This window comes from Rousettus aegyptiacus, unplaced genomic scaffold (assembly GCF_014176215.1).
Source record: "Rousettus aegyptiacus isolate mRouAeg1 unplaced genomic scaffold, mRouAeg1.p scaffold_m13_p_1, whole genome shotgun sequence".
NCBI classification, from domain to species: Eukaryota; Metazoa; Chordata; class Mammalia; order Chiroptera; family Pteropodidae; genus Rousettus; species Rousettus aegyptiacus.
In genome coordinates this window covers 16,365,237-16,487,132 of record NW_023416284.1, presented here as the reverse complement: position 1 = coordinate 16,487,132, position 121,896 = coordinate 16,365,237, and the positions used below count along the sequence as shown (strand labels likewise).

The window sequence follows — 121,896 nt, the reverse complement described above, 5'->3', positions numbered from 1 at the left end:
GGCCATTCCTCAAAAAAATTAAGCACAGAATTATCAGATGATTCAGCAAAATGTACTTCTGAGTATATACCCAAAAGAAAGCAAGAACTTGAACAGATATTTGTATATCAATGTTCATAGCAGCATTATTCATAATAGCCAAAAGGTGGAAGCTACCCAAGTGTCCATTGACAGATGAATGGATAAACAAAATGTGGTATATACATAAAATGGACTATTATTCAGCTTTAAAAAGAAAGGAAATTTTGGCATGTGCTACAATATGCATAAACCTTGAAGACATTCATTCTAAGCAAAATAAGCCAGCCACAAAAGGACAAATATATGATGCTACTTATATGAGGTACCTAGAATAGTCAGTCATAGAGACAGAAAGTAGAATGGTGGTTGCCAGGGGCTCAGAGGAGGGGGAATGGGCAGTTACTATTGAATGGGTATAGAGTTTCAATTTGGGAGATGAAAAAGTTCTGGAAATGGATGGTAGTGATTGTTGTGCAGCAATGTGAATATACTTAATGCCATTAAGCTTTACACTTAAAAATTATTTAAATGGTAAATTCTATGTTATGTATATTTTATACTCCCCTTCCCCAACAAGACTTTGGCTGGCCAAGATTTAAAATAAATTTTAGGTCCCCATATCTGCAGCAATAAGAATGTGCTGTCAAAGCTGCACATTCTCCAAGGAGTTCTTACTCCCTAACGCCCATCTCAGAAGTGACCAGGAAGGATAATCAAGGAAAACTTCTCAGAGGGCATGAAGAACAGTGAATGAAGAAGGAGTGTCTCATAGAACAAATCAGGATCTAATCAAGGAACTTCCCCTAGCCTTCAGTAAGAGGGCTTTGTCGGATCAGTGGGGATTCAGAACTGTTTTGGAACCAGTGACTGTTGTGTATCTTCCATTCTTTTCCGAATAGTTTGTATTAAGGTTACCCTATTTTTGCTCTACCATTGTACATTTTGTATGTTTGTGGGGTATAGAAAACTTTTTTTTTTTTTTTTTAAGTTCCGATATCACCATAAGGAACCATATTTGAAGCTGACTGAGAGACTTGGAGCTGAATATGGTGACTAGATTTGGGGTTCTCTCTCTTGGGAAGGGCTGAGTGTGTTCTGTGAGAAGAGCAGAAATAGGTATTTGGCTCAGAAAGACAGACTGAGACAGACTGTGACACACAAATATCTATTTCTTCCTAAACCCACAGCCAGACTTCACTTCCCAGTAGGGCTGCCAGATTTAGCAAATAAAAATATAGGATGCCCAGTTAAATTTGAATTTTGAACAAACAACAAAGAATTTTTCAGTATAAGTATGTCCTGTGCAATATTTGGAACATAATTATACTGAAAAAATATTTGTTTATCTGAAATTCTAATTTAACTGAGCATTCTGTATTTCATCCAGCAACCCTACTTCCCAGCCTCCTTTGCAGTTAGATGTGGCCATGTGACTGAGTTTTAGCCAATGATTTAAATGAAAGCAATGTGTATCTCTTCCAACCCTGGCCCCTTAAAACCTCTCTGAAAACAGAGGACTCTGAGCACCTAGAGGAGGGCGAAGTCACAAAATGTCAGAATCCTGGGTCCCAAGTCACTGGGTCCAAAAGGACTCCCTCCCCCAAGCCTGCACTAACCTACAATGCAAAAGGGAAAGAAACTTTTTTAAGCCACTGAGCATTGGGAGTCGTTTACTAGCCTCCTTTTCTCATTCTTTCCCTAGCCTTAACAGCATATGACCCTAGTAACCATTTCTTTCTTCTTGAGACTCTTTCCTCCCCTGATGTTATTCATTTCTGATCCTTTAATGGTAATAATGAGGATAACAACAAATGGCACCGTTCAGTTCTTTCTGTGTGTCAGGTACTGTGCTAGTGCTCCATCTAGTGTCTCACTTAATCCTCGTAACTACTGTGCGATAGGCGCTATCATCCCCTTTTTAGACAAAGGAGTTTAGTGGAACTGAATCACCTGCCCAAGGTTTTCCAGGCCTCCTGTCTCTTCACTTTTCCTTTTTGACAATCCTATCCAATCTCATGGCCGATGTAGTTATCATGGCTCCCTGACCCTACTCCTTGTCTCCAGTTCCATATTTCCTGGCATATGAATGAGCTGATGGAATTCAATCTGTTCAAAATACACCTATTCCTTTATTAGTACTGTTCTAAACACTTTTAATTTAATTTCTACAATTCTATGAGACATATTATCATTCACACCCATGAGCTAAAAATAGTGTTATCCACATTCTACATCCAAGTAAACTGAGGCTTAGAGATTCAGTACCTGGCTCATGTTTACACAGCTAGTACACAGAGGAGCTGGGCTTGGGGCTGATTTCATGACCTAGATCTCAGTTCCACTCAAACTGAGCTCTCCCTGTCCCATATCTCACTTACACTCATTCTCTGTTCTTAACTTTCAAATCCTACCTGTCCTTCAAAGGCCATTTCTCTAGGAAGTCTTTTTGGGTAGTCCAAGCTGGAAAAGATCTCTGCCTTGTGTGAATTTTGAGTACTTACTCCGTACCTCACTTACCTTTTCCTAAGCATATGGGTAAAACTTCAATTCATCCTTATCATAAAAAGTCCAAGTAGAGAGATACAGAGCAAGACATTTAAGTATCCTTTCATTCCCCAGAACTGACCGGCTTCTACCTTGATTAATGTTTCTGTGTATTTGCCAGCAACTCTTATGAGACAGTTGAGGATGGGCGGCATAGCGAGTCATCTTCATTTCTTTAAAATAGGAATTAATAAATAGTTGCTGAAAGAATCAATCAACTTCAAATCCCTTGAGCTTGCACACACTATAGTTTTAGATGAAGGTGAGAGGGTCCATTCCAGAAAAGGAGTGATTTTTTTTTCCCCAGGGAGACTGGTAAAGACATGTCAAACACTCCCTCTCCTCCCACCTTCATTAAAGAACAAAAAAGCATCTCCTTCTAGGTACATGAAGTGTCTGGTTTCTGTTTTAGCTGGGTCTCAGAAGGAAATGACTTTTCTCTGAAATTGTAGACGCCCAACCCAGCTGCAGCATTGTTAGACCTCAGGGTAAACAGGAAGCTTCCTGCCTTGGGCCCTTCATGTCCCTCTCCTAGACTATTAAAGACTGTTAATAGGATGGTAAAAGGACAGCTGCTGGCCATAAAGGCAGCCCATTCCTTAGCTACTTAGAGAACAGCAACTAGATCCCTCCAAGGTCAGAGAAAAGACTGTGTCCGTGTCCAGGTCACACCAGGTGTGTCCACTTAGCTGGGGTCGTTACCTCCTCTATGATTAACTGTAACTATAATTGTCTTTGCTGAACACCAGAATGATTTAGTTTCTTGGTATTAGTTGAAAAGATGAGATTCCCATGTATAGGGTCTCTGGTCCTTGTTTCTGGGAGTGATGAGATCTAGTGTGAAAATTAAGCTGAGACTGCTAGAGCAGTGAAATTACTTCCTACCCTGTGGAGTCTGAGTCATCTCTTCCAGTGGGGGTACAATCAGTCCTGACTATCCCCCAAGAAGAGGCAAACAGGAGAATCCATAAGAGCAAAGATTCTAGTGCTCCTACCTCTGCAATGAAGAACTGAAACAAGACCTCAGCTCTTCCTGCACACAGGGTGGAAGTCCCTGGATTTGCAGCTGTTGGGGAGGATGGAGGGAACAGTTTCTGCCAACTGGAGGGATACTAGGACAGAGATGATCATCTTTTGCCAAGAAGGGCACTCGGGTGTCTTGGCAGAAGGCAGAGGGCTGCCCCAATCTGTGTGTACATTTTCAGAAGCATTTGACTCTGGACCAAATTCTCTCAGCTGTGCTAAAGCTGGGGCAATGGACAGGAAATGCTTATTGGCCAGGCTGACTGGAAGCTCTAACAGAGGGTGCTGGGGCTCAGCCAGGAGCTTCCCTTCAGCTGGCAAGTTTAGCTTTCTGTCATGGTCAGAGGGAGCGTGTCAAAATTCCAGTTCTCAGAGTTCTCCAGAAGCTGCCGATGATTAACCATTTATTTTGAAGTTTCTTCTTGTTTTAATTTTTCACTCCAATGAGTGATAATGATGCCGAGACTCTTACCTGACTCAAAGAATGAGCAAAAATAGCTCAGCAGGGGTCAACGATCTTACTGCAATTGAAATGATGGGCTCATAACCAAAAGGAGGCCAGGCAGATACCATTTCATTAAACCTTGGACTTAACCTACAATTTATCAATTCATGGTGCCATGTTGGCTCCTCTGACTGTTATGTCTACCAATCAAGCAAGCACAGGCACTTGGGCACAGCAGGAAAAGCAGTCACCGCTTTGATCATTTAGTTGTCCAGTTCAAGTTTACTAATGCAGGGCAAGGAGCCTTATTTGTCGGGTGTTGCCGCTTTCCCTCATTCAAAGGAAAGGTCACTTAAGTTACTCCTCGGAGTTGTACCCAAGGACAGGGAGAGTTTCTTCTAAGTACTGAAAGCAGGAGAACTGAAACTTTTCTCCTAAAAATCACATATTTGAGCCTCTACATATGCGTTTAGACTGGGATGGCCTCACAGTTTAAGGCAGCTCTTCAGATCTTAGAGCAGAAAGGGACCTATAAGAGATTATACAGTTTACTCACCCCCAGCCCCACTAACTGGATAACATCATTTCCCCTAGTTTCAAAAGAGGTAACTATGTCTCTGAAAACTCTCCCAAGGTCACATAGCTGGTAAAGCGGGTTCTACTAAGAGGACTAAGATCTAGGTCTCCTGCCTCCTTGTGCAATGTTCTTCTTTATTGTGACTTTCTTTCCCAAGTAATTTATATTATTTTTTGAAAAGATAATTGATGCTTATATAACCAAAAGTTGTTTAATTTGTATATCTTTGTAAGATTTTTTTCTATAACTAAATGAACAAATAATGAAAAAAATCATCAAAAAACCCATGTCCCGCTTAGAAAGGAAGTTCCCACTTTACTTACTACTGCCACCGCAGTGCGCAGCCTTCCTCCATCACGTGTGCACGATTACCAGCCTGTCAGCTAGAGCCTTTGATGAAATTTACATTTAAATAATTCACATTTAAATTTACATGTGGGTCAGTAGTTAAGTTTAAGACTATCTCTGCTGCGCTTGCTTGATAAGACAGATTCAGGTACACTTTAGACTTGGAATAAGATTTCTTCACTTACGGTGAAAACGGTTACTATAAAATTTTCCATAGCCAGGATCAGAAGGGGCTTGCTAGTGGCTCACAATGCTCCCATTCCTAACCAGCCTTCAAACAGAAACAAGTTCTAATAGACACAGAAAGAATCCCAAGGCAGTGCAGGCAATCCCAGTGTGAATTGATACTTCCAGACCCCTGGTAAATTCTGCTTCAAGTTTGTCCCCTGAGACTCTAGGTCACGTCCAAGGCAGGAAGTTGCAATGCAGGAGTAGTCCCAGGAGCCAGTAAGTCAGGAAGTAGCCTAGAATGCAACGTGTGACTAGAGAACAGGTTTTCCAGTTGTATAAAAGTCCCATAATAGAATTTCTGGAGACCTTTTGTCCCGGTGGGGAGTCCCCCGCAAGAGGCGTCCAAGGCATAGTCTCTAGGGATCGCAGCAGTGGCTCTTGATCCTGAAGCAAGTGAGCTGGAAACCAGTACACAATAGGAGTGGAAGAGCCCAAAAACCTGGTGAGAACCTGAAAATCATAAGAGGGGGAAACCCACACATTTATTGGAATGTCACTGCCTCGAAATGGACCGGCCTGGGGATTCCCTGCTGCTGGGTGAACTATAACCCCACGACTAGAAATGTATTTTACTGGAAAGGAAATTTAGTAGAGTTAGGATCTGCCTTATAAAGCTGTATGAGACACCAGCCAGGTGACTTCAGTGTTACAAGTAAACATAGCTACAGACTAATTACCACAATAATGGGCCAATCAATACGAAAAAATGTTATGGGGTCCAATTTTAGCCCAAAGCCTAGACTCTAAACTCTAGGCTGTGAGGTGGTGTTTTGGGAACCTGAGGTAGTTCCCTTGTCCCATGGGGATGCCGAAGCAGAGGAAAAGGTTGCAGGGGATATTATGGTTCAACACTCTCCCTCTTAAGGGAGTTCAGAGCCAAGTCTCCTTCATCTAACCTGGAAACTCTAAGCTTTGCTGGTACTCCTTCTACTAGTTAATCCAGCTACAAACACAGAATGCTATTTCCAATTTCCCCTATGCCTCTTACTCACACAGCTCAGAGAACTTTACAAATAGCCAATGTGCACCTCCAAGAGGCAGCAACTCCTGAGGAGTGCACAGGATGGAGACAAAAAGACTTCTTCAGGGTTCTGTTAAAACTAGGGCCACAGCCAGGAACAAAATAAAAAACCATGAAGGTATGATCAAATCCTTCCCATCCCTCTCTATACACACCACCACCCTGAACAGTGCACAAGTTTACCTCCTCTGAAAACCAAGCGCCTGCCAGAGCTCAGAGTACCTCAGAAGGTCAACATTCAAATCGACATTCTGGGTATAACTGTGTATCAGGAGACGGTCCCAGGCATATACGCTCTGTGCTTATTCCTGTCTTGGTCTGAGCAGGTCCTTTCACAGCTCTCATGTCCTTGCACATGCCCTTCCATTTGCCCAGAATGGTCTTCCTGTGCTTCTTAGAGGGAATTCCCTCTTACTCTTCAGGACCCAGCCTAACTACCACATCCTCCTCAACTCCTTCAGTCAGTTAGCTACTTTTTCCTCTTTGTTTCCACAATAATTTGTCACAAAACAGCAATTCCTCCTCCATCCCACTGTACTATGATTTTATCTGTTAAATGTCTGTCTCCCCATTTCAACCATGAAACCCACTAGAAAAGCAATCTTATCTTATTCATATGAGTTCCATCCTCAGTGGTCTGACCCATGGTCTGCACAAAGAAAGTCCCCAAACAGTTGTTGAAAGAATAAATTAGGTACAGGTCACTCAAACAGGGGAAGTTAGCTGTCTTCCCTGTTCTGGACCAGGAATTGTACCTGTATCCACACCCTATTTCCAGCCAGTAATCCACCTCACCTGAACGTGCATGCACAGACCGCCAAACAGCAGCAGCACCGCAGCATGGACTAAGTACACAAACACCTGAGGACTGAGGAATCCAGGCTCAGGCTTCTCCAAGGTCTCACTCTTCTTGCTCCTTCGCATCCCAAGTGTCAGGCAGAGCCAGGGGTGGGTGGTCACATATGTCCAAGTTGCCCAGATAACCAGTATAGCCACTGGTGCAGCCAGTAGAAAATTGGGTACTTGCTTGAACTCATAGTATCTCAAAAAGCCAACATTCCAGTAGTTATCCTGGATATAGCTGTATATTAGGGGAAGTTCCCAAGAGCACCAAGGTGGCTTGTTTCCATCTGCAATCCGGTAGCCCTTGTCCACAGCTAACTGCAGCAAGGGCTTAGGGATAGGGTGGGCTGAGCCTGGCAGACAGAACTGGGTGTAGGCATAATACTGAAAGAGGACAAAGGGAAGGCCAAGTGCAAACACGGACAGGAACGTAGAGCCCATCAGCTTCAAGAGCTGTTTCAGGGGATTGAGTGCCATGAGAGAAGAGAAAAAGCCCTGGCACTGAGAATGCACAAGGAAGCCAACGCTGACCAGCCCATTGGAGCGTACGCCAGTGGCAAGAGCAAAGAGGAGTCCACTAGTCCAGCTTCGACCCCTTTCCAGCTGTCCCATGGCGCTGAATGTCAGGAGGGCGAACAGAGCTTCGGAGTAACCAGCGGCCAGGAAGACATTGGCAGGGCTGAGGCAGAAGAGCAGCGCTCCGTAAAAGGCCTGGCGGCGGCAGTGCAAAACCAGACAGCCCAGGTCATGAAGTGCAACTGCAGCCAGGACAGAGAATAAGGAATTGAGCAATGCTACTGAGATTAACAAGCAACTCCGCAGGCTCAGTAACTCCCAGAGGGGTCTCAGCAGTTTAGTCCCCACCAACAGAGCCAGGGGGAAACCAGGAAAGAAGGCAAAGTTGTGTTCATACAAGTAGCCATGCTCAGCAATGAACAAGAAGTGTTCAGCATCCCAGTGGGACAGGCCACCCAGGAGACCTTCCACGAGTTGGTCCACAGAGCCCGAGGGGGTGAGGCGAGGAGGAGAGAAGGCTTCTGCATGGTGATCTGGGATGACGGCATTGAAGAGAGCCTGTGGGATGAAGGAATGATAGTAAATATTATTACAATTTAATAAAATGAGAAAGAACAGACTTGCCGGGGGAAATCGGGAGTTCAGTTTTGAACGAGTTAAGTTTGTGTTGGATGCTCACTCCAGTGCTGAGGCCCATGAGGCAATTAGATATACGAGTCAGGAGAGAGCAATCAGGGCTGGAGATATAAATTTAGGAGTCATAGGTACATGGGTAGTATTTAATGGTGAGACACAATGAAAGCACTAGAGAGAAAGTACAGATAGAAAAAAGAAGAGATCCAAAGACTGGGCCCTGGATCCAGCAGTGAAGATAAAGAAGGAATGGTGGTGAACTAGGAGGAAAACCAGGAGAGCATGGTGTCTTAGAACCAAGTGAAGGAAGGGAGTGGTCAACTCTGTTAAATGCTGCCGATAGGTTAAGGAAGATGGGGACTGGAAACTGACCACTAGATTTAGCAATGTGGAGGTCGCTGGTGATTTTGAGAAGAGCTATTGCAGTGGAGCGGAGGAGAGAGAAGATTGCCTGGACTGGGTTCAGCAGAGAAGGGGAGAAGGAAGATAGTGCATACAACTATTTGGAGAAGGTTGGCTCTAAAGCAGAGCAGAGAAATAGGGTAGTAGGTGAATGACAATGTGAGGTCAAGATAAATCTTTTTTTTAAGGTAGGAGATATTTGTTTGCCAATGGGAATAACCCAGTGGAAAGAAAACTACTGAGTATGAGTATGTTGGAGCAGGCGAAAGGGGACGGAATCTGCTGCACAGGTGGAGAAGCTAGCCTCAGAAAGGAGGACCGACAGTTCACCCAACCTTCCGTAGTGAAGGCACAAAGGTGACCATGTAGGTGTGCTGATGGATGTGGTAGGAGCACATAGACTGCTGCTATTTTTCTGAGTTTTCACTCAGGAAAGCAATTTGGGGAAAAGGTGTTAGAGACCTGAGCAAAGAAGAACATACATAAAATATTTTATCTATGACCCTAGTCCTCAAAATAGGCTGTGCACTGGGATTACCCAGGGAGTTTAAAAATACTGATGCCTGAGTCCCTCCCCTAGAGTTAATGATTTGACTGGTATATTTTCAGGGATTATTTCTATAGTTTGTTACTAGAGAAATTTCTCTGAACATATAGAGTATACATACCAGACAAAATATACTTTAAAACAAAGATTATAACAAAAGACAAAGAAGGACTCAGTAATCCCACTTCTGGGTATTTATCTGAAGAAATCCAAAATATTACTTTGAAGGGACATGTGCATCCATACGTTCATTACAGCATTATTTACAACAGCCAAGATATGGAGGCCACCTGGGTGTCCATCAATGGATAAATGGATAAAGAAGAGGTGGTACATATATACACATATAACAGAATATTACTCAGCCACAAAAAAATTAAAAAAAAAAAAGAATGAAATCATGCCATCTGCAACAACACGGATAGAAGTAGAGGCACTGTGCTGAGTAGTAAGTCAGACAGAGAAAGACAAATGCCATATGATTTCACTTATATGTGGAATCTAAAGAACAAAATAAAACAGCAACAAACTCATAGATACAGAGAATATTTTGAGGGTTGCCAGATTGGGGAGGGTGGGGGTTGGGGGAGTGGGTGAAAAAGAAGAGGGGATTAAGAAGTACAAATTGGTAGTTACAAAACAGTCATGGGGATACAAAGTATAGCATAAGGAATATAGTTGCTAATATTGTAATAACTATGTATGGTGTCAGATGGGTACTAGACTTATTGGAGTGATCACTTCATAAGTTGTATAAATGTCTAGTCACTATGTTGTACACCTGAAACCAATATAATATTGTATATCCACTGTAACTAAAAATAAAATGTCTTTTTAAAAAAATTGGTATGGGCACTGATATACACAGCCGGGGCACTGATATATTTTTAAGCTCCCTCGGGTGATTCTGATGTGAAGAAAATTTGAGAGAATGGGGATGGGAGTGAATGGACCAGGGAAATACATTAAAGATTGCTAGGTAGCACTAAAAGGACTCACTTCGGTTAATGATCTTGAATGAAAAGAAACTAGTTAATACAGTTGTATTTTTCTCTGATCAGATGCAGGCATGGAATGGGCAGAGAACTAATTTAACTGAGATTAGGCTTTTGTCTTGTGAACAAGACACAAGGAAAAGGAAGTGAGTTGTGCGGGCATGTATGAGAGACCATGGAATCTAAGATGGGTAAGATGCACAGTTATAGCCATGAACTGTGTGAGGGTCAGTGAAATGGTGGTAGAATCAATGGGTTAGAAATCCTGAGGAGTTAGAAGAATCATTAGAGCTGTGAGTTACTAGAGGGAGTAAGCTGGAAAGACAGGAGATAGTGGTCAGGTATATCAAATTTATTAATATTCAAACCATCGAGAAATCAACTGTTGTGCTGGAAAGAGTAACAGTGAATCAGGAGCTAAAATCTTCAAGGAATGAAGAGGAATGAGTTGTCATTAACAGAAATGACAGCAATAGTGAAAGGTAACTGACAATATATTCTGATGTTATAAGCTTTAAAGCTAGAAGGAGGGATAATGAAATAGCATTATTGATAATGTCTTTTTTACCCCATTAGACTGTCAGCTACTTAAGGGAAAAGCGACCATGACTTTTTATACTCACGACCTAGCACAGTTCTTAGAATAGAGTAGGTACTTAATAAAATGTTTGTGGTTGAGTGAACAGTCTAGAGGAAACATCCTCATTTCCAAATTACCAGTTGAATTAGAACCCAGCTGTCCCAGTTCCATATCCCAGATGCTGATTCACAGTTCGTTCTGTCAATCACTCAACTGATGCTGGTTCAAAGGTATCATAGAGTTGGTTTCTCCAGCCTGGCACCAGGAGTATGACCCTATTTTTAAGGCTCTTTCTCTTTTTGGTCTTTTTTTTTTTTTTTTTTTTAAATCAGACCACTTCAAACAGTGAAAACAAATGGGACATGAGTGACAGTCACAGATAACAGCTCCGGTCTCCAAGTTAAAGATACTTTTACCTAAACCTGGGACCCACCAGAGCCTGCTATGTCTCCTAGAGGGGGAAGAAAGAGGTTTCCACAACGGAACCAGCTCTGAGCCTCAGAGAAAATGGAGCTTGTGATAAAAGGTACAAAGAATTATGCTAATATAACATACCTAGAGTGTCAGCTATATACAACAACGCATACTGAGGATCTACTAAGTGCTGAGCACTATGCTAGGTACCGCATATAATTCATAAATATATAAAATTTGGTTAAAATATGTATAACGGCAGTCTTGGAGGGGAAAGGTAGTTGCAAAAGCGCAAATGCGTTCTGGGGGCTGTGTGGGTGAGGCAGCAAGGGGAGACACCTGGGGGAGAATAGGAGCCACTGCTGACTAAACGAATATACAGATGGTCTCAGGACAGTGCCACCTCTCCCACTGAACTGACTGACACAGAGCTCAGTTTCCTGGTAAGGGAGCCAAGGGCAATGCTTTGAGAGCTCATACCCTAAAGGCATCTCTGGTTACAGAACATCATGGTCTTTTGGAAAGACCACTAGCTCAGGAGTTAGAAAACCTGAAGTCTGATTCTGGCCCTTCTCTAACTTGCTGTGTGACTTTAGGGAAGCCATTTAACCTTTCCAGGTCTCTGCAGTTTCATGTGTAAAACAAGGGATGAATAGACCTTTTCTAAGAGTCCTGACAACTTACTTTTCCGCTATGAAGTCTAAGTGTCTATGGTTTCAACCACATGGAGGCGTACACTCGGACGGATGAAAGAAGATGAGAATTATTCTTAGAGCCTAGCCCAGTCATGTGGCAACAGCATGTTCAGGACAAAAGATCAGAGACTGACCTGGAGCACCAGAGTCAAGACACGGCAGCTGATCGCAAACCTCAGCACCTCTTTCCGGGATGGGTCCAGGGGCCACATCCTGTCACCACCAGGAAAGCAGGGATGCTGCTGCCAGGACTGAGCTCCCTCAGGCTTCTAAACGCCAAAACCCAAAGGAAAAATGTCACACATTGGTTGAAAGTAAATTCTTGAAAGCATTCTTCACAAGAGGGTCCCCCTTCAAGTATTAGTAGGCAAACTTAACCACCTAACTTCCCAGATGAGGGAAAAGCATCTTGAAGGCAGATGTCACTTAGTGTCTCTCTGAAGTACTATATTCTTGCTGGGAAAGTTCCACACAGGCATGAAACTGGGAAGCAAAACTCACAGGCAATCTTTTAAAAGGCTGCTGAGTGCCCTTTCCAGGAACTAAAGACCTAGGTTCAAATCCTAGCTCTGTTGCTCACAAGTTCTCATTTAGTCCTTCCGAGCCTCAGTTCTTTACGTATAAAATGGGATCAGATTATTTTGCCTGTCTCACAGAATTGTCAGGGTGGTGAAATGGATGAAAGTGTGAAGAAGTGCTACCGCACCTACATCATGGTTGCTATTATTTGGTGTGTGCACCCTTCCTCCTGCCCAGAATAATAAACCGGGTCCCAAACCAGAATCCCAAAATGGGGCATAGAGTGAACTAAAAAACCATAATAACTACACACTCTAGCTTAGCTCTCTGATGTGTGTTCAGCTGGTCTGTTAAATTAAGTGGAGAAGGAAAAGAAAACCACCACTCCGCAGGACTTCAGCCAGCTCACATTGCTAAAACAAACTTTGGAGGAAGACAGAGTTGTCTACTAGGGATGGAGAAAACTTATTTCTCATCTCTTTATTGGAATGGCAGCAAAGCATAAACAATTGCAAAGCCATTCTGAGGCAAGTGATGCACTTGAAGGCATTATTTTTTATTAACAATTTATTGTGCTAAAAAAAAAGTAGCAATGGCTCCCACAGATCTAGTCTGGGACATCAGAAGGGAGGGTAAGAGCATATGAGGCAGCTCACCAAGTTGGGGTGTATCCCTAAAGGAAAAAAACACTTAAACTGAGAAATTAACAAAGAGGGCTGGTATCAAACCTTTAGGTACCACTTGTTTCTGGGATTCTTCTCTTGACCCTCACTAGACTATGCGATATGCTCTCATTGCACTCTGCTGTGTGGTCTTTACTGCTATTGCTTAACAAAGTTGTTTGTGAGGCAGGGGCTTTATCTTGCTCACAACTATATCCCCAGGACCTAGCATACAAACAGGCATTTTAAGCCCCTGTTCTGAGTGCAAGTACTAAGAACGGGATATGGCATCATCAGTTCATTGGCTCCGGATATAAAATCACTGCTCCAAGTATCCCTCCCACCATCCTCTTGTTAAGAGCAAGACTACAGACACATTAGCCATAGGAAAATAAAATTTCTCCAGAAAGGGAGCGAGATTTGTCAATAGCAACAACACTTATCCTCAACACAAGGGGGCGCCTGCTGCTTACTCCATCGCCAGGAAGCCTAGAGGAAGGGAGGGGCCACAAACGCCACACCAGTTTGCTCATCAAAATTCAGTTCAAAGGCTAGCATCTGAAAACCCCAGAGAGCGGAGGTAGTATGTGAACCTACCCAACATTTCCAACATCTGACTCGTTTTACAGAAGGGAATCGTAGAAACAGGCCAGCCAACCAAACACGGCCGCTGGTTCTCTATCCTAGGGTGAATTCACTTTTTCCCTTCACTTTCCACCCACATGTAGAAGAGAAATTAGGAACAGAAAAGCACTTAACCCACCTCTGCCTCTTCACCAGGCTGCCATTCTTCCTTTCCTCTCTGCAGAGTCAAGCTTTAGCCCCAGCGACCACAGGAGACTTGTATTGTAGCTTACACTTAATTTACAGGTAAACCAAGTAAAAACAAAATAAAGCCAGTGAGTTCTCCCTTTCAGCTAATTGCCAGCCTCACGTCCCAACAACCACTTTGCCAAATCACAGACTCTGAACTGGCAGGACACTTGAAGAGTAACAAGTTTTACTTTATTTTCCCGTGAGGTAAATATGCCTCAGAGAGGTGAGTAATAAAAATCTCCATAGCTTTGACATTATAGATTTCATTAGACCCTGTGAGGCCTGTGTAATTGCCATCGCCATTTTATATATATGGAAACTGAGGCTCACTGGGGTCAAGTGGCACACCCAAAGCCATATTTAAAGAGAAAGTTCTGAGTTTTCTTTTCCTCTTTTCTTTTGATTCTGAAACTTTATGGTCTTCCCACCAGGCCTCACCCCAGCCAAGATGTGCTGTTTCTGAGCCAGGATTACAATCTAGGTCTCCCAACTCCTAGCCTGGTAGTTGTCCAATGACAGAGCACGCTGTTGCTGGGTATGCTTAGGGCAGGGTGGCGCCTATCTGAGAATACAGGTAGTAAGCCTGCTGATTTCGAGCTCTGGATCCTCTGGGTAAGACATCCTCTGTGGGATGGGGAAATAACTCTGCCCAAGAGTCCTCCGGGCCAGAGGCCTCGCGGGCCGCTGGCTATCACGAGCCAGGGGCTGCTTTCTGTCAGTCCAGCCAGGTCTAAAGACTGTTCTTGCCTGCTTCTTTCAGGTACAGACCCAAGCAGGGCTCGGGCATCTACTCTCCCCAAAGGGGCCAAGGTCCAGAGGCTAGTTCCGAGGAAGCCGATATGGCCTGACCCGACTGCAGGCCCGGAAGGCAGGGGAGGGCGGGAGGATGTAAAGGAAGAGGCGGCACCCCGAGGCCGCAATGGCGGAGGGGCGGGGCTCCCAGATTCTCGGCAGCCTCCGCCTTATGTCCCTCGGCCTCCGTTTGACAACTTCCCTCCCCCAAGAACTCCAGGGCTCCCACGCTGGCGCCGGGTCCCCAGCACCCGCCCGTCTCAACCTCGAAAACAGGGCCCGGACCGCAGCTCCTCCATCCGGGACTCCGAGCGGGCTGCGCCTGTGCACTGGCTCCGCCGACGGCGGCCCCGCCCCTCTCCTGCCCGGACTTGGAGCCGCCCCGCCCCCTCCGCGGCGGCCATGTTGACTCCGAGTGGGGCGGGCGCGGCGGAGCTTCACGACTCCGGGCCCTCAGCCTTGGCGCCTCTACGCCTTGGTGACACCTTAAGAGTTCCCTCCTGTACTGCATGCTCCGCAAGGCCCCCTCCCCCATCATCAGTTAGTCCTCCGGGGCTCCTGTCTCAGAGTCGGTGTTCTTGCCCCAGTTCCACCCCACAAACATCCACTGAGTTTCCATGTGTGCGGAGGGCTCTCGGAGTTGAGGGGCTGGCCAGTGGGTCTCTTCACCGAAGCACGAGCCGCATTTTCCCTGCTGTCAGGCAACAACAGCTCAGCACAGGGCCTGGCACACAATAGACGTTCTCTGAATAGAAAGAAAAGCCTTCTTGGGGTTTCTGTGGCCAGCAGCGGCACCCTGCGTCCTGGGTGTGAAGAGAGCGGGGGATCCCCCTGACTTTCCCCTCCAGCTACCAGGGACCTTCTGTCCTACTTAAGTTCTCAGCCCCACCTCAGGTGGCTAATGAGGATGGTGAAGGAAACTTCAGAGAACACCTCACCAGGACTCCTTTTTCCTTCCTCATTCAAGCAGTTTTTCTCGTAGGAAGTAGGGCCAAAAAAGAAGAAGAAAAAGAGCTAACTCAACAAAACCGTCTGTTAGGGAGGAGCAGCCAGTTGGTACCCCTGTAACGGAAACTGTTAGAACAACTTTGCACCCTCCTTAAAGGAAATAGATAATAAATCCTTCTCCGTTGGTGGATTTCTTGTTTCTCAAGATTCCAAAGCCTTCTGTGGTTTCAGTTATCTGCCCTCCAAACGCTGTTAGGGTCTGGGTTAGCCTCTAGCCACAGCCCTGGCCGAGGGAGGGGTTTATCTTCTGCAACCGCTACTCATGTGGGTGGGAACAAAGAGATGGTCGCTATCTTTGAGGCAAAGGAACTAGCCCAGATCAGTTTTGTGGGGGCCATGGACTGTATCTTTTGATTCTTTATAACTTATTTCAGGCCTTGAGAACTAAACTATCCTCAGGTATTTGCTGTGTGTAAGGTGGATGAAGTATAGGTCACATTTTAATCATTCATTGGAGGAGAAGGGAAAAAATGGAGTTTAGAAGACTTCCCCCCATTTTTTCAGACACACACTTTGAGCTCCAAAGGCCTGTGAGTGAATAGACAAAGCTGTGGGGCACACTCGTGACTGAGGCCTAAGGTTGTGGCTTAAGGCTCTAGAAGTCCGTGAGCCTCCAAGCAGCACGTTGTTTGCAAAGATAAAACTGAGAAATGAACTGTCCTTGCTTTGTGAATTCACAGGGGAAAAAGACATGCATTTCTTAAGGTTCTCTCTGTCCACCCCAAATTCTTTCAAAAATCTTTGTGAAAAGGGCAGGGGTCCCTTGTGACAAGTCAGAATGTTTTCTAAAAACTCAACTGTCAACCTTTAGAGGTAGAACTTTGTCCAGATATTCAGCGCTACTTTCCTGCAATTTCTCCTTCCTTTCCTTCTCTGCTACCAACCCCCCTCCTCTTCCGCTCTGCTTCCTGTTTCATTTTCTGGCTCCTGCTCTGACAGGAAAACAAGGAAGCTGAATCTTGTGCTCTCAAAGCCCTGGCTTGTCAGAATGGAAGAAGACTAGGTGGGAATGGGAGGGAGTTCTGGGCCTCCAAGGCTGTGAGTAAGTAGTGGAGGAGGCAGCTCTCTCCATTCTGCTTTCAGAGTCGGCAGCTAAAATGGAGCCTGCATCAACACAGGGAGCCAGCTGAGCGACTAGCATTGTGGAAGAGCCAGGGAGACAGAGAGACGCATCCTAGGGCTCCAGAAAGACACTGTACCATGGACATAGCCAGTTTCGTTAAGAAGCAAATATCTCACACCACCAAGAAACACTTTCATAATACTAAAATCCCTGACCTAAACAAATGTAAGAAATGCATCATTATTTCTAGAATCCTAGAATGTAAGAGTTAACAGCATTTCTGTTTCTTGAACTTGCCTGGCTCTGCTCTTGCTGTTTCTCCTGCTTGAAACACTTCACTGCCGGACCACCCTTTGGCCAGCCCACTACATTCAGATCTCAGCTGAAGGTCACCTCCTCAGAAAGGTCTTCCTTGACTACCTACCACAACCCCCACCCTATACTATCCCATCACCCTGTTCAGTTTTCTTCATAGCACTTATCACCACCTTGTTGTCCTGTCCATGAATTTTACTCATTTCATCATGTTTTCCTCTTAGTGAATGTAAGCGCTATGAGAAATGGGGGCCTTGTTCAAAGTATTACCAGCATTAGAAGAGTGCTTTGCACATTGTATGTACTCAATGAAGATCTGGTGAATAGATTCATTTAATCTGATACGTATGTATATTTCATGGACGAGAGAACTAAGACTCAGAGAGGCAAAGCGACTGGCTCAAAGTTACACAGCTAGTGGCAGAGGTGAGACTTGAATTCAGGTCTCTAGCCTCCCAGGCTGGATTTTTCTATCACAATACAATATTTTTTTTCTCAGGTTTGCCTCTTTTTGTCCCCTTTTTTCCCCACATGACTAAGTCTTTACAGGTTATGCCAAGAATACTACATAGAGCACACCAACTCCTACATATTCTTTCCCCCACTAAATTCCTATCTTATCTGTTTGATTTATTCAACAAAATAGGAGGGCCTACTATGTGACAGAGGATGAGGATGTAACTGAACAAGACAGACACAGACCTTGTCCTTATGAAGATAATATCTATCTCCTGGATTTTATAGTACTTGGCATTTAAAGTGTTCAGTAAATGTGGGCTATTGTAACTCCCTGAAAGAAAAGAGGAGCGAGCGATTTTTTCCACTGTGAAGAAGGAAGTTTGGTGGTTCTCTGGAGCACTCTCATCCCTGGAAAAACCTGACAATTCATTTTTCTCTGTAGCTACCTTGCCTTGCTCCACATCTGGAAATGGCCTTGACCCCAGGCTGGGCAGAGGAACAGCTTGGTATACCTATTCTCAGTAGCTCAGTTTCCAGACACTAAACTTTCTATGACCCCAATCCTATGAGAATACTGGATAAGCTGCCCCTGATTTGGGATGTTGGTTTTGAGGCCATACTATTGTGGGACAGAGTGACCACACGGGCCTCTGGTACCTGTCACTGCCAACTGTTAGCAGGCAGGGCTAATGCCTGTGATGGCGGGCAGCTGTGCCTTACCAGAACTTTATGTTACTTCTTTTCACTGTGGATAAAAAGCATTCATTGGCAAATTCCAAGGACATTGGGTAATATTTACATCCATCCTGAAACCTGGGGTGGCACCAATCAGGTCTTGGACATTTATCAAAAGAATCCTTTTTTGGGTCTCTGTCATTATGGTTTGAAGATGTCCATCCACCCCAATACAAAGACCCTGTCCTCTCTCCCAATTGCAGGACCTGAACACTGATCCTTTAAAGGCATGGACACTGGATATTTTTCACCCTTTCTTTGGTGTTTGCCTTTCAGTAATTAGAAAACCTTGACCCTACTTAGAGGCCTAGTGGGAAGGGCCTTAGCCACTTGTGGGTGGCAGTGGCTGTTAGGCAAAAGAGCCAATGAGGTTGAGAGTATTGTTTAGGCCAGACTTGGCTGCTCTCCAGCTATGAAAGAAGGTTAAGGTCATTTGGGGGGTGGGAAGGGAGGAGCCTGGGAAAAGAACTACTGGCCACACCCCTGGGTTCTCTACTGGCAAGGTTCTATTTACTTCTCAAAAGCAAATTACTCACAGCTCAGTGGCTAGCAGTCCACGGCCAGTGGTAACTCCAGTCAGAAACTGGAGACCAGGCTAAGCTCCTCCTGCACATTGCAGGAGAGCAGATGAAAGGAACCCAGGAAACCAAACTCCTAGGTAATGATCCTCACACAGCCCAGAAATGTACTTTCTATACTAGAAAGTTGAGTTCAAGAGACCCAGAGCAAAAATAGCCATTAGCAATATTGCTCACCAAAATATAGATATGAAAAGCTTCCCATTTACTATTTTTTCTAGAAGTGTCCTAGGAAGGCATCTTGGTTAATAAAAGCCAATTATATTTCCCCCTTCTCAATAAATACTAATTATTCATTCCTGTTCCTGACCCAAATATTAACAACTCTTTTGATGAAAACTTGATTGAAATTCTTGGGACAATTTTACCTTATGCTAAATACAAACAAATCTTGCCTGCTGAGCTCAACAGCGAGATCTAGTTACTCCTGGTTATCCTCTGACCCAGGAAGGAGGTACGGTGTGGTGTTTTAGATGAGCATGGACCTTGGAATCAGGGGGCCTTGCTTGGTGTGTGACCTCTTACAAGCCACTTTCCTGAACTATAAAATGGGAGCAAGAATACTGATCTCACAGGCATGGGACTGTTTTAGAATTATTTGATTATTATTTCTGGTACACAAGTAGGTACTCAATAGAAAGCTGTAGTTCCAAGTTTCACTTCTAAGTGTCCACAATAATAGCATTATTTAATACTTCTGGTTTCTCCACTGTTTCCCTAAGGAAGGGGATGAACAAAGCTACATATTGCAACACTAGCCTTGTCTTATAAAAGTAACTGCTTCTGGCCAACATCTACATTTTTGTTAAACAATGTGCCTGTAGGCCAGGGATATAGCAGTGAATAAATAAAACACCTCTGCCCTCAGAGAGCTTACATTCCAGTAGTTGAGAGGTAAGTGCAACATACAATAGGTCAGATAGTAATAAATACTATAAAAAGAAACAAGGCAGAGAAGGGAAATATGGCAGGGGAGCAGATTGCTCTTTTGAATAAGGTGGCCAGAGAGTTTCACTGATACAATATTGGAGCAAAGACTTGGAGATGGACTTGAACCATGCAGTTATCTGCTGAGTGTACTGTTCAGAGCAAACGCCCCAACAGCCCTATACAGTGAAGTGAGCAATGAATGGGGAAGAAAGGGACCAGGGAGGTAAGGGTAAACTAGATTAACTGAGGGCCTTTCAGGTCATTATAATGATCTGGACTTGCACATACTGGGAGAAGCACTGAAGGATTTTGATCTGACTTGGGTTTTAAAGGAGATTCTGGTTGCTATGTTGAGAATAGGTTCAACCAGGCCTGGCCGAAGCAGGGAGGCCAGTTTGGAGGATATTTCAAGAAAGATATGATAATGTCTTGAACTACACTGGTAGTGGCTGGACTGAGGATTATTTTTTGGAGTGCTGACAGACTGGAGGTGGACATGAAAGTAGCCAGACTTTTTTTTTTTTTTTTTTTTGCCAAGTGATGAAGTTATGATTTACTGAGGAAACTACAGGAGAAGCAGTTTTCTAGTGGAAGAAGACATTTTAGTTCGGGTGTGTTCAAATTAAACTTCCCAACAGATGTCAAGAAGGCAGCTGAATGCTCTAATCTGGGATTAGGAGGGTCAATCTGTAGAAATAGTTAAGTTGGAGGTTGCCTCCAGATAAATGGTTTTCTTACTGTTAATTTCTAAGAAAACAGAAATCCTCTTCTTGCCAACTACTTCCCAGTTTTTTCCCTAGGGTATCATCAATTTCTTTGGCTATTTAAACCCACTTTTATTTCAAGAGGCTAACATGCTCTTTATGCCTGGAACTTCCTCTTGTGGGCAAAATCACCTCAGGTTTCTTAAATTTACACTTACAATGTGGAAGGTAAAGTGAAATATGGTGAAGAAATGAGTGTCCAGGATGCCACCATCTAGGGGAGAGAGCACACCAAGGGAAGAGATGCAGGAACAGGACCAGCTCTTCGTGTCCCCAAAAAGGTCAGGCTTTTAAATAGTTTGAAAACAATAAAAAGCCTCACAAATGTCTTACCAAGATTTAATGTACATTTATTCTTAACACGTGGAACATATAGTATAAAGATTTCATACTGAATAAATGATATTCATTAAGCCAAAAAAGGAAAAAAGGAGGAATTTACATCAAGTTTTAGCTACATTTGTTTGAAATACAAATATGCAGATTTTATCACTGAAAAATCTCAATTGTGTTTCTTCATCAGGAACTTCAACTGAACCTAGAACTTTTTCACACCTCGATTAGAAAGAAAACAAAACAAAAACCCAGAAAAAAAAAATAAACTATAAGTTGATTGGCTGCTGAGACAGCAAGGACTTTTTACAGAGACCTGTAGAGCATCGCGCCGAGAGGGGCGATGTCTGGCAAGAGATTAAATAGCTGTGTCTCGCTTGGTGCAGGTCACCAACTTGTTAACTCGTCATACTATAAAGGGGTAGCTGGGAGGGGGACCAAACTGTGGGGATCCAAGGGTATGTGCAATGTACAACGTCATATATATACACACGTGGCAGCACAGCCGCTGCAGCTAAAGGTTAAAACCAGTTCTAAGAGGTGATCTCAGGGTTATTCATACAATCAAGGAGGAGAGAAAGAGGTCAGGGTGTTGTAGGTTCACACATGATACTTTGGGGGAAAAGCCTTTTTTTTTCTCCTCAACGTTTAACTAAAAACATTTTTAAAAACTACAGCTTGCTGCTGACCCAGCGCTTTTTCTCTTGTTTCCATGTGAGACATTATTATTACAGTATGTTTACAGTATCAGGTGTACAGTACAGTACATGAAAGGGTCTACACTCTACTGCACAGGCCTCTCCAGTGAACAGGGTCTGTCCACAACTGCGAACTTCTCGGCTCCTGCAAGATTGTGAATGTACAACAATAAACCACACACAGTTCAGCAGTCACCTTTTTTGTCCTTCAGGTTTTTTTTTTTGTATTTTTTTCCTTTTTTTTTTTTTTTTAACCATTAAAAACAGTTATGAAATGTGGCATCCCGTTGATGCAAGGACCGGGAAAGCCATTTTTGTTTTTTTTTTTCCCCAAACTCACTGTAAACAACAGTAACTTTGGTTAAAATAAAAAAGTCTTCTATGTAGGCAGAGCTTTGTCTTTTCAAACAGGGTGGGGTCCTGAGGGGAATTAAGGTGAGGACAAGGAACAGAAAGGTAAAAGGTGGGGGGAGGAGGAAGAAAGAGAAATAGGAGAAACTTTTTTCCCAAGGGAGAAGCTGGACAGCACAGGGTAAACTGGATTCTGAGGTGGTTTTGCATAAATAAAGGGCAACAGTCAGTTTCTAAGTTCTCCACACACGCACACACACACAGGGAGGGAAGTGTCCCACGGCTGTCATGACTGGCCAATCAGAAACAGTACATCACAAATGACTTGTGAAACCAACGAGTTCATCAATGGTGATACCGAGATGTCCAACAGCCGTGACTCGTACAGCGTGAACTCTGAGTGGTTCTCGTCCACCTTGGCCAGGGCCAGCAGTGCGCGGGCAGCCCTCCGCATCATGTCCACACTAGTTGGCTCAAAGGGTGGGTTCTGCATGTGGAGCAGACTGGCCTGGCTCTGCTGGAACTGTGTGGCAGCAAGGCTGTCCTCCAAGAAGCCCAGGAGGTTGCCGATGCTGCCCTTCTGCACTGCGATGGCACGGGCTGCTAGGCTGTCGCCTTGCGCCAGGTTGGCCAGCAGTACCACGGCCATTTCCCGGCATACCGGGTTCTTTCGGTCACTAAGGAAGCGCACCATGGTGCTATACAACTTCTCTAGGCGGCTGAAGGGTGGGGTGGCCAGGATCAGGTCCACATTGTTGTCCTGGATGCTGAGTTTGCTGAGGGTTTCCAAGACCAGTCTCTGGGGGGAGAGGACGGCATTGGGGCCCAAAGTGGAGAAGGGGTCCTGGGCTTCAGCTGAAGGGCAAACTGCCCAGTGTAGGAGTCCGTCCAGGACAGGCAGGCAAATGCTCTCGGGGTATGGGGAGAGGTCCAACTGCCCCGAGATGTTGGCGAGCGTGACCAAGGTGTTTTCCCGGAGCATCTCCAAGCAGTCCCACCACCACTCCACTTTGTTGCAGCTCACCCCTTGGTCCTGCTCCTCCTCCTTCTCGTAAGTTAGTGGTGCCTGCTTCCGTTCGGGATGTTTGTGATGTAGAAGGATCAGCTTGCCCAGAATCAGCAGCAGCCCCGGGTGTTTGGACATCTCAAAGTCGTTGCCCGGCACAAACGACAGGCTTCGAATGGTATTGGAGACACAGACGCAGCGTTTGGCAAGGGAATCCTGCCAGTCCAGAAGGGTACACAGTGGGGTCTCGTCTTTACTGTGGGGTTCATCCTCTAGGATCTTGATGTTCCGATGGCTCTGTGCCGGGCTGATGCCGAATGGAAATTTGCTGCTGCTCTCCTTGGTGGCCTCTGCACTCTTAGATCCCTCCTCGGTCAATGTGCTAGACCGGGTGGACAACATGTCATCCATAGTAGCTGTGATCCGTTTTTCTGGAGGGCCATCTAGTGGGGGGCCCTCCTGTTCTATTGTCCCTGGTGTACCCTCTACTGCTGTGACATGTTTCCGTGTGACTGATAGGCAGGGCACATGAGGCCGGGTAGGCAGCAGCTCTGTCTTGCTCTCAAAGTGGGTCTGGATATGCTCAGTGGTGTCCCCCCCACCAATCCGCCAGTGCAGCAGGCCACTGTCAAACTCCTGAACGCGCCCAAGCTTATCTGAGCAGTCCACCACAAATGGGTCATTCTTCTGCACGATCTTTACTGGAAGCTTGTCAAACTTACTAATAAGTTTTTCCTCACTATTCTCTGAGGCTGCCTTATCTTTGCCTGAAAAGGCCATCTCCTCATCATTTTCAGCTACTTCCTCTTCTTCCTCCTCCTCTAGTTGAGGACCTAGAAGATCTTCTTCATCCTCCCCTTCCACAGGGGCTGGACTAGACGCCTTGCTGAATCTCCCAGGGTCTAGTAGTGTTCTCTGCCCTGGGTCACCCACCTCATACTCCTTTAAAATGCCAAAGATCTCAATCAGGCAACGTCGGAAATATTCCACAAGGAGCTCTAACAACCCTGGGAGCTAAAAGAGAAAGAGCAGAAAATAAATTAAGGGAGGAAAGTAGGCTAATACAAAAATCCTTCACTTGAGAGACCTCTAAATCCAAGGCTTCTTCTACCTTATCTCCCGTTTCCTTCTAACTCAGACATTGGTTATCACTGAGAAAGGCAGAGTTGCTCCTTTCCCAAACGCTCTCCACGGCATGAGTCATTCTCTCCTGTGACTGGCACAACTTACCCTCATTCTACCCAACTTCCCCTCACGTGAGCCTGCCTCCAGAATGGACATGCTGACCAGCAGCTCTGCACCTCACTGCCAGCGCACCATCTTTCAGCCTCCTCTATCCCAACCAATTTCTGCTTTTCTTCACTAGGCCTAGTTTCTTACCCATTGGTCACTGTCCCTCTTAGAACACTACATCCCACTACCAAAGAGAGCCCAAGGCTAGGCATGGTGAAATGACCCCTTCTAACACAAGCTGAGAGGGGGAATGCAGTGTGGACAGATGTTCATCTGCTCTCTTCTCCAAGCTCTCCAACAGTCTAGGAGGCTGGAATTAGGGAGACCCAAATTTCAACTTAGACCCTGTATAGGCCATCTACCTCTAGAAAAAAAACATCAATCTCCAGTCAGATTAATCTCTGGTTAACCAGTATAGCAGAATGGAAAAAAATAAGGGCTTTAGCATTAGAAAGATCTAGGTTTAAATTCTGGCTTTTTCAGGAACTAACTGTGTGATTTAACTTTCTAAGCTGTAGTTTTTCCATCTTTCCATTGAAAATGATGGAAATTCTTTAACTTTACAGGGTTGTTCTGAGGTTGAAAATGTAATATATCACAAAATGCCTTATGTAAGGAAAATTGCTTGATCAGTATTTGTTCCTTTACTTCTTCATGGGAGGCAGTATTGTGTAATGGACATAAAGTTAGGCTTTGGAATCATATTCTGCTGACAGTTGTGTGAACATACACAAAGTTAACACCGAGCCTTTCACTCATCTCTAAGCGGCCACCTCTGCTTCAGAAGACCGTTGTACGACATGAAAAGAAAGCATTAAGAAGCTGGCACAAAATTAGGGCAAAATAAATGGTAACTATTAATAACGATGTCCCTCTTAGTCAGTTCCTTGATATACAGATTGGTTGGTAGGTACTAAAAATGATCAAAAGAAAGAGTAGAATGGTGCAGCATAAACTCTTCCCAGCTACTCCAAAAGCCCAGGTGTACATCCTGTGGAGGTCTGTGTGGAGGTCTGGAGAAATCACCTCTGCAAGACCATCACTCCCAGCCCCAGGATACTTTCTTTACACTTCCCGTTCTATACCTTAGGAAAATAGGATAGACAATGATCTCGTCTATTTAGAGTGGATGAAATAAGAAAGGAAAGGACTCTGCTCACTGATAGTGACTGTAGTTTCTTCTTGGTAGTCTAGAAGACATCAACGGAATCTGCATTTCTTACCAATACCAAAAAGTTTCTTGAAAATTCCCTTTGAAGTCACTCCTGATACCTTATACAAATTATTATTGTCCTTAGTATTCTGGGCCCATGGCCAGTGGCAAAGTACTGACATGGAAGACATCAGAGAGAGAAAGAGACAGGAGACCATGTTGGCCAGAGATGAGTTAATTCCCTGTCACTTAGTACTGTCTACTTCAAGATCATCCTAGGCCCTCCCAGTCTTCAAATCTTCTCTAGGCACTATACTCACCTGACTCAGGCTGAAGGTCATGATGCTGTTGTCATCATACAGTAGGATGTTAATGGTGTCTAATGCCCATGTGCTCTCTGCCAGCAGCCCAGACTTGAGGGACATCATTACCCGCCACGCCTCTGGAGTTCCTAAAATAAAAACCTTCCAATCATCCATCCACCAAGCCCAAGTTGGCTGGAGGTACCCCCAAGGCTAGCCTGTCAGTCAAGCTACTGTGAAGAAAATACACGGTGGAACACAGTTCCTATCTGGGAGAAGAGATACAATTGCCCCTCATGGCTTCTAGGCTCTCTTAGGACATCACTGCATGGCGATTCTTTTAAGCAAAAGCCTGAATGAAATCAGCTGATTTCTTCCTTACTCAAATTTCTTTGGCCCTTTCTTAGTGCTGGACACCTCATTCAGCATATCAGGATGAAGAGAGAACAATGGACAAGATGAAAAGGGGTAGATTTCACAACCCAGTCAGGGAGGTCTCCTTACCGATGTCTTTCATGGTAAGCCGCCTTCTCTGCTTCAACACAGGTTGTGTGGCTTCGACAGACCCAGGTGGGAAGGTGATGTCCCGTCGAATCATGGGGGGCTGCACAGGGGCAGGTGCTATGTGCGAGGCAGGTACTGGGGGACCTGCCTTCTGCATCTTCATCCCAGAGTGCAGGAATGGAGACTTGCTAGGAGAAGTACGGTTCTCCATTGGCCGGGGCAAGGGAGCAGGGCTGGATACCTGAGGAATGTGATTCTGCATGCTTGGCGGGGGCTGGTAGTTGGATGGAGGGGGCCTTGTCATGGGGGGGACGGGGGCAGAGGGACCATATGGAGGCTGGCGTGTGCCATGGGAAGGCCACGGGCCTTCATGGTTGGGCCTCTGATCCGTGTGCAGCATTTCATCTGTTCGGTTCACGCCATGATAGGCGGGGCCCTGGGGGGCAGAGCCTGTGCTCTGCCTGTTGGCATAATTGTAGGTCATGTCATTACGCCCCTGCCACATGGTGCCTTGCTGAGCAACCTCGGCTGATGCCTGTATGGGGCCACCCATCATTTGCGGTGGCATATTCTGCTGGGCATTGGAGCCAGGGGGTGCAGAGACACGGTCTCGGCCAAATTGGAATGGAAACTGGTTCTGGGGGCCACTTGCTGGTCGGCGCTCGGCAGCGGCAGCGGCGGTGGCAGGATAGGCATTGCTGTACTGGTTGTACACATCTTGCTGAGGGGAAGGCTGGGCAGCTTGTTGCTGAGTGGTGGGCTGGGGCTGGGCTGCAGGCAGCTGCTGCTGCTGGGGCTGCCCCTGCCCTGTGCTGTATGGCACACTGTACATCTCCCCGTCATGCCGCTTGGCAGGAGGGCCATATGTGGCATCCATCGGCCGCTTGTAATTCTAAGACAGGGACAAGCAGGGGTAAGTTAATACTTTACACTCAAGGGATGAAAGAAACACAGCTGCCAAGATGGCTACATCGGACACTCACTGGGCTTGCTTCTGCCCCTCTAGAAGAGACAAGACTCCAAGGGAACAAAGAAAGCATCTTTACAAATTATCTTTCAAGACTGTCTGAGAGCAAGAATCATTCTCTAGTCCTCTCTGGCTCTCCCTTGCTCTAAGTAGAAAAAATATAGAAAAGTTAAAAAATCAAAATAAGACCTATATCTAATCCTTTTGGATAACTAGAGACTGGACTAGGAAGAGATGGAAGGCTAGGCTCTTCGGGCACTACTGGCTATTTTGGTGAGAAAAGACCATCAAAGTTTCTAAAATGAGCTTCTTAGACTTTCCAACTAAGTTTCCTGAGTGGCTCTCAAGGGGAACCTATGTGTTACTTCACCCTGACACCCTCCTCACCTGCTGCTGCTGCTGATACATTGTGGTCTGCTGGCTGGGGAAGGGGCTGCCGGAAGGGGTGCCTTGAGTGGAGAACTGATTGCCATAGGAATCATGTCTGCAGAAAAGACAGAAAAAGAGGATCAGGTGGCAAACAGCAAAGGGCAAGCCACAGCGGCACCGTGCCCAGGCTTCTTCACTCACCGTTGCTGCTGCTGCTGTTGCTGTGGAGGGTAGCGGCTAGGAGAATACATCCCCGAGTCTGGGTTGGAAGGCATGAGATTCGGCTGTGGGGCTCCAGTGCCCATGTTTCCCTCAGGTCCTATTCCAGGCTCCGTCCTAAACAAAATTGGAGAAACAGATTGAGTCCACTATAGCTGTGGGGTTCTGGGGTGGGACAGGAAGGGGGTCATGCTTACCTCACTCTGTCATAAGGACCTCCATAGGGATAGTGCTGTCGTGGTCCCATAGCCACATTTCCCAGCCCAGGGCCGGCAGCTCGGCTGTAGGGGTCCCCCATCCCACCGTTGGGGCCTTGCCCTGAGGACATGAAGGGATCACTCCCTGGAGCTGAGTGCAGAAAGGCAGGCAGTGAGTACACTGGTAGGTGAGCAAACCTAGCAATCTACACCTTGCTGTCTCAAAGACCCATGCTCTCTTCATGATTTACTCCCTTTATTTTCCTAACAGGTTCAAAATAGAGATCTGAAGAGGCCCCAACAAGCGAAGATCATGTATTTGTTAAAGGGTGACAAGGCGAGGCCAGGGAGAGGAGACAAGAAAGGAGGGAGGGATGAAGAGGGGTGGTTAGGTCTGAATGCCTTATTTCAGAGGATGGCTTGATAAGAACCCTGAACCACTCTCAAGATATCCCCCCACATCTTCCTGCTCTGTTCTCAAGGGTACAAGGTCAATGGCAACTGGTCACCTTTCCTCATGCTGCCATAAGGATCCTTATTTGGCTCGTAGGACATGCGCCCCATCATGTCAGAGGTATTTATACTGGGCTGGTACCCAGGGTTTGGAGTCATGGAATTCCGCTTCTGGAATGTGGGGTCACTTCCATCAGGAAAAGCATCCTGGATCCCGACTGAATTGCTCCTGTTCCAGAGTGAAGAAAAGTCAATTACACCCCAAATAAAGCAATTTCTCTGATAATTCAGGGAACATGAGAGTCACTGGTAGGACGGGCAGAGCAGGGACCAGACCAAGATGCACAGCTCCTGCACTTCTGCCCAGTGTCCCCCAAACCACCCACCCCTACTTGTGGCCTTACCTCATGCCTGGCAAGGGGGGGATCTGACTGTGTGGTGTGGATGCTGGAGTTGGTGGCTTCAGGTCTCCTCCTTCTGCCATGGAACTGCTGGTTGACTGAGGTGTCTGTGGCCCCTGCATAGACCCTGATCCCGCTGTAGATAGAGATACAGGGTGAGCAGGAAAGCGTTTAACCCTCACAGAAATATATGCCCTAGGATGTTGTCCGAAAAAGTTGTTATAAGGCTAAAGTTAAGAGTTCTTTAAAGCTTAAATCACCCTTTTCTATAGGGAATCCACAAAACCAGGTAATAAAGAAGGGAATTTGAGTGCTCTATGGCTTCTTGCTGTTTCATGTTTGGAGGATGGGAGTGGTATGGCAATGCCGTCACCATGCTGGTGATTCCTTCAGTCTCTGCCAGTTCTCCTGACCACTTCCCCAAGGACTCTGTCTGACCTATTGAACCCTGTAATGCTGGTGCTCAAGGTCCCAGTCACAGCCCACGGAATCATGGGTAGGGAGGTTCCATCTTGCCCCAAACCTATAGTGCATGTTAGGAGCACAGGGGCTCCTATTCTCAAGCATCTAGTGCAGTGTCATCACTCAGGTTCGAATGTTCCTCTAAGCCGATGAGCAAAGAACTACTAATAATTAATGTTTCCTTCTCAGCAGCAAATATCCCACTGCTTGGGCCTCCTCAAATGAGTCATCTCAGGCATTCATTATACCCTCAAAGGTTAAAACCAGGGCACACATGTTTACACCCACCTTCTAGCTCTGGCCTTTTCCCTCCCCAAGTTTGCCCAGTCCCCCAGAGCCTCCTCTCAGAAACTGGGGTGGGCAGAGGCACTCCTATCAGAGAGCTCCATTCATGTCCCCTCTCCACCCCACTCCTCCTCATTCAAGACCATCTTAGCTGCCTGGGGAATTCAGGGCTCTAGTCTGAGCTACATTCTAAGGTGCTGACATCAGTGGGCCAAAGCTCCCAGATGGTCCTGCCTCACTGCTACTCGTCATATTTCCCCACTCCTCTGGTACCCCTCCCACTCACTAGTTTACAAACATCTGGCATTATTCCAGGTGCACAATGCAAATGAAAACTTAAAGACTGCCGCGGACTACTTCCCAAGGGAGTCGCCACTGCCCACTCTTTAGTCTCTCAACCTGTCTCACCCTGTGGTAGGAGCAGAGCAGAGCATACATCCCTGGTGGCAGGCACCAGTGAACAAGGAGCTTGGACCCCTGAATGCTACTCTTGAAGGGTGAACCCTGGTGGGGTTGCTCACCCGATCCCTACCTGGAGAGGGAGGTTGGATCTTGGGCTGGGACTTCTTAGAATCAGCAGCTGCAAAGATGTCTGGGGGAGGGTCTTCTCCCCGTTCAATCTTGCACTCAAAGGCATAGAGACACTGGATATACTGCTTTTTCAAGGAGCTGGCAGCACTGCTTGAGGTGCCGACATTGAGGTTAGTTGCAAGTTCTCGCCATTTTTTGTTCTTGTTGACCTGCACAACCAACCAGAAGTCAGGGTATATCCTCTACCTGGTCTTCCTCCCCACAAGTCCCAAACCCCATCAGGCTACCAGGTACTCATCTCTTATGGAATCACAATTCTTAGTTAACCACAAATGTTAACCCCGCTTGGTGGATAATCCACAACTGACATTAAATCTGTGGCTGGCTTCCTTCTACCCTCAGCAGGCTTTACCCACAGATCACAACCATCAGTGTTTATTCAAATTAGGGCAAATTTCACATCATTATTAGAGAGAACAGAATTCAGAAGATATAGTTGTTGCTTTATACAAGTGTACTACTGAAAAATGATGTGCACATCACCATCAGATCTAAATCTTATTTTAAATGTATCAATAAAAATTAACATTTTATAAAATGGAGACATGTGATAATATCAATGACTGCCCTGCTTGACTTTGTCAAACTGGGGGTTTTAACATCTGATTTTACTTCAGTGTGGGGCTCCTTGCAGATCTGGCATTCTTGTGCCACTATTCCTCTGCACCTTAGTGACTTATAAGCCCCTTTCCCTCACCAGTTACTGTCCTGATAGCCCAGGAGATGCTCGAGACCCTTTGACTTTTGTACCTTCCCAGAAGCCAGCCTATAGTTCTCTGCCTCTCATCCTCAGCTTCAGAACATGCTGACCAAGACCATTCTCCAATCCCTATAGTTACTCTTTTTGCTCTCGCCATGTATTCTTATGCTTATTCATCCACCATGTGGCAAGTCTTACTCTCGAGGGCTGGAAACACTGGCTTTGCAGTCCCAATCCACAAAGGAAGTTCAGTATGTTGTGATAAATGTTAACCTGGTACCAGTGATACCAGAGAGAAGAGTGATAAGGAAGCAAAAAGAGGGACAACCTAAATGGTGGGAAGGTGACTAAGAAAACTTCCTAGAGCAGGTTAGATCTGAGCTGAAGGTTGGAGATGGTGTTGGAAATGTAGACTCCAGACTCTCCCAATCTTTAGGCTGTCCGAGCCAGTCAATTGGAATGGTCCCTTCCCTCTACCTAAACCCTACTTATCCTTCAGAAAAACTCAGGATTCATCTTTTGCCTTCCAGAGGCCTTTACAAACTAACTTATAACAACTGTCTTTAGAGTTTGATTACATCATAGCATCTAAAAAGTTGGCATCCTTTTGCAAACTGAGAGGCCCAGGCTTTGGGATTCCCTCTTTACTTCATCTTAGGTTCAGAAGCCCATCCAGTTAAAAGTATGCCAAACTTAACCTAATGGCCCCTTTCTCTACAGGCAGGAGAGGACTGACTGTGAGAACTAGTACCAGAGAGAATGGCAGGAATAACCCCAGGTCACCTCAGAAGCCTTCTGTGGCTTTGCTTCCCACGCCACTTATGTGGCAGTGTGCACGTGTCTTGTTTTGTTTTGTTTTCCTTTCTGGGGGAGGGAAATAAAGCCTGAAGGGAGAAGGAATTCATAACTGACTGCTGGTTGGCTTCATTCCAATCACTTTCTTTTCTGCTGGTGACAGCTGTTTTCCTCTTCTGTTTTAGAAGGTTTGGAATACATCCCTCCCAGCCACGCCTCCCCGAGCTCAACCACAAACTCAGGCTTCTGGTCTGATGACTACGGAACACACATAGGAGGAAAGTTTGCAAGGCAGTGTGCTGTCTGCCAACGTTGCCTCCTGGGCTGAGGATAAAGCAAAGCTGTAAGGTATCAGGGCAGGTGCAAGGGGCAGGTGCAAGGGTCAGGGTGGCGTTCAGTCTGGAGGTTTGCAGCAGAGATGAATCCTTACACTTCGGTCTCCCATACAGAATAACTACATACAATATCCCACTTACTTCTCCCTTCATTAACGATTTCTATTAAATAGCTTCTGAAATCCTATCTCTTCTGGGAAGCTTCCTAGAAAGGGTCAGCAACTACTGTGGCTGCCCCTGTACCATCTTGCAGACAAATTTATGTGGCAGAAATACTGAAAGCTTTAGACAGTCTAGCTGGGTACACACTATCCCTCCTTTACAAATAAAAAAAATTAGGTCTGAGAGGCTATACTTTGATTAAGGTTAGAAGTGGCTAAGACAGGATTCAAAACCAGGCATATCTCTCTAAATCTTGCCCTTGTCTAATATGCCAAACTGCCTTCCACAGAATCAGAATGCCCACAGACTTTCCCTTTTTCCTATCTTGGCAACTCCAGGGGACCCTAGATATGTGATAAAGTTAATGCTACTACTTCATGCTACTAAGGAACTTTCAGCCTCTTGCCTTTGCGCCTTATCTTCTGAAAGCCCGTGCTCCCAGGTCTGTGAGTAGGTGACTCAGAGAGCAGGAGAGGGTAATGTACCTGTGGGATGCATGACACCAAGTGAAGCCACCGAGTACCTTGAGAGAGACTGAGATCATAGGGGAAGCCAAATGCCAGGCACTCACCTGAGTCAATCCACCAATCTCCTTCACAGACACATAGAGGCGATAGAGGTCCAGAGGTTTCCTACCCACAGCAGGCAGATTTGTCATGCCCATGGCCTTCTCCTCCGTGAAGGCCAGATAACGGTCTACCCACATCTTCCTCTCAGGCTCACCACCCAGCTCATACAACTTGGTGATCTTCTCATTGGTTGTAGTAGAAGAACTGGATTTCTGGAAGGGGCAGGTCAAGATTCTTAGGAACCAGTGAGATTCAAAGCCTATGCTAAGGGTCTTAGAAGTCCCTTGCCTAAAGAGTAGTGACAGACCTTATTCTGGGGTAATTACTAAGACACACCCTTCCTTTGCAAGGCTGAAAGACCAAAAGGGAGCTAGATCTTCTTCTCATAAGGAAGAAAAATATTACTGATTGTATATTACACATTGGGTCTTGTGCTAGATGCCTTTACGTGATAAGCATTATGAATTATCCTCCTCTTAAAAGAAAGCAGGCGTTAGAAGGCCATGCCTAAGGTCTCACAGCTATTAAGTAGCAGGGCTGAGTAATAACTATTTCAGAGAACTCGAGAAATTCAAAATATGATCCTGAGACAATGGGATGAACTAAAATGAAAAGAAACTCTATGTCCTCTCAAAAAAGGGTCTCCCACCTATTTGAAAGGCTTTGGACAGTATCCTGTCCAAGATAGGAGGATGGCTAAAAGGGTCCGAGAGACAGAGGTGAAGGTCCATAGGAGGTGGCACCTATGTTTTTTTCCCTCCCTACTTTATAAGATAAAGAAAATGAAGTACAATAAAGAGTTGAAATGTTTCAAATGACTCAAATGCTGACCAGGTCCCCAGAATGCCACATAGCCAAACAGATAGCACACTCAGGAAGGACCAACCTGCAGGGAGGATAAAGACCCTAATTCCACATCCCTCATCTCCCCCTTTGTAGAACATAGGGCACCAACCATTTCTGCTGCTCTGAGTAAAGGTACAGGAGGAAAAGGGCAACTAGTTGCCTATGGCCCATACTATCTATCACTGCACGAGGACAAGGGGTTTCACAGAGAATTCTGAACTATAGGTCTGGCATTTCCCCCACAACACACAGCTGTGAGAACATTGTTATTTATATCAGGTCCTCTTAGGCTACCTCAAACCTAACTCAATCCGCTATTATCCTGGGACCCTTCATAATAAGAAGAGGCAACAGTAGCCTTTTCTGAGATCTAGCTGGTGTTAAAAAAGGCTAGAGTCTAGTTGCCCTCTTTCCTTTTTCCTTCCTATCACTGGAATCAATAGGACAGAAAGTTGGGAGGAGTCAAAATATAAATGATTACTTTGGATTTGGATTCTGTCTTGGGTGTCCCATCGGCCTTGTTGTTCATTTTGGTGGCTGGAGTTAACTTGACATCCCCAAGGCCCATCATCTCTGGGCTGGCTGCCATCCCTATAAAAGAGAAAAAAAATTCTCAAGTTCAATAGGTTTGTGACATGACGATTGCTCTGGAAGAAATCCCTGGGGTGAGCAATGACTAGGACTTACCTGCTGAATTGTTGGTCATGGTTCCACTCATGGGATATGCGGGTCCCTGAGGGTTGATCATGCCAGCCATACTATTAATCCCTTGTCCATAGGGAGGTCCAGTTCCCATTATTCCCCCTTGATTCATATTGGGGTAGCCTGGTGGCCTGAGAAAGAAGATGAAAAGTGAGTGTGTTTGAGTGAGTGAGTGAGTGAGTGAGTAAAAGATAGGGGGTGGGAGGGAGGGAGAGAACACGGTTAAGAGACATGGAGCTTTCCAGATTTGGACTTGAGCTAAATAAGGTTGTATGAGCCAAGATCATCTAGTTATGCTTACAAGGAAAAATTTATGGGCCCCCCAAAGCACAATATTGCACTATTTGATCTAGATAGTCCCACAAAAGGTTCTAAGATGGTTCAAGCTCCAAATGGGAAACTATAGGTCAATTTCAAAGGAAATGCTCCTTGAAGAATGAAGCCCTACATCTCTTACGTGTTATCTCCCTCTAAGACACTTCTAAAGTCAAGCATGTTTAAGTTTCTCTCTGTGCCAAAAGGTCTAGTTAAATGCTCCATTTTACCACTCTTTGTCATGTCAAACCCCAACTAAACTGGAGCCCTCAACAGCAAAGCACTTGGAGGGGCTTTGCATTCTTTCTTTATGGGGCCACTGCAAACTCTGTGCTTTCAGGATTCTAAAGTACTAGCCAAACCCAACTCTTTATAGTCAATCACCCTGTTCTACCTTGGTTCATCAATACCCCACTAGGACAAGAAGTCAACTTTAAGAACTATACCAACAATGGAGTACACAGACAGAGCCTTCAAAAACAAAGGAATCATATTCAATGAAGTTCATGGCCCAGGAAGAAGACGTGCATCTTCAAGTCATTAAACCAAATCACAAGAGTCTTCTACACTTTAGCACCAGAATCAAATGCAAACCACCACATAAACCAGTAGAAGAAATGGCAACCACAACCCTGCTTTCTTTATTATTTCTCACACCACAGATCCAAGTCATGTATATCATTAAAAACCTTTTTGGAAACCAAGAAAACAGACTGACAAAAGAAATGAAGAAACTCTGAAGACTTATTTTACTAATCCAAATAACCTGTGCTTCATAAAGTTCTTTACATAGATATAATACCTGGTAATGTGAAATTTGATACCAAATTAAGATGCTTAAGAATCAGTATTTTTGTTGCGTTTTTCACTATAAGGAAACCTACTTTCTAAAGAACTCTCAATAAAATGCGTATTTACCAAGATGACATGGTCCAGCAATATCTCAATGACCTGAATGAGTATACAATTTATTTCCGTGCACCGACCCCTCTTCACTTCCCAGGCCTTACCTGTTTTGGATAGAGTTGGCAGCAACGTGCATGGCGACAGCAGTTTCTTGAGTTTTCCGGTTCATGCTCCCTGGTGGGGGACACATCCCTGACCCAACCTGAGGTGGCATATTGGCCATGTTAGGGCCATAAGGCCGGTTGCCCATGGAGGCGTGACTCATTCTCCCTGGAGGGAGTGTGCCGTAAGGTGGGATGCCAGGCTGCCCATGCATCTGACCTCCAGCACCCATAGGGTTCATGCTTCCAGCCATGCCTGCAGTAGGGTAGTTAGCATTGGGCAAGGCATTATAGTTTGGCTGCCTGGGATAGCCTCCTGGGAGAGGAAGGAGAGAAGACAGAGACTTGGTTAGTGACCCATTAGCAATTCATCAATTTTGCTCAAACTCTAAAACTCAAAAAATGATAAACAACAGGAATCATTTAACATTTGGTCTAGAAAGAGACTAACTTCATAGTAGCCTTTACCCCACTTAAAAAAAAAAAAAGTAAAGAGTAGGCCGGGAACATATAAAGGCAGTACTTAGTTGTCTCCTCATCTTAAAAGACAGCACAGCACAGAGCAAGGCTGGTGGGGTTTGCTGCTATTCAGGTACTTCAACTCCCAGAATTCTTTCCTTTCTATATATACCTATCTTTCCTTCTCTCCCATCCTCTGTGCAAGACATTCAGCTTTAGTCCATATATAGGGTTAATTTTGAACAAAGATCCATTCTATTAGGACTAATTTACTTAAAAAAATAAATAAATAAAAACAAATATGATAACCAATAATTGTCATTTATTAAGTGTCTGTGCTTAACCTTAAGCTAAACACCATATCCCCATTCTAAAGATAAAACAGGCTCAGGAATATTCAAGGACTTTCATACGGTGACAGTCTGCCCTACTTTAGGGCCTTGCTTTGGTGGTTTTAAGGCAAAGAACAGTCCTATTCTTGTAATTCAGACAGCAGCATATCAGATAAGGAACTGTTTTCTGGTCTCACCTATATGTACTCCCAACTGGTTAGCATACTCACCCTGTGGGCCATACTGACTCCCCTGGGGACCATAGCTCCCCATGGAGTTCTGCTGGTAGGAGCCCATGCCTGTGTGCATCTGTCCTCCAGAAGGCTGACGCGGAGATAAGGCCGAGCTGGGCTGCGGGGAACTGTACTGGGGCATCTGAGGGTTCCTCTGCATGTAACCTATTTGGGAGTAGTGGCCATATAGTTACTATCTCAGTACAATGGGAACAAATGCTCTCCCCATTCCAGGACTTCACCATCTACACTTTCTTTAGCAATTATTGTATGAAGTCTATATCGTATTTGCTATATAATTGTGCCACTTTAGGCACCCTCCTAAGTGACACAGCCATCAACCAGATCATGCCAACTGTTTCCACAAAACAAGGGTCTGAAGAGAAAAACAGCAATGACAAAAAAAAAAACCACACACACACATATGCACAAAAACAAAAATAAATGAATGGTGCAGGATTTAAGGGTAAAGACTTGATGCTGAGTTTTAGCGTTTGCTGATTAAATTAGGCACACTGTATGTAGGGGGGAATCCATCAAAACACAAACACTGAGAAAGAAAGAATGACTGTGGCGGAACACAGTTCTGGAGTCACACAATATGGCCAGGCCTACTCTTAACTTCACAATTGCTGCTGGGATTGTCCTAAGTTTCATGGTCATATAGTTCTCTAAAAGCTATTGCACAGGATAATCAAGTGTCAGCCTTAGCCCTCCACCCCTCTCTCAAAGCCCAGGCTTGTACCTCGATCTTGGGCAATGCTCGATTGGTTCATGGAAGGATGCATGATGCTGTCCGACTGGCCACTGGGTGGCCGAGGTGGCATCTGGTTGCCTGTTCCAGACAGAGAAAGAAGTAAGACAATCATCATGGCTAAGCCTGGAATTTTTAGCTAGAAGGTCAATAGAGCTGGAAAGGGCTCCTGGAAAGGCCAAGCACCACCAAGTATCACATACACAGAGAGTTCCAAACCAGGGACTCCCATCTCCCTTCTTCAAATGCAGAAGGGAAATTTTGCAGACAGGAACCAGAGATGCTCTCTCTGCCAGTAGAAGGCTAGGGATCCCTACTATTGTTGTGGGCCAGTCCCCTTTCCCTCCCCCCAAACCCCAGCAGTTGAGGGGTACCTGGCACTGCAGCAGGCGAGAGTGGTCCTGAGCGAGACTGAGCAACACTGGCAGGAGAGCCAACAGGGGATGGGGAGGGGCCTCGGATGCCAGGCAGGTGAGGGGAGGTATGAGGAGAGAAAGGAGACTGAGCTGGATTACTCTGCTCTCCTTGGCTGCTGGAAATCCCTGATGTGCTCACTCCAGGGCTCAGAGCTCCTTCTGTCCCCATGGGGAGATCGTCTATTGAACCAGACAGATCCTGAAACATATGCACAAGGACATGGATTAGAAATATTAGGCAGACTCTTCTTCCGACAATCCTACTTACATGATTATCATTTTCCTTTAACAAACAAGAGCAAACACACTGCATATATTATGCAGTCATAATACGACAGCTTACAAATGACCACATAGAAAATACTTTATGAAGACTCTGCAGGCCATATAGTCTTCATTATAACCACTGAACTCTGCCATTGTAGTGCAAAACCAGTCACAGATAATTCATAAAGTTTTACTGGAACACAGCCACACCCATTTGATTATTTGTAAGAACAACTGGCTCCCAATCTATAGTTTGCTGACCTCTGGTCTATCCGCCAGGAGCAGATCTAGTACTTTTATCTTCTTTCTCAGCCCCAATTTCCACAGTTGTAAGAAGTACTTCAGTGAGCATTTAGTTCTTTTCCAATTGTGAAGCTTTGCAAAACGCTGCCAGGATAGTACCAGGAGCCACAAGAGTATGTTAAACAAGTCTGGGCAACAATCACAGAGCTCCTCTCCATCAGATTATTATACCCTACATTTACAAGGACTTACTCCAAGTTACCATATTTTAAAACATAAGGGGTAGGAGGTGGGAAAGGGATATATTGCATAGGAAAGATAATTCTTAACTGCCAAGAAGGTCTCTGACTTAATTCTACCACCTGACCCACAACGGCGATGAGTAAATATTTACCAATTGGAAAAAAAAAAAAAGTTGTTCCCCATGTGTAAATTTTTCAACAAAAACATGGTACTTACTTGGGGGGGCTTTGTCTTAAAATAATCAGTGGAGAGTTCATTCTAGGTTGGTAAACTCCAAGATTAGCAATCAGGGGTTCAATATGAAAAATCTACACCCCCCCCAAAAAAAAATTACTCCAGGAAATGCACCCACTCCCACCCTCACCCCACGGTTATTCTCTAACAATATCAGTGACTCGACACCACATATTAATTTCAGACTGGGAAGGAACTGCACGCTGAAGACAAGAAAAAAGCTTTAGGTATGGGCTCAAGTCTGAGAAAACCTTAATACTCAAATAAATGGTTAAGGAAAGAGTTCTCTTAAAGAGAGACATTCAAAAGAGGAAGAAAATCCAAAAGGGCCTGATTTGAATGGCCTACTTCCACAACAAGCTCACCTTGGAAATCATCAGTTCAAGGTGACTAAGACTCTGGAGTCTGACAGTAATAATAGAGGTCAGAGGGCATTAGGCTCTCCCCTAGGTATCTAAGTTGGTCTGGACCTTCTACAAACCAGCTGGTTACTTCACTAGGCTGGGAGCATTTCTACTGAGTTCTATGGGAACAAAGCTTGCCCTGAGGCAAAGGAGGTAGGTAGGTGTGCATTTGTTTCTGTGTCCAGCTCTCAGTGTTAGCTGAGAAATCAGAAAACGACAGCTTTCCTATATGCAGACCTAGGACACCACAGCATGCTTTAAAAATGCAATTAGAATTAGTCCCAGCATGGAAGCCCTTCTCTAGTTAACACCTAAGGGTCTCTTCCCTCTCAAAGGACTAAAAAGTACCTAGAGTGTTAAGAGCCTTGGGTTCATCTCAAGAGATGAGGATTCCATCCCCATATTTAGGGGCTAAGCTATACAAGGGACACCTGGCCTCTAAGCCAGGGAAAGTAAATTCAAAGAGTCAGCAGGATTATAAGAGGAGCCAGCCATGTATGCCAGAAAGGGCCTTGAAAGCCACTGGTTAAGCGCTAGTCTGTAACAGAAACCCAGCCCAATGCTCTTAGGGACCAGCAGGTTCCCTCAACATTTCTTCCTACAGTGTCCATTCTTTATCAAACCACCAGCTTCTGGTAATAAGAGCTACCTGTTTACATGAAAAAGAAGTCAGTATATTTTGGAAAAGAACAGGAACCAAAGTCCACCTATAAGGCAAGATCTTGGTTCTATTCAAATAGCTTTGAAAAATTAAGTGTCTTGAACATTTCTGTCTTTAATTAGATAAGTAAAATATGAAAATCCTCATGGTAAAATAAATACAGTTCAGATAGTATAAAGCCAAAGTCCTCCTTTGCTTTCTTTCTGCTGCCTTCGACAGAGGAGCCCCTGTTCAATTTGGTGTATATCATTGGAGACTTTCTGGGGAACTGAGGAGGGAAAAGGAAAAAAAAAAAAAACCCAACAACGAGCCAGTAACCACTGCTACAGGGCCTGCAGATGCTCCTTCTGCCACACTTCTGTTAAAAACCAGGCTCTCCATAGATCCACAGGTGAATTCCTAGTCCAGTTTATGTCCTAGTCAAGCTAAGCGACTGCAGGAGCCTGAAGAAAACACTGGCAGCCAATGGGGCTGAGCTCTTAGGACCCTGGAGGCATCTGTGGTGATAAGGTGGTGGCTTCCTTCACAGAGGCACTCTGAGTAAAGTTGTCAGTTTGGTGAAGTGCCCTGAGCTCCTTGGAGAAAAAGAGCTAAATAAAACGCTGTTAACAGTAGCCCCATGAGGGCTAGAATGCCCAGGTACAAAATAATGGGAAAGGAAGTAACATTAATCTTCTTATCTCTTTGATTTGGTTGGTTTCCAGCCAATCTCTCAAATTGTCATTTTCATCATCAGGTGGCAACTGCTCAACATGGGGGTAGTTGATTAAAAAAAAATTAAGAAACAGAATTTCTCTCCATTATGTTATGACATTATATAGACTGAGGGAAAAACAAGATACCCTTGAGTTAGAAGACCAAGACCCAGCTCCTGGTATTTATCAGTTATGATCTTGTGCAAGCTGGCAACAAGCTGGGCTTTGGTTTCCTCACTTATACAATCAGAAGACTGGGCAAATCTGAGTTTGTGACACCCCTGGGGCACATGCGTGAAACTCTACTGGCACCATATAGACAGCGCCATATTAAATATGCAGTATCGGCAGCAATACCCTGACATGAGAGATGTGACAAAACACAGGGGTACCAGGCTAATCACAAGTTAAATGCTTTTATTGGGAAACGAGAATGCGTAAGGGCTTAAGACTTCAATCCCCCTACCCACCAAATCTATAGGAACATACATTGCTCTGAACTCCATGTCCTTTTATTGCAAAGGACACACCTCTGCTTTCTACCCTACTAAAAAGCCAGTTTTTCAGGTCTTTTGTTCCACAAAAAGCCGGATGTCTGCCTGTTGAGTCAGACCTCAATGTGCCTAACAAGTTTGGCTTTCCATAACATACTTATCACAGGCAAAGTTCAATCAATCCAGCCCCAGTTCTCTGGGGGTTGGGGGGCGGGGGGTGGGCTGGGCTTTAGAATTCAGGACTCGCATTCTCAGTTCTCCTGAAAGGGCGTACCCAACAGGTTAGCTTGTAGCAGAACTGCTGAAAGAATTACAGCACTGCCCCTGAAGTGGAAAGAGCTCTTCTCCTGAGTTTGCTCTCCTCTAAGCATAATCCTGCTGAGAGATGGGAAGTGAGGATCAGCCCACTCAGTGCCCTGCCAGTTCCAAGGAAGCAGCAGGCCAGGCAGAATTTCCTCACGTGTTTCCAACGTGTTTCATGCATTTTATTGCTCATCTACCATGCAGATCAAAAACGCTGGAGTGGGTCCAACTATTTCACACAGAATCTCACACTCCAGGCTGGCTACAGCCCCGAAAGCCTTCGTTTCTTCACTTGAAATACTGCCCAATGTTATTTTGGGATGTGACCTGATAGAGGAAGCCCATAGGGACTCCATGACGATAACCGTTCCAGCTGTGATTGGTTGCCCAGTCCCAGAGAGTGCCAGCATGGGTTTGTCAGGCTCTGCTGACAAACAGAACTCAGCAGCTAACACCTTCTCTTCACACCACAACAAAACCATGCCCGAAATCACACAACCCATACCTCATTGGCAGGGCCGGGGTAGGGGGGGGGGGGGGGTGGGGGTGGGAGGAGAAAAGTGCTAGTGCTCACACAGGAAGGGCTGCAAGCTCTAACATGAACTGGCTGTCTGATGAAGCATATTTTCAAGCCAAAAGACACCAGATCAGTGTTGGACAAGGGGGGGTTTAAACGATCCTCCAACAGAGCCTCATGGGGATGACCTCAGTTCATTTTGCTGAGCAGATTAAATAAGATCAACAGGAAAATCTAAAGAACAGTCTCATGGCAATGCTCAGATTCAGGTTTTTCTTATAAACTTGGCTGAATCCTTGAGAAATAGAGCTTTTGTAACCCCCAGATGGAGTTCTTGTATTCTCAGTTGTGAAGAGCTTTTGCCAAGTTATGCTGACTACTACTACTGGCAGGGAAACCACCCACCAAGAGAGCCAGGTAAATCCTACACACATGCTTGTAGTGGTGAGAACCTTGCAACTCAGCCATCCATACTCACTTAAATGATGCTTCTTGAATGAAAAAGCACAGCCTGAAATGACCAAATTTGCACTAGCAATTTGTCAAGTATTTTTCTAGCCTAACAAATCCATGACCATGGCAGGAGGATGGCTGCTCCCACACTGGAGAATGGGAAGAAAAACTGATGAACACAGAGAAGGTTAGGAAACCTAACCTTTGAAGAAAGGCAGAAGGTAGGAAAGGAGGCAACAGCTTCGACAAACTTTAAAGAAAAGAGTAAGACAAACTTAATTACATAGGAACCACTTAAGACACACATATTTGGGGAGACCTGGTTTTTCCATAAAACCTTTAACCAACAAAGTCAACAGTCAGGTAAAGAAGAGACTACCTCTATCAAACACTTCTAAAAAATATCGAGTACAATAAAGTTTCGTCACAGGTTCTCTTTTTTTCCTCCTCATTCTTTGCAAAATGGAAGGAAGGGCAATCTGACCTACCCCAGACTGGTAGGGGGTCCAGAGTACAGAAATGCTGTACTGTTCTTCCAATGAGTGGTCTCAGCTCAACAGATTAACTGGGATCCTGCCTAGAGACCAGACTAGCTACTGCCAGCTAAAATGCCACGAATGAATCAACATGCAGAATAGGCTGCCTCCTGCTACTGGTGGTATTTCCAAGCCAGGGGTTAAGCAGGTGGTAAGGAAGGGGAAAGAAGAGACACAGAAGGCTAAGACTGTCATTTTAGCTTAGGATCAAGCACCACCTCCTGTATGAACTACACTCACTATTTAGAATAGCATAAACTGCTCTAGGAAAGGCTCGGGAACTCTATTTCCTAATCTCTCACCCCAAGTTTCCAAAACCCCTCATCAAACTCCTTCTTCCCTTTTTCTAAAATAGGCTATTCTTCTGGGGATAATGGATCATTTCTTCCTGGTACTTTCTGGCTGCCTGGTGAGGGGATGCACAGTAGAGAAGGGTCAAACTCTTCTTGACTTCAGAATGTTTTTTCAGGACTTACCTCCAAGAGAAAATTCCCTATATACACATATCGGAATTCAAAAATAAAGCTTTGGGAGACCAAATCCCCAAATTCAAAGGACAATGAAAAGAGGAATAAAGCAAGTCCCTTTGTGTCTCCCTCCTGAAAGGAAGAACTGACACACATAAGTGACCATCAAGAGTTCGATTCTAAGGTTTGTGGCTGAATCACATTTAGTTCTCACAGTTGTCTGCTGATGTAGGTATCAACCCCATTTTAACAAAGAAGCAGGAAGCTCAGAAGTTAAATGACTTGCCAAAGGGCAGAGAGCTATTAATTACACGGAAGAACGGGGGTTTAAACCCGTATTCCTCTGATTCCAAAGCCTGCACTCTTTCTAACATAAGGTGGAAGCTTGCCACTATAGAAGGCTAGGTGCTATGCTCCAAACAAGGTCAGGCAACAACCTGTCTCTGGACACGCTGGGTAATTAGCTGACAGGCTAATCTCACTTAGCTTCTCTGTCAGGGAAAGACTAAAAACTACCAACTCTGCAAGTCTATGTGCTTCTTCTTTCTTAGCCACTCTTCCAATAAACCACTCTTGCTTTCTAAACCTTTCATGGTTTACTTCAAATCAGCCCTTTCACCTTAACTCTCTTAATTTGAACTTACTTTTTCTACACTAAAGGGTATAGTACTTTTTCTCACCTCTGGATCCTTAGGAGGACACTTTACTACGTACAGGGGTGAGGGGCAGGAGAGAGTGATTTACAATTTAAGGAGGCAAGCAGGAAATTAAGTTCCAGGAGGGTAAGAAGTATCAGGTCTCTATTGGTATTCATATTGGATGTGTTCTAATCCTATTATCAAGCACAAGGGTATGGGGGAGGGGGTGGTGGCATGAGCAGGAGCCAAAATATCCCTGGCTTTGAGTGTCCTCATCTCAGGAAATTTCAAACCCTGACACTTTCTTCCTCACCCAGCCCTGCAACCTTTCCCTTCCAAACCTTCAGGATAAATGGCCTGGGCCTTGTTTAGGGACTCCATTCCCAAACTACAAAATGGTAAAGCTCTTTTCTGGGGGCAAAATCCAAGCAAGCTTTAATGCCCTGCCCATAGCCAGGCTCCAACGATGGGGCAACAGAACTCTCTTTGAACAACAGAGCAGGGTGACCCATTTCCCAGCCAAAGAGGAGAAATGGGTAGACTACCAATTGCCTGACATTGCACTTCAGGTGCAGCAACTACAGACTAAAATCATATTCTGCCTTGGAAATTTCAAAGACGAGAAAAGCTTTGTGAGGGCAAAGCCTCCATAGTCTCTCCAAAGCTCCTCTAGGCCAATGTTACGGGACTGATGGCACTGTGCTGAATTTGCCCTTTTCCCACTAGCCTGTGAGACCAGAGCAAGGCCGGGCTATATTCTCCTGTTATGAGTGACCAGAAAAATGTCAGGCACCAGAAGACTAAATGCTTGATAATGGTGTTCAGCCAATAATATACTCAAAGGCATACTCTTCAGCTCTTTAGACCTAATCTTTATTAGTCCTCTCTTTCCTTTAATCATTGCCCCGCCCTAAACCTGTACCTTAATTCTAGACCTCCATTAGGGAGGGACCCTTGGGTGCTAGCAACAAGGGAACTGACTGCTATCTAAAACTGAAAAGTGCATCCCAGAATGGGCCATGGCCACTTGGGTAAGAGCTCTTGACAGAACTGCAGTGCAGGGAAGGAACGGCTGTAAAGGAGGCTGTCAGGAGGTGGGGCTCTGTGTCGCTGGAGCAATTTCAATCTAATTACAAAAATACAAGAACCTGCTGTTCTAATCCACCCTAGCAAAATCTCTTGAGATGGGTCTGACCCTTTGGGTGGAGGCTGAAGGTATTGCTGAGGTGTAAAAGGGTAAGAAGAAAGATTGTTGTGCTGCCTGCATTCCTGCGGTGTGAGCCCCTGCAAAGAGCAGCTCAGCCACTGCAGCAGCCATTGATTTTCCAGGGGTCGATATTCTGCTCCCACAGATCTGCTCGGCTAGAGGTTTAATCACATTGAGTGCTTCTGCTCAACATCTCTCCTGCACTTCCCCCTCCCCAAACCAATAAAACAAACACCAAACACAATGAGAGTTGGCAATAGATGGATGGTGCTCCCCATAGCTGGCCCCCATCCCCAGAGAAATTCTAAGCAACACATCTGAGGGAACCAAAGCTACATGGGCAGTCCACAGGAAGCTGCAGGGACAGATCCACAGGCTCCAGAAAACATTGTAATCCCTTGACCAATACTCCCATACAGACCCCTCCTAATAATTCAAAGATAAAAAAAGAAAAAAAGATTTACATTTAAAAACTCAGGTTCCTAACTTGTTTTTTTTTAAAAAAATCCTAGAACTCCCACAGGGCACTAATCAGTTAAAACCTTGCTTTCATTTGTCACAGTCCCCACCAAACCTGCAAAATACCATGTTACCTACCTGACCAGCCTACTGTGACACACACTCCTCCCCTGCAAAGGCTTCTCATTTGGTCCAGGAAAGATGTGTCTGTCATCTAAGTCAGAAATCACCTCTTGACCAAAAATGTACAGTGATTGATTTAAGGGTCACTAACTAACAGATACTTCATTCCAAATATGAAAGAAAGAAAGAAAGAAACTGGGTCAGAGCTGGACCTGGGTTAGAGCAGTCAAGAGCAGTGCATATTTATGGAATAGGACTGTTCTAATACCAGCAGGAAATGAACACAGTAAAGCTAGAGAAGGGAGAGAAGTTAGGAACTCCCAAACTTTCTCTAAGTCAAGCATTCCCTGTTAAGAAAGCCAACCACACAGACCTTGTTCCATCATGATCATCAGCTTGAATCCTAGAACTTGAGTGAGGAGGCCAGAAAAAGGGGAGAGGAAAGAACACAAAAGAAAGCAGAGTTCTAGGCATGAGAAGTATAAGGGGAAGGAGCATTGCCTTGGGCTTCCACCTCATTTGGCTGTTCCTCAGAATTATAGCAACGAGAAGGCAAGCAAGGATGTAATAATGTACATAACTGGGAAAGGCAAAATTGGCACTGTGCTGAACATACAGCTTAGACCAAGGTCTGGTCTGGATTGGATTATTTTCTTGGTTTCGTATTTGAAGCCCTAAATTTACATTTGCCAGTGGTCTTCCCTATCACAGGCCTACTTGGCTTTTTTATTTGGAACTTGGTTTTTCTCCTACCTTCCTCAAAATGTCAGGAAATGACCTTCACTCATCTCAGTTAACAATAGTCAATATTCTTCCCAATCAAAGCTGGCCTTAAGGGACAAGTTTGCTGACTTTCACTCTAGCCTTCAACTCCTAGTTCATACCTTCAACAAGGCATGGTTTCTTAGCTTTAGCTTCCTTGGGAAAGGTCAAATGGGAAGGAAGTGAGCTAACAGCTTGGAGGTGAGTTCTGCCTCATAGCAATCAGAGATTATGTCACAATACCAGACAATTCCATGCTGATACCAAGTAGGGATGGTGGAACAGGTTTAGGCCACAGAAGTGAATGGAGCAAGAGATCAAGCACTGGTCCCCAAAGAGACAACACTAGATCACATACTAGTTTCATCACAGCTTGCAGGTAGAACATCAAACACTATTACATGAGAAATATATATATGAAAAAAAAACAACAGCTAATTCCATGCTTGATTTATCAGGTATGTTAACAGAGTTCCACATCTAGGGGTCCTCTCCTCTGGACCAAGTTTAGAAGAACAAATTCTCATTCTGGTGTAGAGTAGTTTCATCAAGGATAACATTTCCAGGAGGACTTGGTTTACATATAGTGTTCAAAAAGCTCAACTCCCCGCCCCTGAAAGAAATAGCTTGGCAATCATATCTGGGCTGGCTTTCTGATTTTGGTTGGTCTTTTGGAGAACAACAATGGCAGCTTTGCAGAAAGCACCAACAGAAGAGAAAGAGAAAGGGGGATGGGTAAAGAAAAGCCATTATCACCAAGGAAACTGAATTCATCCGTATGTTGATTCAGGAATTTCAGAAATATCTTAGTTTTGGGGGTTTCTTCCTTCCAAAGTAAATGCTTTCTACATCTCCTAGACAATAGGCCTAAATCTGGAAACTACAGTATCACTACTTTTGCCAGGAAATCTCAACCCTACATCTTTCCGTACCTTCCTTCCTTCATCTCCAAAGAGAAAAGAAAATGGAAGACAAAAGTTTTTTTTTCCTGAATATGGCATTCTTAATATAATTTTTTGCTGATTGTTTATAGGAATTGGTCCCACTAGTAAAAGCACTGGCCTAGAAGTTAAGAAATTCAGTGTTCCCATTTACTGAATGGCCTTGGGCAAGTCCTTTACCCTTATGGGGCCTTAGGTTCCTCTTATGTAAAGGGGGTGGGGTGGGGTGGGGTGGGAGGGAGGGGTGATGTTTGTGTCAGTGTGGTAAATATTCTGTGGATTAGCTCCTGCAGTCTCCAGTCTATTCTTTTCCCAATTGTGATTAAAATGCTGGAAACTACATTTCCCAGAATCCTTTGCAGATGAGTTTGGATACAATTCAGGTTCTACTAATTAGAAGCAGCCTCGAGATTAGATCAAAGTATAGCAGAGACCATATTTCTGTCTCCTTCATTTGTTTCTGCAGGAGCATTTTGGTTTCATCTTCCAGTTAACTGGGTGACGATTCTGGAAGCAGCAGCTGCTGCTGCTTCTTGATTCCAGTTTACAGATCCCTGGATAGCAGGTTTAGAGCAATCAACCTGATAGTAGCTCACAAGTAGGAGTTCCCCTGGTGGGTCAAATCTAGGTCTAAGTTCTGTTTCTTAAGGAGAAGCCTAGGGGCTGCTCCTTCAATCCTTCTAACAGTTTTATAAGCCCAATTTCCAGTATTAAATCCCTCTCTATTAAATATATGTAGGCCTAGTGTTCAGTATAGAAACCACTCTATCTGACACAGTATTATCAGATGCTCCCAAAAAAGTGGTTGTGAAGGAAAGAGAACACAATTATTCATAAAGCATATTCTCTGCTAAGCCAGTGTCTTCTGGGAAAAATAGACGAGATGGAGGAGTCTTAGAACATTTGTCCAGGACAACCACCTTCGCTCCTTCCCTGTACCTTCTCCCTCCTACTCTAAGCTGTGAGGAGGTTGAACTGCTCACACGAGATGGAAGGTTGAGTCAGCAAGGCTTTCCTTTTCATCCCTATTTTCTCTAAAAGCTTTTACTCTGCTGAGGATAGCATTACTTGCCCAATCCAAAATAAGTATTCCCTGGTCTTCAGAGAGAGTTGGGCTAGAAAGAGTACCAAGTGATTTCCTCAGCAGCAGGAAATGTTTATAAGTTCCAGGTGCAAAAGAAGCAGGGCACACCAGTCCTGACAGCCCTGTGCAGCTAATGAGTGAACATAAGTTTAGCTTGCACAAACTTCCAGCTTATCCTCTTATACCAATTTTTGGCAACCACTACTAGCTTCCTATAACAGGGTTTGGGATAAACTAAAAAACAAGGTCAAATCCAAGTGGTATGCTTGGAGAGGGAGAGGTGCTTCCCACCAGTCCTCAGTAGGTAACTGACCCCAGGAGCTCTCACACCAGAGGTAAGGGTTTAATTAGTATTCAGACTGAAGTTGTTCTGAAGAAAACAAAAGGTTCCGGCAAGAGGACAAGAGGAATCTGTGTGAGACACACAAGCAGGAAGCGGAGCTGAGCCACCAGTTACTAGAATAGAAACAGGAAATGGGCCCAGGAACAAGCATACAGTAATCTGCTGCAAGCAGCACAGGCTCCAGCAGGCACCAGGCAGTATCAGGGCCAGAGCAGCATGACTAAGGTGGAAAAGCGGATTGGTTAGCCCTGCCAGAGAACCAGCTTTCTAGAAAAGGGATGGCTACTTGCAGAGGGTACATGCTGCTCTGAGCAGTCTGAGCAGATATGACAGAAGGAGGCGGGAATTTCCTCTTTTCCTTTTGCAGACTTTGTGAGAACATCTGGGCTATAATTCAAGGGGAACAAGCACAGATACACAGTCAGATCTAAAGAAAACAAGTCATCAACCTCAGAACAGCCTAGCTTCTCTGGGTTCCAAAACTGCTTGTGGCATTTCTGATATCCCTTTGAAAATAAGCTATCAAAAACCTAGGCAAAAACCATTGGCCTTGCCTCATTCATTATGATGAAATATGACAAAAAAGAACACAAACGGTATAAAATTCAAATCCTTCAAACATTTGAATTTTTTAAGTCTTTAAAGGATTTGTGTCTATGGTCACACCGCCCTGAATGTGCCCGATCTCGTCTGATCTCCAAAGTTAAGCAGGGTCACGCCTGGTCTGGTTAGTACTTGGATGGGAGACCACCTAAGAATACCAGGTGCTGTAGGTGTTTAAAAAAAAAAAAATTGTCACTCCCCCCAGAAAACCTAGATGACAAAAAGCTGGCCCTCAAGCGCAGGTAGGTAACAAGAACCTACAGGCTACTCAACAAAGGTTTACTGAGTATCTCCCTGATGCAGGTGTCAGATACAGACCTAAGTTCTCAGAGGTACCAGCATAATGTCACCATGAAGAAACTGCTTGAAGAAAATGGGGAAGGAGTCCCGAGAGAAGGTATTTATTTCAGCTAGGTTTTGAAGCCAAAGCAGACATTTTCTGGGCATTAAAAAAGAGAATTGGCTGGGGGGCAGGGGGTGAAGGGAGTGGGGGATGGGAGGACAACCCACAATGACAACTTAAGCAAAAGAAAATGGCAGGAAGGACCAAGAGTTGTAAAGAGCTTAAGGTATACCTGTGTGGCTGGAGATCGGGTCTGGACTGCAGGAATGGTGTGCAAGGGCGCCCAAAGCACCCAAAATACAACTGGTGGTGGTCTCCCGCTCCCATCCCCCCACACTCAGAGATTATTTAAACTTTACTAGACATAGTTGGTAAAATTAATTGTATTCCAAAATCCCCAGATTTGAAAACTTTACACTCAGCTCTCAGGGTCTAAGTTCTTGCTTCTAAATTATTAGACAAATGATCACCTGGGGATCTTGCTAACAGCGTTGGATTTTATAAAGCTGGGGTGGGGCCCAAGAATCTGCTTTTCTAGCAAACTCCCAGGTGATGTCTGCGCTACTAGATAATGGACCGCATTTTTTCAGAACATGGATATGACTGATTAAGTTAGCCTGAGGACACTGTGTTCTGAGAAAGGCACAGAATAGGTCTTGCTCTCATCCAACACAAGGGAAACAAAAGAATCAAACTCTTGTCAACTTTCCATTGTTTGGAGTAATTTCCTAGGTGGTTAGTTCCTCTAGCAGGCCTCCCCTGCCCTATGGATCTAGCCATCTTCCCTTTCCCATCTCTTCTTATCCCTCAGCTGCCCTTTTCACAACTCGTCTGTGTCTCCATCACAAGGAGATCTGGGAAAACACAAGTGAAATGGAAATCCATTTAAACTCCTTTAAGGACAAGTCTAATTAAATGCTAAATAGCAAAGAGGTTGAGGCTTTTGGCTAAACATCAAGAGAGGATTGGACGGACCAACTCTTCTGCTGGGTGGGAGGCTACAGGAAGTATCTGATATCAGATAGAGCTAGATTCAAATCCTGGTTCTAACCCTTATAGTTTCTTCTCACGTAAAACAGGAGTGATTACTCAGTATATTTCAATTCCTGCCCTTCTAGGATTGGTGTAGTCTGTAGCTCCTTTCCGGGCCTCACTCCTGCCCTCTAAGATTCAGATTCTACAGGAACAACATAGTTCTCTCCCATTTCCACTTTCCAGATCCTTGTAACCCAAACTCTCAGGGTCTGAGAACATCACAGTAGTAAAACACTGCTAATAGCTACTATGTTTTAAGTGAAATCTAAAGAAAGGCTTGGAAAACAAAGTCATACAAGAATATCTATAATTTAACAGGCATTAAAAATCTTAATCCTGTTCTCCACCTTACTCCTGGCATCAATACCCTCCACTCCTACCTAAACAGAGGAAATAAGTATGATCTAGATCTTCAACAGCAGCCTCTAGGACTTTTTCAGTTAAGTTCATAGTGTCCCTTTATAAGAGTGGTGCCCAACCTTTTTTGCACCAGGGACCAGTGTTCCTAGCACTGAGGAGTGGCTGCAAACAGATGAAGGTTCACTCACACATCTGCCTGCGCTCACCTCCTGCTGTGTGGTCGGGTTCCTAACAGGCCATGGACCAATATCGGTCTGTGGGCCGGGGGTTGGGGATTCCTGCCTTGTAACTCAGTGAGTGGCCTTGATTCCTTTCTCTCCTGACTCCTGAAAGATGTACCCATTTATACCCTAATATTCTGCCATCATCTTCACCCTGCTATCTATCTGCCTTATACATATGCAGGTCTTGTGATGAGCTGAAGGCATTTGGGTCGACTCAGCTGCCTCCCCCTTCAATGCCTTTCAAGAGTGCTTTTAATCTTGACACCTTTCCCTTGCTGTTTCATTTCCTCCAGTCTTCAGATATCAGGTCCTCTCTCTACCTAAGAAGGATCCCAGTAGCCTGCTTCATGAAAACCCAACTTTATATTTCTTGAAATATAAATCTGATGTGGCCATCTTCCTCCCTTCCTTGATTTTCAAAAATATGACACAATCCTGATCCTCCTCCAATCTCTCCAACCATATGCTGGAGTGCTTCTACATGGTAACTGCAGGCACTGTCCAGGCCTCCATCTGGCTCATCTCTCCATACTCCGTGGCCTGGGAGGCTTGCACATTTTGTGGTTTAACTATTAACTACTATACAGACAACTCTCAAGCTCTATTCAGACTCAATTCTTGACTCAAATTTCAGTCTCCTATATCTAACTAGTTACTAAACATTTGTTTTTAGATATCTCGCTAAAGGGAACTTCTCGAAAATGAGTCTTCCTATTAATCTTTCTATTTCTGCCAATGAGATTTCTGTCTTTTCCCCACCAGTCAATCAAGATCATCAAATTTTCTACCCAATAGAGTCTACTTATATTCAGTTTTGCAGATTCTTTCCTGCACACCTCACGAATAGGACTATGTAGCTATGCAAATGAGACAGAGGTGCAAAACTCCATACATCTTGCCAGAAGTATTTCAACAGTTTAACATATCCCCTTTTCAGACTCTCCCCCTTTTCAAACCATACTAAACAATTGTTTTTGTAAAACATGTTGTGAGATCAAATCCAAATGCCTTATTATTAGCCCATCAGGGTCCTAATCTGTGATATCTAGTTTTCCTGCCTGTCGCTCCCCACCCCAAGAAGCTTGATCCTGACTACCCCCCAAACATCATCTATTTTGCACCGCCCCCCTCCCCAACCTGGCCTCTGTTCAGGCTGTACTTTTCCCTTCCAACCACCCAAGTACATCCATACATGGCTTACTCTAAATTTCTGCCATATCTTCCCTCGACTATTTGGACATAAATGGATCACTGACTTCATCAAACTCTGATAGCACAGTGTAACATTCAGGTGCACATTCTTCTACTTATTTCACTAATGAAACAGAGGAGGATCCTTGAGAGTAGTGACCATGTCATGTTCAAAAGCACAGATTTAAGAGTTCAGGTTACCTCAGAAGTCACCAAAGTCCAATCCTTGCCTAATGCCTACTTGCCTTCTATATAACATCTACAGCAAACAGTGCACAAGGCTTTACTCTAAGGACAGAGAGCCTACCTACTCAAAAATTTTTTTTTAATAGCCTCATCCTCCAGATTACAAAAGAACTTATATGTCACCCTTGGACTTAAACCTATAGGCAACAGGTAGCAAGGGCTTTTAAAACAGTAATGTTAGTTGCCAGGTTTGATGTTTTAAGATGATCACTCTGGTAATTATGTTGAGGACAGACTCAGAAGGAAAAGAAACAACAGGAGATTGTGGCACGACACGAGGGAGAGATAACAGGGGCCTGAAAAAAAGGCAGAGGGGAAGGACAGAGGAAAGCAGATTCAAAAGCCATTACTGAGGTAGACTAGGGTTTGGTGACCAACTTATGGAAGGGATCCATTAATGGTCACCAGAGAGGAAGTCTCCCAGGGAGATGCTGACAGTGCAAAGGATGCCTTAACTCAGGAATAAACTGCACTGAGGCTGCAGCTGCAGGTGGTTGTTCTCTCTCAAGTCTCTTCTTTCCACCATTTTCAACCGACAATCTTTCCTCCAGATCACCGAGAGACAAACTGTGGTGTAAGTCACTACAATTATTCAAGTTACCACTGGCTTCCTAGTCAGGTAATTTTTTGCTTCCCTTTTCTAAGGACTACCTAATCTCACTGTTATTCAAGTATGGTATCTGCAACTTCAGCACCACCTGGGACCTTGCTGGAAATGCAAATTCCTGTGTCCCAGCGCACATCTACTGAGTCAGAATCTCTCTGCCTAGAGGTCAGTATGTTTTAATTAATCTCCAGATGATTCTTAATGCATGCTAAAGTTTGAGAAACACAAATTTAGCTGACCTCTCCAGATCAGGGCTTTTACTCCTATATCCATTTTCTACCACTGAACAGAAACCCTATCCTAGGTACACTTTTAAGGCTAAAATGTAAATTTACAAATGTGCCTCACTAGGAAAATTTGGGAAGTATTCATTTTTTCTATGAAAACCATACACTTGACTTGGAAGACTCACTTAAATAGAAACTTTTAAAGATACAAATCCAGGTCATTCTCAAAAAAATGACTATAATAATGAAATCATATACCAATTTTCGGAGTCCCTTAAAGATTTTGCCCCAAAAGAAAGAAAATTAAAGAGTTAATGCAACACCTGGAGATTTGCTCACCCACCCCTTATAAGAAGATATAAGGTACAGTGGCAGCTGTTTTACAAAATAGATGTCAAATCCTAATCCCAACTTTTTCCTAAGCCACTGTTAGGAAATACAAATAAATCAATCTATCCTAAAATGGAGTTTGGTCCTTCCCATAACAGTCTAATATCTGCCTTGCCCTAGCAGTGAAAACAACAATCTGGTAATATGGTTGTGCTGTCCCATCAGCAAAACTTTCTAGATGAGCAATGTAATGGATACTGCTCAAGTTCATTAGTTCAATGAGTCGGAGCCTACTAGATACCAGGCACTATACTGGCAATGAGCAAGACAGAGCAAGTCAGCCCTCACTGAGCTTGCATTAAATAATGTGAAATTACACTTGAGTTAAGCATTGATAAAATCATGGGGTATTAAGACAGTCTGTTATAGCAAAGGAACCTGACATAGTTTGGACTAGTGAATCTTTGCCAAGGCTGCAAATCAGAATCACCGGGGACAGCTTCTAACATACCAAAGCCCAAGCCCCACCCAAAATTAAACCAATCGGAACTCTGACAACCCTGGTCATTGATTTTAAAAATCATTCTCTCCCCAGGTAATTATAACATCCAGCCAAGGTAGAGAACCACTGGTCTTGGGAGTCATATGGCAGGTGTAGGGGCATAGTGGTGAATAATATAGTATCTGCCCTCCAGGAGCTTACCATCTAGTAGAAGAGACCCACATAAGTAGAGGTGTTTCTCTGGGTCTAAGGATATGTGAGCCCAGAGAGCTACATAAGGTGTTTTCACCTATGTCAGCAAGATTTGGTTTCTAAACTTGAGTACTCAGACACTGAATTATTCTTTGTACTTTTTTATGTCTTAAATATTGCAGGTTTTAATAAAATAAGAATTGCCTTTAGTCAGTGAAGACATCATAGAAGTTATTTAAGCTATTATTGAGGAAGTTTTCTGAGGAAATGATCTTGAAGATGTAGTCTGAAATATGAACTGGAGGAGATCAAAGGAAACGTATATTAGGCGAAGAGAAAAGTGTGTGCAAAGGTCTGGAAGTAGAAAAAAGCATGGGGCCTTAGAGAAAAAGAAAGCTGAGGGCAAGGCAGAAAGTGAAAAAGGATGAAGTAGAGGTTCTCAAAGTGACATCCCTAGCAGCATCAAGGAATCTGTTAGAAATGCAAATTCTCAGGCCTCACTCCTGGCCTAGTGAGTCAGAAAGTGGAGCAGTAGGGGCAGGGGAGGAGGGGAGAATAGCCTAGGTAATATTAAGGATTTGAGATTTTATTCCTAGATTAATGAAAAATAATTGAGAGATTTTTAAATAGAGGTATGACATAATCAGGATAATAGCAGCTAAATAGTTTGGCATTAATAGTTGAGCAAAAACTCTTCAAAATCTAATTTTTGTAATAATCAGGATCAGAAACCATACAGTCTTTAAATCAAGGGTCTCACAATGCCTTTAGGGCTAAGTGGTAAGGTGAATGAATGAATGAAGAGGGGGATGCGGAAACTGAAGGACCTGCCCTCCAGTCAGCCTAGCACCTGCTCTAGAGCCAAACACAAGTCGGTGTCTGAGAGAAGGAATACACCAGCAAACCTCAGGATCCTTTTACAGAGCTGCTCAAAAAAGGAGAGGGCCCTTTGTAGAGAATCTTGACTTCTTTCTTCAGATGTGTCTGTTTTCCAGCCTGGCTAGGCGAATCTGGCATCAAACCAAAATTTCAAAGAAAAATCACCTTTTGTTTCTTGGTCCAAGCAGCAGAAGGATAAAAAGCAATTCAACAAACAAGATGCCAATAATCTAGTCAGCTCACCTCCCACATGGAGCTTCTACCACAGACCAAATGACCCATTTGGATGAATCTACAGTAGAAGCCTGAACTTGGGAATGCTCCTTGTGATAGACTGCCCAGGAACAACCCTCCCTTGGGTCCAAGAAGCTGCCAGCACCTTCACTTCAGTGGGTCAAATCAGAAGCTTTAAATCCAATAGTACAAGGCTCTCAAGCCCTTAGAAAACATGCAATGTGTTTATATGCTAGCCTTCTCAAGACTAAAAAATACCAACTACAGTTCTATCAAAGGGTCACTAGGAGCAAGGAACAACTTTCTGATGGGTACGAACTTATAGCACCAGCAGAAATTCATCAATTCGGGTTCTTGCCACAATAGCACCTCACCCAGATTTAGCCACAGACCATAGATGACGAGGGAGTGGTCACACATTTTTGACTGAATCAGGTTAAAAAGCACATTCCAGTGAAGGTCAGGATGCAGAAAAGGATTGCAACACACATTAATGAGAAGGGAACAAAGGGAAATTACTTTATTCAGACACTTCCTCTCCCAATTTCTCAGCTGAGAAAGTCAACAGTCTCAAAAGTCCAATCTGACTGTGGCTATTCATCCTGGCTGCGAAGCCAGTAACAGGTGTGGAGGGACTCCACAGACCTTGCTCTACGAAGGTTATGGCTCAGAGATTTTAAGCGGAAACTAGGAGAGGCTTCATGATGAAGAGAGTCCCTGCCTCCTACCTATTCCTTAAAGATCCAGAAACCATTTTCTCCCAAGTGAGAAAAACTAAAGAGATAGGCTTCAATTCCAAGCACAATCACAATTTTAAGACTCTTGTCTATGCATGTGTGATGAATTTCTACTTCCTAACTGAAACAGGGTTTGTAATGGAGGGTTTGCTACCTACTGTTTTACTAGATTTCAGAGCAGCTCATCTTATTCATGTGCCCAGGAGATTAATTTTCAGAATGTGAGTGACCTGCCACATGTAGTGGCAGAGCTAAGACTAAGAGTAAATGTTCCCAAAACCAACCTACTATTAAATAGTTGGTGCGAACTGCCTTTCAGGTATCAAGTACAGTGCTTATGCCTTGGGAGATGATGATGGTAGTAGATAAAATTTATGAAATGCTGACAATGTACCAGTACCCTCCCTATATTAACCTCTTAAATGTTAATAACAACCCCCATGAAGTGGGTACTGTTAGGTTCATTTTACAGATGTGAAAACTAAGGCATGGGAGAGGTTAAGCAACTTGCCCAAGGCTCAGATTTAGTGGCAGCGTCAAAATGCAGACCCAGGAGGTCTAACTCAAGAGCCCAAGCTCTTAACAGACTATACTGCCTTCCTCAGGATACGGTCAGTCCATTCCATACACACTAATCAGGCATCTGGGCACTAACCACTCTATTAAACAAAAGCACCTATTCACACAAAACACCCACCAGAAAAACTGCTTTTATTCTGCCCATGCTCAGTGTAACGATCCATGTTGAATGTACCCCAGAGCCTACCTCTCTTCGCTAAACACTGAGACAAAAACCTAAAAACTAAGCCCTTGATAGTGAGGTAAACAAACAAACCCACAGACTTCTCTTAAGTTTGATGGAGAGCAGACAGGGCTTCTTCCAACATCTCCATTCTTCTCTGTCCCTCACCCAGGTCCATGCCTATAAGCCCAAGATTTAAAAACGAAAACAAAGCAAAACAAAACAAAACAAAACAAAACTCTAAACAGAGATCACAAACCTATTTCCTGGGCAAGAAGCCAAAACAGTCACTCTACAAGGTCAGTCCATAAATTCCTATTCAGAAAATTGAACCTGGCTTCAAGGACTAGCTCATTGTTCATTTAGCTTAATATCATCAAAACATCCAACCAGAAACCGGTTTTCTTTGCTTTCCTCTTTGCCCCCATCATCTTGTGGAGGGTGGCAGGAATACTCACAGGCAAGCTTGAGGGTCTTGACTGAAGACTCAGGTTCATATCTTCTTGCCCTCCTTTACTAGAGGTCATTGAGGGGGTTGAGGATGCCTGAGACCCAAATGAATCTTGAGATAACTCCTAAAACAAGAAAAACAAAGGCTGTGAAGGCCTAAACCAGGAGAACTTTATTCATGGTTGAAAGGGCTAAGGACTCTCTCACACAGGGGAAGCTGGGTGCAATAAACTGCCCAATTGTGCACAATATCATCTGAAGGCAGAAAAATACAAGGTGTGGGTCTCCACACAAAAATGTCAACGGCGGATATAAGACTCTTTCTGATGGCACTATTGACCATTTATCATCACCCCTTGGGGTTAAATGCTAGTCTGTCCAACTACAAGTTATATCTATCAAGGAATGAGACCAATTGATTAAAAAACAAAAAACAAAAACAGAACACTCATGCTAGAACCTTTGCATTAAAATGACTACCATTTCCTTCTAAGGCATCACCTTGGGATGAGATATTTTTCCAACAATGCCACCAATGCACAAAATCTTTAGTGGATCTGTGACATCACTCAGGTATTTCTCATCTTTTTGTTCTTTAAAGAATAAAGCCCAAATTGTTATTTTTAGCCTTCATCATCTACCTTGTTCACAGACATGGCTACAAATGAATTTTAGCTATTTCCAAAAATCATATCCACCCTCAAAAAATAAAAGGATTTGCCACCACTGAGAATAGTCTGAAGGGATCTAAAATATTTTGAGCAACAGCAGAATGATATGGCAGCCAAAACGAATGTACAGTACAGCCTCCTAAAATGATTGCTTAAAAAAAAAAGACCAAACTTACTTGGATGCTCAAGTTCTGAATGCTAGTTAAAAAAAAAAAAATTAGTCCTATTATCTTCAATTTATCTGTTTATGCAACTTTCCATTGCCCTATTTCTTTATCAGTAAAGAGAGCTACAGGTTTTTATGCAGTTAAGGTTATGTCTTTATTAGTTCGATCAATCCAGTTAGCACGTTTATCTAGAATTTAATTGGTTTTTAAGTGCACTTTAGAGAACCAATTTGTATGGCAAAGTTCTTATGACACCAACCACCAAGCTGTCTGTGGTCACACATAGGGAAGGGAAAGAGGCAGAAGCATCTTACCTGTGGTGGAGGGAAGCGTTGCTGGGAATAGGCAGTTTGCTGTGACTGCTGAGACTGGGGCTGAGGGTATGCAGCCTGCTGGGAGAGCGTCGAGGATGCGGGCTGCTGAGGTTGCTGCTGCTGGTAGGGAGACTGTGCCTGCGGCTGTGAGTAGGGGGGCTGGCTCTGGGGATGCTGCTGGGTTGTAGACTGCTGGGAGGGGTACGGAGTTGGAGACTGTTGATGTGGAGGCTGTGATGGCTGCTGGGAATATGGAGGCTGAGCAGACTGGAGCTGTGGTGGCTGAGACTGTTGCTGCTGCTGATATGAAGGTTGGGCATGAGGGGTCTGGGATGGTGGTTGCTGGGAGTAGGGTGGCTGCTGCTGCTGGGGGTGAGGACTTTGCTGGTTGTAATATGGAGTCTGGCCCTGCTGACCATACCCGCTGGGGCCTTGCTGTCCGTAAGGAGGAATCTGTAGGAAAAGAAAGGATACTTTTAAGCAGCGACTCTTCTGGATGAAGAAAGGTGAGATAGATATTCTGTCAAAAGCTATGCCCTAAGAATGGATGCAGAAAGGCAAGACAAGCCTTACACTTGGAAGGCTGAAGGTTTTTCTACCATCCTTCTCTACAATGACCCAGGAAGAAGAGCCAAGCTGGGTTATTAGTTGGTTTGTTTACAAGTAGACTGCATTCATCCACAGAAAATTTACAGTATTTAATATTTGGGCAACTCATAAAAGTTAAGAGCAGCTGTTTTTACCAATGAGCCTACTCTTTTTTTATCACAGCCTAGACTGTTTTTATAAGCACTAGGAATCTGTATCCTAGTCACAATGAATAGTCAACAGCAGCTTGGCTCAGCCAACTGAAAACCTAGGGTTTAGTAATTCAGACAGTGTGCAAATCACTAAGCTATTCTGGTTCTCTTTTTCATTTAATCCTCATTCAAAAATATTTGAGAGCCTGCTTGCTTCCTTGTACCAGACACTGTCCTAGGCACTGGAAATACATTTGGTAAGTAGGCAAAAACAAAACAACAATAACAAAAAAAAATAGCAACAATATCCACCTCATCCCTCCATTTCCTTATTGACAATAAAGTGACAGTATCCCATTTTTTATATATAAAGGCATATTTTGCTTATAAGTTTTAAAGTAAATTTAGGTTTTATATTTGTCCCTCACCATTATCAGTATGAGTATCACTAAATATAAATGGTACAAAAAGCTATCGAAATAAGAAATGACAATAAAAAGATAATGGTGTGGATGGCCAAACAAAAGGTGGGAAATCTTAATGTTTGTAACAACACTGTTAACATCTTGACTGTTCAATCTTCCCTTTTTCTTCTATCCCCAGTTCCTCCTAAACATTCATTCTAAACCAGACAGCTATATATTGAAAGTCTTGAGAAAGGTGAAAGGCCTCTTCTGTCCCCAGGGTACATGTTATGAATGGTTTTTCTTGCTAGTAGTGGATAGGTGCTCAGCCACTGCCTTTCTTTCCACCTCCTTTGGAGATTATCACTCGTAAGTACAAGCAGGCCAGCCAGGTCAAAGAAGACAAGATATGTACAGCATGTGGCCAGGGAGCAGTTAGTTTTCCTTCGAGCACACCTGGGATGGTGCCTACAATCTTAGCCTTGTAAGCAGAATGCTGTAACTAACTGAGTCAGTTGGCCTATCCTCCTTTCAAGAGGTTTGGAAGCCAAAGCACATTTTGATTCTATAGCTCAAGACCAGATCGTAGACAGATTAAGGCTTAAGGTAATCAGAGTCACCTGCTGTGCATAAGAGAGGCCGCCCATGGTATTCTGCGCCCGGCCCTGCATGGTCATAGGGTACCGCTGCGGGGTCTGGGACCCATATGGCTGTCCTGGGTACCCATGTCCTTGCTGCGGTCCTGATGGAGGTCCCTGTTGTTGCGAGTATGGGTTAGTTCCTCCATATGGCTGAGGTCTCATCTTGCCCATCTGATCCATAGGACTGGATGGCTACAAAATAAAGAGCATCTCATTAACCTGAAGCTTTTGTGGCCTCGGGCCAATATGAACATAAACCCAAGCATACAGGTCTATATGCCACATAGGAAAACAGTTACTATGAATAAGTAATGATATAGACTTTGTAACCCTTGGGCAAGTGATTTAACCTTCCTCAGAACCTTGATTTTATCACACGTGAAATAAAAATACCACCAGTTTGTGACATTATCTTGTAAGCTATTTACTACTAAGTGTGGTACTACTCGAGATCCAAGGGACAGGTCAGGTGTGGAGCAATGAATATATACTCCATGGTGTCGAAAATCAGGACAAAGGCCTTGAAGTTGGGAAAGGATGGTGCTGTTAAACTCTGCCATGATCTTGTTCAACACCAAAACTGATGCTTCAATAGTGTGGCTGGTAAGTCAATGCATAAGCATCTAGATGTTTCTATCCTTTAAACAGAGGAATATTTTTTCCTTGCACATCTCTAGCTTGTTTGCACTATGGCCTGAGCACTGAAATTTATGCTTTCTTCCAAATAGGTGACATGGCTAAGTAAGTTACAGTTGTTGGGGAACTATGACTTTAGATTTTAGAGTCTTGTGCATCTCAACTGAAAAGTTCATCTCCTTTAATATTCAAGAGTTTGTGGGTATTAGGAGGATAGAACTTTAGTCCCTTTAAAGAATAAGATACAGAAGTATAGCATAGCACCAATGATAAAAGTTCAAAGTCCAATTCACAGGTATTTGGCTGCAAACATAGCTTTCTTTTAGCTCTTTGTGGAGCAAAAGGTTCAATGCGCTTGTTCACTTTTTAGCATAACTTTATCCTACTGGAGCCCCCGCACACTTTTCCCTGCCAGAGGTGCCTACCTATATCTACTGGTGGTATGGACAGAAGTGGGGAGTTTCTCAAAGCACCTTAAATAGAGACATCCAAGTTGGAGAGAAGGCCTAAACCTGACATAAAACTTGAAAATTGAATCTTAAAATGGAGGGTAGGGAGTAGATATTAATACTCTGAGCCTGAATATCATTAATTCTCAAATTAAGAAGTTCAGTGGTTCTCAAACTTTAGCATGCATAGAAATCACCTGGAGGGCTTGTTAAACCACATATTCTGGGACTCACCCCCAGAGTCTGATTCTGTAGGTTCAGGGTCAGGCCTAGGGTATGCATTTCTAACAGTTCCCAGGAGATGCTGCTGCTGCTGCTGGTCGAGGGACCTCACATTTAGAACCACAGGTCTAGTAATTATACCTAGGGTCCCTTTTAGTTCTGTTATTCCATAATAAATTATAACTTAAAGTTTATAAGACCTTAAAAATAATAATAAAAACCCCTCTGAAATAAGGAGAAGCGGTCAAACAATTAGTTGTCTGTACATGTCTTTTTGTTTTTTGGCAGACCACTACTGGTCTGTGGCCTGGGGGTTCAGGACCCTTGATCTAGAGAAACACTACTCAGTAAAATTTTCTGGGATGTGTGACTCTTAAGTACTCAAAATATAGCTACTGTGACTGAGAATTATTTTTACTTACTTTTAATTAAATTCGAATAACCATATGTAGCCAGTGGCTATCATAATGGACCACACAAGTTCTAGAACAATGCTCACAAGTTATTTTCATCTCTCTCTGCTCAACCATAGCTCCAAACTTCCTACCTACTTCCTACTGTACACATCTAATATGGTATCACACTGAAAGACCAAAGAGCATAGTAAATTGAAAGACTTGTATTCAAATCCTAATTCTATCACTTTGAACATATTGGTTTTTAATCTAAAATACACATAACACACTTCACACAGTGCCTGGCATTTAAATGCCCAATAAATAGTAACTATCAATAACAACAAAAATAGTGCTTCTGCCTGGCTCTAAAGCCCCCCACAGCATGTTACAGTTCTACATATTTTGTCTCATGCCAAAGTTCCCCATATACGGCACATGTCCAGTTCTACGCAGTGGTACCCTGTCCTGCCCCTTGATAACAATGGCTTCCACTAACAGAAACCCAATCCTTCAACATGAAGCCAGTCCCCACTTCAGCACACTCTGATCTGTCTGTCACATTTATATATGTCCTAGGGTAAATTCAGTCAGAATCATAAGGTTTAGCACTTAGCTGTCCAGCAATTGACTGCTTTGCTCAAGACTAAGTTCCGGGAAGCCAGAGATCAGGTCTTTTATTTTTGAAGTCCCCCCAAAGATCCCAAGTGTAGAGCTAGGGCTCAGTAATGTCAATGCACCAGGCTGCCTTACTACAATAAGTGGGTAGGGGATACTATGGGGAGAAAGCCCAAATCAGTACAGAGAATATAGTCATTAATATTTTAATACATAGTTATTAAAATATTAGTACCCACCTGGGTACTAAAATATTAGTACCCAGGTGAGTACTAATCAAGGGAATCTCTCTGTAAATTATATAAATGTCTAACCACTATGCTGTACACCTGAAGCTGATGTCAACTGCAATTGAAAAATAAAACTGAAACTAAAAAGAATTGTAAAAAGTCATTATTATGAAATATAAGAATTAAACTCCAAAAGAATTTGTTGTAGTGTATATATTGTGTCTACCACTGAGGTTAAATCATATTGAAATAGGAGTAAAGATGATTTCCTATAATTCCGTAAGAAATACATTCAAATAGCATTAAAATACAAAAAAAGAAAAGAAGTCCATATAAACCATCTAGCCATAGGGTCAGGGGCACACTCCAAATCAGGTTATGGCTTTAAGGGCAGGAAAAAAAGTGACTTGAACTGAAAGAAAGAGGGGAGGGTAAAACAAACAGCCAAGGGAGAACAAGCACACTTTTGAGAAGAATCTTAGTGCCATCCTGTATCAGAGAGGTCTTCAAACTGTATAGGTATCCTCAGACACCCTGCTTAAAAACAAAAGGCTACAGGCAAGTTGCCTTTTCCTCCCTCATAGCAAGAAAACTGCACTCCCAATCAGGGACAGCTACTTATATGGGGGCTAATTACTAAAGGGTTCAATGATCTTTCTGTCTACTTTAGGAAATATCTGCAGGCCAAAAATAAACATAACTCAAAGAAATTCTTATTCTAAAAAAATTAAGACATTTCCCTTTCCTAAACATCAGATTTATGACCCCCTCCCTTTACCAAAAGGTTAGAATCAACAGAATATGCAGCTTAGCAAACTAAATATATTTGGACTCTAACAATCAGATTACTCTATTCTCATGTCAAACACCTGCTCGTATCAGAAGGGGAGGTGGGCAGGGACCTATCTCACACTTCTGACATCTAAAACCACTGTGAAAGATTTGTAATTTGCAGCTACAGATGAAATGCCATCTTCAAATCTCTCCATAATAAAGAATGGGCCTTAAATCTTCACTAATCAGTTTATTCGGAAGTAGCAATTTCAGACCAGAAAAATCCTTACTACACACAAGATACAAAAGCCAGTATCAGTAGTCTGCAGGCACCAAGGAAAAGGCAACGGATGGGAAATACCAAATCCTGGCTGCAAAGAGTCAGAGATTTCTCTCTGGGAAAGACAGAGAGGAAATCCTTTCAATGGGAAACCACAGGCGTAGATTACTGTGATTATACTTCAAAAGCAAAGGCTCTGCCATAAAGACACATAATTGAGAGGGAAATGCTGCCCCTGTGATCAGGGAAGTGGGGCCCCCTGCTATATACTCTCCTGCATTCATAAAAAAATAAAAATAAAAAAGGGCAAGAGCCACAAGCAACCCCCCCCCCCCATCTCTATCCACCACTTTATCTCTTTCCAGATCACTGGCTGTGTTACAAACTGCCTGCCAAATGAAATGCATCAAAAGATGCAGTTTAGGGGCATCAAAAGCAAAGATGTCTAGCAAGCTGGTCCCTCTGAATGTATTCAGAACAGTTTGCAGACTAACCGCCTGCACAGAGTTTCCCTGTTCCAAGCAAAAGGAATTAAAAGCCCCTCCAGACCAGTGCCCTAATGGAATTCCATACTTCTTATTGTACCAAGGAAAGCTTAACGATTCTTGGTTGCTGAGATATTACAGAATGGACTTCGAATTCTCCAACTCCTATGACTAATGATTGAGGAGAGTGGAGAAGGGGGCAGGGACTCAAGCTTCCCCGCAGAAAGCTACTTTCACCAAAATGCACCACACCATGTGGCAGTCCATCGGGAGGAATAAACTTCTTAATTTTCTTAGAGTACAAGTCTAACTAAGGAAAGTTCCAGGCTTCGGTCTCAATACGAAGATGGAGAAAAGAAGTGACCGGGCAGCAATCGGAAGGAGTCAAGATTTGAATTGACAAGGATGTGAGTAGAGAAGGATGGGCCAGGGCTGCTGAAAAGGTGCCCATCAGAAAGAAGTCTTGACTATCATTTGTTTTGTCACCCTAAATGCCACCTAGTTGGGGCCACTAAAAATCTAGAGCCATAATCTTGGATTTTAGACATTTACAAATTACTTCTTACTCCTTGTGCTTTCCATTTATTCCTGGCCAGATTTGTTGTATAACTTTTAATAATAACAATTTTTTTAAAAAGCATCCCTGGCTCTTTAACCGAAAGAACCCCCTAATTGATTCCCACAGTAATTAACCTGCATTTTACCTCAGAGAGCGGTAGTTAAGGAAGTCGGCACTGCTATTTATAACTCATCTCAAATTGAGGGCAGACTGCCTAAAATCTAACACATCCCAGCTGTACTCCTGTTTGAACTGGGGCCAAGGGAATTTTTTAAAGCAATCTTGGCACCGAATGAATGACACCAACAGTATGAGAGCGCGAGCGGTTGTGTTGTGGTGACGTAGCACTGGAGGTGGAATGGGAGGGGGCCAGTGTACTGTGATCCCTCTCGTGCACGCCTGCTGCTTGCTGAGTCCCAGTACAGTAAGCTGGGAACCGCCCACTGAGAGCCAAACACAGGAAAAGGCTTTTCCTGTGGAACGCCTTGAAGTGAGAAACACATGGCTAATCTGCATAAATGCGAAGCCACACCGCCCCTGCCAGGAAGGTTAGTGCTCGTAATCTCTGGCCATGAAGCTGGCTGCCTGGGAGGACTTGGACTGGCGCCTGATAACCCAGAAAGAGCGGAGAGAACAGATGGGTAAGGACCCCGGCAGAAAACAGCCCCGGGTCACGTGACTCGCCACATGGCCCCGACAGCACAAACTATTGTCTGGCTGCGGAGCTCCCATACAAAGGCACCCGGCCTTGGCTTCCTGTGATTACAGGGACAGGCGGCAGCTGTTGATCCAGTTCCCGTACTGGACCCTCCCCTGTTTAGGAGCATTCCAGGCAGGAACAAAAAAGTTAAGGCCTCTCCCAACCAACGTGCTAGCTCCACCACGCTATAGCTCCACGTGGCTCCACTCATTTCTTACTACGGACAGAGCAGACTTCCAGAAAAACCACCCTTGTACCCTGATACACATAAGACGACCAGAGTAAATCATTCTCATCGTGCCGGGCCTCCAGCCACGCAAAAATTTGTATTCGATGCCCCCTCATCCTGTCTTTTCACACTCCTCCAGTATTTCATGGCTTTGAAGATTGGTCAAGGACCCCTCCCCTAACTGAGGTGAAATTGCCCAGAAAACTGCTTGTTTGGTTCTATCCCCAGACGCTGCCTCCTAAAACAAGGAGACTCCCTTTTGTTATGCATTTAAACAGTCCTGTTTCCTCACCTAGGATAACAGAGATTCCTAACCTTTTATGTGGCCTCACCAAGGATATCACTAAAGATTCTTCAAGTTAAACTGATATTAAAATAAAAATCTCTCATCAGATACACCTGACCCAGGAAATCAAACTCACTTAGCCCACAATTCTTATCATTCATAACATGAGAGTCACAGTTTTCTACTTCACAAAAAAATGGAATACGACTCTTTCATTCTAGTTCCCAGTTCATTCAAGTTCTAAACTGGTCATCTACCTATGGTGATTGATTACCAACAACTAGTATGCAACTATCGTGACAAAGATTTTTTTTTTCTTCAATTCTTTCAACGTTCCATTAAGTGTCCAAGTTGAATACAACAAAAAAATCCAAAGTCAATGAAAAGTTCAATCTACCCCCATTCTGCTTGCCGAAACAATTCTACAAGATTCCCCTTTACAGACTTAGAGCCCATTTTGAAGGCATCACTCCAAGCACCAGCCTAACCAAACCTCTAGGAGGGGCTGCAACCAGATATCAGACTTGGGACCTTCCAACTCATACTCTGTCTCTAAAGTGATAGAGAACAAGACAAGAGGCCTGGCTCTCTCCTAGGCTCAGAGATATTTAGCCTACTGCAACTCCACCCTTGTAGACCATATCTGAGAAAACTGAAGGTAGAAGAGAGAGCCCAAGGGAGAAGAGTCATTGAATCATCTAGCAAAACTCAAACAGATTATGAGAGCCAACTGTAATAACCACCTCACAGCTGTCTACCCAAAGGAGCCATGACAGAAAAACCACAACCAGGTGGCTGGTATTTCTTAATTTCTACTTTGGTTCCAGAAAGAGTCTTTCAAATAAAGCAGCTAGAGCACCAAACTAATGAATTCTCCAACAAATAATATATTCCTTCTCCTCATCCAGAGTACTTTCATTAGCCAACTTTCAACAGAGAAAATACTCTTCCAAAAATGAAGAGGACAACTTTTTGGAAGACCAAACTCAGCTAACCATTAGCTCCCAATTTTCAAACAATTACAAAAGCCTCTAAGGAAATCACAATTCAAGAAAGAATTCCTCTTCAGGTACTTCTTAAAACTTAGGGTTATGAAAACAGTAAGGCCCCAAGATAATGATCAAATAGGAACCAAAATATCATTTGATAAAATTAAACATTCTCTCTTTACAACTTTTTAATCTCAAGAGTAAGGCAGCAGCACAACATGGTGAAAAGAGCACTAGACTGACCGAATAGCTGGGTTCCGATCCCAGCTAACCAACTCCCTGGGGGAGTGGGCAAGGCACTAACCAGACTGACTATACTTCAGTCTCCTCAGCTATATACCAGCGGTCCCCAACCTTTTCAGCACCAGGGATCAAGTGCTCCTATGAGAATCTAATGCCTGATGATCTGAGGGGGAGCTGAGGCAATGATGCGCTGCAAAAATACAGATGAAGCTTTACTCGCTTGCTTGCCCTTCACCTCCTGTTGTAAGGACCATTTCCTAACAGGACACGGACTGGTAAGGTCCAAGGCCCAGGGGTTGGGAACCACTGAGCTATACATTGGAAACCTACCCTCCAGATTCTGATTCAGCAACTCTGGGATGGGGCTGGGAATCTCCTCAGGCAATTTTCATGTTTATCTAGTCTGAGAGCATTTGGGATACAGGGCTTCCCTCCAAAACTCCTCCCATCTCCAGCACATAGTGAGTGACTCTAGAACTCAGAAACCTGTTCAGTTTTCTTAACCAAATGATGGTCTGAAGAGGGCAGTGCCTAGCCAATAGAGAAAAACCAGGAATGTACCTCAGATTCCCAGAGTCCCAAATAAGCAGCATTCAGTCAAAGACAAGCTTTCTCAAATGCCTATACCCAGTGCCTGATTTTGTTCACCTCAACATGTATCACTAACATACTATATGCTTTAAGTTATCTTGTTCACTGTCTGTATCCTAAACTAGAATATAAGCTCCAAGAAAACAGAGAATTGTGTGTAAAACTTCAAAAGTAGGAAAGGAAAGGGACTATGGAAGAAAAGTGAAATTCTAGAGGCCTTGTAATTCCTAACCTCCTTCACGATGAGAGGAAATGCTTTGGTTCTACACGGCCAGTCCTAGGCAATGGTTAAGAACTCTGCCCCCACAGTGCCTTCAATATCAATAGAGATAGCAGTAGTAGCACCCTCAGGGTTGAATGAAATAATGCATTAAAATAAAACATTGTTTCCTCAAACTGACTGGATATGCTCTGGCTCAGAACCTTTGTATTCATTGATCCCGCCACCTGGAATACTCTTTGCCCAGATACTAGTATAACTCACTCTTTCATATTTAGTATTACTTCGACTTGGCCTTCCTTGGTGAACCCATCTAAAATGTCAATCCTGCACACTTCTTATATCTGGTCCCTGATTAACTTTATCTCCTGATCATGTTATCGTTAGCATACTATATGGTTTACTTATCTTGTTTAATGTCTATATTCGAGACTAGAATATATAAGCTCTAGGAGGTAGGTATGTGTCTGTATGTGTTTGACCGCTGTATCCTCTAGCACCCAAAATGTTGGCTATTCTCATCCTACAGAAATCTCAAATTCCTAGCAGTAAAACTCAGAAACCAGAATAGTTAGGGTCCGGTCCCATATACTAAAGACCAGAAATCCAGAGTGATCAAACTAGAGGTTAACTAGCAATCAAATAAGGTTATGTTTTTAAAGAAAAAAAAAAAAAAGGCAAAAAAGCATAGGTTTTGACACAACTTTAAGCAAGTTACTTCATCCCTTGGCAACAGAACCATCTGTAAAATGGGAATTTAAAAACTGTCTAACAAAGATACGAGACACTTCAAATGATAAATATGTGAAATGCTTTTTACAGTACCAGTTCATGAGACATTACTTTCCTCTCTCCATCTTCAATAGAAAAAGAATAAGGTAAAAAGTAGTTCCAAAATATCTACTTAAAAATAACACAAAAGTCACACACCCAATGAATTGACCGGTTCAATTCTCAAGCTCCACATACTTCTATTTTCCCAAAGGAAACTTGTTCAATAGCTCTTTCTAAGAATCCTGACAGTAAAGCTCAATAGTTTTTGACCTGGGTAATAACTAATCCCTGAGAAGTGTTTGGAAATAATGTATGAAAGTGCCACTTTTGGTAATCACAGCGACTTCTCTGCTGTTACTTGCATTTATTACTTGAGGAGCAGGATGCCAAATGTCCTGCAATGCATCTCTATGCAAAGAAAAGTCTCGTTAAGAAACAATGGATTCTAGCCCATTAGAGCCCACTAGGCAAGGGTCCCCAAACCCCAGGCCACAGGTAGGTGAGCAGTGGCCAGCGAGCAAAGCTTCATCTGTATTTGCAGCCGCTCCCCAGCTCTTTACCACCTCAGCTCCACGTCAAATCATCAGGCATTAGATTCTCATAGGAGCACCGGTCCCTGGTACCAAAAAGATTGGGGGGACTGCTGCTACCAGAGGTTAATGGACTCAAGTACAATCTCAGCTTGAGAATTTCCTGTAGCATTTGACCCTGAAACAGTTAAGGGAATGAACTGACCAGTACCCATCCTAAGAGCCCAAAAGTACAAAGCCACACATAAGCCAAAGTAAACATAAACAAAAATTTACTTTAAAAAATAGTTGGAAGATAATTTAATGAAGATGGTACTTCTCCTCCAGTGCATTTATTATGGTTATAATTATAAAGTTATTTGTGATTATTTACTTACATCTTTCCCTACTGAAAAGTATTCCATGGGAAGCAGGAATTACAGATCACTATGTTCACAACACTGTAGAAGCTCGATATTTATTGCATTACTGTAAGCAACTGGCATATGATAGGTACTCATAGGTTTTACAGAAGTTTTGCTTTAAGACTTCTTAAATTGGCAAGTCCCAAGCATTAAATGCTTTAAAGTAGACATTTCAGCAATAGGGCTGGGCAATTAAGTGAGCTTTTAAAAAGGTCTTATCCTGAAAATTCTTAAGAAATGGGGAACATGATCAAAGTCTAGGAAATCTTGATGGTATGTAAGAAAGCTAGATTGGTATAGGGCATCCAGTACATGCTCAAAAATTAAAAACTTAACAATGTACAGGCCTTGTTACCCACAAGAGGTGGTATGGGTTGACACCAGAAAAGGTACTTCCTCCCACAAACCATCCTTCGGTGCTTCAACTAGGGAAAGGACCTTAGTGTGTATGGACCACAAGCTCAACCAAGCGGGGCAGTTTTTAAGACATTTTCTGCCCTGCTTGTTTGTCATTTATCATTAAGTGATATGGTATAGATAAGGAGAGTACATATAAAGGCAAGGGTCAAGTAACCTCACAGAGCTTCACCCAGTCCATATCAACTTTTCAATAAAGACAACACTTTTAAATCACACCTAGTTCTGACCTAGTTTCTAAAATATTCTTCCCTCTTTCCCATTAAACTGCTTTACAGATACTACTCAAAAAACAAACAAAAAAGACAAGGCAAAAACTGCTTCTTAGTCACAAAAAAATTTTAAGGCCTCATTTGCTTTCTCTTAAAAAGAAAACAACTCTCATTTCTACCATCTTTCTTTTCCATCTATTACCTCCAAAGTTGGACTGGTTGTGCAGGAGCCACAAAGAAAGATCCTAAATTTTTCTCTAAGTGCAGAGTTCTATGTCCTGCCAGTTTTTCCTTCCATACTAAAAAAGGTATCTGTAATACATCACTGAACTCTAGGAACTTGATTTACATACAGTCAGGGATTCCACTTATCATGCTTTGAATGTCATCAATCCAATTAAGTCCTGTCTTTTGATAATGATACTCAGAAGCAGCAGCAATGCCATGTTTATTTCATTAATAATATGTTTATTTCATTAATTCCTAGGGCTGCCCTGGACTACTTCCCAAAAAAGCCAAGTTTCACTTGGTCCCCTTAAATCCACTCTGAACTATTGCAGGCACATTTAAATAAGTCAAAGAATAGCCCAGGGCACAGCCAACCTTATTAAGATTACAGGAGCCCCCAAATCCTCTTTTTAAAAGTCAGCCATTCCCTGAATGAAAAGCCATAGAGTCCTGTAAATTCTCCAGTTCTTTTAAAAGCTCCAAAAGCACAGTCATACCAACCTTTACACCATTGTCCACATAAATGTGAAAGGAGACCCTGGCTTCATCATTTATACCAGAAACAGATGGGACCAGACCAAAGTTACCAGCTGTCTTCTGAAGCTTATTTGTCTTTCTTCATTTGCTATCTCTGGCCAGAAAAATCAAATTGGGATGGATACTTGGTATGCTAAGCTATGGAAATCTAGCCAAATGTATCCCTCCCCCTACTCCCCACTCCCAAGTCTGTTTTGGCTCATACACGTTTGAGATTGTCTTATTCAAGGCATACAGAATTTCCCTTTGGTGAGTATGTCTGGGTGGGTGAACCCAGCTATCTCAATCTCATTTTATTTTAACCCAAAATGCCATTATGAGACCACATATTGGTCACTTGAGGTTTTATGTAGGGGTTTTAAAGAAGCCAATTCAAAGCTGTACTAGGAAAGCAGAGGATTCAAATCACAGACTAGAAAGAAAAACAAGAATGTTACACATCTGTCCCAGGCCAAAAGAACCCCCAAAACAGATTAAGGAGGGCCAAGGAATAGTCTCCACACCAAAGGCAATAAAGAGGGAAAAGAAAAGAGATACTTGAGATCATTAGGAAACTTCTGCTTATAGTTAGCCAGGCCATTCCAACAGAGGTAAGCAGATACCAGGAATCTTCACTGAATGATGTTGATCTGAAAGTGGTATTAATTATATCTACAGTCCTGAAAGGAGACATTTTACCAGCTCTGGTGTGGTAAAGCTACTGAGGTCTCCCCATGTTTTACAGTCTACTAACAGAGTTCGATACCAAAGGAAAAAAGGAAAAAGGAAAAATACAAGAACAGGGAAAATAAAGCTAAGAGTCAGAAGTGAGTTTAAAATACACAAACATACACAAAGAACAAAAGAATCCCTACTAAAGTATTTGTGCATACAAATATCAAATCACAGATCAAACTCTCAGTGTACCAAAGTCTCTGCCTTCATCGCAGCCAGGTCACAATGATCACAGCTTCAATTCTCAGGCAGGAGGAATAAGGGGTCTGGTACAAGGAAACTTGTTTTTAATGGAAGATACAGAATCCACACTGAGTTTTCAGAAAGCCCAGGTGAACTAGAACCCTGGTTCTCTACTCTATCTTTGCATGGTTAATGTTTATTACCTGACCATTTTTTGTAACTTCTATTTCTGTAGCCAAGCACAATCTCTAAGTCACACAACTGGGACAGGTCTTGGCTCAAATGTCCAGTCCTCAGAGAGACCTCAACCACTTCAGAGAAGGGATGACTTGTCAGGAGTCTACTTAAGGGAAGATTTATTTGCTAGGACTTCATAAGGGACACAAGGAAAGGAATCACAGCAAAACACCGAGTGGCCACTAGGGCAGGGGGAAGTGGTGAAAGAGGCCTACTGAGAGATCAATGGATCACCAAAAGCCCTGTTCTCAGATCAGTTGGCCACAGTGTCCCAAAAGCAGAAGGGTTTTTAAATGACTGATATCACATCATGGCATTTAATGCTCCAAGACTAGCCTTCGAGTAGCATTTTCAAGAATCACTTCCCTAAAAAGTTTACTCAACTGGTCATACTTGGAGAATACCATAGGTCACCATCCTAAAGTGATCTTTTCCACCTTCACCAAACAACCAGGACCACAGATTCAGATTATCCTCATGCTGTGCCACCAGAGGTAAGAGAAAAAGAAATGAAAGGCAGGGAGTCCCCAAATCTTATAAATGTTTATAACAGGCATGTTTTGTCATTATTGCATAGTAGAAGAGTCATCTCGAAAATATTTTTCGTCTCCCCCAAACTCCAGCACTTTTAACCTTTTCTCCATCCACTTACACTTGGACATCATGAGAGGAGGAAACACCCAAAACATTAGTCTATGGTATAATCTGGAAGAAGCCCCTCCAGTAATTTGAATATACGATATACTCGGTAGCCGAGTTGAGCATAAATGAATAAATCCAGTAGTCATCAAACAGTGAGCATGCATCACAATGACCCGGAGGGCTTATTAAAACACACAGCCAGAGTTGTGGATTCCAGAGGTCTAGGTGAGTATTTCCATTTCTAAACAGGGCTCAGGTGATGCTGATGGTTAGGGACCACACTGAAAACCATTGTGCTAATCTAGCTCTCAAACTAAAACAGGTGCTTAATAAAACTTGGGTTTTTAAAAAAACATTAATGTAACTCAGATGTAGCTAGGAACTATGGGATAACTTTTAATTTAGTGAAGACCAATAATGTCTAACCAATTTTTTCCCTCTCTATAGCAGGGGCCTCTACCAACCAACCAGGAGTCATGTCTGAATTTTATTTTATAACACTACTTTCACATATCTCATTTAACATTTACTGTAGCCTACAAGGTAGGTATTTTTCTTCATATATTTGAGGATTCAGATAAGTGACTTGCCTAAAGTCACACAGCCTAAGGGAACTTTCAAACCTCAGTTTTAGAGCTGACTCTATGATACTTTGTGTGTGGCACTTAATTTTTATGCATTCACTTTCCTCAAGTGGAAAATTAAGACAATAATCCCTGCCTCCCCAGTGTTCCAAGTTATAGAAAATAAAATCACTCTGCAAATATTTTCATAACGGAAGTTACTCTCACTTAGATCAAAGAGAAGGACTGTATCATTGAGCCTGAATCTCTTCCCAGCCCCATTCTCCAAGATCCCTCCCAAGAAAGGAGCCTGAAGACCAAATGCTGCCAATTCTCACCACTGGGATCACATGGCCATTCACTGAAACCTAAATAAAATCCTAAATGGAAAAGGCATATGAGACAGAAATCTAGGCATAACGTCAAAGTGTAACTAAAGGCTTTTCAGTCTTTTACCCCATTTAAGAGTTCCAAGCTATTGCAAAAATAATGTCCCAAAAAGCCTTAGTACTTGAATTTTGTATTTTGGAGAAGCAATCATAGTTGTTTATAGTGCTATAGCTCTGGAGAATCAGACAAACCTTGATTCAAATTCAAACTCTACTTTTTACTAGCTATTTACCCTAAGGCAAATTTCTTGGCCTGCCTCTGACCCAGGATAAAGTTGTAGATAAACTACCTCTAAGAATTGTTCCCCAAATCCTGTATAATAGTTATCTTTAGCACCCCAGATTCCTAACCAGGTAAAAAGGTAGCAGTCTGGAGATGAAAGGCAGGTCATTCAAATCTGAATTATCAAGAGTTTCACTCTCCTAAACTAATGCTGGACCAATTCATAAACTATACCACCTTAGGGTCAGAACCGAATACTGTCCCAAGGGCAAGAGAGAAAGAAAGCCATCTGTATTCATAAGAAAAGACGTAACACCAGCTAATTCCCAGTATTTCTGCTCAGATGACTTGTTCTCTAAGGACAACAGAGAACCATAATAAGGTCTACTGAAGAGAGAGGAAAATCAGTGGGAAAGAAGAGTCCAAAGACATATCTGATTCCTCTAAAAGGAAGAATCCTGCACAATGTAGCCTTTAATCCTCCACCACGAGGCTTTACTCACACTCTTATTCTTAAAAGTCAAAGTATACCAGGCAAGAGTCAATTGAGAATAAACAGCAGGACCCAGACGAATGCCCGGCAAGCAAGTTATATGACCTCAAGGGAAACAGGAGGCAAAATAAAAAACACCAAGCACACAGCAAATGGGTTTTTAAATGACTGATATCACACATCGACCCCTAAACTCCCCTGTTGCTGTATTGCTGGTGCTAGATCTTGAGGGGGGAGTTCCTTTTAACAGATATGTCTATAAATAAGCAAGATGAAAGCTAACAAGTTTAAGAGGGAAAAAGCATACAAAAATCTTGGCTGCTGGTGATGAGCCACAGAAATCATAAATGTGCCATTGCCAAGGGAGGAGGAAGTCTAATATCTGCAGACTTGGGAACCCAGAAGCAACGAAACCATACGGAAGCCCAAATGCAAGAGAGAAAAAAAGCACATGGCACATTTCCTCTTTATAAGGGTGGCAATTCAAGAAGCATTCTTGGCCTGCAGAGGATATAGCCCCAGTGCCCAAAGCCCGTTAGTATTTCATATCAACGTTAACTTCCAGGAGGGCAACAAAAATCTGTCCTGGATTACTGGGTGATTTCTAATATGTACCATAACCAATACTAAGCCAACATTTTAGGGATCAAATTTCCTACTTAGTAGACATGTTGGAATGTGTTCTTGGCATTAGACCCATTCATTCCCACTGCATACACCCTCGGAAAATGCAGAAGCCACTTGTAAATATTCAACCTGTCCCAAGACTATCTTCTTCTAATATGCACAAATGACTAACAAAACAAATAAAAGTTCAGATGTCCCTTCACATTCAATAAAACTATTCTATACACTTAAACAAGGGGAGGAGCAATTGCAGGGAAGAATAGTCAAGGTGATTAGTTAAGGCAACATTCATCTTAACTTGGATTCCTCTAAAACCTGGAATTGACTAAGGGATTTAATTCAAGCCCCTACATACCTGCTTGTCCATGGCAGATGAACAATTGTGCCCAATTCTAATTACTGGAAACTCACTTTTGCAAAATGCCAGAATGGCAAAGCAAAAGAAGTTGGAAGAGATGTTTCTAAACTAAAATCTGTATTCAAGACTCCATACTTCTATACTGGAACCAGGGTAACCCATCCTTCTCTTCTAGGTGGGAGCACTGTAGTAGTGCACTGTAGCACTGCCTAAGTAGTAGGCTGGCAATGGGATATCCATGCATCTACAGCTGTTAAGCATCTACTCACAGTCCTTGAAAAGTGCCAAAAATCATACGTGGTCCAATCACACATGGACCAGCAGGTAAAGAGAAACCCAAATCTCTATATTTCAGAAGCTCCCGTAAGGAGTAAGCATGTACTTGAGGCAGCATTTACGAGCTTCCTGCCAATCTAATCAAAAATGATATTCAAGGCCATTTCTGTGAACTGATGGGCAAACTGCCTAAGTGCAGGCTTACCCACCCATCAAACCTCAAGGTAAGGCCTGATCCAAGCAACTCAGCTTGAGCTCAGCTCCAGCTCTTGAGAAATGGCAATCCAAGAGTCCCAACAGGTACTTCACGCTCGTTATAAGAAAGGTCAACTCTGCCAAAGGAAAAACCCAGATGTGTCCAGGGCGTACAACTCTGAAGGTGACATGAACTTCCAAACTCAAAATTACTACAAAAGAGCCCCTGAACTGGCCAAGAACTTGGCAAGTTGTACTAAAGGCCCCACATAACCACATGAGTCACCAAGACCCCTCTCTTTCACAGATTTTATGGTTAGAGTTCAAATTCTCAAAATCACTAGAATGAGACAACTACCAGTCTGTGGATGGATGTGTAATTTGGATTCTATAAAGCCTGCAGAACTTAGAGTAGCATTATAAAAAGGCAAATTATTTTAACTTTACCCTTCTTGAACATTCAGCTTCACAAATGCCTCTGAAAAGCTGTCCCTAGGTAATGTACCTAACTCCGATTGCTCCTTATTTTCATATTCCTTTGGCCCACAGACTGAGTTTGGTTTATATCCATTTATAAAACCTTGCTTTGCAAGTGTTCCAGATGTGTGCACATAAGCATGCTTTCCCAAGAAAATTAAATTCCTCTGAAGCAGAGATTGCCTCTACCTTTTAAATTCCTTTTTAATATCTAATGGCATGTTTCATACAGGGCAACTTCCTACGCCCATTTGAATCTCCAGATCTCCCTGAGCCAGGTATCATGCTCTTAGCAACAAGTCTGAAGTTCTAATACCTTTACCACCACCATACTGGAAAAGGCCTGAGCAGCCGATGTCAATGTCTACCCAAGTTTTTGTATTTTGTTTTAAAACAAGCTGATGACCTTTGGTAAGTTAGCTAAACCTAAAAATTATGGCCACGGCCATAATTATGTTCATATTCCCTACTACTATGCTAGGACTCTGGTCTAAAACACACTTCACATGAAGAAAACTGGTGTCAGAGTTTGTAGATTTAATTTAAAAAGGGACTTTTCATGAGGCTACCAAAGCAAAGCATATACCACAGGCAGACGGCTAAAATACTGTACCTCTAAAATACCTTCATAAAGAGTTCTTCACTGAAGGAACCCAGAAATGTTTTTAAGCCGAAAATGGCAACTCCAAAACCAAAGATTGTATCTACCCACATAACCCTTCAAGCAGGATTTACTGAATCCTTAAACAATTTGGACTTTGTACTGACCCAGGAACCTGGGGGCTTTAATATACATATAAGTGATGCACAGGAGTCCAGTAAAAAACTATATAAATAAACTCAGCCCTTGGGGTGGGCTTATAATCCTGAAAGCCACAGCAAAACAGAGGCTAGAGAGGATGCTGAAATTGCAGTATCTTTTTTTCCACTTTCTGGTATTCCAAAAATGCTAACCCAACCCTAAAAACATCTCACCAAACTACAAAACCTTTCTGAAAAAACAAGGCTTTAAAAATTTAAAACTCAAAGTCTCATAAACCAAGCTTTTGGAACGCACTTACCTCACTATTGAAACTTAGGGCCCTCTTTTCCAACTTCTGTCTACAATGAAATTGCAATTGATTTTGAACAGGGCTCCAGATGCCCTCAACCCCGTAGCATGGAGCCAGGGTCACTGAGGCTTCTCTTCCAGGGCAGCATCTTCTCACTTCTAAACTCTTAGATCATCTCTCATCTCCATGCTCTGCCCCTCCCCTCTGCACTACCCTCTTCCCTATTCCCATGTCTTATTCTCCAATGTTATTTTATTCCACCACATGAAAAAAGACTAGCATTATCTTTGCTTGAAAACTGTTTATTAATTTGCTTGTCAAACGTTTTATAGAGCCGTTCACATCTTACTACAGAAACCTCCTGGGTACATATTGACAGCTCAGCAAGTATTTACACAAAGCTCTGAAACATTTGGTTCCTTCAGAGGGGAAGAAGCTGCTGTGTCAAGCAGAGAATTATCAAACATCTTTCCCTTTACTTTTCCCTCTTTTATTAAGGGGAGCTTCCTTCTAGCACACCTCTTATATGCCTAAATTATACTTTTAAAACTACTAGGCAGGGAGGAGAAAGAATGGAAAAATTCAGGTGTGCTAGAGAAGATAAATAACAGCATTCCCAGGACCACTTGCAAACCACATCACATAGCTTAAAACAGGTATGAGAAAAGGCAATAATACGTCTATGAAATTGACCCTGAGACGCTTAGCTTTTCCTCTTCCAGGCTCACGAACTTCTGCTCCTCTCTCAGCAAAACTTACAAGGCAAGTTCAAGCACTCAGATTACAACCAACTGCCCAAACCAGACCTAGACGGGCCCAAACACCAGAAGAGTCTAGAGAGCTTAGTGCCATCTCTTCCCACCTTCCTATAAACGCAAAAAAAGCAATGCTAATGTTCAATTTATAAATATCCACTCCCACCCCACTTCTAATCTACCTCCAAAAACCTCTCTTGGAGATTTTTAAGCAACTACTTTGAATTCTTGCTTTAACGAAATCTGCCTAATTTTTCAATTACTGTTTAGTATTTTGAAACCACCAGCCAGGTGGAATGACTAATGACAAAGAGATTAACACTTTCAAGGCAAAACAGTTTGGTAGGGCTTTTTCTGCAAGGGGCCACAGACCACTATGGCACCTGGCTGTTCAGAGCTTGTTCCTATAAATCCTCAGAAGAAAACAGCCTTGAGTTCCTTGAGCCCAGGATAAGAAAAATGTTCTCAAGACCCTTACCAATAAACGTACAGGAAGATGCTGCCCTCATAACAAGGCAGGTATGGAAGCACAGACAGATGTGTAGCATCAGAGGAGGTCATGTAGTCCACCAACCTCACTTGAATGATGAAGAGAAAATGAAACAGCAAAGGCAAATGACTTGCTCAAAGTCACATAGCTTAATCCAGACCAGAGATGCATGTGGAACCAAAGCCCCCTCTTCCTCTTGAGTCCTGTGCTTTTTACCCCTTACCACTGTGCCACATACAACTGTAAGTGCATCAGTGATGATAATGACCAATTTAAACAAAATAAAACCTAGAGATAAAAGCCATGGGAATCAAGACTCCATTTCTGAGACTGAGGTATCCCAGCTCACTGGCAGGAAAAAAACTATTCAGTGCCAATTTATTTTGAATACCATATTTTAACCATATTTGCAGGCTTTAGTTGCTTCCAGAATTTTAGGATTTGAAGCCAATAAATACAACCTGGGGTGGGGGTGGGGGGTGAGGAAGGGCCCCTGACCATTATTTCATTAGCCTATTTCCACATTTTTAAAAAGGTTCACTAACCTCTTTGCAAAAGACCTACTGTAGACATCATACCCTACAGGAATCAATCCGACAATATGAATGTTTAATGCAATCCAACACATCTTATTACAGCAGGTGCTACTTGTCATGGTTACTATGTCATAAACAAAGAAAGGAACCTAAAAAAGTCCTCACAGGGCTCAATACAAAGAAACCAACCTTGGTCCTAGCTATTTTTTTCTCATGACCATCCCAAGCCTCATCACCCCCAGTGCTCACATGGACAGTACAAAAACATGAAGCTCCCACAATTAAGTGCCATCTCAGTGTGGTTTTCCTGGTCCCTCCTACTTGAGAGAGCTCCAAGAGTCCTGTATTTCAGCCAGCCCAGAGTTTCTGCCAGTAGGCATTCCTATAAGAAGCCTAGGACTTCTTATTTGTTTCCCAGTAGTCAGAATGGAAATATCAGGACCTGACAGCCAAACTACAATCAAATCCAGCATGATTCTGGACTACAGTCTACTTCATCTTTTGCTCTGATGAGCTGGTACTACTCTTCAGGTACTACAGCTCAAAGAACCCCAAGTAAAAAGCTTTCTATCGGGTGACAAAAAAGTATCTCATCAGTAGCAGGATTCAACACCTTGAAATACAATGCTTACTTATGGAAAGGGATAAAGAAAAAGTTTGTCTGCTGGGATCTTCCCAGCTCCTGTGAAAAAGAAATAAACAATACACACACTTACCTAATCTTTATTTCATAAAGGTAGAGTCAAATGAGAACATTACCACTTTAGCTGTGTCAACCAAGTCTCTACAAAATACTCATAACCCAAGACCGAGTTAGAGAAAGGAGACAAGGCAAGAGCTTATTATTGAAGAATGCTTAAGAACAGGGCACCATAGGCTGACAAGATGTTTATCCTTAGGCAGCAGAGAGGAATTCAGAACAAAAACTATCCATCTACAACCCTCATCTAGACTACACACCTGAAGCAGCCCATAAAACTGGAGGTTGTACTGTCTCTTCCACAAGTGAATGCTCGCCAGCACATTTTCTGGGCTTCTGGTGGTAGACAACTGAAGTAAAACAGAACAGGAATCTATGGTTGTGAAGTGCCAGGGCTGGTGATGTTAAAATCAAAAAATTCACCCACAGGCAGCATGGACAAGCTTCCAAACAGAGACTATATCTATTTTCCTACCACTTATCCAGCACAGAGCATAGTACCTAGCACAAAGAAAAGGGCTCAAACATTTATTTAATGACCAAAAAACAGAAATCACAATATGGTAAAAGTATTCAGGCATAAAAGTGTTTGCCTGAATATTTCCAAACCAGCAGAATTCAAATTAATTTTTACTTTTAAATGACTCTTGACTTACACCGAATTATTTCCCCTAATCGTTTAAGAAAGATAAGTCTTTTCTCACCCTACCACCAAAAAAATAAGGAATGAGAGGAAAGAAGTGTAATGTAGACTATAAATGACCCAAAGACAAAAAAAAATTATCCCCCAGACACAAATCCTGAAAATTCCCATATTTCTTGCCCAGATGTACTTCATGGAAGACATAGAGTCAAGGCACAGAGCTCTAAATCTGGCCTCTAACATAACTATTTTCAAAATTCCCAGCTCAATGGAAGAATAGAAAAACAGTTCTAGGATGGGGAGGGAATACAGCTAATTAGGCCGCCTAAGCGAACAAAATCTCATACCACAAAGGTACAACTGGGTACTGCTGGGAGGGGAGTTATAAACGGAGCTTTTGGAGATTTTTTTTCTCTCTTTGAAAAGATACATGACTCCATAAAATACCCAATATTTCTCACCAAAGCATTGCAAACAGAACATAATAAAGAGGGAAGAATTGCAAAATAAAAGAGAATGCATTAAAAAGTACCTAAAAACTGTAAGTTCTAAGCCAACTCTTAACTATCATTGTAGGCAGTATCTTTATTATCTTGGAAAATAGAAAAAATGGAACATGCTTTAAAATGCAAAGAAAAAACTAGTTGATCTATATATTAAAGCTCTAAAAAGATGGCAAAATAGAAAACTAGCATTTTTGATATTCCAGGAACAAACGATAAATTTCACCAAACCAAGCCCTTAGGATAGAGTCCCTCTCAACATCTTGAAAGATGTCAGTTTCCCTTTAAATTAAGGTGCCCTCCCAAAGGTCAATTAACAAAAGTGCTAACAAGATTCAACATGTAAACAAAGAATGAGGCTAGCCTTCCTTTAAACAGAACACTTGAAACTAATATGAAATTCTCTGAAAGCTTCTAGTTCTTAAAAAAAAAAAAGTTTTCCCCTACCTCCTCCCATAAAGACCCCACATTTGCCACTCAATAAAAAGGCCCAGGAAAATAATTTCAATTCTGCAAAAGTAGACAGGGTCAAAATTACTTGAGACAAATGTATCTTCAGAGCCATCAAAGAAGTCATTTATACCATTAGGAAAGTCACAAAATCAAAACAAACAGCAAACCCATTGTAGAGAAAAATCCAGCTACTGTTCTGACAACACAGAATCTATTTCAGGCTGCATAAAACATAACAAGCAAAATAAATCCAAGGTACAAGCAAAATGCCACTGCCTCTTCTTTTGTTTCAGGCACAATGTAACAAGGGCAGCCTGTCTGGGGCTCTGCTCCTGCTGATACAGTATTGCTGCTTAAACCTTCCTCCTCAAGGTCACAGCCAATTTCAGCTCTGGAATAAAAGGCAGATAGTGGCAGCGATGGTTTGGGTTATCACTGGCAGAAAAGCAGAGTGTAAAAGTTTATGAGCTCATCAGGATTGTTGTACCATTACATCAGAGGCAATTATAAATGGCCAAGAGCAGGAGATGGGGAGCCAATCAGATCACAGATAGGATGTCAACCTAAGACCAACTGTCTCCTGGCTTTGACAGAAGGATTTTACCTCCATAATTCAAATCCCAAACCAAAGCAATCTGCACTTACTACTCCAATCACTCAGCTGTTTACCAGCACTTCCAGGGAGAAGCCCAGGCCACTGGGCCGACGGAGACTAAGACAGGAGGTGTCCCGGACTGCCCTGGGTGAACCGCAGCCGGCCTCTAGCTGTCCCCAAGCAGGCCCCTGCCCTCCCCTGAGGTCCCCCCGAATCCGAGGGGCCCCTCCTTGAAAGCACAGATGGGGGACGGCCTGGAGAAAGGCGGGGGGTGGAGGCAGAGAGGAGCGGCAGGTGAGCAAAGAACTGTTCACTCAACTACCGAGCTCCTAGCACTGCCTACACCCCTAACCTCAGTCTCCAGCACCCCCTCACCCCGGACCAAGCCCTTTCCCACACACTCTACCCCACATCCTCCTGAAGATCCTTGAAGTTCGAAGGGACCAGGAGAGAGGGAGAAGAGGAGCAGACACGTCAGGGAAAGCCCCACACAAAGGCTGAAGGAGGGAAGGAAAGGAAGGCAAACAGGCAGCCATTTTAAGAGAGAAGAGCCAGACAATGGCAGCTCCCCAACAGTGGGGGCCCCGGACTGGGAGTAGCCCACAGCTGTAGCCTGGTCCCCACAGCCACCACCCAATCTCCGAATCCCGTTCATCCCAGCCCCCTCCCCATTCAGCTGTGTACCTGCGGGGTCCGGGCGAGCGACTGCCCCCCGCCGCCGCTGCTCCCGGGGCTCATGGGCGCGTGGTGGCTCCTTTGTTGGGCCCCTCCCGAGGCGGCTGCCGCCGCCGCCGCAGCAGCAGCAGCCCCCCAGCACTGTGAGGCCATGTCCGCCGGGCCTTTGCCGGCGCCCCCGTCCTGGGGCCCGCTGCCGTAGTCGCCCCCGGGGTAGCCCTGGTAGCCCCGGGCGGAGCTGGGCGACGTGAGCAGTTGGTTGAGAGTGGGGGTGGCGGTGGGCTGGGGGGTTCCCCCGCCGGCCGCTGTGGGGCCGCCTCCCCCCATGGCCCCGAAGCGCTGCTGAGCGAAGGACGAAGACGACGAAGAGGCGGAGGCGCTAGAGGAGGGAGGCGGCTTGGAGCCGGCGGCCGCCGCCGCGCCGGAGCCCGGAGTGCCACCTCTCGGGGAGCTCAGCGCGTAGGCCTGGGGGGGCGGGGGGTAGGCGCTGCGGTTGGGGTAGTAGGAGTTGTACTGGTGGTTGGGGAAGCCGTGGTCGTGTGAGTTCTGTTGGGGCCCCGCGTAGGGCTCCAGGCCCCCGCCGCCGCTCTGCAGCGCTGCCAGGCCAGGGCTTTGTTGTCCGCCATGTTGTTGGTGGAAGACGGCGGCCGCCGCGGCGGCGACAGCAGACGGGCTCCGGCCGTAGGTTTGCCCGAAGCCGTAGGCTGGGGGCGGCAAGGCGGCCGCGGCAGAGTGAGGAGCCGCCCCCACCCCATCGCTGCTGCCGCCGCCGCCGGGCGGCTCCGTGAGGTTATTGTTCAGGGCGGGCCTAGGGCCCGCGTTCCCGTTCGAGTTCTTCAGGTCCGGCTCCGCGCCGGGCCCGCCGCCGCTGCCGGCTCCGCCGCCGCCGCTACCCCCATTGCTCTCGGCCCCGTCCTGCAGCTCCTTTCCCAACGGTTGCGGCGGCCCCACGGAGGGGCCCTCGCTTTCCTGCCCGGCGGCTGCCTTCATTTCCCCGCGCTCAGCCGCTGCCGCCGCCGCCTCGCCCCCCGCCTCCTCCCGCTGCTGCTGCTCCGCTTTCTTCAGCTCCGAGGGCGGCGGCGGCGGGTTGCCCAGGCTGCTGGCGGCGGCGGGGGCGACCTGCGCGGCCATGATCCCCGCTGTCTCGTCCGCGGAGAGACCCGGCCCTGTCTTCGTCTTCTCCCCCCCTCCCACCCCGCCCCGGGGCCGAGTCCCCCGGGCTGCCCTCCCCACCCGCCCGGGCGGGCCTCTCGGGGCTCCGCTGCTGAGCTGCGCTCGCTCGCTCGCTCCTCTCCCCCCCGCCCCGCCGGCTCAGGCTCCGGGCTGGCGGCGGCGGAGGAGGAGGAGGCGGCGGCGGCGGCGGCGGCCGAGGCGCCGGCGGCTCAGCTGCTCCCGGCTCTGTGGGCTCGGGACCCGGCTCTCCCGGCTCATTCCCCCCAAGCCCTTGCCTGGGAATGAGGGGGGCGGTGGAGGCTCCGCTCCCCAGGGCCTGGCCCCGCTGTGACTCTCCGCTTTCTGCTGCCGGAGAAAGGAGGAGGGAGGGAGGGAGGGAGGCGAGGGGGAGGGGGCGGGGGAGGGAGGGAGGGAGCGGGGGGAGGGGGACCCGGGACGGGCGGGCTGGAGGGCGCGCGGCGGCAGCCGGGGCGCTGGGAGGCAGAGTCCGAGCGCGGGCCGGGCGCCCTGCCTCCCCTCCCCGGCCGCGACGCTAGCCGAGGTTGCTGCGCGGCAGCGGGCGGGCGAGCGGGCGAGCGGCTGGACTGAACGGCTAGAGCGCCCCACTCTCCTCCGAGTCCCCCTCACTCCGACACGAGGCTCAGCACTGCCATTTTACCCAGCGCCGTCGCGGCCGCCTGGCAAACCCGGAACGGAGCGCGGAGCGGGCGCAGGCCGTGGAACGGACTCGTTCCCTTCCCCTCACAAAGGAGGAGGGGAGATAACCAGCCGCGGCGGCGGCAGGCCCTCTGCTGCTTTCGCTCGGCAACGCCGCCGCCGAAGGCTTCGGGGAAAACCCGGCCCGGAGCTCACGCCTTTTCGGAGCCTGCGCCGACTCGGTCCCGGCGTTCCTATCCGGGTCGGTCCCCTCCAGGCCGCACGGAGGGGAGCGGGCAGTGTGAACTTTATTCGCGGCTGCAGAATTGGCCTGGGCCCGAGACCGCGGCCGCCTCGGCCCAGGCCTGACCCCCTGGCAGCGTGCCTGGTCTCTTGGCTGCTACTTAGCACCTCTACAGCACTTTTTTTCTTCAAAGCCTTTTACAAACCCGCTCAAAAGACCCAGCTTACTAAGAGAGTAAGCCTTACTTTTTACCCCCTTTACAAGCCGATGGAATGACAGATCATTGTTCAGACTTTCCGGTTTCTCTTTCCTCTGCCCTCAGTAGCAGTTCCTTCACAAAGCTTTGGGAGCATGAGGTCAAGATTATCCCCATTTTACAGAATTGAAAGAGAAGGGGACTGCCCCATCATTTAAAGTCAGAGAACAGGACAGTGGCTTTAAAAAGTAGCAGAGTCCCGAAAGCTGCTCTTGTCTACTTAGCCTTTAAAGAAAAAAGTCAAATTGTGTCATATCCAGCAATGGGTTTGAATATAAGATGGGTTTGAAATCAAAGCTGGTCATCTCAACACCAACTTAAAAAGATCACCACAGAAGCTAACTCTGGGGACATATGATAAGCCTTCTAGCAGGAGAACCCAAGCCCCATCTTTGCCTCCTAAGAGAACTTCGCCCACAGTGACCAACAACCCCACTCTCTAAAGAGACTGTAAACAGACCACAGAAAAGACTCCAGGGGCTGCAGGAACTTGAATGTTCAAGGGAACCACTGCAGAAGAGGGATGGCCAAACGAACTGAAACCTTAAAAAGAAAAAAGGGGCAGTCTAACAGGTCAATTAGAAAATGGATGCAACCCAAATTTGTTTTCTATCTTCCATTGAAAAGGTTCTTTAAAGTTTTACCATTGCATTCTAAGAGATACCGATTGAGCTGGACGATTACATAGAAACTTCAGATCTACAGGCCCAACCAAATCCCAGCAGCAGCCTTTTCCTCCTCAGGCAGACTTGGAATGCTCTGACTTGTGACAGGCTACAAAAGCCAGAGGGGATTCCAGCTCTTCACCAGGCCCAAGGCTGCCTTAGGAGAAAGAAGCCAGGCCGATGTAGTCACTAGACACCAGGACCTCTTCTCTCCTCAGATTTCATAAATGGAGACTTGGCCACAGAACCATTATCTTAGAACTTCCAGATTCTGCAGGCCCCTGGGGTTCTAGCTGTGCCACTGGTAACCGTGAATAATTCTCAAAACCTGAACTCATTCCTACCCAATCAAACTTAGGAGCATCCTACACTAAAAAGGCAATACCTTCCTGCTAATCTAAGAGTGGTGTTCTCCCAGTCCCCAAAACACGCGCATATGCGCCAAGAACCAAACCAGCCTACCAGGACCTGACTGACTGGAATGGGCCAGTGCTCTGTTTCACTCACAGTCCTCAGGGACAACAACTCTCCTGGTGCATTAGGTCCTAGAAACCAAATTATAGGCTGCTTCATAAATGGAGCTTGGCTATTTAATCAACTGCCTGTGAGCTGGCAAACAGTCCTGAGTCCTGCACACAAATGAGGAATTTTGTACATGCAATTACCCTGCCATTTTCCCCAGAGCTGGAGTGTAATGGGAAACCTGGAGCCCAGTGAAAATCTGGAAACCAGAATAGATTGGTGTCCAGAGGAAGCCCTCATCCCGTTTTATCGATGGCTGTGAAATTGATAAAGTGAAAAAATCCCGTTCCTACACGTGGACAAGCTGTTTAGAAACAGCCACCGTTTTTATCTAGCATTAACTGCAGAAAAATCTATCCACCTGGGTTGGAGGAAGTAATATGGCATTTCTCCTTTCCCACTATTTGTTTTTAACCTCAAATCTTTTAGGGCCTTCATCCACCTCTATCTTTAGAGCCCTACACCACTATCCCAGGGACCGCCTAGTTGAAGGGAACTTTCTCAGAAACCGGTCCATCAGCTTTCCCTAGGGGCAATGGCAGCGGGAAAGGGGGGAGGGGCGAGTCGGGCACGTGGTTGGCCCGAGTTGCAAACCCAGGGTTTGGGGCTGTGGGTCTTCCCCTCAGTGGAGTTTTCTCCCCCACAGCCCCTGCCTTTTAACCCCACACTCAGGCAGCTCAGGAATCCCGGTGCAGATTAGAAAGCTAGGACTAGGACAGAGCGTACCCTCGCGAAAGTGCCTCTGCCACCAACAGCCTGATGGCAAATATGGACTGAATCGTTGACATGGAAACCGGACTAAAGTCTCGCTTGCGCCCTCACAAGAGAGTTCTTATCACTGTCCCCAACCGCACGGAGCTCGGCAAACGTGGACTGGATTTCCGGCCCTGAGGATCAGGCGGGGTTTCTGCGCGCATTAACTCCCGTGGCTGAGGCAGCCAAGGAGGGGGCAGGGCTGCCAGGACAAACTAAAAAATGGCAGAGGATGTGTTCTCATTTTATACGGCTGCACGGTGTGCATAGTTTAGGCCCAAGAACAAGGGAACAACCTATTAAAATCCACGCAACCAACTGCAATATGTGGAACCGAGGCCTGGTGGGTTTGCCAAGAGAGGGAAACGTTTGCAGGGTGGACAGCCCTTCCTCTCTCGCAATTTGTTTTCCCTATGTGTCCGAAATAAAAAAACTCAACAAACAAAAGATCGAGCTTGGCGCCTTCCTTTCCCTACTCATTTTTTGGAGGGAAGATGTTTTAAGGCCAGAGACCCAGTAAGGATTTGCTTTGGTTCTGAACTAAGTCGCGGGGAATTGGTGTAGCCCCCACATGCGCCTACACCGCGGCAAAGGAGCAGACACCCAACGGAGTTCTCTCCAGTGAGAACTGGAGCTGTGAGTTTGAGCAAAAGGGCAACTATGTCAGTTGACGGAAGCCAGAAGCAGAGTTCAAAGCCTGGCGTGGATTTCGTCTGGAGCTGTCTGTTTCTTAAAGTTTGCAACTCCGTGTTCAGAAACAGCCCCAGCGGAGGCTTTGGGAGCAGTGTGAAAGTCTAGCACTACCATCTGACAGCAAGCTGCAAAACTTTGGGCTGCATATTAAGCGAGGAAAGTGGATTGAAGCAAGAGTCAAGGCAATTCATTATATTACCGGCTCTCAGACGGGAGCTATAAGATACGAACTGGATCGCCACAAAGAAAAATGGAATGGAGTCTGAATGACACTCCATAGAACTTCGCGGTAGAATTGTGCCCGGTACCTAGACTCTCAAAAGGGTAACCTGAGAGGCATCAAGCTTAGTGGGCGCTCAACAACCGCTTGTCTAGGTGAGGCTTTTTCCACTCACCTCAAAGTTTTAAACAGTTTGGAGGAATTTACATTTCTGTATAATAAGGAATACATTTTGAGAAATATTAATTTCCAAATGAAGCTTTTTTTTTTTTACCAGAAGCTTAGCTCTGCAAAAATACCCCTAGAAATTTAAGTCAACTTGATTTTGTTATACCCATATAAAATACTTTCACCATCACCTCCCCCAAAAGACTAAAATCAAAATTAAAATAAATAAAGGTCCAGGCTGGTCTGATTTGTGGTGGGTTTCAAACAAAACATAACGTCGAAGGTCCATGTAAAGGAAAACAGTCAAACCTCTCACACTCTAATTTGTATATTTTCCTCATCTACCAATCTTATTGATGAGCTTTCTGACTATTCTTTTGGAGAAGGAAGAGTAAAACTACAAATATTTTAAAATCAAACAAACCTGAATTGGAGTTTTATAAACCACTGGGTAGATCAGAAATTTGGACATTTCTGCTGAGCCTCATTGAAGGTTTATGCTCACCAACTGATGCTAAAGTAATACATGAAAAACCTACTTGCAAAGAAGTTTGAAAACCACTTTATAGTCCATCAGAAAAGAAACAATAATTTTATATTTGGTACTTATTACATTAAGCTGGGTTTAGATTTATAGAGCTAAGCACAAGCAATATTACCAAGGAAAGATAAAGCCACCAATCTTAATACTGAAGGCTATTGCTCAAGAACAGGAAAAGTCTGTTATCTTTGACCCCCCATATTAAACCAATGTAGGCTGCTTTTGTTTTGCTTTATTCTTTAAAACCAATCTAGAAAAATATCACACATGTAAAATAATTGTAAGAATTTTTGAAAGTTGAGGGTAGAGAGGAAAATCAGAGGAAAATCAAACATTCTAGGTGAATATTTCAGCTTGCTTGCATAAAGCTTTCTTTACTGCCATTTTACTGAGATAGGAAAAACAATCAGAGAGTGGGTATGTTTTTCATAGTAACTCTGGAATGGATCTGGAATGGAGTCTTCTGCTCCAACACAAGTTCTGTAGAAGAGAATTGGAAAAAGAAGGATAAACAATACGAGCACTAACAAAATGGAAGGAGACAAGCATGCAGTCCTGTGCAACAGGATAGGAGGCTAAAACAGCAAATGTGCTGCCTATTCTCTGCAACACAACCACCTCAAGATCCAGCATGATTATCCCAGGCTTTTTAAGTAAGAATTGAAGAAAATCCAAAGCAACCTTTTAGGCATAAGACAGAAAGTGAATGGTCCCTAAGGGAAAGCATTCTGACTGGCTTTAATAGAGTTTAAACCCAACTATCCCAACAAAAAATAATTTTTTCCAAGGATAAAAGTGGACCAAACAAAAAGTCAGCTGTGGAATACTGTGGTGTGGCCTTCCAGTGAAATGCAGGACTTAACAATGACACCAAAGGGAAGCTGCCGGGGAAAATTACAGTGAATTTTGGTGCTTTTCCAAATTATCACTTTCTGCCCTGAAATTTAACAACATTGAACCTGGATTCAGAAGCCGCCACAGGGGCTGTGACCAGCAGGTTGGGGAACAGTAGTTTGATTTTTACTGGCCTACTTCTCCAAAGAGACTACTGGAGGCCCTCTGTACAGTGTGTTGTTCTTCCAGTCTTGCTGTGGAAGGAAAGAACAGGAGACGAAGGAGAAATAACCCATTGCATCGAGCCTATCCAACGGGCCATTTAGAAATAGTGATGAAACACATGCACACACACTTAACCCTCCCCCGCTCTCCTCTCCACTACAATATGTCTTCATTGATAGAATCCGTCTACATACTACACTCAAACAAGAGTACAAAATGCCATATAACATTAGACACTATTTTTGCCCAAACACCAAGACCAGGATATAAATTACACATTTTTTAATGTGAAGTCCCTTTTGGCCTCAAAACAAAGTCCAAGAGCTCATTTAAATATTTTTTTCCCCCAATCAATCACAGCAACCTAAAAATATAGACACTCTGTCCAGCAAAAACTGAAATTCACATCTGGTGTTGTGTTTCCCCTTTAGCCCAGCTAAAATTGGGAGTCCAGAGTATTCTAGAAAAGAAGGATTCTAGTTGACTTCATACCTACTCTTGTTATAATGACCTAGCAGCCAGTGTTTCCAAGATGGTAGGTATCATAGGAGAGTTGAGGTACTACATGGCCTTCAAAAACGAAGATATTCTCAAAGAAGCTTAGAGGTAAGGAGGTAGCAAAATAATTGGCTACTGAGGATTTTTAGTAATCCACCATTAGCACAATTTGAACTGATTATGGAAAGGTTAGACAGGAACTATTTTATAAACTTAACTAAATATTGTAGACCAAGGGCATGCCATCTCTACCTTACTCCCCTCTCATGTTGAAACAGCCTTACCCTATGCACCTGCCCTTCTTCAGCAATCCTTGAATTATATGTTCTGACCTAATTTTAACCAAAATGGATATTCTGCTGAGGTTCAGAAATTGTGAGAGTATGTAATTCTTTGGACTAGAAATTAATAGCATGACTATTGCTAGTAATAAGATCATTCCAAAGCTATATTTACAAACTTCGTTAAGTACATTGTTCCTTGCTTTAACTATCTCTCAGACTACTTATTAATGCTATCCTTGGTAGTAGGCATTTCTAAAGTCCCAGAATAAAGTTCACGGAAGAGCCCTGCAATAGCAATGGCACTAAGACTAAATGCAATAGAAAAACAGGAGCAGTCATGCTGAGCCATAACTGTTCGCTGACATCACCTTTTGACTGCCTGTAATTCATATCCTCAGTGATCTGCTGATTGAAGATTAATTCATTTAGTAAATTCTTCACCATTGCACACACTATCCTATCTGACCTAGACTCTCCCTCACCTCTACCTCTCTCTCTCTCTCTCTCTCTCTCTCTCTCTCTCTCTCTCTCTCTCTCTCTCACATACACACACACCTCTGACATCATGTTTTGGTGTGTGATGCCAAAATATGAGAAATATTTAACAAGAATAACAGGAGAAGCATTTTCAAACAACTAAAACTGTGGAGGGGACCTGGATAATGAAGGATGCTTGTTTTCTGTTTTATTTAAGGGTTTTATTTCCATACTTTCAACTCTGGAAAACACACAAACACACACACACTTTTAAAGACATCATAGAGCCTTGCCAGGATTAGAGTTATACCAAACATATTCTACATTGCCATTTTCCCAACTAAATGAAACAGAACAAAAACATACAGAAGGAATTTACAGGAGGAGTACTACATAAACATGAAAATTCTGCTAGAGGTGTGCTTGGAAGTGAATGTGGGTGGGGAATGAGGAAAGGGAAGACAAGAGTTAAAGAAGGATGACCTAATATTCAAGGCAAAGAGCCTACAGTTTGAGAGCTATCTCAACATTTGAGACAAATGTCCAGACTTTCATTCTAAGTCAAATATCCAAACACTGTATTCCATTTATAAACTGTAATTATCAAGCTTTCAAATAGACTTACAAAATCTAATCATATGGACTATGTAAGCTCGGAAGCATCAGAGCAGAGATTCTCCATGAGTCAAATCATTATCTCTTCACTGTGATGCTTTGAACCAATCTAGAATTTTCCACTTTTTGATTCTGGATGCGAATCCTCTCATTTAGTTTTACTATAAATGGGAGGGCCTCTGACAATAACCCTGCTGTGATACACAACATTGCACATACACTACCTTCATACAACCCATAATTGTAGGCTACTGGTCTACCCAGGAGCAAAGACATATCTCCAAAAATGGTATGGGCCTTTTTATTCAAAATTTATAAGTTGTTCACACTCAGGTCATTTTCTGAGAAAGCTGATGAACAAAGAGAAAAGAAAAACAAGGAAAAACTTAAGACATGACAATTCCCATTCTACATTGTATGGGAACTTAAAGAGATTTTGATGAGTACAAAGAAAATGGAGAACATTAAAAGTACTTTGAGATCGCTGGCCTAATTATCAAAGGAATTATTATTAATATTATTAATGTTCTTACACTGAGGTTATATTTAGTCATTTTTCTTCTGCTAGAGGAGAAAAGAATTAAGATAACTTCTCTCCTGCTCCTCTCTCTTCTTCTCTCTTTTTCTGTCTCAGTGTCACATAGGCTCTCATGTTGGGTAATTGCATAGAAAGGTCCCCAAGGCACAATTTATGCTGCTCTGGTTGCTCTCGAAGCCCAGGCTACTGGGCATAACAGCCCTCATGCCAGGGATTCTTGCTTGCATAGATTGGAACCTAGTGTTCCTAAGGCAGCTACATGGGATTATGAGATATTTGTTCTACCTACTTGGCTGACTTTGGGGTTAGAATAGTTTTAGGCCTTTGTAACAAGAGAAACAACTGTCTACCAAAATGAATGGCTAAGATGCACCAAATCAAATCATGTCCTTAATTGGATAGACGAGAAAGAAAAGAACAAGTCTGACTTAGAGTCCATTAAATTGCAACTCTCCCACAGAATCCTGGTACTAGATGAGGAAACAGAATACAGCCTTCCAACCTTTTGATCCCTTCTATTGAAGATGAGAATTTGATCTTTAGATCGGTGTTTGAGGGGTTTCAAAATTAGTGACCTGGGAAGTCCCCGACCAGCAGCTAGCATTTCCTTACCCCATGAACCTGCCGCTGTCCTTTTCATGGGGCTGGTGCCTCTAGTTCAGCCGTTTTGAGCACCCTATGCAACAGCGGCACAAAGCAGAATTGTTAACAGAAGAAATCCTAAATATTCAAAGCTGCATAAGACAGGTAGAATCCATTGTTTTGTTTTCTTTTTTTCAAATTTAAAAATTTGTATTCAACAGAATTCTCTATAAAACAAGTTTTTAAAACATGGCATTTCCAAAGCCATTTTTCTATTACAATATTCATAAAAGTTGGAGTGATGTTTACCTGAAACACTAAACATTTATCAGTTGATAGCATTCAACTTTTCTATAACTAAAGAAACATATAGAGAAGAAAACAAATTCTGAAATCTGCATACTGCTTAGGCCTTCATAAAGATAATGTCAAGTATACACTGATAGAAAGGTATTGGCAAGAGGTTAACTTTCTAAAAGTGTAAAAAATAATAAAAGAATGATTTAACTGAAAAGAAAAAGACATTTTACTCCAGGACAACCAAGTAGATAAAGTCAGCCTAAAAGTCAAAAATATATAAAAACAAAAGGAAACAAACATGTTGTGTAGCCTCTTGTGTCTCTGTAACATTCAGAGAATAATCCAAGTATAACATGGGGGAACAAGGCACCTGGCGCTCACCTACCTAGTGCTGCAGTCCATAGAGCCCTCAGGTCAGTGCACTTCGAGAAGGAGGAAGCAGCAGTCCTCACTACAGACCAAGCTGTGTGCCTGTGATGTCATGTCATTTGCAGCAGGAATCCTTCTTTCACAGAGAGCTATTGAGGAGCAGCTCCGTTCCCAAACAGGGTATTCCAAATTGCCTTGCTCGTAGGTTTCCCCGACGGCCAGACAGTAGGAGAACTTGCTTGCTGTAGCTGTGAAGGAAAAGGAAAACAGCAGAGGTCCTAATATAAAATTAAGTCACTCAGTTTTCAAAATACCAGTATTAACTGTTATTAGAAGCATCATATATATTATGTTACTAGCAAGTATGAGAAGGTATAAATAAAAATATTTAATGGATATCTAACTTTAGTACAGAGCTCACATAAATGTGATCCCAATGAAAGAATAAATATAATTTCATTGGGTCTCTTAGAGCCTCTCTATTCAAAGTGTGATTCCAGGACTAGCACCTTCAGGATCACCAGGAGCTTCTTAGATATGTACAATCTCAGGCCTTACTTCAGACCTTCTGAAAGAGAGTCTGCATTTTGACAAGATTCCCCAGGTGATTTGTATGCAAATTAAAGTTTAAGAGGCACTGTCTTAAAGATGGGTGATTCCAGGAAAAGGGTTGCCTCTCACCCCAATTGAAGCCATTCAGTTCATATTCATGACCAGAGAGGGAGAGGATTGTAAGAATGCACTCACATTATGACCTTTCCTCTCTGGTTTTTAAGTAAATATTCATGGGTCATTCTTTTTCTTTCTTTCTTTCTTTGAGATGTAATTACAATTCACCATTAAAGGGTACAATTCAATTGTTTTTAGCTTGTTCAGAGTTGTGCAACTGTCACCACAATCAATTTTAAACATTTCATCACCCCCAAAAGAAACCCCATATCCTTTAGCTGTCACTCCCCATTTTCCCCAGCCCCAAGCCCTTGGTAACCACTAATCTACTTTCTGTCTCTACAGTTATGCCTATCCTGGACACATCACATAAATGGAATTGTATAATATGTGGTCTTTTATGATTGGCTCCTTTCACTTACCATATTTTCAAGGTTCATCCATGTTGTTCATCAATTCATCTTAATCCTTCTCATAAATGACTGTTATTCTTTCGATAGATATGTAGATGCAGGCAATGTGACCCCATCAGCCACTCCACTCAGAGGACCTCCTGAGTGCCACCACTCCCTTAGGAGAAGCCTTTCTCTTCCCATTACTAACTACCCTAATAAGGAGGTCTTTAACACAGTTCCCTTTTTCCATCTTCTCCCTGGGACTTAGTAGCTCAAGTACAGTTGGCCCTTAGCCAAATTTCTCTCTTCAGCACCTGCAGGCCCTACCGGTGCTGCCACCTTATGCCCATTTCTTGAAGTAGTGGTCATTGGGTCAGGCGATATCTTTTTCCTCAAGAGCCCTGCTCTTTGCTGTTTCCATAGCAATCAAAGTTGTGACTCATGACAGAGCGTGACCAGGAGAGGTCGAAGGTGTGCCATGTGGGAATGTATGCTTGGCGCCTTCAAATAACCAAGAAGCAGAGAAAGAAGCAAATGCAAATGCTCTTGGGGCTAAAGCGGCCCATGATTTTGCAATCTCCCTTCCTGATTCTCTTGGCTATTTCTTCAGCTCCCATTTCTCTTCCTCTCCTCAGTTTACTTTCATTTCCCTATGTTATTCTTCATAGAACAGAGAACCTAAACATCTCTCCTTGTTCATTTCTACCTGGATTGTTTGTCTTGCCACTTCCAGTAGCACGACAGTTGTGTACTTAGACATTTGAATATGCTAAGTTACTTCTATAAAAAACAGAGTCAGTCTAAACATTCTGCCCCACTGAATAGCAAAACAAGGAAAAGGTTTTTGTTCTCCAAAATCAAGATATTCTTCTTCAATAAATGAAACTATCCAAAGCCAAATTTTTGTTATGAAACATTATAAGTCCCCTCAAAAAACTAGCATAGTAACAAAAGCACTTTCCCTAGATGCTCGTGCCTGGGTTTGGGACCTTATCTGAGTTCATTTGGAAATCTATAGTTCCATTACAGATTGTATACTACCCTGTATTCCCTGAGTAGCCCATATATCCCCAAGTCATGCCCTTATTCCTGGGAAAGTCTTTCCAAATTAAGACTCCAGGTACTCAAGCCTCACTGCCACTCTACTGTATTCATTCAATAAATGTTTTCATAGTGCTACATGCCAGCCCTGTGCTGTATACAAGGCAGACAGACTTTCAGCTCTCATGAGGTTTTGTTGCAGGGGTTTTGGGGGAGGACATATAATGGTAGACTGCAGGCCTAAAGGATCTGTCATGTGCTTGGCTGATTCCTTCAGTGTGTCTTGACGAGTCCTGCTCTCCCTCAGTGAGGCAGGCAAGGAAGACCTTTCTGTCGCGGCCGGCAAGGAAGACCTTTCTGTCGCGGCCAGCAAGGAAGAAAAGCAGGTGGATTCATGTGGTCCTGGCGGGTAGCCTTGCAGATCCTTCTGTCTTCAACTTACTTTGGCCCTTGAATGACCTCTGAGATCCACAGAGGTATCAAAAGGGCTGAGAACCATAGCATGAATGGACTTCTTGACATTATTGAATTCTTAAACAATAGCTTGCTCAATTAGGCATTGCTCAGAAATTGTTATTATGCATAATCTTTGTTAATTTATATAGTTTCATATTATTTAGTAGTATAAATTACATTGTAGGTTTGTTTGTATGATCATCTTTTAAGCCTTGGGAACATAGAACAAGGTGTTACATTCTTTTCCTGTCTTCTGCTCTTTTTGTCTTCCACATGGCTGGGCATACCAACGGGAGCTTGTTAAACTTTTACTGTTTGTCAGCATGTAGAGAAATACATTATATATTCTCTCTTGCTAGGGGGTCAAAGCAACCAACCAAATATAAAGACACATTTGGAAGACCTGTCAAGGTAAACAGGTGTGTATTTACTGTGACTTTGCTATTACAATTTGAAAAAGCTTCATTTATCTAACACCTTTGGAGAATGTGAAAAGTCTGAAATAGTTTTCTACATAATTGATACTAATCCCTTTAAATACAAACTGTTTAAAAATCTGCTTTTAATAAAATATTATTTTCAATAAAATAGATCACTGCCTTTTTGAAATATAGCAAATATAATTTAACCTCTTATTTTCTTGGATTATTAGCATTCAAAACTAGAATGCAAAGTAATACATCTTTGGGAAATATTAAAATATACTAGGTTCTTTGCTCTACCCCAAATAATCCAAGGCTGGTGTGTTTTTGTGCTCTTTTGTGTCCTTCTAGTAATTTTCTTTCTGTTTTTTTTCCACTTCTTTTGTTAAACTATTAGATAGTACCTTTTGCTACTTCCTGGGTGCCTGGCTTTGGCAGTTCTCTTCCTAATCTGTGTCCTAGGAAACCAGATAACCAAGTTTATTAGCATTGTGTGTAAAGTAAGAGCAAATAGGTTTTGAATATGAGAGTCTTTCCTGGAAGTGAGTAGTATTGGCTTTTCAAAAGCAGTTCAATGTTCCTTTTCACTGGCTCCAATATTCTCAATTCCCCTACAGATGCCCTAGATTGTTGGATAAATTACTTTCTGTAGAAAACTGAGCTGTTATCATGGTACTTCACTAATACAATTCAACTAGATATAATTTTCTCCATCAAAAGTTCCCCTTTGTTTCTAAACTATTCTTCTTAGTTCCTCTTGATTTCTGATTTCAAACCATTAGTCCTTACAATATGGGCATAAAGAAAACCTAAAAAACTTAGAAAATGTGTAAGATTTAAAGATCTTCTTATAGATTACAGAAAAACTTCCAAATACAATGTTTTTCTTTTTCTGATAGGAAAAAGGCCTGAGTTGTGGTTTTAAGTTAAAACCAATGTACTTAATTTTAAAAATGTTAACGGCTACCATTTAAAATTGAGTGTCCAATATGTGACAGGTGTATGTATTTTCTTTCCTATACTTAGAACAGGGCTATGACGTTTATAACAACCTTACTTTACATTTGAGGAAAACTGAAGCTAACAGACATTAAGTAACTTAACCAGGGTCATAGGAGTATTAAGTATAACAGCTGAGATTCAAATTCTACCCAGAATCAGAAGTAGGCATTCTCTCCGTTCCTTCCTTCCTTCCTTCCTTCCTTCCTTCCTTCCTTCCTTCCTTCCTTCCTTCCTTCCTTCCTTTCTTCCTTTGAAACAGAAGTTTATTTCTCAAATAACACTCTGAAAGTTCCTGGACAGCAAGCGGCTCTGGTTCACCTGGTCAATCAGAGACTTGGGTCCCTTTCATATTGTTTTGCCCTCTTTAAGGATTTTACCTTATTGCATGTTCAAAGCTCAGTCTCGGCCACATCTGGTAGTTTGCTCTGGAGGGCTAAACAAGAGTGAGCACGGGACCCTTCAAGTGCCTGTGGGTTGACAAAAGGAGGAATAGGGGATCAGGATACTCCTGGATGACTTAGGAAGGTCAAGGACTGGGGGTACTCATTTCCCATCTCTACCCACCTCCCTTCCTCTTGCACCCAGACCTAGCTTTAAAGCTACCCTCAAAGTCTGTATCCTTTCTATAAATCAAGTTGTCTTCCTTATACTATTGCTTAGAGGTAATAAGAGTGTATTCAGCATGTATTCTGATAATGTGACCAACTTGACCATGGACTTACTGCTAATAAATGTTAACCAACCAACTGAGTCTATTCTGTAATCAGCGATAATTATTACAAGATAAAGTCGAAGTGGTTCTTCTCAGCCGCTAGACTCTCCCCTTGAGGGAAGAGTTGGGAGTGACTTGGAGTTGAGACTTTGAGAATAAGTATAGGAGTAGTTCAATAAGAAATTATAGACAATTTCCTAAAACATCTGTGATTGTAAGATATGTAGAGGGGTCAACCTAGCTTAAAGGGCAGGGTCGTCTGTGAAGATACATGAGATGACTTGATTCTAGGAGCCAGTCACAAGTTCTGTCAGTCAGTAGTATAGTCCCCTAATGAATAAATGACAATGACAATTGTGTTTTCTGAGTTCTTATTTAATATTTATAGCTTTTTGAAGTCTTTAATTCTTTAGGGTTTTTTTCTCTTTAATTGTCACAAACACCAATTCTAGTTTGCCTCAATTAATTCATGTTCTGTCTTACTTGTTCTGCTTCTTCTTTAGGTTAGGGGTGTGTGTGTGTGTGTGTGTGTGTGTGTGTGTGTGTGTGCAAATACTTAGAGTTTCTGCCTAAACTGCTTCTACCCAATGAATAATATTATTCCTAATATTATTCCATGATTCTCTGGCCAAATCCATCCTTGGGTTTTGGTTTGTCTTATGACTATTTTTGCCCTTCACACTTTCAGATTTATAGTATTGTCTGTTATTTGGCCTTCTGTGCACCTACTACCTGTTACCTAGAAGATGTGAAACATTTCATTTTCATTTTGGCAAACAGTGTTGGGATTCTAGGGGTTCTTCTTTCTTCAGACCCTCTGCCACATCAAAGTTGAGGACAAACTCAGTTTAACTAAAAAAAGTTAACAAAGGTCAACAATTCATCATTCAAAGTGTTGCTTTGTGTGAGGAGGAAGGGGGAAGGGGGATGTGGGCTGCGAGCTATGGCACCATCTTGATGTTGTGTCTTATGTTTTTCTAACAACTTCTTTCAGCTCCTGTAGTTGTAAGCTACAGTAGTTGAGAAGGGAGTTAACCTGGTGTAGTCTCACTCAAATAAAGACTCCTCTTCAATGTATTACAACATAACCCTTCATACCTTAGATCATGCTGCTCCCTTCAGCAGAAGTACTCTTATGGGTCCCTCAAGTCTCATCTAAAATATCACCTGTTTGGAAATAGTCTCTAATTCCTCTAACCTGGGGTTGGCAAAATTTTTCTGTAAAGAACTGGATAATAAATATTTTAGGCTTTATGGACCAAGGGCAATAAGAGTGCTGCATAAGGTCTATGTTCCAACAATTCAACTCTTCTGTTGCAGTGCAAAAGCAACCACAGACAATAGGCAGTTAGGAGAGGCTGGAGTGCAACAAAGCTTTTGCAAAAATAGGCTGTGGGCTAGGTCTGGCACATGATCTTCAGTTTGTCAACCTTTGCTCTACTCGGATATTTCTTCTTCAACTTAATTGTTCATGCCTGCTTTACCCCACTTGTACTGTAAGTTTACCTCCACCAGAACATGAGCACCTTAAGGGCAAGTATTCTGCCTTTACATCTCTTTGAACTGAGTAAAACTGAGCTCCCAATAACCATAGGTAGGCTCTAAAGTTTCTGGAAGAAAGTGAGAAAGAAAGGTAAGAAGAGATGAGGTTGCTAATTAAGCAGGAAATGGGACTGTGCAAATCCTCTATTGATAAGCAGTTGAATGTGATCTTCCCTTAGAAATACAAACAGATGCTATTTATAAAATGTCTGCATTGGGCTCTTCTGAAAAGTTTGATTTCAGCAAGCTTGTGTTTGGAGATTCATATATGTGGTAGCCAGCCTCCAAGATGGCCCTTAATGATTCTTACCTCCTGGTATTTTATGCACCCTTACATGGTGAATAGGGCCAATAGAATATTGTGGAAATAAAGATGTACGGCTTCTGAGGCAAATCATAATAGACACATAGCTTCTGCTTTGCTTTGTCTTGGCTCAGTCTCTCTGGAGGAAACAAGCTGCTGTCTTGAAGACAAGTAACCCTATGGACTGGTCCACAAAGTAAAGAACTGATACCTCTTACCAACAGCCATGTGAGTGAGCCATCCTGAAACTAGATTGTCTTTCCTCAGATGGTTGCAGTCCCAACTGACATTTTGACTATAAACTCACGAGAGGCTCTGAGCTACACAACCTAGACACTCCTGAACTTTTGACCCATAGAAGCTATATGAGATCATGAATGTTCATTATTGTCTTAAGTTGCTATTTTTGGAAATTATTTGTTACATAGCAATAGATAATATATATATGCTAAGTGGCTTTTCTTTTATCTGAATTTCCTGTGCTCTTTCAGAACACCTCTTCTCTTCTTAGCATTTAAAGTATCTAATTCTATATTTGTTTAACGCCTGTCTATCTCTTTCACTGGAGCAGAGATATCTAATTTTTCATCAAGCACAACTCCCAGCATTCAGGAGGCATTTAATTATTTTTAGTAATTATCTAGTAACATGCAAAATAAAGAATTCTAAACCTGAGTGATTTGCTCCCAAAATTTTGTGTGCCTAAAACATATAGCAATGGTGTAGTTTTCAAAATCATCCTTCACATGGAATTGAAATATTTATGTGCCTCTATTGTAGTATTATCACATTAAGTAATAGTTGGTAGTCTGTAATCTCTGTGAGGACAAAGACCTTAGCATATCACCTTTGTATTTTGAACATTTGCAAGTGCCTACCACAAAGGTGTTCAATAAATGTTATTGAGTGATATATTAAGAGATGTAATCAATTTGTGGAATGACAGAAGATGGACTTCCCATAATACTATTTAAGACTTGAAGTTATGCCATCTCACTCAATATTGCAGTTTTGGGGATTCTTCACTTTGTTGTGGTATCATCAGTTATACTGAATTAAAAATAAAGCCCTCTAATAATGCCTCTTCACCAAATCAAATTTAAATAAGAGATCCTACTCAGAGAGTAAATCAGAAGAAAGATAATAGCATCTTCTGATCTAAATGCGGTTTCGGTTAGGCAGGTGGAAAATACAGGAAAACACATTCCATAAGATATATGGATCCCTAGACTAATCTATCCCTGTTTATGCTTAACCAGCAAATCCAAGGATAGTAGAATCAGATCCGGCAATTAGAAGGGCTCCTTTGTGAGAGAATGCCATTTAAAATACTAGGAAGCCCAAATGATAACAGAGGATTTGGATAATTCATGATACATAGTAAAGTCCAGAGTAAATGCCTCAAGACTGTAATATTTATAGTAATATTCATAAATACCATTATTATGATATCAACAAGTCAACAGATACTTTCAAAATTAATTTTTATTTTATGTTACTATGAAAATTTACAAGGGAACAATTAAAGTCATTCTCAGTGGAAAAAGTACATCTAAGGTACCATGTTATACCAGAACATATCAAACATGGTGTGTCTTGAAGCTGCTGACACAAATTATACAATATGTATACACATGCTAATTAAAACTAGTATAAGTATCAGTTGATTTAGAGATGACTGAGAGTTGACTCAGTTAATTTTCTCCTGTTATTTGCAATTCCAATTGCAGTGGCTACTAGTATAACTTATCCACACTAATGTATCCGCATAGAGTTCCGTCATCAAAATAATGAGGTCATATCTTCCACCGATGGTCTCTCTGACTGCTGATGACCTTCTCATGACATGTACAAAGAATAGCCACAAAGCAATAACAAAAACAAATTTATCTTAAATTGCCAAAGTACAATGACCAGCATGAAACACAGATCCTGGTAAAGAAGCAAAGACACTATTTAAGCTGACTCTTTGAAAGTACTACCATGTTCAAACATTTCATTTAGATTATGTCCAGCCAAAAAAGGGAGAGCACAGTAATGCCAGCAATGGACCACACAGCTTTGAAGATCTAACAAAATCAGAGGAGCCACCAATGTACACATGGTGTTTGAATGGAACAGACAAGCATGATGTGTGGGGACTGGGCCCTGTTTATATGATGTTGATATACAAAAAGCATCTCAGCTCTAATTGAGGCTGCTCATTGAGAATCTTTCATTGCAATGGTCAGTAGGGAAGGGGCTCTGTCAACTGATATTGCCAACAAAGTTGCTGATTAGTAGTTCCTATGCCTAGGGAGTAAACTTGAAGACCTGAATTCTAACCTTCACAGAAGTAGCCAACTTCATATCCCAATTTAATATATACAATTTCATCATATATTCTCAAGCTACAATGGTAATTATTCATTCAACATTCATTCAATATATTTTAAAGACTTATATTTTGTCTGACACTATTTTAGGTGTTAAGTACACAGAGGTGAAAAAAATGAACATCTACCCTTAAAAACTTACATTTTAGTGGTGGGAGATTGACCATAAAAAATAATTTAAATATAAGTGGAATATATATCAGATGATTCATTGGGGAAAAAAAATAAATCAGAAAAAGGGGAAGGAGAATGCCAGGGTTAGGCAGGGTTGTGACTTTAAACAGGGCAATAAAGAAATACCTCAGTGAGAAGGGAACATCTGAGCAAAACCTGAAGAAAGTGGGGGAGTGTATTAGTCAGCTCAGGCTGCCATGACAAAATACCATGGACTGGGTAGCTTAAACAACAACATTTATTTTCTCACAGTGCTGGAGGCTGGAAATTTAAGATCACTCTGTCAACATGCTCAGGTTTTAAAGAGAGCTCTTTTCCTGGCTTACAGACCTTAACCTTGTTGTGTGCTCACATGACTTTTCCTTGGCGCATGTACATGGAGATACAGAGAGAGAGAGAGTAGTGGCGGAGGGTAGGGGAAGAGGGGAGGGAGGGAGGGAGAGAGAGAGAAAGTTCTCTTCAGTCTCTTTCTTGTAGACACTAATCCTATTAGATCAGGGCTCCACCCTTATGACTTCATTCAACCTTAATTACCTTTCTAAAAGCCTTATCTCCAAATAGGTACCTTGGGGGTTGGGGCTTCAACATATGAATTTGGGGAGGAGGACACAATTTAATCTATAACAGGGAGTGAGTAATGCAGATAGCTGAGGGAAGACAGTTTAGGTAGAGTTTGGGCCAGAGATATAAGTCAGGGAGTTGTCAGCATATAGACGATATTTAAAGCCATTGATGGCTGGATGAAATCACCAATGGAATGAATGTAGAGAGAAACAAATCCCAGGTCTGAGTCCTGGTGCGCTCCAATGTTTAGAGGTCAGTGAGATGAAGAGGAACCAGAAAAGGAGACTGAAAAAAAATAGCCAGTAGGAGTAGGAGAAAACTAGAAGAGTGTAGTATCCTGGAAATCTAGTGAATAAAGCACAGCATTTCAAAAGGAGGAGGTGAGAGCTCTTTCAAATAAGAATGAAGACCGAGTCCTAGTCATTGGATAAACAACATGGAGGCCACTGGCAACCTTATCAAGAGTAATTTTGGTAAGGGTAAAAAGCCTGATTGGAGTAGACTCAAGAGAGACTAAGAGAAGAAGAACTCAAAACACTGAGTAGACAAACAAGAAAAGAAAAAACAGATAAATTGGACTACATCAAAATTAAAAACTTTTTGCTCTAAATGATAACATCACGAAAGTGAAAAGACAACATACAATATGGGAGAAAATATTTACAAATCTGATAAGGGGCCAGTACCCAGAAATATGTTTTTAAAACTCTTGCAACTCAACAATAAAAATAAAATAAAATAATTTTTTCAAATGGACAAAGGACTTAAATAGACATATCTCTAAAGAAGATAGGTAAATGGCCAATAAGCACAGGAAAGATGCTAAACATCATTAGCCGTTAGAGAAATGTAAATCAAAACCACAATGATATATCATTTCACATCCACTGGGTTGGCTATAATCAAAAAGATAGATAATAGCAAGTGCTGGTGAGGATGTGGAGAAACTGGAACTCTCATATACTGCTGGTGGGAATGTAAATGGTGCAACATTTTGGAAAACAGTTTCTCAGTTCCTCAAAAAGTTAAAGAGTTACTCTACGACTTAGCAATTGTACTTCTAGGTACATATCCAAGAGAGGTAATAATATACACAAAAACTTGTATGCAAAAAAGGTGTACATGAAGGTTCACAGCAGCACTTTTCACAATAGCTATAAAATGGAAAAAATCTAAATGTTCATCAACTGACCAATGAATAAATAAAAGTGGTATATTCAAACAGTAAAATTGTTGATATTCGGCAATAAAAAGGAATCGAGTATGGATATATGCTACAACACGGATGAACTTTAAAATCTTATGCTAAATGAAAGAATCCAGTCACAAAAGACCACATATTGTGTGATTATATTGTATGAAAAGTCCAAAATAGGTACATCCACATAGACAAAAAAGATTAGTGATTGTGTAGGGTTCTATAAAATGGATAGTGATTTAATGGTCAGGGAATTTCTTTTGGGATAATAAAACTATTCTAAAATTGATTATGGTGATGGCTGTACAACTTTGTGAATATATTTAAATAATTAAATTGTATACTTTAAATAAGTGGGGTTTATGGTTTGTGAATTATATCTCAATGAAAAACTTTTTTTAAAAAAAGCATAGTGATGACTTGAGGGGCAGAGAAATAAACTCTAATAGTTACTTAAGATCACCATTTTGAATTCCATTCTAAGTGTATCTGACTCTAAAGCCTATGTGTTCTTAAGCACTCTGCTATACTGCCTCCTAAGGATTATTTCCTTAGGTTAGAGTCTCAGAAGTCAAATTAATTACTAAGACAAAGGATATAAACAATTTACTGGAAGGGTTGAATGAATCCATGCATCCATCTAGGCTTGCCAGATACATGGCCCACTTCCAGGCAAAGTCAACTGTTCTTTCCTGCTCAAGTGCTATGACCTATACAACCTGTTTTGAATGACACAAACCCTGAACCTAAACACCTCTTGAAAACACGCTCACCTCACTGGGAACCCACGCATATAGCACATTGAGGCCAATTTACTTACAGTAATATAATCACATGAAGCACTCTCCAAGAATAAAGGTGTTTTTCAAAGGGAAACCAAGTCATTCCATCAGATCAAATCACTGTATCAATGAAAATTTTAAATAAATTATCTTTTGTTCCAAGGGTGGGAGAATATACAGAAGTTAGAACATCTAACACAATAAGACTAAACGTTCTTGATCTTCATCTTTCCTCAAACCTTAACAACCCCTTCCTGCCCTAAACTCAGCCAATGAATTTGCCTTTTATATTACTGGGAAAATAAAGGCAATCAGAGAGGAACTTTCTTATCTTCTCATCACCAAATCCACCAACATCTGCATCAGAACCCATATTCTGTCTTCCCTCCTCTAACAAAAGGAGACTGTCCTTGTTCCTATTGAAGGTCCATCTTCTGATTTAGGCTCTGTATGACACCCATTCCTAGCCTAGTTATGGAGTTTGCTCTTGAAATTTTCCCTAATCTCTCCTGCATTATCAGTTCCTCCCTTTCTATTGAAAACATGAAAGCATACTCTAGTATCTCATATTTAAAATACTCTTCTGGGAAATTTTTTAAAATGCTTTTGGAGTGGGGAAGTTTTTAAAAGTAAGACACAAAACTCAGATAAATTCGACTATGTTAAAAAAAAAATTTGCAAGAAAAAAAAGTCCCTATAAACAAAGTGAAAAGGTATATTTACAACTCAGATAACACAGAGCTAACATGCCTGAAATATTAAGAGCTCCTATGAATCAGTAAGAAAAAGACTAACTTATTAGAAAAATGAGCAAAAAGTAGGAAGAGACAATTCAAAGAAAAATAAATATAAATAGCTTGTAAACTTTTGAATATTTAACCTCACTCAAAATAAAGGAAATGCAAAATAAAAGAGACCATTTTTGGTGCCACACCAAGAGACCATTTTTCACTTCCTAGATTGACAAAGATAAAAAATGTGATAACACACTATTTGGGGAAACAAGCCTTCTAATCATTGTTGGTAGGATATATTGGTACAAATTATATAAAAGCATTTTGGCACCTTTGACTCAGTAATTCTTCTAAGTAATTTTATCCTACAGATATATTGTTACACATGTGAAAAGACCTATGTACAAAATTATTCATTGCAGCTTTATAACAGTGAAAGATTGGAAACCACCTAAATATTAATCAATAGGAATTACTAGGAGGTTGAATTAGGCTATAACAACACAATGCAACCATAAATAAAGCAGAAGACCTTTTTATGTACCTACATGGAATGATCTCCAAGACATGTTTTTGATAAGTAGGAAAACGAGGGGGCAGAAGCAGTGTGTACAATGAGCTACCATTTGTGTATTTATTTAAAATGAGATAAGGTGGGAAAATGTGTATAAATTTTGTTTGTATATACAGAGAATATTCCCAGAAGGATTTGTGAGAGACTGGAAACACTGAAATGAGAGAGGAAAACACTGTGACTGGGTTTGGAAAGGTGTGGGAGTGAGATTTTCACTGTATACCCTTTCGTACTTTTAAAATTTTATACCATGTAATGTAATCTATTTAAAACATTTTTATTGAAAAATATTTTTAAAGTTTTTCTTGACCCTCCTCTCTCCCAGCTATCGCCCTATTTCTTTACAAAACTACACAAAAGCTTTGTCTCTATTTGCTGTCTCTACTTCCTCATCTCCATTCTTTCTTCAACCTATTCAAACCTTATTTTTGTCCCCACCATTCTATTGAAAATGCCTTGTCCAGGTCATTATATTCTCCATCTTGCCAAATCCAATGCCATATTTCTATCTTCATCTTCACCTCTCAGCAGTATTCAACACTGGTTGACTTCTCCCTCCTTGAAGTAATTTCTTTCTTTGCTTGTAGGATACTTCTGGTTTTCTCCTAATTTTCTTCTTGCCTCCTTAGGCACCCCTCAATCACCTTGCTTAGATCATCCTCTTCTCATACCTAATTTCTAAAAATTGGCTCTGCCTTTAAATATTTTCTACTCTATTCACACTTTGCCGTAGGTGATCCTATCTAGTCCCATAGCTTTAAATATTGCCATTGACCACCAGATTTATAATCCAGCCTCACCTCTCTTCCCTGAGCTCTCAGATTCATATGTTAAATATACACTTGACAAATCTACTGGGATGTCTAGTAGGCATCTCGAACTTAATATATCTAAAATAGAATGCCCGATTTTTCTCCTTCAAACCTCTGTCTATCTCAGTCTTCTCCAGCTTAGTAAAAGGCTCTTCTGGGTATTCACAGTGGCTCAGGTCCAAAACTTAAGAATCATCTTTGATTCTTGTTTCCCTGATACATATATCCGAGAAGTTATCTCAGTATTACCTTTAAAATATAACCCAAATGCATTCACTTATGTCGACAGCTCCCCAGCCTGAGTCACCACCATCTTTCTTGTGTGATACTCATCTTTTTGCTATTATTTGTAATTTAGCATTTCTATCCCCCCCAAATATACCATGAGCTTCTCAAAAGCAGGTCCTATGCCTTACTTATTTTTGTATTCTGTTATAATACAGTGGCACATTATAGCTGCTTAATAAATGTTTATTGAATAAGTAAGTAAATTATTGAAAGAATTAATGAGTGAATCATGACAAGCAAACCATGACTCAGGTAGCTAATAGCATCCATATCCAGTGCCTCCTATCATCTCCTTGCAGTTCTTTGTGGGCAAGGCCATATCTTTACAAAATTTCATTTAGTAGATATTCATTAGGTTTTCTGTCCAGCATCCTATTTCCTATGAACTCTTTTCTCCACCTCTCACCACAATAAATTTACTTGATGGTAGTGGGCCATTGGCAGCCATTTTATGAAATTTTTGCATCTCAAAAGACACCATAAATAAAATTAAATGGAAGAAAAAGCCCTGTAGACAAAGAGCTAATAATATTAATGTAAGAAGAACTCACATAAATTAATAACAAAATGATAAACAGCCCAGTAGGGAAAAAATGGGCAAGGAATATGAGTAGGCAATTTATAAATGATGAAATACAAATGTCCAAAAAAACCAGAAAGTGCTCAACTTCACTAGTTGTCAGGGATATACAAAATAGATTTCTTTTCATTGTGGTAAAATATACATAACATAAAATTTATTGTTTTTACCATTTTTAAGTGTGCAGTTCAGTGGCATTAAGTGTAAATACATTCACCTTGTTGTGCAACCATCACCACTAGCTACCTCCAGAAATACATCATCATCCCAAATTGAACTCCAAACCCATTAAGCAGAAATTTCCTAGGCCCTCTCCCCCAGCCGCTAGTTGCCACTGTTCTCTCTTCTGTCTCTATGAATTTGACAATTCCAGGTACCTTATATATGTGGATATGGAACCATATCATATTTATCCTTTTGCATCTGGCTTATTATTTCACTTAGCATGTTTTCAAGGTTTATCATGTTTTATCATATGTCAGTACTTCATTCATTTTTAAGGTTGAATAATATTCTATTGCATGCATATATTACATTTTGTTTATCCATTCATCTGTCAATGGACACTTGGGTTGCTTCCACCTTTTGGCTATTGTGAATGCTGCTGTTATGAAAACTGATGTAGAAATATATGCTGGAGTCCCCGCTTGCAATTCTTTTAGGTATAATATACCCAGAAGTAGGATTGTTGGATCACATGGTAATTCTATGTTTAATTTTTTGAGGAACCATCAAACTGTTTTCCAAAATGCTGCACTATTTTACATTTTTCACCAGCAATATGTGAGGGTTCCAATTTCTCCACATTCTCACCAACACTTGTTATTATCTGTCTTTTTGATTATAGCCATCCTAGTGGATGTGAAATGACATTTCATTGTGGTTTTGATTTGTAGTTTCCTGACAGTTATGTTGAGCATAATTCATGTTCTTATTGGCCATTTGTATATCTTATTCGGAGAAATGTCTGTTCAAGTCCTTTCCTCTTTTTTTAATTAGGTTGTTTGGAGTTTTTTGTCCTTGTTTAGTTGTAGGAGTTCTTAATGTACTCTGGATATTAATCTCTAACCAGATATGTAATTTGCAAATATTTTATCACATCTGTGGGTTTCCTTTTTATTCTGTTGATAGTATCCTTTGATGCACGTTTTGATTAAGTTCAATTTATCTATTTTTGTTGTTGTTCTTGCCTGTACTTTTGGTGTCATATGCAAGAAATCATTGCCAAAGCCAATGACATGAAGTTTTTCCACTTTTTTTTCTTCTAAGAGTTTACTGTTTTAGTTCTTATGTTTAAGTTGTTGATCCATTTTGAGTTAGCTTTTGTATATGGTGTAAGATAAGAGCTTTTGCATGTGGATATCCAGTTTTACCAATATTAATTCTTGAAAAGACTATCCTTTCCCATTGATTGGTTTTGACACTTTTGTTGAAAAATCATTTGACCATATATGATAGGGTTCGATTTTGGATTCTCTCTTCTATTCCATTGGTCATGTTTGTTTTTATGCAAAATGGACTTTTTAAGATCTCATTTTTAACTCTCCAGATTAGTAATATATCAAAACATTGATAACATTTAGTAGTGAAAAGAACATGGAGTTGGCCATGCCACCATGAATGCTCCCAATCTTGTCTGATCTTGGCTGCTAAGCAGGGTTGGGCCTGGTTAGTACTTGGATTGGAGACCACCTAAGAATACCAGGTGCTGCACGTGTTAAAAAAAGAAGAAAGAAAGAAAGAAAGAAAGAAAGAAAGAAAGAAAGAAAGAAAGAAAGAAAGAAAGAAAGAAAGAAAGAAAGAAAGAAAGAAAGAAAGAAAAGAAAAGAAAAGAACATGGAGAGGTGAAAGAAAGAACATTAGGGAAATGAGAATTGCTACAACATTTTTCGAAAGTAATGTGGCATTCTCTCTCAAAATTTACGACATTCTTTTAATGTACCATATGGGATCCTTTCTATAGAAATAAAAATACTAGTGCATAAGCACATGTGTACAAAGATATTTATTGTGGTATTATTTGTAGGAGGAAGAGGGTGAACTGAAAAATAGTCAGGTAGCTACTTTCTCTGCATGTTTTTCTCCCTGGAGTCACATGCATTCCCATCTCTGTTCCTGTCTGTATTTCTTCCTAGACTTGCAGATAGACCAACAAGATTGCCAGTCTTGGGTCTCTCAGACCTTACAAATTTCAGTGTTTACCACTGTCTCAGTCTAGCATTTCCATTTTGCTCATTTACAAATCTGCTATGTTGGTTTTTTAATGTCACTTTTTGGATCTCACTTTTTATAGTTTCTAGTTCTCTGTCAAGGTTTTCAAGTTTGACTTTTATCTCCTTGAACATAGTACGCAGAATTGTTTTATAGTTTGTGTTCTATGATTGCAGCATACAGAATTCTGTGGACCTGTTTCTATTATCTGTTATTTCTCCTTACTCATGGTGTCTTGTCTCCTCATGTGTCTGGTTATCTTTGTGCTAGACACTGTATTTAAAAAAATATTATGTAAATAATTTGAGGCCTAGGATGATGATATTTTCCTCTAAAGAGGATTTTTATTTGCTCTTGTCACTAGCAATTAGGGTCAATTTAATACAAATTCAGGTCCTGAGATTTTTCTAGGCCATTTAGATAATATAAAGTCAGTCTGCAGTCTGCATGAAGCTTAGTTTACTTCTAGTGCTCCTTTACACCTACCATGCAGCATTTTAAAGTCCTGGGCCAAAGCAGAGGGTGATATATAAGGGTTTCTACCCTTTATGGATCCTGGACTCCAACTTTTGTCCCCATCGGCTCGCAAGACTACCAAAAATTCAGCTTAGCTTCCCAGTCACTTCTGAATACATATATGCATCTAGATAAAAGCAGCATGAGTACTAGGCTCATCATTTCAAAATTCTTACCTATCCAAAATCTTGGCCCAATAATTTCTCACTATCTTGTTAGTTATTAGATGCTTTTAGATTACTTTTTTTCTATGTTTCATCCAGCTTTTTTATTGGTCTTCAGTAGGAGGGTTGACTTGAATTATATAGTCTATCATTACTAACAATGAAAGTCCCTTCGGTTTATTTTATTCCTGTGAGAGACAATCTCATTAGCTGCTTGCTGTCAAGGGCCCATTCCTGGTCTTGTGGCCAGGGGTACAGGGTCTTTCAACATATATTATCTTCCTAACACAGGGACGTGAGCACAGGGGAAATGATTGGTATCTCTAACATACCAAATTATTTGCTATTCTCTAAACGTGCCCTCCTCTATTGTATTCCTGTGCTTTCTCATATGCTCTCTCCTCAGACAGGATTTCTTTCCCTTCTGTTCACTAGGAAAATTCCTATTTCTTCTTTAAGACTTAACTCAAGTATTGCTACCTCATCTCAAAAACAAGCAACGACAACAGATACCTCTTCCTGTATATGCTTTTTATAATGTGCTTAAACCTTTTCATAGCAATTATCCTATCCTTTAAGATAGAAATTATTTTTCCACCTATGTGACCTGACATTTGTTGAATAAACGAATGTGAGTAAAGAACAATTCTAAGTTTCCTCAGATCTTATGTTCCATGATTCTATAAATTCCAGCTCTAAAAAATAACTTATTTTGGTAGTTTATCATTCACCAGATCTTAACACTTACAAAAAAAATTTCCCCTTTACTTCTAAGAATAAAGAATACAGGTATGCTTTGAGAAAGAGTAAATATTATTTTAGAGGCAATTTCCCAACTTCTTTTACTCTTACTAGGTTTGGTACTCTTAGATTCTGATTATTTTTCTTTATTTTCATGTCTGGAAGACAAGGCTACAGACTCATGAGTTGATTTTGGGGATACTTCACACTTTGCCCACCTCCCTCTTTATTCCAACAAACTTATTTTTTCTCTCCCATATTTTACATCTCTTCTTCCTTCTAACTTTTAATTCCTTCTTCCATACAAAGGGCACTGATTACACTTCTGGTCAAGTGCAGCAAAAAAAAAAAAAACACCCACATCTTTATATCTACACAGTTCTATAACTTTTATGAAAATCAGAGACCTTAAGCATATATCCAGTATAACAAGGAACCAAAGCAATTACTAACAAATTCAGAGCATTCCCCAAATACCTCGATCAACCAGTTCTAACAGTTGCACTCCAAGGGAGAAATGGCAAAATATTTGTGGGTACCCAGCAGCTACCTTTTAGAGATCTTTAGAAAGATTAGGAGGGAAGTGTGGGCAGCGGAATAGGCTACCCATTGGCAATCACCTTCACCAAGATAAGGAAAATAGAAAGCATCTATTTAACTATCTTCCTCCAAAAATAGACATTAGGAAGAAAACAGACCAAAAAAACCAATAGTAGCTCTTCTAGGAAGACCAAAAGAAAAAAAAAGGTCAAAGTGTGATCAGTTGTACAAAACTGGAAGGATGCAAGAAAAAAATGTTATTAAGTAGTTGTTTCAACTCTAATGTGAAGATAACCACTGTCTTTAGAAAAGCATCAGAGGCTTAAAACTAAAGAAGCAGAAAAATAAAAAAAATAATAAAGTTTTACCCAAAGAATGAATCACAAAGTACATTTACTAGTTTTTTTCCTAAAATATGCTCATTTAATAGTGAGAATTTTCTGGTATTCCATAGGTACTGATAATTTGAGCCATTTCCTTGATCTTTTGAAAGTTTTCCTTTTAAATAGCTGTGGACTCTAGGCCCCAGAATCATTAGTGACAACCCAAGTGGCTTTAATATAATTTTCCAAGGTCTGCATGGGAATTTTCAGCCACTACATTCAGAAATCTCACCTGCTCCAACCAAATATTTGTATTTTTGTATACAGAAGAAAAAAAAAAAACATTTTTTAAGTTGTGGGAAGGGCTAAAGAAAAGAGAGAGTAGAGCAACGCATTTTTAAAAGCTGCTTTGGCAAATGCTTGGTAGATGAACAGATGGCTAGCAAGGAAGCATTAGGAGGGAAACCAAGGATGTAGTGAGGGGGCCATCACCCCTGAGCGCACTCTTTATTAAAGAACTGGCCACTTATGTAATATTTTTGTCCAAACTGTTTAACTTTCATCATAAAAAAATAATGACATTAATCTAAACTGAGGCCTTACCTCTACAAAAAAGACGATATCATGAAAGAGTGGGGAATTGTTTTAGAATGAAGGAAACTAAAGAACTAAAGATATCTGAAGACAAAAGGCAATCCTGAATTTAAAAAAAAATACAAACAGAAAAGAAGTACAAAGTATAAGGACAAATGGGAAAATTTTAATGTGGAACATACATTAGGTAATGAAATTGTATTTGTATTAAATTTATTAAGGATGGCAATTGTATTATGGATATGTAGATGTATTCGGCTGAATGATAGCCCCCTCCCTCCCAAAAAATGATATGTCCATGTCCTAATCCCCAGAACCTTTGAATGTTACTTGGAAAAAGGGTCTTTGTAGATACTATTAAGTTAAGGATCCTTAGATGAGGAGATCATTCTGGGTTATCTGGGTGGTCACTAAATCTAATGACAAGTGTCCTTATAAGAGATAGAAGAAAAAGAGAAGAGGCAGCAATGTGACCAGAGACTGGAGTGATGTGGCCACAAGTTAAGGAACACCAACAGCCACCAGAAAGCCAAAGAGGCAAAGAAGGATTCTCCTATAGGGCCTCCATAGAGAGTACGACCCTGCAAACATTTTGATTTTGGACTTCTGGCCTCTGGAACTGTGAAAGAATACATTTCCGTTGCTTTAAGCCACCAAGGTTGTGGAAACTGTTACAGCAGCCACAGGAAACTAATACAGTAGGAAAGGTATGTATTTTTTCTTAGTCAACACATGTGAAAATATTTAGCGTATTTAAGAAAGTGTCAAAAAAAAAAGTGCCATGATGTCTGCAACTCACAACTTACTTTTGAAAGGATCATAAAATAATATTTTTAAAAGTATATGTGTGTATTTTATATATACACACACACAAATATATACACACATATGTAGTATATAAGGCAAATTATTAACATTAATGATTGACATATTTAGATGAAGCATGTATGGCATGGTCATTGCACTATCCTTTCCAACTTTAGGTAGAATTAAAATTTATTAAAAAATTAAAAGTTTTGGTGGCTCCATAGTGTAGCAGTTATTACATCTGCTTTACACGCAGAAGGTCCTGGGTTTGCGCCCCAGGTGGAGCCACAGAACATACCCAGGGTGCGACAGGGCCCCGGAGTGCGTGCACTGGGGGTGCTAGGCCTTGGGTGCGCCAGGTCCCGGGTGTGAGCTGCAAGCATGTTGGAGGAGATGCCCTGCCTTCAGAAATCCAGTTCTTAAGGGGAGACGGCCACATCCATAGGTCAGGGGTGGAAGCGGGGGGAATTAAAGAGGAAAAAAATTTAAAGTTTGGAAAAAGAATAAAAGTACTAGTCTAGCTTAAAAAAACATATATTTACTGGCCACACTGGGGCTGTCAGAAAGCAGCATCCATGGGTAGGACAGTTATTTCAGAAAGCTTCTTGGAAGTCCCAAATCAAAGCCCGCAGGATCTGTTGCCTTATATGCTGCCCAACCCAACCTCAAGATGGAAGGGCTGTGAAAAGATGCTTCTGAATGGCAGAGCTAAGCCAGCTTCGTATCTTACTTACAAACCAGGGTGGCAAGGAGAGGGTAGAGTGACCAGTTTAAATAACACCAGAAAGAACTTAGAAGATAAATTTATTTCCAATCTTTAAGTTTCAGATTCATAATCATCTGTATCACCAATAATTCCACCTGTACATGTAGGTAGGTCTCTCCACAGCCTGCTTTTATAAAGCTAAGTACAGAGACCATCAAGTTGAATGGTGCTAATATGATTAAAGCTCTCTGTGGAGGAAACAAAGCCAAAGTAATACTTTTGAAAAATAATATAAATATTATAAGCAGTAATCAGACAAAACAAATTCAGAGTCTCAGTTAAACTGTTTGATCTCAAAGTTGAAAATTAAGTGAAAGCAATTTTTACAGTTAAATTAAGAAAATAAATACTGTGGAAATGAGGAAAACATGGACTAATTAGCTCTATTCTGTGATGATATGTAACCAAATGATATCTGTTCAAGTGACAAATCACAAAATAAACCAACGAAAGTGAAGAATAATCTTTGAATATAATTTAGACTTTTTAGTTGCAAAGATGTTGATCTGCACTCATATGCATTGCTAATTTAAAGAGAGAATTTGGTAACTGTCTTTTTGGATCCTAATAATAAAAATACAATTAATTGTTTCAATTTTATTTTCCATTCATTCACTCAAAATACTGTTTGAGCACCTGCTATGTGTAAGACATTGGGGTTAGGGGAAAAGGATTTGAAAATACAAAGGTGAAAATGAGCTCCTAACTTCAAGGTATATATTATGTACTTTTTTAAGTTGACATAATTCACATATCATAAAATTGAGCTTTTAAAGTGTTCAATTCAGTGGTTTTAAGTATATCCACAAAGTTGTTCAAGCATCACCACTATCTAATTCCAGAACATTTCATCATCCCCACCAAAGGAAACCTTATATCTATTAGTAATAATGTCCCATTTCTACCTCCCTCTAGCCTCTGGTGACCACTAATCTCCTTTCTGTCTCTATGGATTTGCCTGCTCTGGATATTTCTTATAAATGGAATCATATAATCTATGGTCATGCCACCCTGAACACACCTGATCTCATCAGATCTCAGAAGCTAAGCAGGGTCAAGCCTGGTTAGTACTTGGATGGAGACCACCTAGGAAGACCAGGTGCTGTAGGCTTTTAAAAAATAAATAAAAATAAAATAAAGTAAAAACAAATGGAATCGTGTAATACGCAGCCTTTTGTGACGGGCTTCTTACGCTTAGCATAATGTTTTTGTTTCATTCATGTTGTGGCAAGTGTTAATACTTCATTCCTTTTTATTTCCAAACAATATTCCATGGTATAGATATAACACATTTCATTTATCTGTTCATCAGTTGACAGACACTTGGGCTGTCTCCAGTTTTCGGCTATTATGACTATTAATGCAACAAACATTCAAGTTTTAATATAAATAAAAGTTAATTAGTACGGAATTAATATGTAATAATTATGGAATTAATGTATCAATATATTAATTCAGAATAAAATATGGTAAGCATCATGTAGTAGATTTTTATTGGTTTTGGCTGCCCAATGTTTATTTCTCCTTCTTAGTAACAATACCCATATTCTCTGATGTGTAATCACATAGGGAAGCTTCCAAGAAAGCTGACTTCACACCCTAAACCAGGGTAAACCTACTTGGCCTAAGACCAGCCCAACCTATCTCCAGTGACATTAATTCAGGTCAATGAGATAAGAAATGACCTTTGCTGGGGCTTCTAGAAAAGATACTTCCTTGCTATTCTGAAATAGCTTCCTGGGAAAATATTCTCTTATTAGAGGTGAGGGAAACACAGGCAGCTTTCCTAGAAAGTCAGTCATATTGAGGTCAAGGAGCAAACTTTAGAAAATGAAATATTTTAGAAGAAATGGAAAGAAACCAGGTATTTGGTAACATCACTGAGCCTCAACACTAAGGACTAAACTTTATCTGAGTTTTCAGCTGATGACTAGTAAATTCACTTAATTGTTTAGTTTAAGTTTTCTATTGCTTACGATCAAAAGATTACAACATTTAACAAAAACTAAAATTTTAAAACACTTTATAATATAACTCTGAGCTATGTGAATCCAGTGGTGACACTGTTTGTGAGAATCACAAAGGCTTCATCTGAATTACACAAAAGTGATATCTGAATTACAACTTGCAATTTAGACAGTATCTAATAAGTACACTGGGGTAAACAAAATTAAGCAAATTTGTTATATTGGAGGCCTTCACGGAGACTTTACTATTCATCCATAATATATTCATGACATGAATTATGAATATGTCCAAGAGAGAAATATAATTTATAGTGTTTAACCGTATTTATTTCACCCTGAACCTTAAGGAATCCAGCTAACTTGGGAAATACTAGTATGCATAATGTGTTAATGGATGGCTAGAAGAACAAGATCATCTTGGCCATCTTATTAGCAAGCTTGTATGAAGCTTAGGGCATTTGAGATAAATTTTAAGGGACTGGTAAATCTTGAATAAGTAGAATGGATCTAGGTAGCTTCTTGACTAAGTCAAGTTTATCAGCTAAGCTCCTTAGTCAAAAAAAAATCTGAAAGGGTAGTCATTAACGATGAGTCACTCTTAAACTTTATCAGTAAGCTCTTTTTTTTTTTTCTTTCTGGAGTCCTAGAGCAAATTCAACAAATAAAAGAGAATAATTATTAACAAAATAAGTTAAAGTGAAAATTAAAAAAAAAAATTGCCTGTTATATTTATAGGAAATACCTGCAGAGTAAAGGCATGAATAATGAGCAACTGATTTCTCTTTACTGGATAAGGCACCTGGTAATGCATTTATCACATCTCAGCTTCACTATATACTTGTGAACATACCCTGAAGTAAATACTGCAGCTTTTCAGCTCTGGCTATTTAACAGGAACAATTGATGAAGAAAACTACAAGTTCACAGTTAACAAAGAGAATTAAGGGTTGTTACTTTATTAGGATAGAATCATTGTCTCTAAAACCCATTTACAATAACTGATGATAACTCCATTTAGTAGAAGGTCTTTCTCTTCTACATTTTTCCAAATCAGGCCTATGAATGACAGGGTGATTAAAGCTTGAAAAAGAGATGAGACCAGAGATACTTACATATTTATCCATCTTTTATTTTCCAAAGAAAATTATACAATTTTGCCATAAGTTGCTTTCAACAAAAAGCAATAGTTTACACATAAAAAGATAGTGGGGAGTGTGGTAGCCATTAGCTGAAAGACACACGGACCACCGGAACTCAGTGAGTTATACGAAACACTATTCAGCCAGCTGGGTCTGCCAGGGGTATGCAGACCCCAAATTAAGCAGCCTCGAAATGTAGAGGTACAGGGTTTTTAAGCCCCAAATCCCATTCTTCATTCTGTCTAAACACAAAGGTCTATCTTTCTTCTATTCACCACCTGTCAACTCACAGGTCAGGTGCATAAGCTGGGGTACAGAAGCAGAAAGCTTATTGTTAGAATGTTATGTTCCTATGGGTGACAGCCTATGTTCCCATGGACATAGCCAAGCAGTAATTTTCCTGCAAGTAATACATTTCTAGCAGTCATTTTTCAGCCATTACAGGAGGTATGGATGGGGGTAGGCTTGGGGGATGGCAGTGGGAGATTAACTAATAAAAGATACCCAAAGATTATTTCTAGAAAAGCTATATGGCACAAGGAAGAAAATACAAACACTGAGCTTTCTCTTTTATAGTAAACACTCATTGACTTCTTACATCCACCAGCCAGGGCTTATCCAAACTCCAGGCTGAAGTGATATCTTGCATACCACACACCTACCAACAGAAGGCCAATTTGTCCTAAAGCAGAAAAAGCACACAAAACCAAATTCTTGGGCTGCAAAGATGCAAATGCTGACAAAATAGGTGTTTAAAGGGAACTTCTTATCAACAGCTAAGTTTTCAAAGGTAGAGAACACTTGAGATACTCTTCTAGGTCCCAGATTCATATACCAAACATTCATTCCCAAGTTTTGCTACTTAGTGACTGACGCTCTATCTTAAATACATAAGAAAGCGATTGCCTCTGCTCTGCCCTTTAAAATTTATTACAATATTCTTAGGACCCCAAAATTTGTTCATTGCCCCAAAATCATACACTTCCATAATGTCAAATGTTTTCTTGATATTTTACTTGGCTCCCCTGAACATGTGTCCCAAAGGTCTTTTCAAGTAAACAATTCGGTATTGTAAGAATAAAGATATGGTATATATTTTCAGCAGAGTCAAAAGGCAATTCAAGGCTCTGCTCCTTGGGGCTTAACAAAAGATCATCCATGCACTGAAAAAATAATACTGATTCCTTTCAATTGTTTCCATTGGTCTATGGAAGTTTTTATTTTAAAGACATATTATCAACCACTATTTTTCTTAAATTACTTTCAAAATATTCTCTAAGTATAAAATAATGCACAACAGATATACAATATACAAGGGTAGCTTTCATTATCTTAAAATAAAATTTATCCAGCTACTCTCCCATGGTGTCACCCCAGAAAGTTAAAATCAGGGAAAACGATTATTTCTTCACCTTTTACCAATGGCAAAGATAGAAAGAGAGAGAATGCCCAAGCTAAAGCTGCTCTTGAATGGTAAAAAAAAAAAAAAAAAAAAAAGGCAAAAATGAGGAAATAAGATCGAGGTGACTAACTGACGAGAACTGAAAGCTAAGGAAATGGGGGGAAAAAAGCGAGAGAGATTGACAGACCCAAGTCTGCACAGTTGGGCTGTAGAAAATATAAGGTCCAGATAGAACATGAGTACTGAGGCAGACCACTATACCAGGAGTCAGGACATTACATTCTGGCTGCACCGCTGAGGTGTCAGCTTTGTGATGCTAACCCGTTTTCTCATCTGAAGTATAAGGAGATGGAATAAACTGCCTCTGACATTCATTCCATCACTAACTTTCTATGAATTGCTGGAAGGCTCCCAGATGGTGGAAGCTAATATAAGCCAAAATGGAAATTTGGAGGAATCTGAAGCCTAGCAAGAATCTCACTGTCAGGACAGAGGAACAGCCAGGGTAGGAAAAGAAACTGAGAAGTTGAAGAGTCAAATGCAGATATCACATGAGCTATCTCTATTTTTCTACCATTGCTATAAAAGAAGAGATACTACATCACTCCCTAATAATATGCTTACTTCTATTAGGTTGAGCCATATGAAATTGCTGATATTCAGTTGTCACCAAAAAATGGCAATTTCATATGGTTCAGATGAATATTTTTCCATTATCTCATTTGGAGACAAGGAGTCCTCACACTGATGACAATTAACTGATTTACACTGATTTACATGGAAAATGACAGATTTGGCTTCTTAATTTTTTTATAAAGCTGATATTACTCAGTGACTAGTAAAACTATTAAATGGCCTCCATCATCTATTATTGTGGTTAATCTCCTAATTTCAAGACTATAATTCTGAGATGCAGTATATAATAATTCAGTATATTATCACCTTAATTTTCCACCAATTAAGGAAATTGTGTCATAGAATCACAGAAATGAAAACATACAGTTTTCTTTAGAGTGGATAATACTGAAGAGACTTTGAAATGGTGTGGACTATGGAAAGAATTTTAAACAGTAATACACCATTACTCTATGGAAGAGGGGATACAAATAATACCATATAAAAGAAGCCAACCACGTGCAGAAAAAGGTTGGCAATAAGAAAGACGTTGAACATACAAGAGGGAAGGAATATCCCTACTATACAGCTCAAAAACTTTAAATTGATCCTTGCTTAATCATGAAGGAACTGAAAGAAGCATTCGGTTATGTTACACTGGTTCCCTAGTAGAAGGAACTAGCTCTGAGGAACCAAGAAAATAAAAAGAGAAGTAAAAAGGGGTGGCTCAACCTTTGCCATTCAAACACAAACACCAACAGATTCAGTTGAGGACCACTCTCTGGAGATCTGAGTTTTGGCCCTAACCCTGTCACTAACTTGCTGTGTGTGATCTTCAGCAAGTCTTCACCTTCCAAAATCCAAAATCTGAATTTTCACCTTTTCAGAGTACAGGGGTGGAACAAATGATCTCAAGCAATATATTTTTGAACTTACAGAAAAATTGCAAGAATAGTAGAACTTCCCTAAGTCCTTTACCAAATTCAAATTTTTTCACATTTTGTTTTATTATTTCCTACATAAAAATTTTTAAATATATGTATTTTTTTATGAACCATTTGAGATTTAGAGACATCATACTTTTACCCCTAAACACTTGAGTGTGATATTAAGAATGAAGCCATTCTTTAATGTAATCACAATATACATATAAAAATTAGGACATTTAACATTGATACAATACCATTACCTAGTTCGCAGTCCATGTTAAATTTTGTCAATTGTCCTAAAAACATTATTTAGGTGCATTTTTTTTTCCTGGACCAGGATCAAATCTAAGGTCACACAATGCATTTCGTTGTCATGTTTTTTTGTTTTTTAATCTGAACCAGTTCCTCAGCCTTTCTTTTTGTTTCTTGACCTTGACATTTTTGAAGAGTACAGGCCAGTTATTTTGTAAAATGGCCCTCAATTTGGGTTTGTCTGACATTTCCTCGTGATTAGTTTCTGCATTTTTGGCAGGATTACTGCTGAAGCTATATTGTGTTTTCGGCGCTTCTTAAGAGGTACATAAAGTTGGTTTGTCCCAATATGAGTGATGTAGGTTTGATGACTTGTTTAAAATGGTGT

The 121,896-nt window shown here is 42.2% G+C and overlaps 2 protein-coding genes and 3 pseudogenes across 9 annotated transcripts; 3 read left to right on the top strand and 2 right to left on the bottom strand.

The window, feature by feature from the left end:
* Positions 1-975: 975 nt before the first annotated feature.
* PIGV (phosphatidylinositol glycan anchor biosynthesis class V) lies at positions 976-15,837 on the bottom strand. 8 transcript variants are annotated; one of them, XM_036230402.1, is made up of 5 exons: positions 14,890-15,837; positions 13,780-13,874; positions 7,967-8,127; positions 7,006-7,811; positions 976-5,639 (listed from the first exon to the last, which is right to left on the bottom strand). In XM_036230402.1, exons 3-5 carry the CDS (start codon positions 8,115-8,117, stop codon positions 5,358-5,360), a joined length of 1,239 nt encoding a protein of 412 aa, XP_036086295.1. In that variant the 5' UTR covers positions 8,118-8,127; positions 13,780-13,874; positions 14,890-15,837; the 3' UTR covers positions 976-5,357. The 8 variants fall into 8 exon arrangements, with proteins under 8 accessions (XP_036086295.1, XP_015987627.2, XP_036086292.1 ...); XM_016132141.2 differs by adding an exon at positions 11,970-12,104 and having other exon boundaries at positions 7,006-8,127; positions 14,890-15,834; XM_036230399.1 differs by lacking the exon at positions 14,890-15,837 and adding an exon at positions 14,271-14,883.
* Positions 15,838-21,836: 5,999 nt separating this feature from the next.
* Positions 21,837-84,532, bottom strand: ARID1A (AT-rich interaction domain 1A). The gene is made up of 20 exons (XM_016131998.2): positions 83,335-84,532; positions 60,518-60,730; positions 58,754-59,206; positions 57,610-57,726; positions 37,584-37,824; positions 37,201-37,290; positions 36,453-36,620; positions 35,435-35,747; positions 34,095-34,240; positions 33,889-33,998; positions 32,564-32,773; positions 29,942-30,149; positions 28,666-28,798; positions 28,318-28,490; positions 27,809-27,959; positions 27,594-27,728; positions 27,411-27,507; positions 26,057-26,948; positions 25,571-25,701; positions 21,837-23,878 (listed from the first exon to the last, which is right to left on the bottom strand). Exons 1-20 carry the CDS (start codon positions 84,454-84,456, stop codon positions 22,145-22,147), a joined length of 6,837 nt encoding a protein of 2,278 aa, XP_015987484.2. The 5' UTR covers positions 84,457-84,532; the 3' UTR covers positions 21,837-22,144.
* On the top strand, positions 49,352-49,475 carry LOC118605479 (annotated as a pseudogene).
* Positions 84,533-110,139: 25,607 nt separating the features above from the next.
* LOC118605441 lies at positions 110,140-110,259 on the top strand (annotated as a pseudogene).
* Positions 110,260-116,197: 5,938 nt separating this feature from the next.
* Positions 116,198-116,315, top strand: LOC118605618 (annotated as a pseudogene).
* Positions 116,316-121,896: the final 5,581 nt, after the last annotated feature.

Excerpts from the sequence above, each read along its gene's own strand:
- PIGV (XM_016132141.2), bottom strand. The coding sequence starts at position 12,047 with ATGTGGCCCCTGGACCCATCCCGGAAAGAGGTGCTGAGGTTTGCGATC. Across the intron at positions 8,128-11,969 it reads TCTTGACTCTGGTGCTCCAG|GCTCTCTTCAATGCCGTCAT; the intron begins GTCAGTCTCTGA and ends TTCATCCCACAG. Across the intron at positions 5,640-7,005 it reads GTCTGTGCATGCACGTTCAG|GTTCTCACCAGGTTTTTGGG; the intron begins GTGAGGTGGATT and ends TATGATTTTCAG.
- ARID1A (XM_016131998.2), bottom strand. The coding sequence starts at position 84,456 with ATGGCCGCGCAGGTCGCCCCCGCCGCCGCCAGCAGCCTGGGCAACCCG. Across the intron at positions 32,774-33,888 it reads AGACAGAATCCAAATCCAAA|AAATCCAGTTCTTCTACTAC; the intron begins GTAATCATTTAT and ends TGCCCCTTCCAG. Across the intron at positions 23,879-25,570 it reads TGACCTTCAGCCTGAGTCAG|CTCCCAGGGTTGTTAGAGCT; the intron begins GTGAGTATAGTG and ends TTTCTCTTTTAG.